General features: G+C 43.2%; 1 protein-coding gene and 1 pseudogene across 1 annotated transcript; one reads left to right on the top strand and one right to left on the bottom strand.

The window, feature by feature from the left end:
- Positions 1–29,103: 29,103 nt before the first annotated feature.
- On the bottom strand, positions 29,104–95,667 carry LOC106578712 (nuclear receptor-binding protein-like; annotated as a pseudogene).
- Positions 95,393–112,285, top strand: LOC106578691 (delta-type opioid receptor). The gene is made up of 4 exons (XM_014157795.2): positions 95,393–95,629; positions 95,893–96,151; positions 109,835–110,187; positions 110,730–112,285. The coding sequence occupies exons 2-4, from the start codon at positions 95,913–95,915 to the stop codon at positions 111,257–111,259; spliced, it is 1,122 nt and encodes a 373-aa protein (XP_014013270.1). The 5' UTR covers positions 95,393–95,629; positions 95,893–95,912; the 3' UTR covers positions 111,260–112,285.
- The last annotated feature ends 16,920 nt before the right edge of the window (positions 112,286–129,205 follow it).

The following is a 129,205-nucleotide window of genomic DNA, read 5'->3' as shown; positions in this document are numbered from 1 at the left end:
GTCGGTAGTCCAGAGGTGGTGCAATGGTACAGGACAACAGGCAGGCTCAGGGTCAGGCAGGGTGGTCAGGCAGGCGTGCTCAGAGACAGGACAGGCAAGGGTCAAAACCAGGAGGGCGAGAAAAAGAGAGACTGGGGGGGAAAGCAGGCGCTAAGACAGAACGCTGGTTGACTTGACAAACAAGAGGAACTGGCACAGACAGATAGAAAACGTTGGTATACTGTAAGTACCCAGGAGATAATGGAGAAGATGGGCGACACCTGGAGGGGGGTGGAGACAAGCACAAGGACAGGTGAAACAGATCAGGGAGTGACAACCGGGGTAACTGGCACACTCTTGGTTATGGCCTTTTTCTAAAAATGTATTTCATGAAGAAAAAAAATCTGAAAAAAGTCTGAAATGTAGCCATTTACTTCCTTTTATGGTTGGTTTTCCTTAGCATGACCTTCATCCACATACCTTTTTATTTCTCCAAACATTTATTTTTTTGTGTCAGCAATTAGACATTGTTCTCAGGGGTGGGGAGGGTGGGGGGGGGGGGGTAGTTACCACCTAGTACCCTAATATGCCTATGCAATGGTGTGGGTCATTGACATGTGAGGTGTTTGAATTTGTGACCCATGTCTTCCATGATACAAGGCCAACTATGTCAGCCAACTCACAGCTGGAAAACCATCGGACCTCCTTGGAGCGCATGGATTTGGTCTCTCTTTGCGTAACGGCAGTAGGAGCCTACAGCCACAAGAGAGCAGTAGCGATCTATGTTAAAATGCACAATGCAGTTTTCATAGGACTTGATGGATGCTGTGTAGCATTAGTTACCGATGGAGCGCGAAGCTAACAGATCTCTTTGCTGCTAATACTAATGTTAAAACACATCTATCAACACGTGTTTCGTTTCCAAGTAGAGAATGGTCTTATCGAAGACTAGGGTAGGTTTAACTCCAAGACAATGTCCATTAGGCCTCTGCCTACGTTATAGCCTGCTTAGGCCTACGTAGGTGTATAGTGGTGGCACCCATGCAGTACCAAATACCAACTAAACTGTGTGGGTTCCTTTGAATTCAGCCTTAATTGACTTTGTCAGAGAGATGAAAACAGTAAAAACCATCAGGGACTCTCAGCAAGAATAGATGCCTCCATCTGTTACATATCTCTATCCAACAGATCTGGTTTTAATGTGAATTGAAAATTGGTTTCTCTGTTTATTGAGCTTGAAATTCAGCAGAAAAAAAGGACTTGTGCTTTTATACATACATAAGCGAATAGACAAAGGCTACTCTATAGTGAAACAATCAATCAACTGTACTTGTTAATCATCTCTGCCTGTTCACTGAACTGTAACAATCACTATCTTGCCAGTAGCCTATTGCAAGTTTGAGTGTTTATGCTAATGTTTGTGTGCATGTGGGTGTAACTGAATTTGTGTGTTAGTGGGTGTGTGTGCGCGTGCATGCTTAGGTGCATGCATTAATGCGTGCATACATGTCTTTGTCCATCTCATGAACTTCTTGACAATTGTAAAGTTGGTGTTGCAATTTGCAGACATCTATTGTCTAGGTTTTATGGGGAAAATAATTGGTAATAGGGTAATAGGGTAACAAGGTTCTTCTAAGACAGATACTGTATGTGGTTGAACTGTTGAACAGATGTTCTGACGCACAAGCACCTGTTCTGAAGGAAATCCCCACTGTGTTACATTACACAGCACTTGGAACTGGTGAGGACCGAGCTGGGAGGGTATTTTTTTAACTGTCATCTCAACTTTCTCCTCTTCGCTCCTATTTAGAAGGTCAAACGTGGGCTTTATCGTTGATAAAATAGCTGTTGTGTGTCTGTCTGTGTGTTTCAGAAGAAGAAGAAAATCTGTCATACAGAATATCTTATCCGTGCTTCCTCATTTCACGGTACAACACTCTCTGTGCAGTCGGTCTCTTCCCTGAAGCTGAAGTTGCAAATATGACACTGGAGATATGGTATATGGTTATTGGGAGATCTGCAGAGGGGGAATATCTATCCTCCTCTACTTTATATGACAACTGGGCTATAAAATACTTTCAATTTAACAGACCTCTGTGTCAGGTCTCTCTCTCTCTCTCTCTCTCTCTCTCTCTGTCCCTTCTCTGTCTCTCTCTGTGTGTGTGTGTGTGTGTGTGTGTGTGTGTGTGTGTGTGTGTGTGTGTGTGTGTGTGTGCCAAATAGCAATCTTTTCAGACTGATAGCCTGGTTAATAGGCGAAGCCATTGGAGCCCATATAAGTTATATCTCCTCTGAGAAATGTGTTACAGCAGTGTATGTGAGAGTGTGTAATATTTCATATCAAACTATGAGACAGCACATCTGAGTCCCTCTCAGTAAAGATTTAACCCTGCATTGAGGGTTGTTTTTATTATGCATATGTGAACTGCCTGTAATATATTTGACTTAAATGCATATTTGATCATTTCATTTGTCAATAAACCACAAAATCCACGACACTAATGCCTTGAAATACACATTAGATAAATCCAATAATTGTCTTGTGGTTCAGCAAAATATGGCATATACCTCAGCTATAGGCTATTGTGTTCAGGCCAATGAGGCCATATATTACTATAACTGCATTTCTGTATGTGACATTATGACCTCATGGTTTGACGCATGAATCAGGCGTTGGCAGTTTATGGTTCTTTGAGGAATTCAATTCACAGATATGCCACTATCACCCCAATTGATTTTGGCTATGTGTAATTGTCAAATGTTCGAATATTCAAGTTGTAAAATCCGGAACTTTAAGGTCTACATTATTTGCTTTTCAAAATGGGAAAAAGTTGCAAATTCATAAGCAAATTCAAATTCCTATCTCAGAATAACAGAAGATCTCTCTCTAATGGATCCTCTTCATTTTCCTCCTGGACAGTAATTTCCATTTGTACATGCTTCAGTTACAGATCAGGGTGGCCTGAGCTGTGCAATGCTGAGGGGAGGCAGTCAAAGGATGGGAGGCAGTACCTCAGGCAGCCCCTGAAAGACTGCCCCTCAGGCCATAGAGTAATTTTGTTGTCAGAGAATGTAAGACCAGGATTACCCTCTGCTCCATACCTTTTAAATCCAATATCCAGTGTATGCATGCCGGAAGTAGCCTGTGTCTCAAGGATGTTGTGAAATAATGTGACACGTGAAGTGGCCAGGTTAATAGACACAAGTATTAGCATTTAGATGCGTATTCTGTTGTCGCCATGTTAAGAAATCTCAAAGATACGTGGAACAATATCAAACCTTTTACCACAATGTTAATAATAAACTGTAGATTAAAGATTAACCAAAGAGTGCGTTGAGATTCGGGAAGCAAGTACAGGGAGTGAGTGTTTTAATAAATAAATAAAACAAAACAATAACCACGAAACACAAACACCACACCGACATGAAAACAGAGTCAATAACACCTGAGGAAAGAACCAAGGGGACTGACAGATGTAGGGAAGATAATCACGGAGGTGATGGAGTCCAGGTGAGTGTCATGAGGCGCTGGTGCGCTTGACGATGGTGACAGGTGTGCGGGATAATCAGCAGCCTGATGACCTAGAGGCCGGAGAGGGAGTATACATGACATTAACTTTGTTCAACCGAATGCCACTTTCCCAATTCCCATATTGTGCACAATGTTAAGCGTCTGTTGACGCACCCATGCTTCAATCTAAGTAACATAAGGAAAAAGTCCCCATAAAAATCTCTCCGTTTAAACTAACATTTCTGTTTTTTAGCATGTGCTGCTTCTCAATCCAAGCATCCACATATGTCGGCCTTCCCAGACCCAGCGGCAGAACGAACCTGTCACGTCCTGACCATATAGAGCTCTTATTTCCTATGGTAGAGTAGGTCAGGGCGTGACTGGGGGGTTGTTCTAGTTTATATTTTCTATGTGGGGTTCTAGGTTTATTTTCTATGTTGGTGATTTGTATGATTCCCAATTAGAGACAGCTGGTTATCGATGTCTCTAATTGGGGATCATACTTAAGTAGCATTTTTTCCACCTGGGGTTATGGGATATTGTTTATGTTTAGTTGCCTGTTAGCACTGCATTGTCATCACGGTTCGTTTATTCTTTATTGTTTTGTATTTTGCTAAGTTTCACTTTCTAATAAACATGTGGAATGCTACTCACGCTGCGCCTCGGTCCGATCATTACAACAACGTTCATGACAGAATCAGTTGGACTGGGGACACGTTTTTTCACTGGACCTCCTATGTGTGCACAAGCTTGTGCATTCACATTTTTTTAAATGGCTGTAATAGTAAAGACCATAGGCAGCTCCTGAGTTTCAATTTTGGGGAAGCTGACAATTTATCTTACCATTTCTACCAATATGCCAACTCAGTCTCACACTCAATTCATGCAAATATGTACAAAAACCATTTCAGCAGATTTCATGCGTTTTTGTGTAGCTTAATTCATGTGTAAATACACACAATTGCGTTCGACTTAATTCGAGGAAAATACAAATTATTGTGCGACTTCATTCATAAGAAAATACATTTTTTGGGGCAAGTTTCGGGAAACAATCTTTTGAAAGTTATTAGAGCAATGCTTGATGAGCAATAGTGTTCTACACTGCACATTTATTTATATAAAAAGCAAACGTGTTAACAACCCAATATATTTAATCAACCAGGTTGTCACCAAAATAATATAATAGTAGCCTTACGTTTTTACATTTTTTATTAATGCCAATACTGTTTTCTATGCTTGTTTTTACTTAATACTTTGGGATACTAGTGCACTTGTAGTCAGAAATACTATTTTTTTGTGTAGGCCTACACGGTTTTCTTCGTAATGCATTTCAGATTTCGTGGAGCAGTGTAGAATTTACCTGTTTGTGTCATGTGACAGGAAGCAGTTTCAGAAGCGAAGCCATGTGCAGTGTTGCCAACTTAGCGACTTTGTTGCTATATTTAGCGAGTCTTCAGACCCCTCTAGCGACAAATTTTCAAACAAGCACCTAGCGAAAAATCTAGCGACTTTTTCTGGTGTTATTGGAGACTTTTGGATACTCTGACGTGAAAGCACTTATCGTTTTTACTCTTCTCAAAGAGCAGCGGGTGGCCGTGGGCCCCACCCCTGTCCCACCCTCGTCCTAAAGCACTCACAGGCGGCCCAGTCCTCGCGCTGCAGTCAGAGCAGGCGATGTTCACCCATCCGCGTCCAGACTGCAAATGAATCGCGCATGCGGGAAGCCGCCGTTGGCTGATCCCGCCCTGGCTTACATAAAAAAATATATATTAACCTGAATTAGGGCCAGACTAGTTACCATAATTTTCTCACATTGCCATTGACAGTTTTTTTCTATGTGGGGCAGCAAGGATTCAAGAGTTAAGGGGCTGTCATCTCGGCTCAGAGCTAGCCATCACGACATCGCCAGCTTAAGTCTTCACCCTACGTGGCACACTTACCTCACATCATCATGGCAGAAAGTAGTAAGGAAAATGCTACGCAGCAAGCTGAAAACATTGATGAGAAACAGCTCGAAGCTGCAAAGCAAGATGGCTACCAACCTGGCCTATCGTACCTGGACACATCCAGAGGGGTGAGCCCTATTGTAGAGATGCTCCCATATGGCCTGCAGGAAAAGTGGGCATCATACGGTTCAAAATTCAAGTTAGAAAACAACGTCACCTCTGGGTGTTCGCCAACTTTATCCGTAGAGAAGCCAAAGTCAGGACAGACCCAAGCTTCAACCTCTTCTCCCATGCAGCCCCGTCAGAAGAGACAAGGAAGACAGACATGGGAAGACAATATCTGTCCACAAGACACAAGTGTCTTGAACTGAGAACACGGGGGATCAGAGGAAATCAGTGGATGTGAATAAGCACTGCCCCTCCACAACAATCCTCATCCGTTAAAGAAGTGTAGAGGTTTCAGAGAGAAGTCCCTGGAAGATCGCAAACAGTTCCTCAAAGAGAACTCTGTGTGTTTTCAGTGCTGCTCTTCCACAAACCATCTCACCAAGAACTGTAAGGTAATTGCCCAGCTCCATGAAAGTTAAGCTCATCCCCTTCCTCTTCAGAGCATGGCAGGGAGGAAGAGGAACCGGCCAATCAGGAGGTCACATCTAAGTGCACCAAGATATGTGGAGAAAGAATGAGCGCGAGAGCATGCTCCAAGATATGCCTCGTTATTGTGTTCCCCGAAGGAAGTCGTGAAGAATCCAAAAGGATGTACGCTATACTGGATGAACAAAGCAATCGGTCTCTAGCAAGATCAGAGTTCTTTGACATCTTCAAGGTCGAAGGTAGTTCATCGCACACACCTGCCCAGGGATTGCGGTTGAAAATTAGCCGGCTGGCTAAAACCGGCACTTTTCTAAAACGTTGATTAATGTGCACTGTCCCTGTAAATTTTTTTAAATAAACTCAAACACACTCAAGACGTGTGCGGGACTCACAGAGACAGCCGGTAGACAGCCGGTAGGCCCGTGGTTACATTGTGGAGTCAGTCGATGAGAAGACAAGTCTCCGCCTTCCAACACTCATCGAATGTAACCAAGTCCCTAACAACCACTCAGAAATTCCCACTCCAAATGCAGCTTGACACCACAGTCACCTCAGACGCATCGCAGACAAGATCCCACCTCTGGATCCTGACGCACACATACTTCTCCTCTTAGGCAGAGATGTCTTGAGAGTACATAAAGCCAGGAACCAAATCAACAGTTTAGACGACACTCCATTCACCCTGAAGCTAGACCTAGGTTGGGTTGTTGTCAGGGACGTGTGTCTCAGAGCTGCCAACAAACCATCTCAGGTGAGCTCGTTCAAGACATCCATCGTGGAAAATGGTTGTCCAACCTACTTCAGCCCATGCAACAGTCAGGTTAGGGTGAAAGAGAAGCTCAGTTACGGAGCACAGCAGCAGATCCTGAACGAGCCAAATGTGCAAGACAACTCACTCAGATGAAGTTGCACTTCCTAGAGTTCATGCAGAAAATGCTCGTCAATGACCATGCAGAGGTAGCTCCACCACTTCAGGAAGGTCAAGAATGCTGGTACCTCCCTTCGTTCGGAGTCTTCCTCAATGATGAACTCCTCACAGGCCCAGATTTCAACAAAAGCCTGCTGGGGGTACACAAGAGTATAGGAAAGAACCCATGGCATCACTGCTGATATCCAGCACATGTTCCACTGCTTCGTGGTGAGGGAGAATCCCAGAGACTTCCACCGCTTCCTGTGGTATCGCAACAACGATCCCAACTATGACATTGTCCCCTGCTGTTGCCATTTATGGCCTAAGAAGCTGCCAAGGAGGAAGAGGATGACTTTGGCCGCGATGTGAGAACGTTTGTCGAACGTGAGTTCTATGTTGATGACGCACTGAAGTCTTTCGCTACTGAAACAGAGGCCATCAGCACCTGTTATAAGATACAAATAGCTCTCCGCCATTCGGCTATATGTTTCACAGCCCTATAATAATGATACAAGTTATATCACCTTAGAAAGTGTCACGCCCTGATCTGTTTCACCTGTTCCTGTGATTGTCTCCACCCCCTCCAGGTGTCACTTATTTTCCCCAGTGTATTTATCCCTGTGTTTCCTGTCTCTCTGTGCCAGTTCATCTTGTATGTTTAGTCAAGTCAACCAGCGTGTTTTTCCCATACTCCTTTTCTATTCTCTTTTTATAGTCCTCCTGGTTCTGACCCCTGCCTGACTCTGGACTACTTTCCTGCCTGCCTGATCATCATCCTGCCTGCCCTGACCTTGATTCTGCCTGTCCTTCTATTGGACTCTGATCTGGTTTTGACCTTTTTTCCTGTCCACGACCATTCTCTTGCCTACCCCTTTGGATTAATAAACATTGTAAGACTCCAACCATCTGCCTCCTGTGTCTGCATCTGGGTCTTGCCTTGTGCCTTGATAAAAAGGGTTTATTTACAACCTCTGGGGTATAAAATGTTTGGGAATAGTGGTATAGGAGAGTCTGACATATAACCCCTGACTTGAGTTCAGTCTTTGCCAATGAGAACCAAGAGGGGCCTACCTTCATCCTTCATGAGAGTGAAAGGCCTCGATTCTAGGCCGTAGGAAATCCTACATCCATGTCATTAGATCAGAACAGGATGGATCAACAGTGATTCATATTACTAGTTTGCATCCTCAAAAAAGGATAGTTGTGTTTTGCTGCATAACACACTTTACATTATTTGTCTACCAATACGATGTGGATGATTGTCAGGTTATTTGATATATGCTTCAGTAACAAAAGAACACCATGGATTTAATAACACTTTAAACAGGTAGTTTGTAAATGTTTAGAATGTGTTTGTTTTGGGTCCAAGCTGCCACCAATGTAGAGTAAGAAATTGAAAGCTGCAACAGGGACTCTAACTAGGGCTCATACGTTGCAAAGTGAGCTCTAACGGCCTTTGCCCTGAAGGCCTAGTAGGCCTCTGGGCAGAGGCAGTAGGCCTATAATGCTGGCATATGCCTTGTTACAGTAGCCTAAGTATATAACATGATTGACATGACCATAATAATCATCATGAAACAGCCTTGGAAGTGCCATAAGTGTAAGCCAACAAAATACATTATTTTGCATGAACCTGTTTAACTGCATTGATATGGTTTAATTGATCATAATCCAGACTCGTTGTAGTTGCAAATACCATGCAGTTGCATTTTTAATTAACAACGAACATGAAACAGGACAGGACAGCGTCTGGACATGAACACATAACGACATTAATGCTGACACATGGAACAAACGGGTGAGCAGACAGTTATAGACAGGGAAATCAACAAAGGGAAGGGGTCCAGGTGAGTCCAATGAGCGCTGCTGCATGTAATTAGGGTGACAGGTGTGCGTAATGAAGGGCAGCCTGGCAACCTCGAGCGCCAGAGAGGGAGAGCGGTAGCAGGTGTGACAGTACCCCCCCTCTAGGGGCGCCACCCGGCGTCCCACCTGGGCGAGCCTGACGGGCCAGCCGAGGCATGGGCGCTGGACAAGCCGATGGGGCGTAGAAACCCGACAATCCGGCTAATTGTGGGAGCCTGATGGGCCAGCTGAAGCATGACGTGGGGAGGGCACCTGCCGAGCCCACCGAGGCAAGAAGACCTCTCGCGCCAGCTAAGGTGTGGAAGCCTGACGAGCTAGCTAAGGCACCCCCGGTTCCCTCTGCGATGGCATCCGGACCCGACGTCACCAACCAAAACAAAAAAACAAAACTACCTGGTGCTTCTTTTAGTGGTCAGCATTCTGTAAGGATCGACACTGGTAGACGAGAAGCAGGTACAGGGAGTGAACATTTAATTACAACGGACATGGAACAGGACAGCATGAGTCCAATGAGTGCTGCTGCACGTAATGCCCTTGAGCGCCAGAGTGGGAGAACGGGAGCAGGCGAGACACCATCCAACCTGGAACTGAGCCAGCTCAAATGCTGATTTTTGCGTCATACCGAAACTGGCAGTTCTAAATAAGCGTTCTAAATAAGTGTTCCAATCACACCGCTATGATCTTACACTACAGGGACCACTGTAGAATGATCACACCCGTGTGTTGGTACATGTGAAAAGGTTAAGGAAGAGTGTTTTGAATACTGATGTTAACCTTAATGGTTATAACCTTTTACGGCAAGACAGATCTTCCAGAGGTGTGGGAGTAGGCAATCTTTACCAAGGATCAGCTTCAGTGTTCGGTTGTCTCCACCAAGTCTGTCCCCAAACAATTTGATTTGCTGGCATTACACTTTCAAATAGCTCTTTGTTGACTCCATCAGCACCATCATCCTCCATCAGCACCGGCCTATACCCTACCTGCCCTAAGCTCTCTCCTGGACCCTTACACTAAGACTGAATTTGTCCTGCTAGGTGACCTAAATTTGGACATGCTTAAACCACCTGACCAAATCCTAAAGCAATGGGACTCCCTAAATCTTTCTCAGATTACCAATCCCACAAGTTATGACTCCAAACACCCAGAAAAGGCTACTCTCCTCAATGTTATCCTCACACATAATCCTGATAGTTATCAGTCTGTTGTTTTCTGTAATGACCTAGGTGATCACTGTTTTACAGCCTGTGTTCGTAATGGCTGCTCAGTGAAATGACCTGTCCTGATTTGTCATAGACGCTTGCTAAAAATCTTTAATGACCAAGCCTTCTTTCATGAGCTGGCCTCTGTAAAATGGTATAGAATCAGCTTGATCACCTCTGTCGAAGACGCTTGGACCTTCTTTTTTGATATTTTCAGTGGTATTGTTAGCAAACACGCCCAAATAAAGAAAATGAGAATTAAAAAAAGGTTCAGCCCCTGGTTCAACCGTGATCTTGCAGAGTTACTCCACCTCAAGAATTGCATTTGGCGAAAGGCTCAGCACCAATCCAGAAAACTGGCAGTGGCTTCTGATTAAATTCAATTTTCACAGAACCGCTTGTTGCAATTTTGATGAGGCTCTCTTGTTCAGTTATCAGTAAGTTGACTGGAGGTAGGGCATGAACGGGATAACGAATCCAGTTGTTTGTGTCATCCGTTTCGGGAAAGTACCTGCGTAATTGTGCACCCAACTCACTCAGGTGCTTCGCTATATCACATTTGACATTGTCTGCAAGCTTGAATTCATTTGCACACAAAAAAATCATACAATAATGGAAAGACCTGTGTTTTGTCCTTGTTAATGCAGACAGAGAAGAGCTCCAACTTCTTAATCATAGCCTCAATTTTGTCCCGCACATTGAATATAGTTGCGGAGAGTCCTTGTAATCCGCGATTCAGATCATTCAGGTGAGAAAAAACATCACCCAGATAGGCCAGTCGTGTGAGAAACTAGTCATCATGCAAGCGGTCAGACAAGTGAAAATTATGGTCAGTAAAGAAAACTTTAAGCTCGTCTCTCAATTTAAAAAAAGTGTCAGTACTTTGCCCCTTGATAAACAGCGCACTTCTGTGTGTTGTAAAAGCGGTACATGGTTCCTGCCCATATCATTGCATAGTGCAGAAAATATACGAGAGTTCAGGGGCCTTGCTTCCACAAAGTTAACCATTTTCACTGTAGTGTCCAAAACGTCTTTCAAGTTGTCAGGCATTCCCTTGGCAGCAAGAGCCTCTCAGTGGATGCTGCAGTGTACCCAAGTGGTGTCGGGAGCAACTGCTTGCATGCGCTCGTTACCACTCCACTATGTCTCCCTGTCATGGCTTTTGCGCATTCAGTACAGATACCAACATGAGCAGCAGCTACGTTTGACTACATACGAACCGTTAGTGGAATTCCCACGAGAGAGTAACAGTTAATGTGATTGGATGTTAATTATTTGACTAGGCTACCTGTATTTGACATTGTGTTGTTATTTCGCTGAACACTAGATAGTTTAATTTCACTGGTAGTTTCTGTCCTCCTCTGGGTACATTGACTTCAATACAGAACTTATGAGGCTCATGGTTCTCACCCCCTTCCATAGACTTACACAGTAATTATGACAACTTCCGGAGGACATCTTTCAACCTATCAGAGCTCTTGCAGCATGAACTGACATGTTGTCCACACTATGAAAGGATCAGAGAATGAATCTGGTACTGAAAGCACAGCTAGTTAGCACTGAAGTGCACACAATTTGGTGAGCAGTTTACTCAAAAAGAGCGAAAGACAATAGTTGAACAGTTTTGAACAAATTAATTTCTTAACAAATGAAGGAGAAGAAAGAGAGAGGGAGGGCTAGCTATATTTCATTGTATTTGTTTTTGGACTCTCACTTTACACTTTCAGCCATTGAATGCAGCTATCTAGTTTAGCCTACTCAAACGCCCAGCTCAAACAGAGAGGGTTGCTATGTTAGCTAGCTGGCTATGGCTATCCAACACTGGAACTCTTCAAAGTCAAGATAAGCTTTTGGTTTTATACATTTTATTGCCACCAGGGCCCCCCAGTGTAACTGCTAAACTGCTTGCTGTCTCTACACTTTACTGCATGATTGTAGCGGGTTTACTAACGCATTAGTTCTAGTAGCTACGACAATGTCGGTAGGCTGTGTGTAGCAGTTAGCAGTTATGATATGAAGGTTTGGCTTGGAAAGTTTTTTTTGCCTGGTCAGAGATAGCTGATTTGTTGTGCACTGAAGTCCACAAGCAAATGAAAAAGGTGAGAGGAGGAGAACGCATAGAAGGAACTCTACAACAACAAAAATGATCATGTAGCTGCCATGAAAGTTAACTGTGTTTGCGTGGGGGGTGGGGGTGAATTTTTTTTCTTAAGCAAACGGAACAAAATCTGTGATAAACATACCTTAATTTGTCCAATAGAAACTCTCGTTTGCAACTGTTGGACTGTGCAAGAGTGTGCAAGGCAGTATTGAATGTGTCACTGTCAGTCACCTTGATTACTCTTATTTTTCTCTTGAGCTGTGCACCTACTTTGTACACTTTCATTCATAGGCTAGGTTGTAGAAACCTCATGATGGGTATAGGGAAAAATTTAGTATCATGTAGTAGCCTAAACCTATCAATGTTACATTGAGCTAGCTGGAGAATGGAATATGAATGACAGTCATCTAATATGCTGAAATAAGGCCATGCTCATTAAAAGAAATCACCCTCGCTCATCTTAAACGTCACCGACTGCCACTGACCTTTAAAATAGGGAGGAGTAAACAAAACAACCTCTTAATATACAGTATATGAGGGTCAGTTGCCGGTCAGTTGTGTTCATCAGATCTCAGTAGATGACTGAAGTGTTCCCGCTATAAATTACGTGCAGCTTATAAACGCTTCATAAAGACTTCATAAAGCTTACCTAAACACTATATACATGTGTTACAAATCATCTATAACTGTATGTCATGCTTTATAAAGGGTTCATAAATGTGGCATAACTGTATGACATAACCACCAATGTCAAATGTGACATTACCCACTATGTCAAATATGACAATGAGTCACATTGGATAAAAGCGTTGGCTACGTTTTCTATATTATATTACTTAAAAATATTTTGAGGATGGCCTAACTGCTTTCCCTCTTGGGTGCATAGTCAATATTGGACCTGACCTCAACGTTCCCCAAAATCCTTTCCTGCAGGATGACACACACTCAAAACTGCAGTCATGCACAGCAAAACATGTTGGTGAGGCCTTTTAAAATCATTTTTTATTTTTTGACTATTTCTGTTTATTTCCCAAATAAATTTTTCTCAGCTCTGTTTTTCGGGTTTCGGATATGTCACACCCTGATCGGTTTGACCTGTCTTCGTGCTTGTCTCCATCCCCCTCAAGGTGTTTCCTATCTTCCCCATTATTCCCTGTGTATTTATACCTGTGTTCTCTGTTTGTCTGTTGCCAGTTCATCTTGTCTTGTCAGGTCTTACCAGCATGCTTTCCCGTCTTCCTGCTTTCTCAAGTATCCGTTTCCTAGTTTCCCCGGGTTCTGACCATTCTGCCTGCACTGACCCCGAGCCTGCCTGCTGTTCTGTACCATATTGACTCTGCCCTGGATTATGGACCTCTGCCAGCCCTTGAACTGTCTTTTGCCTGCCCCTTGTTTGGGTCAATAAACATCTGTGATTCTAGCTGTCTGCATCTGGGTCTTATCCTGAGTTCTGATAGGATATCTTATTTTTTTCAGGTTTTCCCCAGTTTCTTTCACACTTCTTTAATAGAAAAACAACAACATTTAACAATGCTTAAACCACATCGGGGGATGACTTTTGAGGTCTGTGAAAAATCTAATTCAGTGAGCATGTCCTGCAATGTTGTTTGGTTAGGGTTTTCTGTAGAGCAGTAATTGCATGTGATGATTATGTATTGCATATACAGTGATTTGCATTGTGGCCGCCAATGTAATGGGTGGAGTAAAAGGCCAGCAACATGTATCCTGTAGGTTCATGCTCTACAACATTCGCAGAGTACGACCCTGCCTCACACAGGAAGCGGCGCAGGTCCTAATCCAGGCACTTGTCATCTCCCGTCTGGATTACTGCAACTCGCTGTTGGCTGGGCTCCCTGCTTGTGCCATTAAACCCCTACAACTCATCCAGAACGCCGCAGCCCGTCTGGTGTTCAACCTTCCCAAGTTCTCTCACGTCACCCCGCTCCTCCGCTCTCTCCACTGGCTTCCAGTTGAAGCTCGCATCCGCTACAAGACCATGGTGATTGCCTACGGAGCTGTGAAGGGAACGGCACCTCCATACCTTCAGGCTCTGATCAGGCCCTACACCCAAACAAGGGCACTGCGTTCATCCACCTCTGGCCTGCTGGCCCCCCTACCTCTGAGGAAGCACAGTTCCCGCTCAGCCCAGTCAAAACTGTTCGCTGCTCTGGCACCCCAATGGTGGAACAAGCTCCCTCACGACGCCAGGACAGCGGAGTCAATCACCACCTTCCGGAGACACCTGAAACCCCACCTCTTTAAGGAATACCTAGGATAGGATAAAGTAATCCTTCTAACCCCCCCCCTTAAAAGATTTAGATGCACTATTGTAAAGTGGTTGTTCCACTGGATATCATAAGGTGAATGCACCAATTTGTAAGTCGCTCTGGATAAGAGCGTCTGCTAAATGACTTAAATGTAATGTAATGTAATGTAAATGTAAATGCATTATTCAGAGCCCCATGAAATGACACCATATATACATTCTACAGACCCTACCTGGTACTCCCTAAAATACCATTACTGCGGCATCCAGAATAATTTTTGCTCTGTAAGCCAATAAATGTATTCCATATACATTGGGGGCATTTATATGACCTTGGAACATGTTTTAAAACTCACATTTTATGCAAATGTCACTTAAATATGAGCAAATATGAATCATTGTTAATGTTTAGACTATTTTGAATATATCATTAATAAATGCAGGTTGTTGACAGTTTGTAGTAGTTAAGTGTTGAGTTGGATTACATACTGTAACAACCTCAGTTGTTATTTCAAATAATTTTGTCTCATGGTCATGTCATGAGATTTGTAAATGAAAAGGGAATATAATAATACGAATCAAAAAACGTTTCCCATCTCCCATTTACAGTTTCTGTTACAGCACAGAAATGCCCTTATCCAGAGGGTTTGACAAAGACATTTCCTAACAGACCTGCTAACTTTCTTTGTTGTTACTTTTAAGGTTCGAACCAAGATGCAGTACCTCCAGCAGGCATGAACCATTCGTCCGCCAGCTCAGGGACAAGCTACAGTACACTATTCACAGCCCTGTGTATGTTATATCTGCACCTGCAATGCCCTCTACTGCTCATACTGTGTCTCCCTAACCTGCCGGCACTCCCCCAGTGCTCTCTCCCTCTTTCTCTCTGTGTGTGTGTGGGATTGTGTGGGCAGAGACAGGTGTGCTGGAGGCAGAGCAGATCCCCACCAGCTGCAACCTGTTCCATAATCAAGACCTCTACAAATACTCAGCCCTGCCAATTCCACACTGCCAGATCGTAACCTCTGCTCAGTCAGTCTGCGTTTTTAGCCGTTTGTTCCTGATTAGATCCTGTTTTCGTGTTGTGCCTGTTTTCCCTTGCCTGATTGTTTTCCTCTCCGGTACAGTTCTGTCCTCTCTGACTCTGGTCCCTGTCTCCAGTCCCACGTCTCGTCAGTCCTGCTACTCTGTCCTGGACCCCCTGCTCTACTGCTTCCTTGGATTCCTCTCTGGACCTGCTTACCCAGCCCCAACTCCCCTCTCTCCAGCCTCAGTCTCAGCACCTGGCTCCCTGCAACACGCCCAAGCTTTCCATAGCCTGCACCACATCTTTCCCCTTGTTTTCAATAAATACCTTGGTTACCTTATCTCATCATCTGAGTCTGCTCTTGGGTTCACCTTCGCTCCGCGTAACAGTGTAATGTTCAATGTAATTGCATTGCTGGACTTTTTGAAACTTCATATGTGTGCATTGTTTAAAAACAATTACAAATAAAAGGAAATGTATGGTTTAAACAGGTCTTTAATGTTTATTTGTTTTAGCTGTTAGTGATACTTCCCTAAGTGTTAATACATTTGTGTTTACATCATTAAGCCTTTATATACAGTGGCTTGCGTAAGTATTCACCCCCCTTGGCATTTTTCCTATTTTGTTGCCTTACAACCTGAAATTAAAATGGATTTTTTGGGGGTTTGTATCATTTGATTTACACAACATGTCTACCACTTTGAAGGTGCAAAATATTTTTTATTGCGAAACAAACAAGAAATAAGACAAAACAACTGAAAACTTGAGCCTGCATAACTATTCACCCCCTCCCCCCCCCCTAAAGTCAATACTTTGTAGAACCATCTTTTGCAGCAATTACAGCTGCAAGTCTCTTGGGGTATGTCTCTATAAGCTTGGCACATCTAGCCACTGAGATTTTTGCCCATTTTTCAAGGCAAAACTGCTCCAGCTCCTTCAAGTTGGATGGGTTCCGCTGGTGTACAGCAATCTTTTAATCATATCACAGATTCTCAATTGGATTGAGGTCTGGGCTTTGACTTGACCATTCCAAGACATTTAAATGTTTCCCCTTAAACCACTCGAGTGTTGCTTTAGCAGTATGCTTAGGGTCATTGTCCTGCTGGAAGGTGAACCTCCGTCCCAGTCTCAAATCTCTGGAAGACTGAAACAGGTTTCCCTCAAGAATTTCCCTGTATTTAGCGCCATCCATCATTCCTTCAATTCTGACCAGTTTCCCAGTCCCTGCCGATGAAAAACATCCCCACAGTATGATGCTGCCACCACCATGTTTCACTGTGGGGATGGTGTTCTCGGGGGGATGAGAGGTGTTGGGTTTGCACCAGACAAAGCGTTTTCCTTGATGGCCAAATCTGACTAGAGTACCTTCTTCCATATGTTTGGGGAGTCTCCCACATGCCTTTTGGTGAACACCAAACGTGTTTGCTTGTTTTTTTCTGGCCACTCTTCCGTAAAGCCCAGCTCTGTGGAGTGTACGCCTTAAAGTGGTCCTATGGACATATACTCCAATCGCCGTTTTGGAGCTTTGTAGCTCCTTCAGGGTCATCTTTGGTCTCTTTGTTGGCTCTCTGATTGATGCCCTCCTTGCCTGGTCTGTGAGTTTTGGTGGGCGGCCCTCTCTTGGCAGGTTTGTTGTGGTGCCATATTCTTTCCATTTTTTAATAATGGATTTAATGGTGCTCCGTGGGATGTTCAAAGTTTCTGATATTTTTTTATAACCCAACCCTTATCTGTACTTCTCCACAACTTTGTCCCTGACTTGTTTGGAGAGCTTCTTGGTCTTCATGGTGCCGCTTGCTTGGTGGTGTTGCAGACTCTGGGGCCATTCAGAACAGGTGTATATATACTGAGATCATGTGACAGATCATGTGACACTTAGATTGCACACAGGTGGACTTTATTAAACTAATTATGTGACTTCTGAAGGTAATTGGTTGCACCAGATCTTATTTAGGGACTTCATAGCAGAGGGGGTGAATGCATATACACCCACCACTTTTCTGTTTTTAATTTTTTAGCATTTTTTGAAACAAGTAATTTTTTTAATTTCACTTCACTAATTTGTACTATTTTGTGTATGTCCATTACATTAAATCCAAATAAAAATCAATTTAAATTACAGGTTCTAATGCAACTAAATAGGTAGAATGCCAACGGGGATGAATACTTTTGCAAGGCAATGTATGTGTTATGAATGACCAAAGATGTCTGACTTTATAGTAAGTACAGCGTCATATGATCCAAGGCATTTATGTATATGTTATAAATGACCAAAGGAGTCTGACTTCAAATTCTCAAAGACTCTTTATAGATGTGTTATGAATGACAGGTGTCTCACTTCAAACTAAGTATTACAGGACACTACATAAAGTGTCAATAAATAGGATTTAACGTTCTGTTGATTTATGAAATCCAGCCCTCTCATAATCCACAGATCACTGTAGGGTGTAAGGGGTATTTAAATGAGTTGATGGACCTGCAAAGCTTGTGTGTGTGTCAGAGCCAAGATGATTTGGAGTAGTCCAACCAGAGACCCCCACACCAGGTATTCCTCTTCTGTTCCCATGTTGGAGACCAGGGCTTGATTACAACCTGTTACAATACTGGCAATCTTTTGTGGCTGATCTTTCAGCAGGGGAGTGGGTGAATGTGTCAAAGATCTGATTGGCCCAACACTGAACAATATGGCTAGTTTTTGTTGTGTGCGTGTTTGTTTACTGAGGAACATGTAACTTGGTTCCAGAAGAAAGCCACTTTCAATTTCTTTATGTTGGGGGCTTTCTTCAAGGTAAGTGTTTCTTGGTGTAACATCGTCCCCAGGCTATTGCACACAGTGCATAAGCCTGGAATATCAACCATTCAAAGTTGGCCTTAGTGGGAGTGACTATATAATTCAATAGGAATGACCGTACTGAGTAAAGTATTTGTCATTGTCACTAGTTAACACAGTAACAAAGTAGTAGTTGATGCTAAACCCTGCCCATTTCCACAATTTATCTTCTTAAAATTTGATTTTAAACTTAACTCTAAACTAATGAAGGCCACATTTGGGTGGAAGTGTCTGGGAACGAGATTAGGTGTAATGTGACAAACATGACTTCACTTTAGAGTGTATTCCAATCTTTCGACCCAACATATCACCCTTTATAAAGCACAAATTTATATCATATTTGACATAGTGGGTTACAGTATTTCACATTTATGTCACATCTATGAACCCTTTATAAAGCATGAAATACGGTTATAGATACTTTAACACATTTATGTAGAGCTTATGAAGGAACTATGAAGGCTTTACGTAATATCTTGTTTGGAATATTATAGATAGAAATTTGGTCAACACATTGACCAAATGATACATGATTTAGATGTAGGACTCGATGGCTAGAGCAGCTCAGGCCTCAATGGTGGCTACCACTCAAGCAGCAAGATGAACGGTTGCTCGGTCTTGTAATTTTTTATTGGGTTTTGATGCTGTTCGTTAAACCATTCAGAGAAACCTCTTAATGTTTCTCACGACCCTAACATTCCTTTCTGAGGGGATGATAATAGAAGCACAGGGATGATGGTAATGGACAGCTTGAGACGGACATAGTCAGCATTCACGCCTCATTCACTGTCAAACAGCCACACGGTGAGCACAGAAATGCCTGAGGACTGGATGCCAAGAAATACATTAAGCTTGCACAAGTCCAGCCCCGATTGCATTCTGTTGGCGTTTCTTTTCCTTAGCACTCAACTGGTCTACCTGCGTTGAAGACTCATGGTTTCTCAAGAGTGGATATGTTTCTCATTAAAATGCAAAGGCAAAACTCTCTTTCTCTGTCATTTGAAAGTGCTGCTCTAGATATATTGTTTCCAGGAAAGGTTTAAAATGGCATTGTACGGCACTGGCCACTAGGCGCTCACCACAGTCCATCATTATAAGGTCAATGGTTCACTGGCAACTGTCAGAGAGACTGTTAGCGTCACAGCCATCCTCCACATTACTTTATTCTCTGTCTTAACTCACCTGCAGCTTACAGAAGCCTTGGAGGTACAGGGACTAATTAGAACTCTATGGCGAATTAAGAAGAAAAAGAGAGCACCTTCAGAAATAATTGGCCATGACAATGACTGCAGATGTACTGCCTCTATTAGAAACCAAAATAGAACCCATACGTTGTGTCCCCTCCTCTTCACTACCGCTCTCCACTGTCACAGTACCTAATGGACTTTCTTTTATATTGGCTATGCTTTAGATGACAATGCCGTTATCGGCATCAAAGAAAATAAAAGGATGTAAGTTATAGCTTTATAGTAAGCAACTAGGTCCAGTCCACATTACTAGAAATACAGTGTCATTGATTTAAAAATAAAGCTTGGTAAAGGAACACCCATTACATGCAATCCTTTTTCCCGTTGCAAAAACTTGAGGCATTTGTCTTTCCCCCAGATTGTCTCTACCTTTTTCTGTCTTCTTTTTTCTCATCCCCGATAGTTTCAGCAGCAGAGAAACTCTCTAACAGCGATGCTGCTGTTACTGCCAGGGGTGCTGCCTCATCAGATCATCATGATAACCGGCTGAAGGTGAATTTCCACTAAAAGCCACTGGGCCCTTTACTCTTTAGTTTCAAAGGTTGTTGTCAGTTTCAGTAACTGACATTGAACCCTGGTTGGAGCATACTTTAGAAATCTATTTTTGATGAATATGGTGAATAGGATTTTACCTGAATCAAGTTCATCCCTCTGGTGCTCCCTGCTATATTCCATCTCCCTGAGTTATCAAAGGAATGTATCCTGAAAACAAGGCCACTTATTTATCAGGACCCACAACAGCATGCAGTCATGCTAGCTTTACAGCAACAAGCACAAACAGGGAGTATGTTCTAAGGCTTCCTCTCAGAATTTTACCCCACATTTTGTCATTTCATCTTAGCCGGTGCTGGAGAATGTTCTGGAACAGACAGGTTTTTATGTTCCACAGACACTCTAAAGTCTGATTCTCCAGAGTTCCGGCTCTCTCTGCCTCTCGCTGTTACAAAGAGGCCGTCAGATTGCTTATTGTTATTCAGCAGGATGAAGGGATGATTTGGGTGTAATCCCTCTGACGTGGGTGTGAGCAAGATGAAAACACAGGGGAATGGGGGGTCATTGGCTGGGTCAAAGTGAACAGGAGTCTGCAGGAAAATCAAACGCTGTGTTACTTAAGCCGGGGGGATAAAAGGATTTAAGGCAATCCCTTTGGAACCATTCTTTGTAGGCTATACATTATTGTGTCCCAAATTGATCACATAATGATAGTGTTGTGTCTGATTCATTGTTATGATAATATACATTTTCCCCTATGTCACACCCTGACCGTAGAGCTTTTTTTATTCTCTATTTTGTTAGGTCAGGGTGTGACTTGGGTGGGCATATCTAGGTTTCTATTTCTTTGTTGGCCTAGTATGGTTCCCAATCAGTTTATCATTGTCTCTGATTGGGGATCATACTTAGGCAGCCCTTTTCCCACCTGTGATTGTGGGATCTTGTTTGTGTGTAGTTGCTTTCGGCACTGCATATAGCTTTCCGTTCGTTTTTGTATTTTGTTGTTTTTTCCGGTGTCATTTTTATTAAAAGTAAACTGTACGCCTACCACGCTGTACCTTGGTCCAGTTCTTCAGACGATCGTAACACCCAAACACAACCTGAAGCATACCCTGACAGCCGGACTTTCAGAGCAATTATGTTCTTGTTTGTCTACATGCCCTCTGACATGTGTTTATTTGTTTTGGCAAATATGTGTTGTTATTGCCAAGCTGTATGGGTGTGTGTGTGTGTGTGTGTGTGTGTGTGTGTGTGTGTGTGTGTGTGTGTGTGTGTGTGTGTGTGTGTGTGTGTGTGTGTGTGTGTGTGTGTGTATGTGTGTGTGTGTGTGTGTGTATATTCACCATATATGTATTCACCATATACACGCTGGAAGTCATTAATTAGGCTTAATATCCCCTGAGTAACTGCATCTTATCTCCCCATCATAACAATAACTATGATAGGCACTGAGGTGAGACTATTCTTTAGATGTTCTCAGCCATATCAGATTTAGAGGTATAAACACCGTTGAAAGCACCAGTGTGTGAGCTATGTGTGAGAGCTTGGGTAGCCTTCTGTACACCAAAGTCATTTAGAGTCAATAAGATGGAGTCCACTGAGATCAGCACACAGCTTAAACTGGAGACAAGCCAACCGATCGCTCCCGACAACTCTTCAAGCAATTTACTTTCTCTGCCAGAAAGTTCAGGAATACTTTCTGTGAAGTTAAGCTTGTTTTCTCTCCAGGGAAAGATGCTCTCTCTCACCTGTATGCGATCCTTGGATTTTGTGATTATTTCCAAGAACCTGCTGATGTCCTCCTTGACACCATTGATAGCTGTCATGACACCATTAAGTTGTGAGGAAAAGTCTGTTTCTCTGGTCGCCTACGTCATCTTGGGTCAGAGGCTTGCCCGCTGCTTGGGCCTCCATGTTATTTCAGGTCAGGTTTCGTCAGGTTTTTTTTGCAATTCTCGAATGCTAGGATCTATTGTATTTAAGTGACAATGCCAGAGAAGCCGGTGTTTGGAGGATATATGTGACCCGTTTCAGGAAACTAGGCGTATGTCGTAGGTTACTACTTCACAGGAGAGCCAGTTGAACTGAATTTATTACATTTTTATGAAAATGTGTTTTTTTGGTATGTGCCTTACTAGAAAACTTGTATGCCATCTGTAAATTCTAATAAAATTGTTAAATTACAAGCCTAGTTGTCACAGTTGACTTGGACTGGTGTAGAGGCGGAATCAGATGCAGGAGACAGGTGCTGGAGGTGAGTGTCTTTAATAAATTGACACACACAAAAAGCCGCGAGGCACAGGGCGCTATATACAGTCTGCCTGGGAAAAACACATTCCCATAAACACTAAAAAAATATATTCACACGGCACAAAAGCAAGGGGCGCAGCCCGGTAAATCTTCTGACGAAAACTGTCAGTATAAATGTATAAATCACGGCCCACCGTCCTGAGTGGACAATAAACAATCCCGCACAAAACCCCAACAGAAAACACACACTAAATAAGGCCCCACTAATGACAGACACAAAACAGGTGCGGAACAGACAGACAAAACCAAAAGACACAGAAACAACGATCGGTGGCAGCTAATAGGCCGGCGACGACGACCGCCGAGCGCCGCCCGACCGAGGAGGGGCGCCACTTTCGTTGGATCCTGTGACACTAGTTGGTTAAGCCACAGAAAATGCCAGCAACCTTCCCGCTAGCCATGATTGGCTGAGATAATGAGTGAGCTGGACATGCCAAGAGATGAGTTTGGATTGGTCTGCCATATAGCACACATCTGTATATTTGAACTGGTCAGTATGTGTAGGTAAACCATGTCTAACGCAGCTTTTTTTAAATGTGTCTCGTAGTTAAACTTAACAAAAGACTCCACTATGCAAGTATCCATTTCAATAGAATGTCACTGCAAAAACAGTTTCAGAGCACTCTCATCTGTGTGCCAGAGCACAGAATAACTCATACATTTACAAACACTCAACACTCAATATGGCTGGTGTCAGTAAACGTCGGCAAAAAATCGTAATTAAATTGTTGCCAGGAGCACATTTACAGTCACCAACACTCTGGATAACATAAAAACAGCAAGTTTATCAACTTTCAAAGCATAATTATCTCCCCATTGTTCCTCAAAATGCAGTGTATGATATACCATTTTGTAGCTCTCTGTCTCTGCTTTTATCCAACGTAAAAAACACCATTTCAAATTTTGCTACATAAGACCGAATCAAGGTGGTCGGTCACATATTGGCACGGGTGTTTTAAGGCCGGAGACGAAGTCGAGGACCGGCAAACCGTGCCAATATATCTTCCAAATACCGTCTTCGAAGGCATTATCACTTTTATACAACGGGCTACCAAAATATTCAAATAATGATTTACATGTTTTCATAAAAACATTTAATTTTATGAATTTATTCATACTATTTCATCCTTCCACAAGATATAGTCCCGACACAAATCTAGGGTTACTACCCAAGCCGGCTGGTCATTCATTCTATCGGTTCGGTTGCCAGAAACACGGCCCAGTCGTTCAGTCTTTTTGTTCTGTATCTATGGACGCAACCCAGTCGTTCATTCTAAATTGTAAGGGTGCGTGCTGGTGGCAGGGAAGTCAGGCACAGGAGATCGAACTTGGTATAAAACGGAGAAGTTTAATAAGTGCTCAAAAACTCTGAAAACCAAAATATACAAAATAATACAAGTGGGTACAAAACCCGTCGCACACCAGAACATAACTTGCACAATGCTTACAAACAAACAATCACCGACAAGGACAATGAGGGGGAACAGAGGGTTAAATACACAACATGTGATGAACGGGATTGGAACCAGGTGTGATACAAGACAAGGCAAAACCAAAGGAAAAATGAAAAGAGGATCAGCAATGGCTAGAAGGTCGGCGACTTCGACCGCCGAACATTGCCCGAACAAGGAGAGGGACCAACTTCGGCGGAAATCGTGACATAAATGTTCCATTGCCATACTGGCTAGGCAACGTTCTTATACCTACGGCTAACTTACAGTCACGTCAAACAGTGCAGCAAGAATAACAATATTGTAGCTTAATTTGCATTAGTTTAAACTGTTTTCAATTGACATTTCTTTATATATATCCATGAAAATGATGCCAGCTGATTCATGATTTCGACTGGATCTGGAAAGACTGCAAACTAGCTGCACTTCCGTTTGACTTTTTCAATTTACATTTCCTTGAATATATCCATGAAAATTATGCCAGCTGATTCATGATTTTGACTGGCTGAGAAACGCTGCCTGCCTGTCTCATCCCAACTCCTGACGCGTTCATTACTATGGGACAGCTGGATATCGATTTTGAATATTGAAACAATGTGGCACATTTCGGAGAGACAGAAAGCAATGTTCATACAAATCTCCGCTATTGAAAACCAAATGTTATCCTAAAAGAAATGTGAGATAATGTCTAGATTTATAAATTGCCAGGCTGGGCTGATGAGACAATGGAGTCGAGTAAATAGGCATTTTAACATCATAGATTTATCCGGTGGTAACTTGTGGAATAGACACCGGCTGGAATGTGCTTTTAACCAATCAGCATTCAGGATTAGAATCACCTGTTGTATAAATACCATTAAGCAAGCGTTTTAGCTTGGCTTCCAGGAAAGTATGAAAATAAATTAAAACAAATTGGTCGGAAGGTCGGAAAAGTCAGCCTTTCAGCAGTCCTCCAGAACCGGAAGACCTCTCTCTGATCTCTATTTTTCATTGAGAATGGTATTCAGACTAACCAGAGGCAGCACTGTGACATGCAGCACAAACACAAAGAGCATGCACAGTTACCATACCGACCAGGATCAAAGGATGACTACAGTAACCACAGCAAATACAGACAAAAAGGATTCCAGTAATAAATACAAAAGCAGACATCCCAAATGGAACTCTATTCCTTATATAGTGCACAATTTTTTAACATGGCCCCTAGGGCTCTGGACAAAAGTAGCACACTATATAGGGACTATAGTGCCATTTGGGAGGCAATCACGTTCTGGTCTTCATCTCACACGACTCCAGCTAGCAGAGTTTATTTCTAGATTGGGCTAATTGATGTGACATTTTGTGTGCTGCTGTGTCTGTGTAATGGCCTCTTTTAATAATAAATCAGCTGCTTTTCATCTTACTAGACTGATGTCCTGCTTTGTGGTATAACGTTATGCATCATTTATTAAACGTAGTGAACTCATTTTTCTCTTTTTGAACGTGTCATTTGGGTGACTCATGTTCAAAATAAAGGTAGTTGTCTGACACACAAAACATATCTAGATTGTCGTGTATATAAAGTCATTTGATTTATCCTGCCTTCTGAATTCTGTCCAGTTTTCCAAGATGGCTCTTCTTTGAATATATTTCCCTGATCCTAAGAGTTCTAGTTGTCAGAATTATCCCAATGCACTGTCTGTCACTATACTGCTTTAGATGCCTTGTACACAGGAGAACAGTTTCTTATAGCCATGAAAATATCAGTGTGTGAAATCTCTGTAGTGACGACAACAACATACCCTTAAGAGTGTGAGTTGCTGTCACTGCACATCTGGTCTGCGACAGATACCACAGATGAATGGGTCTTACTGGCTGACATGTTCCACAACAAATCTGTAAAAATGTCTACACACTATCGAAACCACATCTGGCATGTCAAACTAAATCAATGTGGCTACGTTGCTTGGCTATGTCTCTTGCCATTCATTGTACACACTTTATTTTCATTGGTTTAGAGCGAAGTTTGAGCCTTGTGTTCCTTATTGGCTTGGTTGCATTGTTTTAGTGGTTCAAGGACAAAGACATACAGTGAGGGAAAAAGTATTTGATCCCCTGCTGATTTTGTACGTTTGCCCACTGACAAAGAAATGATCAGTCTATAATTTTAATGGTAGGTTTATTTGAACAGTGAGAGACAGAATAACAACCAAAAAATCTAGGAAAACGCATGTCAAAAATGTTATAAATTGATTTGCATTTTAATGATGGAAATAAGTATTTGACCCCCTCTCAATCAGAAAGATTTCTGTCTCGCAGGTGTCTTTTATCCAGGTAACGAGCTAAGATTAGGAGCACACTCTTAAATGGAGTGCTCCTAATCTCAGCTTGTTACCTGTATAAAAGACACCTGTCCACAGAAGCAATCAATCAATCGGATTCCAAACTCTCCACCATGGCCAAGACAAAAGAGCTTTCCAAGGATGTCAGAGACAAGATTGTAGACCTACACAAGGCTGGAATGGGCTACAAGACCATCGCCAAGCAGCTTGGTGAGAAGGTGACAACAGTTGGTGCGATTATTCGCAAATGGAAGAAACACAAAAGAACTGTCAATCTCCCTCGGCCTGGGGCTCCATGCAAGATCTCACCTCGTGGAGTTGCAATGATCATGAGAACGGTGAGGAATCAGCCCAAAACTACACGGGAAGATCTTGTCAATGATCTCAAGGCAGCTGGGACCATAGTCACCAAGAAAACAATTGGTAACACACTACGCCATGAAGGACTAAAATCGTGCAGCGCACACAAGGTCCCCCTGCTCAAGAAAGCACATATACATGCCCGTCTGAAGTTTGCCAATGAACATCTGAATGATGCAGAGGACAACTGGGTGAAAGTGTTGTGGTCAGATGAGACCAAAATGAAGCTCTTTGGCATTAACTCAACTCACCGTGTTTGGAGGAGGAGGAATGCTGCCTATGACCCCAAGAACACCATCCCCACCGTCAAACATAGAGGTGGAAACATTATGCATCAAAGGGATGATGGACGGGGCCATGTACCGTCAAATCTTGGGTGAGAACCTCCTTCCCTCAGTCAGGGCATTGAAAATGGGTCGTGGATGGGTATTCCAGCATGACAATGACCCAAAAACACACGGCCAAGGCAACAAAGGAGTGGTTCAAGAAGAAGCACATTAAGGTCCTGGAGTGGCCTAGCCAGTCTCCAGACCTTAATCCCATAGAAAATCTGTGGAGGCAACTGAAGGTTCGAGTTGCCAAACGTCAGCCTCAAAGCCTTAATGACTTGGAGAAGATCTGCAAAGAGGAGTGGGACAAAATCAGTCCTGAGATGTGTGCAAACCTGGTGGCCAACTACAAGAAACGTCTGACCTCTGTGATTGCCAACAAGGGTTTTGCCACCAAGTACTAAGTCATGTTTTGCGGAGGGGTCAAATACTTATTTCCCTCATTAAAATGCAAATCAATTTATAACATTTTTGACATGCGTTTTTCTGGATTTTTTTGTTGTTATTCTGTCTCTCACTGTTCAAATAAACCTATCATTAAAATTATAGACTGATCATTTCTTTGTCAGTGGGCAAACGTACAAAATCAGCAGGGGATCAAATACTTTTTTCCCTCACTGTACTTAATTAATACCTTCAATTCTAATTGGAGACAGTACTATAAAATACGGAGACTGATACTCACTGCCTTTCTTCTACCCAGGTAGAATTGTTTTGATGTTTTAGCTGCTTGAAAACAGTCGTGTGTGTGTGTGTGTGTGTGTGTGTGTGTTTGCATGTGTGCGTGCGTGCATGCATGCATATTTGCCTGCCTGTGTGCATTCGTGTGTGTGTTTCCTGAAACTAGAAAGTTTGATAATGCTGCTGGGTTGTGGGGCCTGCTGTGATTTGGCCAAGAACACAGAATCTCCGGCCCATCTGGAGTCATGGCGTCTTCAAAAGTATGCTTATCCTCTGAATTATGTATGCAGCTCAATGAGCCTGTTTGGTTGGAAACGGGATTAGCAGAACAACACAAAAATGACTAATTAATTCCCCATACAGCTCCATGCTAAAGGAACATTCATATTGATTCACACTCACATTGATATTAAATGTTAATTCCAATACCCTCTTCCACATATCTTCATCATGATTCCATCTACTCAATTTATTTTTGAACTGAAGCACTGTTTATAATTTATTTGTGAAATATTAAATTCTATTTCCTCTCTCTGCTCATCCATTTCCTGAAATGTAGATGTCAAAAATAGAATCTACACTAATCCCGTTCGAATAGGGCTTTAGATACAATCTGAGAGTAAGATAGCCTTATCAGACTCGTGATGAAATTGCGGCCGTCTTTGATTTTGTGTTTTGAATCGTATCAGACAACACTATTTCTGATAGGCTTATGTCCCTGATGTCTTCGTGTCTGTCTGGATCATATCATAGAACAGTCTTCACACCCTGTCACTCTTTTTCTCTCAGTATCTCTCATACTTTATTTCAACCTGTCTCCCCCTTCTCTCTCTCTCTCGCTCTCTCTCTCAGTCTGTCTGTCTCTATCTCTCGCTCGTCATGTCTGTCTGCACTTCTTCATGCTTTAATGCTATGTTTTCATTATAATTTTATCAGGCTCGCGGTATGATAGAGAACATACAACTATTCAAGTCAAACATCTCCTGCAGGCAAAGTTTTAATTCTCTACATGTTCCTAATTACACCCTGTTTACAAAATAATACGTTTGGATTCTTGAAAGATAACGAGGCATGGGTATTGGCATAGTGTCAGCTCACTGGATATTGATATCCCATTGTTCTCATTTGACTGTTACAGTTTTCATACACTACCTACAACATTCAGGGCTATGGGTAATGCAACATTGTTCTCTAGTCATAAATTAATGTTAGATATTCATTTTGAAATGCCAAAAGGTACAATGAAAAGGACACTTTTATTGTCCTCATTCTTGGACTTGGACAGTACATGGAACAAATGAACAAATTCAAAGAACAAACACTAGTGTTTCTGGTGGCTCATTTTAAATGTACAGAGGGTGTGCATTTCAGACTCTTGGTTGCAAAGGGTTGACCGATGTAATGAAATTCCTCCCAGGCAGCACTGCATTCATCTGTCTCATTCCTCAGCCTACTGGAGCTGCTATGGGAGGTCATGGGCATGGTCTGGGAGCAGAGCACCTGTGTGTCTGTGTGTGTGTCTGTGTGTATTCTGCCATTTCTCTGTTGTAAAAGAGTTTGAGGTAGGGCTCCCATATACTGTGTCTGAGTGCCACTGGTGCGTGAGAAGGCAGGACAACCAAGTTAAGTGATGGGAAGTTTTAAGAGTGTTATAAATCAGCAAACTGCAGACTCCCCACCTGTTCAGCTCTCCCCCTGCAGACACAGAAGAGGTGGAGGAGCAAACAGGAACAGAGACACAAGAACAACTAGCCTAAAATATTCCCCATAACCTGAGTTTCAGTCCCGTAGGATTGCTATTATATCTAATTCTTCTGATCTGATCCAAGTCTGACCTCATGTTCAATTCATGAAGCAACAGAACATAACATTAAATAAGATGTTGTAGCCATAAACTGTAAATAAGATGTATTTTGTGTGAAAACATTATTACAGTATACATACAGACAATTGTAATGCTTTCAGTCTAGTGTCAATACCTGGTTGTTGCTAACTGCATGATAAACAAAAACCTATTCATTATGTATCCCTCCCTCTGCCCTAATAATAATAATAATAATTTCTTACATTTGTATAGCACATTTTATTATAAAATAATAATCTCAAAGTGCATAAAATAACTAATTAAATCGAAAAATAGTTAAAGAATAATATATACAATATATACTGTATATCTAACCCTATCATAAAAGCAACAATCAAAGTCTAGAGACAAAAGGGTAGGCCAGCCGATAGAGATAAGTCTTAAGGCATGCTTAAACAGCTCCAACAGTCTGAACAGCCCTGAGATTATCAGGAAGGGAGTTCCATAGCTGTGGTGCGTGGGAGGAAAAGGCACAGTCTCCATTGTGCGGAGACTTGTCCTGGCGGCATGACAACCTGGTCTCATAGACTAGATGTAACATAGTAAATGTAAATCCAGGACAAATTAGTATGATATGTTACGCTCGGTATCAAATCAAATAACATTTTATTAGTCACATACACATATTTAGCAGATGTTATTGCGGGTGTAGCGAAATGCTTGTGTTCCTAGCTCCAACAGTGCTGTAATATGTCTACATAAAACAGAAGGTTACATAAGGCAAAAATTAAAGTAGGGTGGTTTGGTTGGGGCAGATGGGTAGATGTATAACGCAAACCCGAAGGTTGTGTGTTCAAATCTCATCATGGACAACTTTAGCATTTTAGTTAATTAGCAACTTTTCAACTACTACTTTTTAGCTACTTTGCAATTACTTTCCATGTTAGCTAGGCCTTCTCTAACACTAAACCTAACCTTAACCTAACTCCTAAACCTAACCTTAACCTGAACCTTAACCCATAGCTTAGCTAACGTTAGCCACCTAGCTAACATTAGCATTAGCCACCTAGCTAACGTTAGCCACAACAAATTGGAATTCGTAACATATCATACATTTTGCAAATTCGCAACATATCGTACAAATTGCAATTCGTAACATACCATCTGAATTGTAATTCGTAACATATCATACAAAATTAATGATGGACATCCACAAATGAATTCATACCATACGAAACGTAACATATCATACTAATTGGAGTGTCCCAAATTTGTAACCCCCTACTGTGCCCCTACTGTAACTGAGCTTTGTAGGATGTAAAACAGGGGTAAACACATATACTCAAAAATAACCAAAGGAAGGCAATTGGCATAAATTATCTCGTATTAGGAAGATTAATTATATTTTGACAGTACACATTATCTTTGGGCTTTATTCAGGGATATACAGAAATGTAAGTCTTTAGAATGGAATCAAATGCAAGACATACAACTCAAAATAAACCAAAACAGTATGGTATCATGCACGAGAACTAGAATTCATAAACTCACAGTAAACTCAATAATTCACCATCAGAAAAAGGTAAACATTCAATAAAGTTAAACCGGTTGTAATCTTTAAAAACCTGGTGTATCCAGGTTATAATAAGTTTATTTTTATGTTGCAGGGCTTCGTCCCTCACTAGATGAACAACAGCATGCGCGGTCCATGCTCTTCTCTGTGTGTGGGTGTGTGTGAGTTCTGGGAGCGGGAGTTCCAATGCAGGCGAGAACGGTCCGTATTCAGTGCAGTGGGAGGGCTAGCTTTGCTAGTTAGCCAAATGACGTTTAATCACGAGACTCAGAGGAAACCCTAGAATTTCCTGGTATCCAGGGTTGCTATCTGAGCTTGCCCTAAACTACTCTGACACACAATATACTCACGATACAACTGCCTCAGGGTAGTAAGTTGGTGGTCTGTTGATATCCCTATGGTGATGTGGGGGCTGTGCTTTGGCAAAGTGGGTGGGATTTTAGCCTGCCTGGTTGGCCCTGTCCAGGGGTATTGTCGGACAGGGCCACAGTGTCTCCCGACCCCCCTGTCTGCTGCAATAGTCTATGTACCAGGGGGCTAGGGTCAACCTGTCCTATCTGGTGTAATTCTCCTGTCTTATCTTGTGTACTGTGTGATCTTAAGTATGCTCCCTCTAATTCTCCCATCATTTCATTCTCACTCTCTCTCCCCTCCTGGACTGGCTACCCATCAGAGCCTGGTTACTCTCTAGGTTTCTGCCTTTCTAGTGAGTTTTTCCTAGCCACCGTGCTTCTACAACTGCATTGCTTGCTCTTTGGGGTTTTAGGCTGGGTTTCTGTATAAGCACTTTGTGATATCTGGTCTCTGACCTCCTCCCTATATGCTGTCTCATCATTGTCAGTGATCAGGCCTACTACTGTTGTGTCGTCTGCAAACTTAATGAGGGTGTTGGAGTCGTGCCTGGCCATGCAGTCGTGGGTGAAGAGGGAGTACAGGAGGGGACTGAGCACGCACCCTTGGGGAGCTCCAATGTTGAGGATCCATGTGGCAGATGTGTTGCTACCTACCCTCACCACCTGGGGGCGGCCCGTCAGGAAGTCCAGGATCCAGTTGCAGAGGGAGGTGTTTAGTCCCAGGATCCTTAGCTTAGTGATGAGCTTTGAGGGTACTATGGTGTTGAACGCTGAGCTGTAGTCAATGAATAGCATTCTCACGTGGGTGTTCCTTTTGTCCAGGTGGGAAAGGCAGTGTGGAGTGCAGTAGAGATTGCATCATCTGTGGATCTGTTTGGGCGGTATGCAAATTGAGGTGGGTCTAGGGTTTCTGGGATAATGGTGTTGAAGTGAGCCATCACCAACCTTTCAAAGCACTTCATAGCTACAGACGTGAGTGCTACGGGTCTGTAGTCATTTAGGCAGGTTGCCTTTGTGTTCTTGGGCACAGGGACTATGGTGGTCTGCTTGAAGCATGTTGGTATTACAGACTCAATCAGGGACATGTTGAAAATGTCAGTGAAGACACCTGCCAGTTGGTCAGCACATGCCCGGTGCACACGTCCTGGTAATCCATCTGGCCCCGCAGCCTTGTGTATGTTGACCTGTTTAAAGGTTTTACTCACATCGGCTACGGAGAGCGTGATCACACAGTCGTCCGGAACAGCTGATGCTCTCATGCATGCCTCAGTGTTGCTTGCCTCGAAGCGAGCATAGAAGTGGTTTAGCTCGTCTGGTAGGCTCGTGTCACTGGGCAGCTCGTGACTGTGCTTCCCTTTGTAGTCTGTAATAGTTTGCAAGCCCTGCCACATAAGACGAGCGTCGGAGCCGGTGTAGTATGGTCTAGCCTGAAGACTCAACACACGTTGTCAGATTGTACTCCAAGATGCCACTCAGAGGTGATTAGCCTTTTACTGCTGTGGGATAAATTAGGGTCACACAGAGTGATTCTTGATAGTCTTAAACAAATCTACTATGAAACAAAAAAGAAAACCTCACACACAAGGCTATGGCCTTAAAAAAAGAAGACACCTGTACTATGTCAGATATAGAGTTGAAATGTATTACATGTTGAGTTTGCATCCCAATATTACACTTTATATACATCACAGAAGACTGAAATATAACAAAACTGTTTGACATAGAAACACCGGGTTTTCGTGTTAAGAAATCTTTATTAATTATGAAATTATGAAACATATTAATATCATTCCACCCATGAGGTCAAAGAGGGCGTTTTTGGTCATTGACTGCAGTAAAGGGCTACAAAATTGAGTGATAATCTTGAAAGCGTCGATAAAAGTCAATTAGAAAACAATTGCACTTATTAACCTTTGTCGATGCATGTGAGATGGTTTTTAATGAGTGTCTATGACATGCCTGATAAGGTCTTTTTGAAGAGACTGGCCACTCGACCTGTGTGCAGTAGCGGTGCATGGGTCAAATCACTGGTGGAAGCCAAGCCAGGGAAAAAATGCCATATAATAATAATTGCGTTGTTTGCTCTAGAACCTGTTAGTTCATATGCCGTGCCACCATGATATACACTGCTCAAAAAATAAAGGGAACACTTAAACAACACAATGTAACTCCAAGTCAATCACACTTCTGTGAAATCAAACTGTCCACTTAGGAAGCAACACTGATTGACAATAAATTTCACATGCTGTTGTGCAAATGGAATAGACAACAGGTGGAAATTATAGGCAATTAGCAAGACACCCCCAATAAAGGAGTGGTTCTGCAGGTGGGGACCACAGACCACTTCTCAGTTCCTATGCTTCCTGGCTGATGTTTTGGTCACTTTCGAATGCTGGCGGTGCTTTCACTCTAGTGGTAGCATGAGTCTACAACCCACACAAGTGACTCAGGTAGTGCAGCTCATCCAGGATGGCACATCAATGCGAGCTGTGGCAAGAAGGTTTGCTGTGTCTGTCAGCGTAGTGTCCAGAGCATGGAGGCGCTACCAGGAGACAGGCCAGTACATCAGGAGACGTGGAGGAGGCCGTAGGAGGGCAACAACCCAGCAGCAGGACCGCTACCTCTGCCTTTGTGCAAGGAGGAGCAGGAGAAGCACTGCCAGAGCCCTGCAAAATGACCTCCAGCAGGCCACAAATGTGCATGTGTCTGCTCAAACAGTCAGAAACAGACTGCATAAGGGTGGTATGAGGGCCCGACATCCACAGGTGGGGGTTGTGCTTACAGCCCAACACCGTGCAGGACGTTTGGCATTTGCCAGAGAACATCAAGATTGGCAAATTCGCCACTGGCGCCCTGTGCTCTTCACAGATGAAAGCAGGTTCACACTGAGCACGTGACAGACGTGACAGAGTGTGGAAACGCCGTGGAGAACGTTCTGCTGCCTGCAACATCCTCCAGCATGACCGGTTTGGCGGTGGGTCAGTCATGGTGTGGGGTGGCATTTCTTTGGGGGGCCGCACAGCCCTCCATGTGCTCGCCAGAGGTAGCCTGACTGCCATTAGGTACCGAGATGAGATCCTCAGACCCCTTGTGAGACCATATGCTGGTGCGGTTGGTCCTGGGTTCCTCCTAATGCAAGACAATGCTAGACCTCATGTGGCTGGAGTGTGTCAGCAGTTCTTGTAAGAGGAAGGCATTGATGCTATGGACTGGCCCGCCCGTTCCCCAGACCTGAATCCAATTGAGCACATCTGGGACATCATGTCTCGCTCCATCCACCAATGCCACGTTGCACCACAGACTGTCCAGGAGTTGGCGGATGCTTTAGTCCAGGTCTGGGAGGAGATCCCTCAGGAGACCATCCGCCACCTCATCAGGAGCATGCCCAGGCGTTGTAGGGAGGTCATACAGGCACGTGGAGGCCACACACACTACTGAGCCTCATTTTGACTTGTTTTAAGGACATTACATCAAAGTTGGATCAGCCTGTAGTGTGGTTTTCTACTTTAATTTTGAGTGTGACTCCAAATCCAGACCTCCATGGGTTGATAAATTGGATTTCCATTGATTATTCTTGTGTGATTTTGTTGTCAGCACATTCAACTATGTAAAGAAAAAAGTATTTAATAAGATTATTTCTTTCATTCAGATCTAGGATGTGTTGTTTAAGTGTTCCCTTTATTTTTTTGAGCAGTATATATAGGCCTAAGGCCGAGACAAAAGGAAGACACAGTGGCAGAATAAATTCAATCACACCTTTGTTTCATCACAAAACCGGAGAGCAACATCTGTCCGGTGTAGCCTACAAAGCATATTGCATGTAACAAACAGTTTTGTTTAGTATATGTTTACACATTAGTGCTGATTGTCTGTTATTCTTTTAGCTCTGGGCAAGTATTTTCTTTAAAGCATTAGACTTACGCAAATGTGTCTGTTACCCTCACATTGGAGGGTACATTTAAATAATTTAGCAGATGCTCTTATCCAGACCAACTTACAGTAGTGAGTGCATGCATTTTCATACTGCTCCCCCATGGGAATGGAACCCACAACCCTGGCATTGCAAGCACAATGCTCTTCTAACTGAGCCCTCTTTCTTTGCTGTGTTAAGTGTTAATAGGGATGGGTGTCCCGCTAAACTTTGTTTCAACATGTCAATATACGTTTCTATTTACTCCTCAGATACCCTAAAATGTAATCAAACTATAATATTTCTTACGTAAAGAAGTATGTTCAATAGGAAACTGATTTTAGCAGGTGGGTACTGTCTTCATGCCGTGTGCAAACACGAATCTCCAAAACTGTGTCCCTGTACTAAAACTGATATTTCTTATTCGTTTTTGAAGTTACAAGCCTGAAACCTTGAACATAGACTGCTGACACCCTGTGGAAGCCATAGGAATTGCATTCAGGGAGCTTATTTTCAATATGACCTTTTACTTGCCTTTCTAAGAGGATGGTCTCTCAAAAAGAAAATTCTGGTTGGTTTGTCTTTGGATTTTCTCCTACCATATCTATTGTGTTATATTCTCCTACATTATTTTAACATTTCTACAAACTTCAAAGTGTTTTCTTTCCAATGGTACCAATTATATGCATATCCTGGCTTCAGGACCGGAGCTACAACCAGTTTACTTTGGGCACGTCATTCAGGCGGAAATTGAGAAAAAAGGGTCCTAGCCCCAAGAAGTTAAATGTTTTTTTTTAAGTGGGTTGGATAGATTGATAATGGTCTGTTGATTATCAGAGGTGTTTTTGAGAAGGGCTTATTTAATAGCACCCAGAGCTTTTGCTGTCAGATCGAGGAGAGGTATACAGCCCTCATTAGTGGCCTGCCTGCCAAGCTGCCAGCCCCGCTGACCAGCCAGTGTCTGCTAGCTGCTAGTGCCACCACCATTAATATCCAGCCTGTGTCTGCTAGCTGCTAGCGCCGCCACCATTAGCCTCTGAACCTGTCTGTCTCCACGACTCTCTACTCCTCTACCGCCACAGACATGCTACACAGCCCTTTTAATGGCGAATAAAAGGGCTGATGAATGAGCTGGAATCATCCAGAGGCATTACCGGCTCAAACATTGTGTTAAAGGGTGAAATACCACAGTGCAAAGGCACAAGAGACAGAAACAGCTCTAATTCTGAGGGAAATACGAAGGAAACGAAGGACTTTGTCCATCTGTTTAAGCTCCATTGAGCTCAGAATATGATCTGACTGCCCCCATGGGGAGCACAGATGAATGCATTTATAGATCCAGTAGGCGGACTTGAGCGATATAAACTACTGGGCTTGATTATAAATTGCTCTTGACAGATTCACTCTGTGTTGACTGGATGTGATGCAGAAATGTTGTTTTCTTCTGTACCCAGGTGATCCGTGTGAACTCCCATGCTGATGGCTTTGGCCCTGCTGAAGAGCTCCTGAACTGTCTAGATGTTACTTTTTTCTCTCTGCCCTGCACCATCGATGCTCCCTCCCTTTGCCCAAGCCATGCTGCCTGTCCGAACCAATCAACTCCTATCTGTCTACAGACTACTTCACTCTCCATCTTATAACTATCATTTCAACTTTTTTGTGTTATCCCTGTCACGTTTTTGTAGGTACTGTGTGTATATGTGTTTTTTTTTTAAACTGGCAAATAAAATCAATCAAACCTGAAGTGGGTCCTTATACTGACGCACACATAAGCAATTCAAGACCATGGAGAGCACCACGATTAGCGCTAACTGATGAAGATTGGAGACTGATTCAGCACCACATTTTAGTAATTTAGCAGACACTCTTATCGAGGGCGACTTACAGGAGCAATTAGGATGAACATATTTTTCACCTAGTCTTCTTGGGGAGTCAAACAAGCACCCTTTCGGTTACTGACCCAATGCTCTTAACCGCCAGGCTACCAGCAGCCCCTACCACCGCCGTGGACAGCACCACAGACAACTCTAAATGAGCGGAGGTTGCTCACCCTTGGTGTTTTTTTACAATAAAAAGCTGTAAATGGGGTTGTGTAGTTCTGCAACTATGTGGATCAGAATAATTGGCTGCAACTGTAGCTTTTTAGTGGAGGTGGATGCCACAGCAAGATGTGGCAGGAGGTTTAAAGGATACTTTATTGACCATTCTGCCACTGTCCCAGTCTATCAGAGCTGTAGAGATCTGTAACGCCGATGGTCAGGTCGCTAGGGACATCCTGTCTCAAATCAAGGGGCCACCACTGGAGGATAGACATAACACTCTCATCTTCAAGGGCCGAGGCCCCACATCCTCCTCCATGCAGACCCCGAAAACATCCTCTGAGAAAGGAACACTGAGGATGAAGGATTTGTGGAGAGTGTGAGTTTGGGCTCTTGGCTGGTCAATGGAGGTGCTCTGTAGGAATAGTGGCTTTGGATCAATGGAGACCTTCAGGTGAATAATTCATAAAGACTGAACTCAGGTCCCAAATGGCACCCTATTCCCTACATGCACTAGTAGTCCTCTATTGGCCCTGTTAGTAGTTCCCTCTATGAGCCCAAAAGTATTGCACCCTATGGGTCCTGGTCAAAAGTAGTGCACTATACAGGGAAGAGGGGGCCAATTGGGATGCAGTCTGAATGTAAAGACTCCCAATTGAAGGTGAACATCCATATTTTTGCTATGTTTTTATCTACTGTCCCCTATATAGTTTCTTGATGTTTGGCAACTTTGGAAAACAATGAAGACTGATTCTGTCAGGTAATCAAGTGAAATGAAGAATGAATTCATTTGGTGGGCTTGAAATGGGAGCAGAAATATAATCTCCAAAATATTATTACATGCCCTTGTAATTCTGACTTGGGAGATGAAAACTCAATCATGTCCTCACCTCTATCCCTGAAACAAAGGCAATTTGACTCGATTTTGGTCCACAAATTATGCATTCCCAATGAAGTGTCAAGGTCTCACAGGACCATTTTTCTCCCAACTTCTAATCAGCTCCTTCTCAGCCGATGAAAACTCAATCATGTCCTCATAAATCCTCTAACTTTGATGGGGGAAAAAACAGACAGATCTGTGATCTTGACTGTCCTTACAGAGGCAATTAGCATGGCAACATCATCCTTGTTTTAGGCATTCAAAGTGGACCGATGTCTTGAGGCAGGAGGGAGGATGGATCTTTTGGCTGTCCCATTTCGACAAAGTAAGAGTAATGCCCACTGTCAGGACGCCACCTCTGCCCCCAGTTGATTGCATTTGCCTGGCATGGCGGGATGAGACGTTACTTTTGGGGAGGAGGGCAAACGGGTCATGCCTGGGGAAACAGACATACAGTTTGAGTGTGTCGGCAGGGTGAGAGAAACTGTCGTTGTAATTGTACTGTAGATTTCCTCCTGTAGAGCTGTGACAAGCTGTAACAGACAGAGTCAATTCTCTATCCAGACAAAGTATAAACAACATAATATCTTTTCACAATGACCACGATTTTGTTCTTTCTGAGATTTTTGTGGCACCGTCGAGGTCCCTGTAAAAGCCTCTGGGTGTTTTTAGCATGACCCACTTGGCTTTTATATATAGCTCAGTTTCTTGTTGTTTCACAACATGGCGTGAACAACCAAAAAATGAAATACAATGCCCAGCAGGCTGAATAAAAATGTCTGTAGAGTAGAGCGATACTTTAAAGCCTCGAGATACTGTCATCAACCTTGACCTTCACACAATCCATGCACACCGTCTCATCTGGGGAAGCACCGGTCTGGACAAGCTCTGAAGAGATATCACTGGAGCTTCTGTATTTGATCAGGGTTCCACGTACAACCTTGTATTAGTGAAAGGGTTCCACTTGAAATCAAAAATAGTTATTTTCAGAAGGTTCTCCTTTGGGGACAATTTAAGGACCCTTTATGGTTCTAAGTGGCACCTTCTTTTCCAAGAATATATACTGAGGTGGACTTCCAAGGTGAGGTGCTTATGGTGGGTTCCTCTGGCGACTGATCCATAGTAACATGCTGCCCCATCCTCCATCCCCTATCACCCACAGTAGATACCTAACTGACTGGTATCTGTTTCTTCTCACACTTTTACAATTTGACAAGGTCTTACAGTATAGCTTGCTCGAAGTCTGTTTCCTTGCTGTCATGGTAACAGCACAGGACTATGGTGTAGCTGTTTGGATAGGATGGCAACATGGATGCCATTAATAGCCTGTGTTTCTGTTTCACTTGCCATATATGACAAGACATCACTTGGCATTCTGCAGGTGCGCTCTCCTGTTGACTGAGATTGAATTCATATAAACCCAAGAAAGGAGAGCTGGTATTGATTTTAAAACACATTATTAATGCAACAGGGTATTATTTAGTAGCCTCACACCCCTCCACCTTCCCTCTCAATCCCATACACTCTGTGAGGAAACATTCACACTTTGTCTGAATTAAAAAGACAGCACACACAGAGGTCAATGCCAAAGAAGGAGGGGTAATGTTGTACTTCAGATGCAATGGAATACTTCCCTGAGCTAAACCTTTGCAATTGAAGAAGAAACATTCTTTCCTCAAGCCCTCAAGATTTGAATGATGCACCTTTTTCTGTATGACTCCTGTTTCTGCTTACCTACTGTATATTGACGGTTCTGACTTAGAATATGTGGACAACTACAATTACCTAGGTGTTTGGTTAGACTGTAAACTCTCCTTCCAGACTCACATTAAGCATCTCCAATCCAAAATTAAATCTAGAATCGGCTTCCTATTTCGCAACAAAGCATCCTTCACTCATGCTGCCAAACATACCCTGACCCATACCCTGTAAAACTGACCATCCTACCGATCCTCGACTTCGGCGATGTCATTTACAAAATAGCCACTCTACTCAACAAATTGGATGCAGTCTATCACAGTGCCATCCATTTTGTCACCAAAGCCCCATATACTACCCAGCACTGCGACCTGTACGCTCTCGCTGGCTGGCCCTCGTTTCATACTCGTTTCAAACCCACTGGCTCCAGGTCATCTACAAGTCTCTGCTAGGTAAAGCCCCGCCTTATCTCAGCTCACTGGATACCATAGCAGCACCCACCCGTAGCACGCGCTCCAACAGGTATATCTCACTGGTCACCCCCAAAGCCAATTCTTCCTTTGGCCGCCTTTCCTTCCAGTTCTCTGCTGCCCATGACTGGAACGAACTGCAAAAATCACTGAACCTGGAGACTCATATCTCCCTCACTAGCTTTAAGCACCAGCTGTCAGAGCAGCTCACTGCACCTGTACATAGCCCATCTGTAAATAGCCCATCCAACTCCCTCATCCCCATACTGTATTTATTTATTTATCTTGCTCCTTTGCACCCCAGTATCTCTACTTGCACATTCATCTTCTGCACATCTACCATTCCAGTGTTCAATTGCTATATTGTAATTACTTCGCCACCATGGCTTATTTATTGCCTTACCTCCCTTATCCTACCTCATTTGCACACACTTTTTCTACTGTATTATTGACTGTATGTTTGTTTATTCCATGCTTAACTCTGTGTTGTCATATGTGTCTAACTGCTTTGCTTTATCTTGGCCAGGTTGCAGTTGTAAATGAGAACTTGTTCTCAACTAGCCTACCTGGTTAAATAAAGGTGAAATAAATAAATAAAAATAACATTGAAACAGTACACAGTAATGCACGTTGCTATGGTAACGTCATTCACCAGAATCACTCCAAAGGCCCTGCTTGCATTCCAAATGGCACCCTATTCCCTATACTGTATATTGCACTACTTTGACCAGGACCCATAGATGAGGCAGCGAGAGAGGGGGAGACTATACATTATCTCAGCCTTAATCTGACGCGGTCTGTGATGAAGAGGGCCCATCTGTGTTGTATGCGGCTGCCCAGAGCCTGATTAGTTTGGGGTTGTCATTATTGAACAGGGCTTAGGGATAGACAGGGAAGTCAAACAGTCAGGGTCTCTCTTTGCAGTCTCCCATTCACTACTGGCAATATCAACTTGCAGAATGAGATATCACCACACTAAGACTGTCTCAGAATTGATTGATCCAGTGAGAGGCTTAAAGATTCATTCAATTTAGGGAAAAATCAGTTGGTGACAATATGAGCCAGTCACTAATTTACTGACAGGGTATTATATTGAGGGAAGAGTCTCTCTGTCTCTACTGGCATACTGATTGTTCAGGATTACTCAGTCACCAAGGTCTTCTCCTCTTGTTATGAAGCGTTGACTTTGAGGCTACTTCTTTAATGTGCATTTTTGAGAGCCTGATCTGCCTACATGGTTATTATGATAATGGGGGTGTAGGCTACATGAAGTACACACAAACTCTCTATCACTCTCTCTCGCTTTCTGTCTGTTGCTCTCTCTCTCTCTCTCTCTCACATACACACACACACACACACTCACACACACACACCCTCTCCTTGTCCTTGAGACTTTTCAGTGGGTGAAAATAAGATACGTTGAGACAGAAACAAGAATAGGTAATTGCAGGTTTTAGACAGCTGAAATACTTTATTATAGCCATGAACAAAAGTATTTTTGTGAAAAATTGAGTGTTCTGCATTCCAAAATGGAATCCAAAATGTCCTCTCCCTCCAGGTAGCTACTCCTGAATTGTAGAGTCTATAGATAAAACCACAGTGTCTTGGACACCTGTCAGTTTCTCCCCAGGAGGACTGTGTTTCTCAGTCTGCATCTATGATCAATTCTACTTTCTCTTTGATCTTCCTTTCTTCCCTTTCTTTTTCAGTCGAGCACTTAGTGGAAAGGCTGTCTTCCTATTCACAATCAAAAGCTATCCTTATATTATAGCTCCATAAGCGCTCTCTGGTCTTTTAGCATGCTCTACTGCTTCCCTTCCTGCTGCTCAAATACTTATGCTCTCTGGATCTCTTTTAGCTTTGGATTCATTTTCAGCAGCTGCGTCTTTTTACATTTGTGTAATTGAGTCTAAATGAACACTCTGCCACATTTAATTCGATATACGTTCCAGAAAGACATGTGGATGTGACAGTCTTGCCCTTGAGATTGGCTCTAGTTAGTTGAGATGACTCCAGCCCTGTCGTTCATGGACGCTTCCTCAAGCACGAGGCCACTACTCACTCTCCCAGGGAAGCCCACCCTCCTGGCCCCCCTGGACCCCTGGCCTTTTTCAACCCACTCTCAGATGTGCTTTGGACCACCTTGTCGGTCTTCATTTGTGGCCGCCTGCTGTTAAATGACAGTGGCCAGGGTGAAGTGAAGTGGTCTTAGTGTGAGTGTGTCTCAGTAGAAAAGCATTGATACCAGTAACTCTCAGTTACTCTGGTAACCAGTTACTCTGGTTACTCACACCAGTTACTCCTGGTCAAAAGTAGTGCAATATATAGGGAATACGGTACAATTTTGGTACATAACCGTAGAATGGCTTCTCATCACCACTCAGATTAAAAAATGTGGCCACTTTCTCTCCAGCCCTGTTTAAGGTTCACCTTCCCAAGTCTATTTGATTTACAGTGTTGTCACAGAAACTTTCTAAGACCCATTTTTTTCAGCAGGCAGTCATGATGAGACCAAGGTCTCTTTCACAGATGAGCCCTGCATACACATCAATACACATCAATATACACTATACACATCAATATACAATATTCACATCACTATACAGGGTTCTTTGGTAAAACTATACAGGGTTCTTTGGTTTGTCCCCATAGGACAATCTTTGTTGATGCTAGGAAGAACCCTTTGCAGAGGATTCCACCTAGTACCCTCTATGTAGGGTTTTTCAAAGAACCACCTGTATGGTTCTACCTAGAACCCTCTTTGAAGTGATCTACCAATAACCCTTTTATCCTTCAAAAGGTCCTTCCTAGAACCCTCTATGAAGCTTTTATCTTTGGAGTGTTCCTCCTAGAACCCTCTTATGAACGGTTCCACCAACCTTATTAGCCTTTAAAATGTAATTCTTTATGACAGTAAATTACATACAGTGCCATCAGAATGTATTCGTACCCCATGACGTATTACACATTTTGTTGTGTTACAGCCTGAATTCAAAATGGATTAAATATCATTTTTTCTCACCCATCTACAAACAATAGCCCATAATGACAAAGTGAATATATTTTTGTTGACATTTTTCTGCAATTTTCTTGAAAATGAAATACAGAAATATCTCATTTGCATAAGTACTCACACCCCTGAGTCAAAACATGTTAGAATCACCTTTGGCAGCAATATTAAAATATATATATATTTAACATTTATTTAATCAGGGAGTCATACTGGGACCAAGGGCTCTTTTACAGATGAGCCCTGAATTACATAAATTACAGAAAATACACACATCAATATAAATACGAAATGCAAGCAGAAAGAAACATGGTCATAAAAAACAAACACATTCATCAGTAATAAGGTCCTCAATCAGCCTTCTGAATTACCTTAAAGGCACCAGAACATCACATTTAACAACATTTTGAAGATTGTTCCACAAAAAAAGGTGCAAGAAAACTAAAAGCTGATTTACCTAACTCTGTAGAGACCAAAGGAATATCCAGAATTAGCCATCCCTGAGCCCGGGTGTGGTAACTCGTATGTCCAAAGTTTAGTAATGATGTTAGTGGGACGTTTTGTAAAAGGGCTTTATAAATGAAACCATAGCAATGTATCAACCTATGGGACATCAAAGAGGGCCAATCAACTTTCTGGTAGAGAATGCAGTGAAGAATTCTAAAATTGTTGCCGGTAATAAAGCGCAGTGCGCTATGAAAAACTGTGTCTAATGGCTTTACTGAAGTGGCAGCTGTGTTCATATAGATGATATCCCCATAGTCTAGGACAGATAGGAACATAGACTGAATAATCTGCTTTCTAGTGAGAGGTAGGACCTATTTCTATAGAAGAAGCCTATTTTTATTCTCAGCTTTTCTACTAACTCATCAATATGCTTTTTAAAAGAAAAGCTTTTTATCTATCCAGATGCTCAGATATTTGTAAGCAGGGACACGATCAATATAGTTATTTTTATGCGCTCTAGAGAACAACGTATCCTTAGTTTTACCTGCATTCAATACTAATTTCAGGTCAAAAAAGTTTTTCTCTAATACAATGAAGGCAGACTGTAGTTCAGATAGAGCCTTGTCAACCATGAATGCAATAGCATACACAACACTATCATCGGCATACAGTGCATTCAGAAAGTATACAGACCACTACCCTTTTTACACATATGGTTACGTTACAGCCTTATACTAAAATGAATTTGTAACGTCTGCAGTAGTGGGTGTGGAGTCAGGCGCAGGAAACAGGAGTATTTGCTAACGGGCTTGCACCGTAAAAGAATTGCACCGTAAAAGAAAAGTACACCCACGAAAACACAACTGGGTTTGATCCAAAACACACAAGGATCCGATAACACGTACCACTGCATAAACAACAGACGACAACAGAAAGTAAGCCCGCACACAGAACAAGTGGGGAAAAGGGCTTAAATACTAAACAAACACCAATCATATACAGGTGCAAACAATCAAGACAAAACCAACAGAAAAGGGAAAAAGGGATCAGTGGCAGCTAGTAGGCCGGTGACGACGACCGCCGAGCGCCACCCGAACAGGGAGAGGAGTCACCCTCGGCAGGAGTCGTGACAGTACCCCCCCCCTGACGCGCGGCTCCCGCAGCGCGCCGACACCGGCCTCGGGGACGACCCGGAGGGCGAGGCGCAGGGCGATCCGGGTGGAGACGATGGAAATCCCTCAATAGTGTTGGGTCCAGTATGTCCCCCACCGGCACCCAGCACCTCTCCTCCGGACCGTACCCCTCCCAGTCCACGAGGTACTGCAGGCCCCTCACCCGGCGTCTAGAGTCCAGAATGGCACGTACTGTATACACCGGGGGCCCCTCGATGTCCAGAGGGGGCAGTGGGACCTCCGGCTTCTCACCGTCTTGTAAGGGACCAGCTACCACCGGCCTGAGGAGAGACACATGAAATGAGGGGTTAATACGATAATACGAAGGGAGTTGTAATCGGTAACACACCTTCTTTATCCTCCTCAGGACTTTGAAGGGCCCTACACGCTGCGGACCCAGCTTCCGGCAGGGCAGGCGAAGGGGCAGGTTTCGGGTCGAGAGCCAGACCCTGTCCCCTGGTTGGAATACGGGGGCCTCACTGCGGTGGCGGTCAGCGCTCCTCTTCTGTCGTCCCCCTGCTTCCTTAAGGGCCTCCTGGACAGCCCTCCAGGTCTCCTTGGAGCGCTGCACCCAATCCTCCACCGCAGGAGCCTCGGTCTTGCTCTGATGCCACGGTGCCAGGACCGGCTGGTAGCCTAACACACACTGAAAGGGTGAAATGTTAGTGGAGGAGTGGCGGAGTGAGTTTTGGGCCAGTTCGGCTCAAGGTATGTACCTGGACCACTCCCCTGGCCGGTCCTGGCAGTACGACCGCAGAAACCTACCCACCTCCTGGTTAACTCTCTCCACCTGCCCATTGCTCTCGGGGTGATAACCGGAGGTCAAGCTGACCGAGACCCCCAGGCACTCCATAAATGCCCTCCATACACGGGACGTGAACTGGGGACCCCAATCAGAAACGATGTCCTCCGGCAAAAATGGGTGAATAGAGCTTCCGCAGTCTGTAGGGCCGTAGGGAAACCGGGCAACGGGAGGAGATGGCAGGACTTAGAGAACCGATCCACAACTACCAGGACCGTGGTATTCCCCTGAGACGGGGGAAGATCGGTGAGAAAGTCCACCGACAGGTGGGACCACGGCCTCTGTGGAACGGGGAGGGGTTGTAACTTCCCTCAAGGAAGGTGCCTAGGAGCCTTACTCTGGGCGCACACCGAACAGGAAGAGACATAAAACCTCACGTCCTTAGCCAAGGTGGGCCACCAGTACTTCCCCTTAAGGCCTAGCACTGTCCTCGCCACCCCAGGATGACCCGACGAGGGTAACGTATGAGCCCATCGAATCAATTGATCACGGACACCAAGCGGCACGTACTTACGCCCTGCTGGACAGTTGGAAGGCACAGGCTCCAGCTGTAGTGCCCGCTCGATGTCCGCGTCCACCTCCCATACCACCGGTGCGACCAGCTTAGAGGCTGGAAGGATGGGAGTAGGATCGATGGGCCGATCCTCAGTATCATAAAGACGGGACAGTGCGTAGGCCTTCGTGTTCATGGAACCTGGTCGATATGAAATAGTGAACTGGAACCGGGTGAAGAACATGGCCCACCGTGCCTGACGCGGGTTCAGTCTCCTAGCTGCCCGGATATACTCCAGGTTCCGGTGGTCAGTCCAGATGAGAAAAGGGTGTCTAGCCCCCTCAAGCCAGTGTCTCCACACGGTCAATGCCTTGACCACAGCCAACAGTTCCCGGTCCCCGACATCATAGTTACGCTCCGCCGGACTGAGCTTCCGAGAAAAGAAGGCACAGGGGCGGAGTTTCGGTGGCGTACCCGAGCGCTGAGATAGCACGGCACCCACCCCAGCCTCGGACGCGTCCACCTCCACTATGAATGGTAAAGAAGGGTCCGGGTGCGCCAACACAGGTGCATCAGTGAACAGTGCCTTCAACTGGGTGAAAGCCCTGTCCGCCTCTGTCGACCAACGCAAACGCACCGGTCCCCCCTTCAGCAGTGAGGTAATGGGAGCCGCTACCTGGCCAAAACCCCGGATAAACCTCCGGTAGTAATTGGCAAAACCCAAAAACCGCTACACTTCCTTCACCGTGGCTGGAGTCGGCCAATTACGCACGGCCTTGACGCGGTCACACTCTATCACCACCCCCGAGGTGGAAATGCGATAACCCAGGAAGGAGATGGCTCGTTTGGAGAACTCACACTTCTCAGCCTTGACATATAGGTCATGCTCCAGCAACCTCCCAAGCACCCTGCGCACCAGCGACACATGCTCGGCGCGGGTGGTGGAGTAAATCAGGATGTCATCGATATACACTATCACGCCCTGCCCATGCAGGTCCCTGAGAATCTCGTCTACAAAGGATTGAAAGACGGCTGGAGCATTCTTTAACCCATACGGCATGACGAGGTACTCATAGTGTCCTGATGTGGTACTAAATGCGGTTTTCCACTCGTCTCCCTCCCGAATACGCACCAGATTATACGCGCTCCTGAGATCCAGTTTCGTGAAAAAACGCGCTCCGTGAAATGATTCCACCGCCGTAGCGATGAGAGGTAGTGGGTAACTAAACCCCACTGTGATGTAATTGAGACCTCTGTAATCAATGCACGGACGCAGACCTCCCCCCTTTTTCTTCACGAAAAAGAAACTCGAGGAGACGGGTGAGATGGAGGGCCGAATGAACCCCTGTCTCAGAGATTCCGTGACATATGTCTCCATAGCCAACGTCTCCTCCTGAGACAAGGGGTACACGTGACTCTTGGGAAGCGCAGCGTTTGCCAGGAGGTTTATCACACAATCCCCCTGTCAATGGGGTGGTAATTTAGTCGCCTTCTTCTTACAGAAGGCGAGAGCCAAATCGGCATACTCAGGGGGAATGCGCACAGTGGAAACCTGGTCTCGACTCTCCACCGACGTGGCACCGATGGAAACTCCCAGACACCTACCCGAACACTCCTCTGACCACCCCTGGAGAACCCCCTGTTTCAACAAAATCTGGGATTGTGACTGGCCAGCCAAGGCACTCCCAGCACCACTAGAAACGCAGGTGAATCGATAAGGAAAAAAGAAGAGAAGAATTGGAGAAACTCCCCAAATAAAGGTGTGCCATGCTTGTAGCATCATACCCAAGAAGACTCTTGGCTGTAATCGCTGCCAAATGTGTTTCAAAAAAGTACTGAGTAAAGGGTCTGAATACTTATCTAAATGTAATATTTCAGTTATTTATTACAGTTAACCATACAGTTAACCACATCATTTATAACTAGGGATGCAGAAGAGAAAATGCTATGTCCTGGTCTAAAACACGACTGATGTACTGATTTAAAATAATTGAAAAATAAGAAAGATCTTGGCTGAGAATTAATAAAGGATTCTAATATTTTAGCTAGGCAAGAAAGTTAAGAAATAGAGTTATAATTATTTAGGTTACAAGGGTCACCACCTTTCTGAAGGGGGAGTAGATGGGCCACCTTCCAAACCTTAGTACCAGATATAATCGTCAGGTTAAACATATGGGTTAATGATTCAGCAATCAAGGGGGTAGAGAGCTGCAGCAAAAAATGGATCAAGCATATCAGCCCCAGTGGATTTTGTTTAACATAAATATTAAGCAAGGCATCTAGCACATCAGAGATAGTAAATTGTTGAAATGAAAACAAAGTTTCACTAGAAGTTGACGGGTTAACCGTCTAGTCAGCTAGAGGTTGGCAGAGGGAAGAGCAGCCGATTGACTGACCAGTGTCAATTAAACCACAGTCTCTCTCAAATAAAAAGCCTTTCATTCTTCTCAGTTATGATGCCAGAGTCAGACAGAACTTGCTTATGCAGGGAAGAAGAGGAAACAGATGTACTATCTTGATTAAGAAAGATAAATCAAGCTTTTTTTTAAAGCTCTCTCTCTCACTCGGCTTGTGATTCTTCAAAACAGTAAATGCACTGAAGCGTACAGTGAGGGAAAAAAGTATTTGATCCCCTGCTGATTTTGTACGTTTGCCCACTGACAAAGAAATTATAAGTCTAGAATTTTAATGGTAGGTTTATTTGAACAGTGAGAGACAGAATAACAACAACAAATCCAGAAAAACGCATGTCAAAAATGTTATAAAATGATTTGCATTTTAATGAGGGAAATAAGTATTTGACCCCCTCTCAATCAGAAAGATTTCTGGCTCCCAGGTGTCTTTTATACAGGTAACGAGCTGAGATTAGGAGCAAACTCTTAAAGGGAGTGCTCCTAATCTCAGTTTGTTACCTGTATAAAAGACACCTGTCCACAGAAGCAATCAATCAATCAGATTCCAAACTCTCCACCATGGCCAAGACCAAAGAGCTCTCCAAGGATGTCAGGGACAAGATTGTAGACCTACACAAGGCTGGAATGGGATACAAGACCATCACCAAGCAGCTTGGTGAGAAGGTGACAACATTTGGTGCGATTTTTCGCAAATGGAAGAAACACAAAAGAACTGTCAATATCCCTCTGCCTGAGTCTCCATGCAAGATCTCACCTCGTGGAGTTGCAATGATCATGAGAATGGTGAGGAATCGGCCCAGAACTACACGGGAGGATCTTGTCAATGATCTCAAGGCAGCTGGGACCATAGTCACCAAGAAAACAATTGGTGACACACTTCGCCGTGAAGGACTGAAATCCTGCAGCGCCCGCAAGGTCCCCCTGCTCAAGAATACATATACATGCCCGTCTGAAGTTTGCCAATGAACATCTGAATGACTCAGAGGACAACTGGTGAAAGTGTTGTGGTCAGATGAGACCAAAATGGAGCTCTTTGACATCAACTCATCTCGCCGTGTTTGGAGGAGGAGGAATGCTGCCTATGACCCCAAGAACACCATCTCCACCGTCAAACATGCAGGTGGAAACATTATGCTTTGGGGGTGTTTTTCTGCTAAGGGGACAGGACAACTTCACCGCATCAAAGGGACGATGGACGGGGCCATGTACCGTCAAATCTTGGGTGAGAACCTCCTTCCCTCAGTCAGGGCATTGAAAATGGGTCGTGGAGGGGTATTCCAGCATGACAATGACCCAAAACACACGGCCAAGGCAACAAAGGAGTGGTTCAAGAAGAAGCACATTAAGGTCCTGGAGTGGCCTAGCCAGTCTCCAGACCTTAATCCCATAGAAAATCTGTGGAGATAGCTGAAGGTTTGAGTTGCCAAACGTCAGCCTCGAAACCTTAATGACGATCTGCAAAGAGGAGTGGGACAAAATCCTTCCTGAGATGTGTGCAAACCTGGTGGCCAACTACAAGAAACGTCTGACCTCTGTGATTGCCAACAAGGGTTTTGCCACCAAGTACTAAGTCATGTTTTGCAGAGGAGTCAAATACTTATTTCCCTCATTAAAATGCAAATCATTTTAAAACATTTTTGACATGCGTTTTTCTGGATTTTGTTGTTGTTATTCTGTCTCTCACTGTTCAAATAAACCTACCATTAAAATTCTAGACTGATCATTTCTTTGTCAGTGGGCAAACGTACAAAATCATGAAATTAAAGATTGGGATGCCATGAAATTAGATTTTACACATATGGTCACTTCTCCCTTTTCCTGTAATCTGTCATCTAAATACATCATAATAATTTACTTCAATGTATTTATCAGATACAGAACCATTTAACCATGTTTCCAGAATGTCAGGAAACGAGTCCTGTACCCAAATGTCAATTGTGTCCAAAATGTTTATCATACTTCGCATATTTAGGTGCATTAGCCCAAGACCCATACGAGATTTAAAGTCAGAGGGGTATTTAGCTCATTCCCATCAGAGCTACCAGGCATAGGGTCATCTGCAGCTATTTTTTGAGTGAGCTGAGACTTTGCCAAGGTCACTGGCCAACCAATGCTCCATTCTGGGTGTGCACAGGAAGCCTTGGTGTGGCTCCTGTTGCAGGGTTGGGGCTGCCATGAGGGGCAGGAGTGTCCCAGGCCAGTCCTGGGGATGGGAGTAGGGAGGGTAATCAAAGAGGGAGGTTGTGGGATTACAGCTGCCTGGGAGGGAGGTTGTGGGATTACAGCCGTCAGTCTTTCTGGGTAAATCTCTAAGAGCTTTGCACGTCTAGATTGTACAATATTTGTCCATTATTCTTTTCAAAATTCTTCAAGCTCTGTCAAATTGATTGTTGATCATTGCTACATTTTCAAGCAGATTTAAGTGAAAACGGTAACTAAGCCCCTCAGGAACATTCACTGTCTTATTGGTAAGCAACTCCAGTGTGTAGATTTGGCATTGTGTTTTAGGTTATTGTCCTGCTGAATGGTGAATTCATCTTCCTGTGTCTGGTGGAAAGCAGACTGAAACAGGTTTTCCTCTAGGATTTTGCCTGTGCTTAGGTTCATTTTGTTTATTTTTTATTATGGTGAAAAACTCCCCAGTACTTAACCTGTCTGAGAACCTGGGACGTTTGCATCCCACCCTAGTCAACAGCCAGTGGAATCGCGTTGCGCGAAATACAAATACCTCATAAATGCTATAACTTCAATTTCTCAAACATATGACTAATTTACAACATTTTATAGATACACCTCTCCTGAACCGAACCACGTTGTCCGATTTCAAAAAGGCTTTACAGCAAAAGCAAAACATTAGATTATATTAGGAGAGTACCCTGCCAAAAATAATCACACTGCCATTTTCAAAGCAACTACAATGCATCACAAATACCCAAAACACAGCTAAATGCAGCACTAACCTTTGACAATCTTCATCAGATGACACTCCTAGGACATCATGTTACACAATACATGCATTTTTTGTTCGATAAAGTTCATAATTATATATAAAAACAGCATATTACATCGGCGCGTGACGTTCAGAAAATATTTTCCCTCATGCTTCCGGTGAATCAGCGCGACAATTTACAAAATTACTATTCGAAAACATTGTTAAAATGTAATATTGTCATTCAAAGAATTATAGATTAACATCTCGTGAATGCAACCGCATTGCCAGATTTAAAAATAACTTTACTGGGAAATCACACTTTGCAATAAACGAGGTGCTATGCTCAGAAAAATAGGCTAGGCGATAAAGGTTAGCGCCATCTTGGAACCATCTAAAATCAAATATACTATTGTAAATATTCCCTTACCTTTGATTATCTTCATCAGAAGACACTTCCCGGAATCCCAGGTCCACAACAAATGTAGTTTTGTTTGAAAAAGTTAATAATTTATGTTCCAATAGCTCCTTCTTGTTAGCGCGTTCCGAAGGCTACTCATAATGTACGAGGCGCGCGGGACTTGTCGTCACGAATGTGCAAAAAATATATATTTACGTTCGTTCAAACATGTCAAATGTTGTATAACATAAATCTTTAGGGCCTTTTTCAATCAGAGCTTCAATAATATTCAAGGCGGACGATTGCATTGTCTTACTAAACGTTTCGGAACGAGAGGGTACCCATGGGCGCCCTCGTCATAGTAGTAATGGCCCTCCCCCTATGACCAACTTTCCAGGCCTCTCGTTCGGTCAGTTTTTACCGGAGAAGACTCAAACCACTTTGTAAAGACTCTTGACATCTAGTGGAAGCCTTAGGAAGTGCTAAATAAATCCTAACTCACGGTGTGTTTCATAGGCAAAGTGTTGAAAGTGATTCCACAAATCAGATTTCCACTTCCTGCATGGAATCTTCTCAGGTTTTGGCCTGCCATATGAGTTCTGTTATACTCACAGACACCATTCAAACAGTTTTAGAAACTTTGGAGTGTTTTCTATCCACACCTACTAATTATATGCATATTCTAGTTACTGGGCAGGAGTAGTAATCAGATTAAATCGGGTACGTTTTTTATCCGGCCGTGCAAATACTGCCCCCTAGCCCCAACAGGTTTTAAGGGTTACAAGCATACCCCTTAGCATGAATCACCCACCTCTATGCTTGAAAATACGGAGTGTTGGACTCAGTAGTGTGTTGTATTGGATTTGCCCCAAACATAACACTTTGTATTCAGGACAAGAAGTTATGTGTCATTTTGTTTTGCAGTATTACTTTAGTGCCTTGTTGCAAACAGGATGCATGTTTTGAAATATTTGTATTTTGTACTGGATTCCTTTTTTTCAATCTGTAAATTACGTTAGTATTGTGGAGTAATTCCATCCTCAGTTTTATTCTATCACAGCCATTAAACCCTGTAATTGTTTTAAAGTCGCCATTGGCCTTATGGTGACATCCAGGGACGCAACTTTGGTTTTAGAAGTGGGACACACACAAATGTATATTTATTTATTTTGCACTTATTTTTTAGGAGGTAGATCAGCTTAACTATGAAATAACACATATGGAATCATGCAGTAACCAAAAAATGTGTTAAGCAAATAAAAATATATTTTATATTTGACATTCTTCAAATAGCCACCCTTTGCCTTGAAGACAGCTTTGCACACACTTGGCATTCTCTCAACCAGCTTCATGAGGTGGTCACCTGGAATGCATTTCAATTAATAGGTGTGCCTTGACAAAAGTTAATTTGTGGAATTTCTTTCCTTCTTGATGCATTTGAGCCAATCAGTTGTGTTGTGACAAGATATGGGTGGTATACAGAAGATAGCCCTATTTGGTAAAAGACCAAGTCCACCACAACAAACCTGCCAAGAGAGGGCCCCCCATCACAACTCACAGACCATGCAAGGAGGGCATTAATCAGAGAGGCAACAAAGAGACCAAAGATAACCCTGAAGGATCTGCAGAGCTCCACAGTGGAGATTGGAGTATCTGTCCATAGGACCAGTTTAAGCCGTACACTCCACATAGCTGGGCTTTACGGAAGAGTGGCCAGAAAAAAGCCATTGCTTAACCTCTCTAGGGTCGGCGGGACGAAATCGTCCCACCTACTCAACAGCCAGTTGAATCCCGTGGCGCGTTATTCAAATACCTTAGAAATGCTATTACTTCCATTTCTCAAACATATGACTATTTTACACCATTTTAAAGACAAGACTCTCGTTAATCTAACCACACTGTCCGATTTCAAAAAGGCTTTACAACGAAAGCAAAACATTAGATTATGTCAGCAGAGTACCCAGCCAGAAATAATCAGACACCCATTTTTCAAGCTAGCATATAATGTCACATAAACCCAAACCACAGCTAAACGCAGCACTAACCTTTGATGATCTTCATCAGATGACAACCCTAGGACATTATGTTATACAATACATGCATGTTTTGTTCAATCAAGTTCATATTTATATCAAAAACCAGCTTTTTACATTAGCATGTGACGTTCAGAACTAGCATACCCCCCGCAAACTTCCGGTGAATTTACTAAATTACTCACGATAAACGTTCACAAAAAACATAACAATTATTTTAAGAATTATAGATACAGAACTCCTTTATGCACTCGCTATGTCCGATTTTAAAATAGCTTTTCGGTGAAAGCACATTTTGCAATATTCTAAGTAGATAGCCCGGCATCACAGGGCTAGCTATTTAGACACCCACCAAGTTTAGCCCTCACCAAAGTCAGATTTACTATAAGAAAAATGTTATTACCTTTGCTGTTCTTCATCAGAATGCACTCCCAGGACTTCTACTTCAATAACAAATGTTGGTTTGGTTCAAAATAATCCATAGTTATGTTCAAATATCCTCTGTTTTGTTCGTGCGTTCAAGACACTATCCGAATGGTAAAGAAGGGTGACGCGCACGACGCATTTCGTGACAAAAAAATTCTAAATATTACATTACCGTACTTCGAAGCATGTCAACCGCTGTTTAAAATAAATTGTTATGCCATTTTTCTCGTAAAAAAGCGATAATATTCCGACCGGGAAAGCGTGTTTAGGTTCAAAGAGAGAGAAAATAAAAACATGGGGTCGACTCGTGCACGCGCCTCCGTCCCATTGTCCTCTTATAGAGCACTTACCAAAAGCGCTAATGTTTTTCAGGCTGGGGCTGGAATTACATCATTCAGCTTTTTCCCGCCTTCTGAGAGCCTATGGGAGCCGTAGGAAGTGTCACGTTACAGCAAAGATCCTCAGTTTTCATTAAAGAGATCCAAGAAGAACAAGAACTTTTCAGACAGGTCACTTCCTGTAAGGAATCTTCTCAGGTTTTTGCCTGCCATATGAGTTCTGTTATACTCACAGACACCATTCAAACAGTTTTAGAAACTTTAGGGTGTTTTCTATCCAAAGCCAATAATTATATGCATATTCTAGTTTCTGGGCAGTAGTAATAACCAGATTAAATCGGGTACGTTTTTTATCCGGCCGTGCAAATACTGCCCCCTACCCCCAAAAGGTTAAATAAAAGAATAAGCCACACCCCAAACATATGGAAGAAGGTGCTCTGGTCAGATGAGACTAAAATTGAGCTTTTTGGCCAAAAATAAAAATGCTATGTCTGGCGCAAACCCAACACTTCTCATCACCCCGTGAACACCATCCTCACAGTGAAGCATGGTGGTGGCAGCATCATACTGTGGGGATGTTTTTCATCGGCAGGGACTGGGAAACTGGTCAGAATTGAAGGAATGATGGATGGCGCTAAATACAGGGAAATTCTTGAGGGAAACCTGTTTCAGTCTTCCAGAGATTTGAGACTGGGACAGAGGTTCACCTTCCAGCAGGACAATGACCCTAAGCATACTGCTAACGCAACACTTTAGTGGTTTAAGGGAAGACATTTTAATGTCTTGGAATGGCCTAGTCAAAGCCCAGACCTCAATCCAATTGAGAATCTGTGGTATGAGGTTGCTGTACACCAGCAGAACCCATCCAACTTGAAGGAGCTGGAGCAGTTTTACCTTGAAGAATGGGCAAAAATCCCAGTGGCTAGATGTGCCAAGCTTATAGAAACATACCCAAGAGACTTGCAGCTGTAATTGTTGTAAAAGAAATGAAAGATAAAAAATGGTTTATAGCGTTTCCAAATGCCGTCACCCCTCCCGTATCAAAATCAGTTTGGGGAGGGGAGGTATTTATCCAACATCATTTGTAACCAAAGCAAAACTAGATGATTACTCCATGGCCATTAATTTGATACATGATTCAAAAGAGACTCACCTGTGCATATAGTATGACTTTATTCAATTTACACCTATTTATCATCATAATTATACATCGTCTTGACATAATGTCAGTGAAATAACATACTCTACTGAATACAGTATAGATTACTATATTTGACTATACTGGAGGTGTTGCATCTCCCCTCCATCCACCATTAAAAAAACATAGCCAATTCTACATTTATAACACTTCGACATTTGTTATACACTGAGCCTTTACATCCATCTGTGTATAGTAGTAGATGCGCACATTACGTTATACATATCTGAGAGCGCTAAACAGGGCATGAATGATTTAGGCCTATAACTGTTACCTCCCACACCTTCGCCTTTTTACATTTTAATCATTGCTGGATGTGTGAAAGAGTGTCCATTTAAATAAGTTTTAATATTCTTAACTTGACTTGTTTGTCTTCATGCTATAACAATACATTAGATAGGGAGGAACTGCATATACAGTCCTGTGACTCCTCTTCACATTACCTGCCTCTCTCTGTCTAATTCAAGGAACACCATTAAAGGGATAGTTCACCCAAATAAAAAAATTACATATTGGTTAGCACTTGGAGACAGTGGCAAGGTAAACAAAACCAAAGCATGGATTGCTATATATCCTGCCTGTTTGGCCCTGTCCGGGGGTATCATCGGATGGGGCCACAATGTCTTCTGATCCCTCCTGTCTCAGCCTCCAGTATTTATGCTGCAGTAGTTTATGTGTCGGGGGGCTAGGGTCAGTCTGTTACATCTGGAGTATTTCTCTTGTCTTATCCGGTGTCCTGTGTGAATTTAAATATGCTCTCTCTAATTCTCTCTTTCTCTCTTTCTTTCTTTCTCTCGGAGGACCTGAGCCCTAGGACCATGCCTCAGGAATACCTGGCATGATGACTCCTTGCTGTCCCCAGTCCACCTGGCCATGCTGCTGCTCCAGTTTCAACTGTTCTGCCTGCGGCTATGGAACCCTGACCTGTTCACCGGACGTGCTTGTTGCACCCTCGACAACTACTATGATTATTATTATTTGACCATGCTGGTCATTTATGAACATTTTAACATCTTGACCATGTTCTGTTATAATATCCACCCAGCACAGCCAGAAGAGGACTGGCCACCCCTCATAGCCTGGTTCCTCTCTAGGTTTCTTCCTAGGTTTTTGGCCTTTCTAGGGAGTTTTTCCTAGGGAGTTTTTCCTAGCCACCGTGCTTCTTTCACATGCATTGCTTGCTGTTTGGGGTTTTAGGCTGGGTTTCTGTACAGCACTTTGAGATATCAGCTGATGTACGAAGGGCTATATAAATAAATTTGATTTGATTTGATTTGCTGTCTTGCCTTTTCCATAGACTGTTTACAGAGTACGGAAAGCAATATCATATTTTGTAATTTGGGTGAACTATCCCTTTAAGAGAGTAGGGGAGAGTGGGGTATTCCGTACCAAAGGGTTAGTTGAGCCACCCCTTGTTTCTAGGAACATAGACAAAATTAATACTGTGACTGTAACGCCCTGGCCATAGAGAGGGTTTTTTTGTTCTTTATTTTGGTTAGGCCAGGGTGTTACATTGGGTGGGCGTTCTATGTTCCTTTTTCTATGTTTTGGTATTTCTTTGTTTTGGGCCATGTGTGTGGCTCCCAATCAGGCACAGCTGAAGCTCGTTGCTGCTGATTGGGAGTCACACATAAGGAGCATGTTTTTCCTTTGGGTTTTGTGGGTAATTGTTTCTGTTTAGAGTATTTTCCTAACAGGACTGTTTTGCTGTCGTTTTTGTTCATTTTGTAGTGTTCTCTTGCTTTTTTGAATTAAAATTCTAATGATGAACACATCCTCTGCTGCACCTTGGTTCCCTCTTACAGACAGCCGTTACAGAATTACCCACCAAAAACGGACCAAGCAGCAGAGGAAGGAGAGGCACCAGGAGAAGGACTCATGGACTTTGGAGAAGATGGAGAGGATCGTTCAGGATTCCTGGAGATGGGAGGAATTACTGGACGAAGGTGAACCATGGGCTCAAGCTGGGGAGTATCGCCACCCGCAGTGGGAGATCGAGGCGGCGAGAGCTGAGAGGCGCTGGTATGAGGAGAGGGAGCGCAACGGACACGGGAGGCAGCCCCACAATTTTTGGGGGGGAGCACACGGGGAGATTGGCGGAGTCAGGTGGTAGACCTAAGCCAACTCCCCGTGCTTACCGGAAGCAGCGTGGTACTGGTAAGACACCGTGTTATGCTGTGGAGCGCACGGTGTCCCCAGTGCGCGTTCAAAGCCCGGTGCGCTACATACCAGCCCCCCACAAGTGCCATGCGAGTGCAGGCATCGAGCCAGGGCGGATGGTGCCAGCTCAGCGCGTCTGGTCTCCAGTGCGCCTCCTCGGTCCAGGTTATCCTGCGCCGGCGTTGCGCACTGTGTCTCCAGAGCGCTGGGAGGGTCCAGTTCGCCCAATACCTGCTCTCCGCCCGTGCCGGGCCAAAGTGGGCATTCAGCCTGGAGTGTCAGTAAAGAGTGTCCGTACCAGAACTCCAGTGCTCCCCCACAGCCCGGTTTATCCTGTGCCTCCTCCTCGGACCAGGCCTCCAGTGGGTCTCCCCATCCTGGTCCATCCTGTGCCACCTCCCAGGACCAGGCCTCCAGTGGGTCTCCCCATCCTGGTCCATCCTGTGCCACCTCCCAGGACCAGGCCTCCAGTGGGTCTCCCCATCCTGGTCCGTCCTGTGCCACCTCCCAGGACTAGGCCTCCAGTGGGTCTCACCTGTCCAGAGCAGTCAGAGCTGCCCGCCAGTCAACAGTCGCCAGAGCTGCCCGCCAGTCAACAGTCGCCAGAGCTGCCCGCCAGTCAACAGTCGCCAGAGCTGCCCGCCAGTCAACAGTCGCCAGAGCTGCCCGCCAGTCAACAGTCGCCAGAGCTGCCCGCCAGTCAACAGTCGCCAGAGTGGCCAGACTGCTCTGAACTGCCGGAGTGGCCAGACTGCGCTGAACTGCCAGAGTGGCCAGACTGCCCTGAACTGCCAGAGTGGTCAGGGAAGCCCGCCAGCCCAGTGAGTCCTGTGCCTACGCCTAGGGCCAGGCCTCTGTCATGTCTCCCCAGCCTGGTGAGTCCTGTGCCTGTGCCCAGGGCCAGGCATCCATCATGTCTCCCCAGCCTGGTGAATCCTGGGTCAGTGCCGTCGGAGCCGCCAGGGACGCCCGCCAGCCGGGCGCAGCTAGGGACGCCCGCCAGCCGGGCGCAGCCAGGGTCGCCCGCCAGCCGGGCGCAACCATCGCCGGTCACCAGCCGGGCTCAACATACCCCATTCAAATGATGATATGCAGAGTATTTCTTCCATTTGATTTATCATGCATATGAACTCAAGATAGTGCATTTTTATTGTTACAGAGCAGGCTCCGTCCCAAATGGCCCCCTATTCACTATTTAGTGCACTTATTTTGACCAGGGCTCATATGGTAACCCATAGGGCTCTAGTCAAATGTAATGCACTATATAGGGAATAGAGGGCTATTAATTGGGATGCAGCCCAACTGGAACCACCAAAGCACCGAGAGGTCAGGGGAAAGTCAGGGTTGTTGTGGATATTTATCATTGGTTCATCTCGTCTTGGCTCCTGTCTGTTTAGCTTTCACACTGGTCTCTGTATGTATCAGCTATCCGGCTTTATTTATTCATGCTATATAATGAGCTGAATGCCCGGGGGATTATGATGAGACTATAGGAGCAGCCAGTCCCATTGAAATAAAATTACTATTTAACTAATAATATTTCTTTGACCAGTACACACAGAGACGGGCCCGCAAATGGTGTTTCCTCAAGATGTCCCCTGTAATCATGTTCTTAAAATGTCATGTACTGTAGGAAATGTAATCACAATTTACACTAAAATGTACAGAGAAGGGTGGATGAGAAAACAAAGCATTATAAGCCAAAATGATTGGACAGAAGCTAGGCTTGCAGTGGTGAGGCTTTCTGTGAACTGTGATTACAGACTCTTGCCAGTATCACTTAATTTATTTAAGCATGCGTATCGTCCTGTTGGCCTTTATCAGAGCTTTTGGGATTTTCTGGCTAGAGCAGTTGAAGATATCATCAAATTATTCCCACCCACAACAAGCAAACTCAGATGTGTGAGTGTGTTTTCTAATTTGGAAACAAGATATGCATCTCCTAAAATGTGTAACTGTCTGATCCATTGTCTTTAAGAAGGATAACCTTCAGTGCTCAGTTGTCTCCACCCAGTCTGTCCCCAAACAATTTGATTTGCTGGTTTTAAGCATTACACTTTCAAATAGCACTTTGTTGACTGTTGCTGGGTGCTATCGTCCTCCATCAGCACCGGCCTGTACCCTACCTGCCCTAAGCTCGCTCCTGGCCCCTTACACTAAGTCTGAATTTGTCCTGCTAGGTGACCTACACTGGGACATGCTTAAACCACCTGACCAAGTCCTAAAGCAATGGGACTCCCGAAATATTTCTCAGATTATTACCAATCCCACAAGGTATGACTCCAAACACCCAGAAAAAGCTACTCTCCTCAATGTTATCCTCACAAATAATCCTGAAAGGTATCAGTCTAGTGTTTTCTGTAATGACCTTAGTGATCACTGTTTTACAGCCTATGTTCGTAATGGCTTCTCAGTGAAACGACCTGCCAATCACATTCTCCGTACCTAACATACTAAACACAGCTGGTGACAGTTCGAAAAAGATCTCCGTATTTTTTATATTTGTAGTCTATTTAGTTATAGAAACATGATACCATCAGGGTAAGCAGTAAAATAACTCCCAACTTTACTTAGAACGCAGCAACCATTTCAAAGGAAACAAGTCCTCATTAAGATCAGGTGTGGACAATTAGTGCAGGGGTTCTCAAACTTTTTGCTATCACCTCTTTTGTGATAGCAAATTCATCAGGGACCCCTTCATAATCAGAACACAACTCCAGTGAGATACAAACAGCATACACCGAGTTTTACCATGATTTCGGCAGTGCATGGCCAGACAAACCAAGTCTCAGGCCCTGGGAAGGAACATTTTCAAAGCTGCCAGCATCGGAGAGAACATTTTGTTTCCAAGTAAATTTGTTTGTGAGTTTTAAAGCAAATTTCCTGCAATTCTACACATTTTGCCATAGAGCTGAAAGGAAATGTTGCCATTTTAAAGTTAATTCTATGCGATTATACATATTCTGGCATGGAACTGAGAGACCATTGTGCAGTTTTAAAGCAAATTTCCTGCAATTGTATGCATTTTGACATGGTAATGCTAAGTTATTTTGCTCAAATATAATAACAAATCGTTACTGCTAAATTCATTGTTTTTGGAATTTTAAATTCTCCTTGACTGTCTAGCTTTTATTTTGGTGATCTATTGTCTTTTCTACATACTTTATATCTGGTTTTAGTCATTTAAATTTACACTGAATGTCACGTGTGCTCCCTCTCCGGCCTCTAGGTCACCAGGCTGCTCATTATGGCGCACATCTGTCGCCACTGTTACGCTCACCTGCGTGTCGTCAGACTCACATGGACTCAATCACTTCCCTTATTACCTTCCCTAAATATGTCACTCCATTTGGTTCCTTCCCCAAGTGTCATTGTTTCTGTTTCATGTCTGTGTGCTGTTCGAGTTTCTTGTTTTGTATTATGGTCCTTTTAATTATTAAAACACTCACTCCCTGATCTTGCTTCCCGACTCTCAGCACACGTTGTTACACTGAAAGCATTTTCCATCCTGAAAATCCCATTGTTTGGCCGGCCCAAGAAACACCATGACAGAAATATCCCTGTACACATTTTCGGCACATTCAAGCTGATCCCTTAGTCACCGACTTGACAATCATTGGACACCGCATTTCAGTGTGTTGCGTTATGGGGATAGAATCAAATAACATTTTATTGGTCACATACACATATTTAGCAGATGTTATTGCGTGTGTAGCGAAATGCTTGTGTTCCTAGCTCCAACAGTGCAGTAGTATCTAACAATTCACAACAATACAAACAAATCTAAAAGTAAAAGAATGGAATTAAGAAATATATAAACATTAGATTGAGCAATGTCGTAGTGGCATTGAATAAAATGCAGTAAAATAGAATACAGTATATACATATGAGATGAGTAAAGCAGTATGTAAACATGATTTAAACATTATTAAAGTGACTAGTGTTCCATTGTTAAAGTGTCCAGTGATTCCATGTCTATGTACATAGGGCAGCAGCATCTAAGGTGCATGGTTGCGTAACCAGGTGGAAGCTGGCTAGTGATAGCTATTTAACAGTCTGATGACCTTGAGATAGAAGCTTTCTGGATAGAAGCTTTCCTGACCTTGCCTTCTGGATTATAGTGGGGTGAACAAGCCGTGGCTCAGGTGGTTGATGTCCTTGATAATCTTTTTGGCCTTCCTGTGACATCACGTGCTGTATGTGTCCTGGAGAGCAGGTAGTTTGCCCCTGGTGATGTATTGGGCAGACCGCACCACCCTCTGGAGAGCCCTGCAGTTGCTCTCAATTGTGCGTCTATAAAAGTTTGTGAGGGTTTTAGGGGCCCGAGCCAAATTTCTTCAGCCTTCTTCAGCCTGAGATCTGTGTGCGTGGACCATTTCAGTTCGTCAGTGATGTGTACACCGAGGAACTTGAAGCGTTCCACCTGCTCCACTGCAGTCCCGTCGATGTCTATAGGGGCGTGCTCCCTCTGTTGTTCCCTGAAGTCCACGATCAGCTCCTTTGTTTTGTTGATGTTGAGCGAGATTTTATTTTCCTGGCACCACTCTCCCAGGGCCCTCACCTCCTCCCTGTAAGCTGTCTCGTCATTGTTGGTAATCAAGCCTACTTCTGTTTTGTCGTCTGCAAACTTGGTGATTGAGTTGGAGGTATGCGTGGCCACGCAGTCATGAGTGAACAGGGATTACAGGAGGGGGCTGAGCACGCACCCTTGTGGGGCCCCTGTGTTGAGGATCAGCAAAGTGGAGGTGTTGTTTCCTACCTTCACCCCCTGGGTGCGGCCCGTCTGAACCCCAGATGCACAGGGCGGGGTTCAGACCTAGGCCCCGAGCTTAATGATGAGCTTGGAGGGTAATATGGTGTTGAATGCTGAGCTATAGTCAATGAACAGCATTGTTACATACAGTAGGAAGTTTTCATACAATTAGGTTGGAGTCATTAAAACTTGTTTTTCAACCACTATATCTTGTTAACAAACTATAGTTTTAGCAAGTTGCTTAGGACATCTACTTTGTGCATGACACAAGTAATTTTTCCAACAATTATTTACGGACAGATTATTTCACTTATCACAATTCCAGTGGGTCAGAAGTTTACATACACTAAGATGACTGTGCCTTTAAACAGCTTGTAAAATTATGTCATGGCTTTAGAAGCTTCTGATAGGCTAAACTCAGTTTTTTATAATTCCTGACATTTAATCCTAGTAACAATTCCCTGTCTTAGGTCAGTTAGCATCAACACTTTATTTTAACAATGTGAAATGTCAGAATAATAGTAGAGAGAACGATTTCTTTCATCTTTTATTTCTCATAACATTCCCAGTTGGTCAGAAGTTTACATACACTCAATTAGTATTTTGTGGCATTGACTTTAAATTGTTTAACTTGGGTCAAATGTTTTCGGGTAGCCTCCCACAAGCTTCCCACAATACGTTGGGTGAATTGTGGGCCATTCCTCCTGACAGAGCTGTTGTAACTGAGTCAGGTGTGTAGGCCTCCTTGCTCGCACACGCTTTTCAGTTCTGCCCACAAATCTTCTATATGATTGAGGTCAGGGCTTTGTGATGGCCACTCCAATACCTTGACTTTGTTGTCCTAAAGCCATTTTGCCACAACTTTGGAAGTATGCTTGGGGTCATTGTTCATTTGGAAGACCCATTTGCGACCAAGCTTTAACTTCGTGACTGATGTCTTGAGATGTTGCTTCAATATATCCACATAATTTTCCTCCCTCATGATGCTATCTATTTTGTGAAGTGTACCAGTCCCTCCTGCAACAAAGCACCCCCACAACATGATCCTGCCACCCTCGTGCTTCACGCTTGGGATGGTGTTCTTCGGGCTTGCAAGCCTCCCCCTTTTTCAGACCAGAAGACATTTCTCCGTAGTCTGGCAAACCGTAGTCTGGCTTTTTATGGTGGTTTTGGAGCAGTGGCTTCTTCCTTGCTGAGCGGCCTTTCAGGTTATTTCGATATAGGACTCGTTTTACTGTGGATATAGATACTTTTGTAACTGTTTCCTCCAGCATCTTCACAAGGTCCTTTCCTGTTGTTCTGGGATTGATTTGGACCTTTCGCACCAAAGTATGTTCATCTCTAGGAGACAGAACGCTTCTCCTTCCTGAGCGGTATGATGACTGCGTGGTCCCATGGTGTTCATACTTGCGTACTATTGTTTGTACAGATGAACGTGGTACCTTCAGGCGTTTGGAAATTGCTCCCAAGGATGAACCAGACTACTTTTTTTTCTGAGGTCTTGGCTGATTTGTGATAAATTGTGATACAGTGAATTGGAATTGTGATACAGTGAATTATAAGTGAAATAATCTGTCTGTAAACAATTGTTGGAAAAATGACTTGTGTCATGCACAAAGTAGATGTCCTAATCGACTTGCCAAAACTATAGTTTGTTAACAAGAAATTTGTGGAGTGGTTGAAAAATTAGTTTTAATGACTCAAACCTAAGTGTATGTAAACTTCCGACTTCAACTCTATATAATTGGTGGAGTACTGTGGATACCAACATCCCTGTGAGCCTCCCAGGCCGATGTTTATTAGGGTTAAGAACATAAATTGTAGATTAATAATATTACATTTTATTGTATTACACACTCTAAACGTATTACACAGATGCCTTGGCCAAAATGTGTTTAACCTGTTGTTGTTAGTAATATTCATTAATACAAAATTAAATGAAATGTTTTCTTTTATTTTTATCTGGCCCGGCCGCAGACCCCCTGCAGTTCCTCCCCAGGGGTCCCCCTGGGCAACATGGGTCTGGGAGGATCACAGGTACTATATATTGGTTTCCTCAAAAATATTCATTTTTCAAATGAATACATTTTAGTCATCCAGCCGACACTCTTATAAATTGTTTTACCTTTTTCCGTCCTGGTCTCCCATGGGACTCAAACCCACAACCCTAGCGTTGCAAGCACCATGTTCTACCAACTGAGCCCCTTCCTGTACTCCAAAAAACTGCAACTGTGGTTTGTGTCTACTATGATTTCCCTTTGTGACCAATTCAATTGCATCCATTCTGTTACAGATTTCTCGGTCACTCTGTTACCTTTTTGATAGTTCTACCTTTACTTGTTACTTCTATGAACTTTAATAATCCTTTCTTTTCATGAGGAAGAGAGATTAGAAAATATATTTATGACATGGTGTTTTGGTAATAGAATGACAAGACACTAGACAATATTTATTAAACTTACAGAAGGGAAATATCTCTGAAAAATGTAATATAAATGTTGGTATTAGTTGGCAGGGGTCTTTACTTCAACATTATTGTGTGTTGATGTATTTCTAATACCTTTTATGTATTTTTCTAGAATATGTTTTTTAAGAACCCTTTTCCATCTGTGTGACCAGAAATCAAAGCCTTTGCTTATTCCTAATTTTGGAGATGGAAAGTGTTTTAAAAAATGTATCTGTCTTAATTTCCCAAAAATATAGACTCCTAGCTTTCATTTAACACCAAATTTGATATGCTTCTATAAACTTCACATGTTGGTCCCCTTTTGCATGGAATAGACCATGATGCAGTAGAGTAGACCCGTGATATAGACAGTGTTGGGGAAGCTACTCTGAAAATATAGTTTATCAAGTCCAAGTTGTGCATTCTAAGAGCAAGTCAAGTCGAGTCACATGTTTAAGTCAAGCCTCAAGTCAAGTCAGTAAAATATATAAACATGCAACGACTTGTTCAACTAAAAATCTTTGCTATTTATTATTTTGTCTAAAACATTTTGATTAGTCTATGTAATAGTAAAATAGGGACCTTGTAACAGTCATAAGGGCAGGAAATCATCAGAATGCAATGCAGGTTGACGTGCTCAGCGTGTAGATTTATTTACAGGTCTTGGTGATCCAAAGCGCTATATCATACAAAATATACAAGTATATTGACCAAATAGTATACACAGGCAATAGCCCAAATGAAATAGCCTCTGTATCAGGCTTAACCACTCCTATCTAAACGGACAAAGGTAGAGGGCAAGACTGTACAGCCTCTCCTTGACAAACCAAATCGAATCTGTCTAACTAAAGCTCAAACAGGTAGGCCTACATAATAATCACTTGGCCCCCAGGACAATACAATTACCCAATTGGCAATTACAACTAATAATCTGGTTTTACAATGTAAAAGGCAATTTCCACATCCATTGTTACCTTTGTCTTAATCAGACTTAATAATCAGACTCAATAATTTTATCTTATTCAAAGTTCTGACTCCAAGGCATGGAGGGCAGGCCACATAGCCTATTTATATTTACATTTTAGTCATTTAGCAGACGCTCTTATCCAGAGCGACTTACAGTAGTGAATGCATACATTTCATGCATTTTTTGTTTTGTATTCCCCGTGGGAATCGAACCTACAACCCTGGCATTGCACACACCATGCTGGCGTTGCAAACACCATGCTCTACCAACTGAGCCACAAGGAAGGCCCATATGCGGACTGAGGCTTGCATGCTCCTCTTATGCACAACCAGAATGACAGACCTAGGACACAGACACAGGGAACTCCGACTTAACCTGGGAAATATGAACAAAGGAAACCATACATTGAATTAAATAAACATAACTTCTACCTCATGAGTCTCGTGAACGTTCATGTGCACAACAAACATCACGACCACTCAGCGTGTAGGAAATGGTTGTCTAAATTAAAATGTATCATAGGCCTATCAAACATGAAACAGACATGTCTACTTGTTGTAAATAAACAGTAGAGGGATGGAATGATGAAACGCTAGCAATTATTGTAGTATGGTGGCGACCCGTCATTCAGGGCAGGTTGGGCAGAAATACCTTATTTATGTAAGTATTCAGACCCATTGCTATGAGACTCGAAATTGAGCTTAGGTGCATCCTGTTTCCATTGTTCATCCTTGAGATGTTTCTACAACTTGATTGGAGTCCACCTGTAGTCAATTAAATTGATTGGACATGATTTGGAAAAGCACACACCTGTCTATATAAGCGCCCAACCAAGCCATGAGGTTGAAGGAATTGTCCATAGAGCTCCACTGAAGGTCCCCAAGAACAAAGTGGCCTCCATCATTCTTAAATGGAAAAAGTTTGGAACCAGGTGCAAAATCGCACCTAAAGGACTCTCAGACCATAAGAAACATGATTGAACTCTTTGGCCGAACGCCAAGCGTCACAACTGGAGGATACCTGGCCCCCTCCCTACAGTGTAGCAGCATCATGCAGTGGTGATGTTTTTCATCAGCCAGGACTGGGATACTACTCAGGATCGAGGGAAAGATGAACGGAGGAAAGTACATAGAGCTCCTTTATGAAAATCCTCTCAAGAGTGCTCAGGACCTCAGACTGGGGAGAAGGTTCACCTTCCAACAGGACAACGACCCTAATCACACAGCCAAGACAACACAGGGGTGGCTTCGGGACAAGTCTCTGAATGACCTTAATTGGCCCAGCCAGAGCCCGGACTTGAACTCAATCGAACAAGTCTGGAGAGACCTGACAATAGCTGTGCAGCGATGCTTCCCATCCAACCTGACAGAGCTTGAGAGGATCTGCAGAGAAGAATGGGAGAAACTCTCCAAATACAGGTGTGCCAAGCTTGTAGTGTCATACCCAAGAAGACTTGAGGCTGTAATCGCTGCCAAAGGTGCTTCAACAAAGTACTGAGTAAAGGGTCTGAATACTTATGTAAATGTGATATTTCAGTTATTATTATATACATTTGCAAACATTTCTAAAAACTTGCTTTTGCTTTGTCATTATGGGGTATTGTGTGTAGATTGATGAGAAAATAAAAACATTTAATACATTTTAGAGAAGGTTGTAACATAACAAAATGTGGAAAAAGTCAAGGGGTCTGGATACTTTCCGAATACACTGTATATATTTTTGGGGGTTGCCGTTGTTGCCTGTTTTGCATGTTATTTTGGCATTCATTCGTGCCACATATCAGTTTGCAAACAATGTAAAAACATTTTTGGAGTTAATAAAGTTTCATACAAACATGGTCTCTTTTTTGCTTTTTTGCTTAACAAGTAAAGCAGCTCCAAAATGCAGGTGTTTCAGCTTAGGTCAGTGCTTTCTGTGTTGGTGGGGGAGCTAGCAGAAAATACGGAGTGTAGGGGTTGGTAATGTTCTCTAGTTGCGCTGTGATTGGTTCAGTGTTCTGTCACTCATGGGGACACTACGTCACTGCAAAATCTACAGGTAGAGCTCGAAAATTGAAGCCCCTTGGGTGCTGCCATAGAGTTACTTTAGAAGTGTCCATCCAAGAAGACTCAAGGTCATTAGCCACAGATAAAATTACATCAAATCACGTTATATCTACCGTAGCTTTGATTGGACTGATCATGTCAACATCATACTTACAAAATCTTAGCTAGCAAGCTAGACAAGCAGTCATAGTTATGAATCTCATCGACAATCTGCTGGCAAATCCTTTTCATTCCTTGTCATATGAAGAGAAAGAATAGATAAAACGTATCGGTGCTCATCAGCCATTGGACATGAACATTACATTAACAAGTTGGAAATTGCAAATTCAACAATGAGGGGTTTGGAAGGAATCAGTGGCTAACTGCAAGCATTGCAAAGCAATCACTAACCTGCTATTCAGTGGAGTGGGTGTGTGGTCCAAGTCTGAGTTTAAGGGTCTGTTTTCCAAGCTTAAAAGGATAAGCATTCACATGCAACACCATGGGCCAGAAAAGGTTGAATACATTGGCTATGCTGTCAATCCAGCATGACTTCTGCCGCGTTCAAAACAACTGAAAACTCGGAACTGGGAAATCTCCAATTTCAGTGAGTTCAAGTCAAAAACGAGCTCCGACTGGGAAAATACGTTTTGAATGGTCATTCATCTCTGAATTCCAAGTCGGGAACTCTGGCCTCTTTCTAGAGTTCGGACCTGAAGCCCACTGACGTCATGATTCTGAGTTCCCAGTTGTCTTGAAAGCACCTTTAAATCCAGAGAATGCCAGACTTTGATGACAAAGTTAAATGACAAAATTTGCCCACAAGAAGGACCGCCACCTTCCGATTCAAGTGAGCACAGAACAACAAGGTGAGTCCAAAAATGTATTGTATACTGCTGCATAAATGATGTAATATGCCAGGGAGATATGTATACTGTAGCTAAGAAAGTAATACTAAGTGTACAGTATGCTGTGTTAGTAGCCCATGTGCCTCACCCTAACAATTTGGTCCCTTTTTCCCTCATAACTTAACCCGCTGTTCTGACTTGGTGGTGCACATGTAGCCTATAGCCTGTTTTAGAGAAATGTAATTATTTATTATTGTAAAAGCTTTCATCGTCTGCTTATATGCACCCTTTATTTATCCTACAGTTCTCACTTGGTGTACAGGGAGAATGCTGTAAGAACGGCCCATGTTTTGAATTCTGTTGCTGTACATTTCAAAAGTGCTGAACAAATAGTTATATTGACTACGTCCGTCCTAGCTCGCTCATTAATGTCTATATCGAAATTACGGATTGCCTCTTATTCGCTCGCCGTTCCCTTATGCCACAGTTTGTACATCTCAGTTGTCAGTAGAAACCACATTTGTTTAAGCAAGTCAACCATTTCAGCTATGTTTTTTTAAAAGGCAGTAAATGAGGATGAATGAACTGTTTTGCTGCCAGACGAGGTTCCGCTGATAGCCATGTGTAGCAGTGGTAAGGATTATATCCATGATGTTGAAAAGAAAGCTCTACTGTTGGGACAGCTTTATGTAGGCCCTAACAGTTTGTGGGCACCGTTTGTCATCGTTATAGTGCAATTAATGTATTGTTTAGTGTTGTGATGTGTAGTGGCTTTGCTGGCATTCATCTACAAATTTTGGGGGGAGTTTGCCCCACCAAGATATACAAGCATAAATCGCCTCTTGTGGTATTAGATGGAATTCAGATTTACCACACTGGTGTCACGGCTCCTCCTCTGCAGTGCAGGGGTGGTTCCCCCTGCAGGCAGAGGAGGATCGTTAGTGATTGCAGCTGGTGTGATTGGAGCCACCTGGGCTCAGGGTATTTAACAAACTGTTCCACTAACCTGTCTGTCTCCTCGCTGAGCTTCTGGCTCGCTGGGCTTGCTCTCGCGCTCCCTGCTCCTTCAGGTATGATCTGGTTTCGTTTGTGACTTTGTTGGTTTAGTTAGTTTCCATTCAGTCATGTTTATACACACATATTCACGCACCTTACATTATGACATTTCCACACCTCATTCCTTTTCCTTTGTTTAGAGTTAATAGTTTTGTTTTGTAATAAAGAACTTTTTGAATTGGCCTATACCGGTTGTTGATGTCCTCTCATTTTTGCCACAGGCTATGAGCCGGCCTGTGACAAGTGGGGGCTCATCCATAAGTTGTGACGCTGGGCATATGCATTTAAATGTGTGTAAGCAAGATCAAAATTTCAACAAGAGAAAAAAAAGCACTCTCCACTGGCGTGAGTGTGAAGAGCCGCGCCTATGGTGCTTCTTCGCCACTGTAATAATTCATTTTAAACAAATTCCAAATGCAAGCTTCATAAGTAAATGATCACTTTCAAGCAATTGTTACATACCAGTAGGCCTTTGTTAGTAATTGTCTCTAGCTGCGTAATCCATGTAGACTCTGTGCCACAAAATGAGTGACCAAACATTACAAAACCTGTCCAGATAAATTCAAGTTATCAGTCTTAAGTCAATGTCGAGGCCCGAGTGTTGAGCCTTCAAGTCAAGTCTGAAGTTATTTTATTTCTATCAAGTCGAGTCTCAAGTCATCAAATGTCTGACTGGAGTCAACAACTCTTCTAACTAGGACTGCAGTCCAAACATGTTATTTTTACCCACTCTGCCCTCGTGCTCAGGGGAATCCCTGTCAAAATCGGATGCAGTTTTATTGGAGGTCCAATTCACAAACGCTGCGCCCTCAGCCCTCAATTTAGCTCAAGGGAGCGAGAGAAGAACTTTGATCACTTGTGGGGTTGATATGTCCCACAATTCAATGCAAACTGTAGTCAAGTGTCAAACTCTGGTGGCCGCGAAGTGTGAAATTGAATCAACATGGCTGCATTTTCGGCATTTTTATATTTTATTTAACTAGGCAAGTCAGTTAAGAATAAATTCTTATTTACAATGACGGCCTGCCAAAAGGCAATAGGCCTCTTGCAGGGATAAAAAATACATAAATATAGTACAAAACACACATCACAAGAGAGACAACACTACATAAAGAGAGACCAAAGACAACAACATAGCAAGGTGACAACACATGACAACACAGCATGGTACTGTAGCAACACAAAATGACAACAACATGGCAGCAGCACAACATGGTAGCAGCACAAAACAGGGTATAGTACAAATATTATTGGGCACAGACAACAGCACAAAGAGCAAGAACGCAACAATATCACACAAAGCAGCCACAACTGTCAGTAAGAGTGTCCATGATTGAGTCTTTGAAGAGATTGAGAAGTCTGTCCAGTTTGAGTGTTTGTTGCAGCTCGTTCCAGGCGCTAGCTGCAGCGAACTGAAAAGAGGAGCGACCCAGGGATGTGTGTGCTTTGAGGACCTTTAACAGAATGTGACTGGCAGAACGGGTGTTGTATGTGAAGGATGAGGGCTGCAGTAGATATCTCAGATAGGGGGGAGTGAGGCCTAAGAGGGTTTTATAAATAAGCATCAACCAGTGGGTCTTGCGATGTGTATAGAGAGTTGACCAGTTTACAGAGGATTATAGAGTGCAGTGATGTGTCCTATAAGGAGCATTGGTGGCAAATCTGATGGCCGAATGGTAAAGAACATCTAGCCACCCGAGAGCATCCTTACCTGCTGATCTATAAATTATGTCTCCATAATCTAGTATGGGTAGGAAGTCATCTGAATCAGGGTTAGTTTAGCAGCTGGGGTGATAGAGGAAACCAAGTCTAGATTTAACTTCAGCCTGCAGCTTTGATATGTGCTGAGAGAAGGATAGTGTACTGTCTAGCCATACTCCCAAGTACTTGTATGAGGTGACCACCTTAAGCTCTAAACCCTCAGAGGTAGTAATCACACCTGTGGGGAGAGGGGAACTCTTCTTACCAAACCACATGACCTTTGTTTTGGAGGTGTTCAGAACAAGGTTAACCTGTCTGGGAACGTGGGACGCAAGCGTCCCACCCCTGGTACACCCTATCAACAGCAGGTGAAATATCAAGGGCGCCAAATTTGAAAACAATTAAATGTCATAATTCAAATTTCTCAAACATACAACTATCTTACACCCTTTGAAAGATAAACATCTCCTTAATCTAACCACGTAGTCCGATTTCAAAAAGGCTTTACGGCGAAAGCATAAAGTTAGATTATGTTAGGACAGTACATTGAAAATAGCTGTGTGTAATGTTTTGTCAATGCAAAGACAGGCGTCACCAAAAGCAGAAAACCAGCTAAAATTATGCACCAACCTTTGACAATCTTCATCAGATGACACTCCTAGGACATTTGTTAGACAATACATGCATTTTTTTGTTCTATCAAGTTCATATTTATATCCAAAACAGCGTTTTACTATGGCGTTGATGTTGAGGAAATATTTTCCCTCCAATAAAGCCAGTCAATCAGCACAACAAATTAAATAATTACTATTCGAAAACATTGGTAAAATATTATATTGTCATTCAAAGAATTATAGATTAACATCTCTTGAACGCAACCGCATTGCCAGATTTAAAAATAACTTTACTGGGAAATCACACTTTGCAATAATCTGAGTACTGCGCCCAGAAAAATAGGCTTTGCGATACAGACTAAGCGCCATGTTGGAGAGATCTAAAATCAAAAATACTATGCAAATAATCCCTTACCTTTGATTATCTTCATCAGAAGGCACTTCCAGGAATCCCAGGTCCATAACAAATGTAGTTTTGTTCGAAAAAGCTCATAATTTATGTCCAAAAAGCTCCGTGTTGTTAGCGCGTCCTGTAGGCTACTCAAAAACATGAACGACGCCCGCCGGACTTGTCTTCATCAAAGAGGGAAAAAAAATATTTACGTTCGTTCAAACATGTCAAACGTTGTATAGCATAAATCATTAGGGCCTTTTTCAATCAGAACTTCAATAATATTCAAGGCGGACGATTGCATTCTCTTTTAAAATGTATTGGAACGAGAGTACCCAAACATGCACTCGCGCGTCAGAGTCGTATCGGCCATCCGCTTATGACCAACGTTCCAAGTCTCTTGTTCGGTCAGTTTTCACAGTAGAAGACTCAAACCACTTTGTAAAGACTGGTGACATCTAGTGGATGGCGTAGGAAGTGCTCAATGATTAATACGTCCCTGTGTGTTTCAATGGCATAGGCTTAAAAGTAATTCAACACTTCAGGTATCCACTTCCTGTCAGAATTTGTCTCAGGGTTTTGACTGTCATATGAGTTCTGTTATACTTACAGACACCATTCAAACAGTTTTAGAAAATTCTGAGTGTTTTCTATCCAAATATGTTAATAATATGCATATCCTAGCTTCTGAGTTGGTGTAGGAGGCAGTTAAAAATGGGCACATATTTTTATCAAAATTCTCAATACTGCCCCCTATCCCCAACAGGTTTTAAGGGTAGAGAAAGCTTGTTGGACACTAAGAAAGCTTTGTTGTAGAGCGTTTAACACAAAATCCGGAGAGGGGCCAGCTGAGTATAAGACTGTATCTGTTATGTATGGTGCGACGTGCTGTTCGTCGTACTGCACATTGTTATGGTTTACGACAGTGTGCTGCTTTATGGATGAATGGGGTGTCAGAATGAGTGGCAGATGTCATTAAACGACAGAGTGATGTACAATGTGAAACTGTGCAGATGTGCATTCTTTGACAGCTAAGCTAGATACAGCAGTATCATCTTCATATAAATGTATAAGACAGCTTCCTACTGCCTGAGTTATGTTGTTGATGTAAATTGAGAAGAGTGTGGGGCATAGGATCGAGCCTCGGGGTACTCCCTTGGTGACAGGCAGTGGCTGATGTTCTGACTTTATACACTGCACTCTTTGAGAGAGGTAGTTAGGAAACCAGGCCAAAGACCCCTCAGAGACACCAATAGTCCTTAGCCGACCCACAAGAATGGAATGGTATACCGTATCAAAAGCTTTGGCCAAGTAAATAAGCAGAAACCAGATAGAATACTATAAACACCAAGAAAGCCAGAATGTTGATTATTGACAAGTTTTTCCAACACTTTTGATAAATAGGGCAAAATAGAAATAGGCCTATAACAGTTAGAATCAGCTTGATCTCCTCCTTTAAAGAATGAACCATGGCTGCCTTCCAAATAATTGGAACCTCCCCAGAGAGGAGAGACAGGTTAAAAAGGTCAGCGATAGGCTTGTCGATGATAGGGGCAGCAACCTTAAAGAAGAAAGGGTCTAAACCATCTGACCCAGAAGTTTAAGGAGCTCCTCTAGCACCTCGGACTCAGTGACCGCCTGCAGGGAGAAACTTTATAGTGTGGCAGGGGAAACAGAGGGAGAAGCGTTGGGGCTAGTCGCATTCGAACTTTCTTATTTGCCTGATCAAGACCCAGTCAGCCTGAATATGTGTGTGCCAGGCCTTTCGCCAAATGCAATTCTTAAGGTATTTATTTTATTTTACCTTTATTTACCTAGGAAAGTCAGTTCAGAACAAATACTTATTTTCAATGACGGCCTAGGAACAGTGGGTTAACTGCCTGGTTCAGGGGCAGAACGATTTTTATCTTGTCAGCTCGGGGATTCGATCTTGCAAAATTTCAGTTACTAGTCCAACACTCTAACCACTAGGCTACCTGCCACCCTAGGTATATCACATAGTGAGGAGCCTATAAAACGTAGCTGGCTTCTGTCACACCCTGATCTGTTTCACCTGTCCTTGTGATTGTCTCCACCCCCTCCAAGTGTTGCTTATTTTCCCTGGTGTATTTATCCCTGTGTTTTTAAATAAAAAATAAAAAAACATTTTTAGGGATGGATCAGCTTAATATTGCGGAAAGAATATTGCTTCCATCAACGTAATTGTCTGCATAATTTCCAATCGCCCATATATTTTTTGGGGTAAATATATATATCCATACACGCATGCATACATATACACATACCTATATAGACATACATACTTTTTAAAAGAATAGACCTTTATTATTATTCCCCGCAAACCCTACCACCGATCCCCCAATTGGAGTAAACTAATAAACACTTCCACTCGTCTCCCTCACGGATATGCACCAGGTTGTAAGCGCTCCTGAGATCTAGTTTGGTGAAGAAGCGCACCTTGTGCATTGACTCAATCGCTGTGGCTATGAGCGGTAGCAGGTAACTATACCTCACAGTGATCTGGTTCGGACCTCGATAGTCAATACACGGGCGCAGACCTACCTCCTTCTTCACAAAAAAGAAACTCGAAGAGGAGGGTGAAGTGGAGGACCGAATGTACCTCTGACGCAGGGATTCGGAGACATATGTTTCCATAGCCTCTGTCTCCGCCTGTGAGAGGGGATACACGTGACTCCTGGGAAGTGTAACGTCTACCAGGAGATTTATCGCACAATCGCCCCGTGGATGGGGTGGTAATTGAGTCGCCTGAATCGCGCCTGAATCGCCACGCCTGAATCGACGAGCACCTTATGCTGGGAATGTGAGGAAAACTCAGGAAAAATTACATACAAAAACATATGCGCAACAGAGGGCTCTGGGTGAGAATGGTTCCAGTTCACCTGGGATGACGCCAGAGCGCCCTGCCTGCTGCCTCGATACCCAGAGGAACCAACCCGGCACCGACTGGCAGTGTGACCTCTGCGGCCACAGATGGTGCATGAGCTGGAACCCCCTCCGGTCTCCCTGCGCACCGCCCCTCCCAGCTCCATGGGTATCGGAGAGGTGGTGCGGGGGGATGGAACCAACAGACCCCGATCTGAACGTCCGCGGGTAGCCTACAGGTTATCCAGCCGGATGGACAGGTCCACCAGCTGGTCAAATGTGAGGGTGGTGTCTCTGCAGGCCAACTCCCGACGGACGTCCTCACGCAGACTGCAGCGATAATGGTCGATCAGGGCCCTGTCGTTCCATCCCGCGCCAGCAGCCAGGGTCCGAAACTCCAGGGCGAACTCCTGGGCATTCCTCGTCCCCTGCCTCAGATGAAAGAGGCGTTCACCTGCTGCTCTACCCTCGAGCAGGTGGTCGAAGACTTCCCGGAAGCGGCAGGTGAACTCCTCAAACTGGTCCAACGCCACACGGCGTTGGCCCACTAAGGGCTTTCCCGGTGAGGCATGAGACGAGGGCGGACACCCTCTCACGGCCTGAAGGAGCCAGGTGGACGGTTGCCAGGTATAAGTCTAGCTGCAACAGGAACCCCTGGCAGTTCGCAGCTGTCCCATCGTAATCCTGGGGAAGGGAGAGACGAATCCCACTGGGACCAGGAGAAGGAGGGGAGCGTAGTGGAGACCACGGTTGTACTGGTGCAGGCGCTGGTAGAACTCCCTGTCTCTCCCAGCGGTCCATTGTCTGGACATCGTGGCCCATGGCGGTGCCAAGATGGTGGAGCATTGCTGCGTGCTCCCGGACGTGCTCCTCCACCCCTATACCCGGGGTACCTGCTCCTGCTGACTCCATAAGTTTGGTCCGGAATTCTGTAAGGGGTGTGTACTGGCGGCAGAGAAGTCAGGCACTGGAGAGCAAAAACTGATTTACAACGGCGCAGTTTAATAAATAAAACCACTGTTAACAGTACAGTAAATCAATGGGTAAAACCTGTCACACACCAGCATAACGTGCACAAGCACTACAATAAACAATTCCAGACAAGGACATGGGGGGAACAGAGGGTTAAATACACAACATGTAATGATGGAATTGAAACCAGGTGTGTGGAAAGACAAGACAAAACAAATGGAAAATGAAAGGTGGAACGGCGATGGTTAGAAGACCGTGACGTCGAACGCCATCCGAACAAGGAGAGGGACCGACTTCGGCGGAAATCGTGACGTATGTTCAAGTCAACCAGCATGTTTTTCCCATGCTCCTGCTTTTCTATTGCCTTCTACTTGTCCTCCCGGTTTTGACCTTTGCCTGTTTTCTGGAATCCATTCCCGCCTGCCTGACCATTCTGCCTGCCCTGACCTCCAGTCTGCCTGCCATTCTGTACCTCTGCCCTGGTTTTGACCTTTTGCCTGTCCACGACCATTCTCTTGCCTACTCTTCTCCTGGGCTACGGCAGTTTGGGAGCAACAATCCGCCATTTGTTGTCATCTGGAGGATTTCATGGCAGAGGAGAGGAAGGTATTCAAGTCTCCGGTATCCGGGAGAGAGGCAGCCAGTAAACTTCTTGAATTATGTCAAAACTCCCGTAGTTTGGCAGACTACGTGGTTGATTTTCACATGTTGGCCACCGAGAGTGCCTGGAATCTGGAGTCTCTTTTCGATACCTTTCTTCACGGATTATCTGAGGTGGTAATTGCCCTAGCCATTTAGAATTGATGGACACTTAAGGGAACGCAGGAGTGAGAGGAGGTCTGGCCTCGGGCACACTCGTTCATCCGCTATGGCTCGCTCACCTTCAAAGTAATCCGGAAGTTCCCGAAGGCAGTTTTCCCGAGAGGATCTGAAGCCACCCGAGTTCCCTCGTGAATCATTAATGACGGGTGAGTTGGATATTCCTGAGCCTATGCAATTGGGAAGAGCTAGGTTCTTGGTTGGGGAACGCTCACGTAGGCTGAGTTCTAACTGCTGTCTGTACTGTGGAGGGGCAGGACATTATATAGCTACCTGCCCTGTTAGGAAACCTTTGTCTCTGGTGGGTACAAGTACTCTGGTGAGCCAGACTGGAAGTTCCCTAATTCCCATCACTGCACACATTTTTTTTGTGCTTTTGCTGTGGGGAGACCAATCTAAGTCTCTCCGAGTGCTCATTGACTCTGGGGCTGATGAAAGTCCTCTTCTGGCTGTGCCGGGTGGAGATTATAACAGAACATGGCTAAGATCTTCAAATGTTCATAAATGACCAGCATGGTCAAATAATAATAATCACAGTAGTTGTTGAGGGTGCAACAGGTCAGCACTTCAGGAGTAAATGTCAGTTGGCTTTTCATAGACGATCATTGAGAGTGTCTCTACCGCTCCTGCTGTCTCTAGAGAGTTGAAAACAGCAGGTCTGGGAAAGGTAGCATGTCCGGTGAACAGGTCAGGGTTCCATAGCCGCAGGCAGAACAGTTGAAACTGGAGCAGCAACACGGCCAGGGGGACTGGGGACAGCAAGCAGTCATCATGCCAGGTAGTCCTGAGGCATGGTCCTAGGGCTCAGGTCCTCCGAGAGAGAGAAAGAAAGAGAATTAGAGAGCATACTTAAATTCACACAGGACACTGGAGAAATATTCCAGATATAAGACTGTCGCTAGCCCCCGACACATAAACTACTGCAGCATAAATACTGGAGGCTGAGACAGGAGGGGTCAGGAGACACTGTGGCCCCATCCGATGATACCCCCGGACAGGGCCAAACAGGCAGGATATAACCCCACCCACTTTGCCAAAGCACAGCCCCCACACCACTAGAGGGATATCTTCAACTACCAACTTACCATCCTGAGACGAGGCCGAGTATAGCCCACAAAGATCTCCGCCACGGCACAACCCAAGGGGGGCACCAACCCAGACAGGAAGACCACGTCAGTGACTCAACCCACTCAAGTGACGCACCCCTCCTAGGGACAGCATGGAAGAGCACCAGTAAGCCAGTGACTTGGCCCCTGTAATAGGGTTAGAGGCAGAGAATCCCAGTGGAGAGAGGGGAACTGGCCAGGCAGAGACAGCAAGGGCGGTTCGTTCCTCCAGTGCCTTTCCGTTCACCTTCACACTCCTGGGCCAGACTACACTCAATCATAGGACCTACTGAAGAGATGAGTCTTCAATAAAGACTTAAAGGTTGAGACCGAATCTGCGTCTCTCACATGGGTAGGCAGACCATTCCATAAAAATGGAGCTCTATAGGAGAAAGCCCTGCCTCCAGCTGTTTGCTTAGAAATTATAGGGACAATTAGGAGGCCTGCGTCTTGTGACCGTAGCGTACATGTAGGTATGTACGGCAGGACCAAATCGGAAGGATAGGTAGGAGCAAGCCCATGTAATGTTTTGTAGGTTAGCAGTTAAACCTTGAAATCAGCCCTTGCCTTAACAGGAAGCCAGTGTAGGGAGGCTAGCAGGCTAACCACATTTTTTGGTTCTAGTCAGGATTCTAGCAGCCGTATTTAGCACTAACTGAAGTTTATTTAGTGCTTTATCCGGGTAGCCGGAAAGTAGAGCATTGCAGTAGTCTAACCTAGAAGTAACAAAAACATGGATTAATTTTTCTGCATCACTTTTGGACAGAAAATGTTTGATTTTTGCAATGTTACGCAGATGGAAAAAAGCAGTCCTTGAAACAATCTTGATATGTTCGCCAAAAGAGAGATCAGGGTCCAGAGTAACGCCGAGGTCCTTCACAGTTTTATTTGAGACGACTGTACAACCATCAAGATTAATTGTCAGATTCAACAGAAGATCTCTTTGTTTCTTGGGACCTAGAACAAGCATCTCTGTTTTGTCCGAGTTTAAAAGTAGAAAGTTTGCATCCATCCACTTCCTTATGTCTGAAACACAGGCTTCCAGTGAGGGCAATTTTGGGGTTTCACCATGTTTCATTGAAATGTACAGCTGTGTCATCCGCATAGCAGTGAAAGTTAACATTATGTTTTTGAATGACATCCCCAAGAGGTAAAATATATAGTGAAAACAATAGTGGTCCTAAAACGGAACCTTGAGGAACACCAACATTTACAGTTGATTTGTCAGAGGACAAACCATTCACAGACACAAACTGATATCTTCCCGACAGATAAGATCTAAACCAGGCCAGAACTTGTCCGTGTAGACCAATTTGGGTTTCCAATCTCTCCAAAAGAATGTGGTGATCGATGGTGTGAAAAGCAGCACTAAGGTCTAGGAGCACGAGGACAGATGCAGAGCCTCGGTCTGACGCCATTAAAAGGTCATTTACCACCTTCACAAGTGCAGACTCAGTGCTATGATGGGGACTAAAACCAGACCGAATCATTTCGTATACATTGTTTGTCTTCAGGAAGGCAGTGAGTTGCTGCGCAACAGCTTTTTCTAAAAATGTTGAGAGGAATGGGAGATTCGATATAGGCCAATTAGTTTTTTATATTTTCTGGGTCAATGTATGGCTTTTTCAAGAGAGGCTTTATTACTGCCACTTTTAGTGAGTTTGGTACACATCCGGTGGATAAAGAGCCATTTATTATGTTCAACATAGGAGGGCCAAGCACAGGAAGCAGCTCTTTCAGTAGTTTAGTTGGAATAGGGTCCAGTATGCAGCTTGAGGGTTTAGAGGCCATGATTATTTTCATCATTGTGTCAAGAGATATAGTACTGAAACACTTGAGTGTCTCCCTTGATCCTAGGTCCTGGCAAAGTTGTGCAGACTCAGGACAACGGAGCTTTGGAGGAATTCGCAGATTTTTAGAGGAGCCCGTAATTTGCTTTCTAATGATCATGATCTTTTCCTCAAAGAAGTTCATGAATTTATTACTGCTGAAGTGAAAGCCATCCTCTCTTGGGGAATGCTGCTTTTTAGGTAGCTTTGCGACAGTATCAAAAATAAATTTCGGATTGTTCTTATTTTCCTCAATTAAGTTGGAAAAATAGGATGATCGAGCAGCAGTGAGGGCTGTTCGATACTGCATGGTACTGTCTTTCCAAGGTAGTCGGAAGACATCCAGTTTGTGGCGCCATTTCCGTTCCAATTTTCTGGAAGCTTGGTTCAGAGCTCGGATATTTTCTGTATACCAGGGAGCTAGTTTCTTATGACAAATGTTTGAGTTTGGTATTCCCACTCTACCTCTCTCGGTTCCCATGGATGCTAGGGCACTGGACGGCCGCTAAATAGGTGGAGTCACCCATAGTACTGTGCCCGTTCATATACGGGTTTCAGGTATCCACAGTGAGACCATACAGTTCCTCCTCATTGAATCTCCCCATGTTCCTGTTGTCTTGGGATTGTCCTGCCTCAATCACAAACGTGTTATTGACTGGACCACGAGCTTCATCCTGGGTTGGAGCCCATTTTGCCATTCCCACTGTCTTCAAGCAGCACAGCCTTCCCCGAGACGTCTTCCTCAGGACGTTAGCAAGGCTTCGGATGTTTCTGCCATTCCCACTGAATACCATGACCTCCTTGAAGTTTTCAGTAAGGCACATGCTACTTCCCTTTCCCCGCACAGTCCTTATGATTGTGCCATTGACCTTCTCCCAGGCACCACACCACCTCGGGGTCGGCTATATTCTCTATCCGGGCCGGAGACCAAGGCTATGGAGGAGTACATAGAGGAGTCTCTGGCTTACTGGGGCCATCCGTCTGCATCTCCTGCCAGCGCAGGGTTTTTATTTGTGAAGAAGAAGGACAAGACCCTGCGTCCGTGCATTGACTACCAGGGACTGAATGCCATTGCTGTTAAAAATCGTTACCACCTACCACTCCTCTCCTCGGCTTTTGAACCTCTCCAGGGGCCACCATTTTTTCCAAGCTGGACCTTCGGATTGTCTACCACCTGATTCGGATACGCAAAGGGGATGAGTGGAAGACAGCCTTTAACACAGCCAGCGGACATTATGAGTACCAGGTCATACCGTTTGGACGCACCAATGCCCCCGCTGTCTTCCAGGCTTTGGTAAACGATGTTCTCCGGGACATGTTAAACCGTTTTGTGTTTGTCTACCTTGACAACATCCTGTTTCTTTCCCAGTCTGCCCAAGAACATGTTCTTCATGTCAGGCAGATCCTTCAGCGCCTCCTGGAGAACCAATTGTTCACGACTTCCACCGCCAACACCCCGGTAAACCAGGTATGTGCCCAGGTAAGACGCCAGGTGTGGCGGGGGGGGGTACTGTCACACCTTGATCTGTTTCACCTGTCCTTATGATTGTCTCCACCCCCTCCAGGTGTCGCTTATTTTCCCTGGTGTATTTTTCCCTGTGTTTCCTGTCTCTCTGTGCCAGTTCGTCTTGTATGTTCAAGTCAACCAGCGTGTTTTTCCCGTGCTCCTGCTTTTCTATTGTCTTCTACTAGTCCTCCCGGTTTTGACCTTTGCCTGTTTTCTGGACTCCATTCCCACCTGCCTGACCATTCTGTCTGCCCTGACCTCCAGCCTGCCTGCCATTCTGTACCTCTGGAACTCTGAACTGGTTTTGACCTTTTGCCTGTCCACGACCATTCTCTTGCCTACCCCTTTTGGATTGTTAATAAACATCTTGGACTCTAACCATCTGCCTCCAGGGTCTGGGTCTGGGTCTCGCCCTGATAGCTTCATAAACATATTTTTGGGAATTCTGAAATATTTTTGAATAAATGACCAAACTATAAAACTAGCTTGCCAGCTATGGGTAATTAGCTACCTGACAGGAGTGCTAGCTCGCTACGTTAGCGTGCTAGGTACATTAATAGCTTTAGGTTAATTGTTTTTAAGCTCAACTTCAAGATTTCCACCAAGGATGTTGCCTCTCCGATCATCACTCTCTCTCACTTGTTCAAGTGACATTTAAGGTACACTCGGATGTGACGATGAAAAACGTCATTCAAGGACTGAGGGTTTAGGGCAGAGGGCTGTCTACTTTGAGTTTGACTGCAGCCTAGGACAGTTACTGTTAACCATTAGGCCGGTATGGCATATGAAAACGAGGTCCGTATTCAATAGGGCACATCGTAGCAAAACATTTTACAACAGAAACGAAAAAAGGGTTTGTTATTGGTTTACATAGTCTCTCCCTGTTTCAGTACATTTTCTTTTGTTTGGTGCCAAATGAATACAACCCTGTGTATTTCATCACTGCGTTGACTAAGATAGAAAACACTTAGACTAACTTCGAAACGTTTTCTTCTCGACACTGAATGCCATTTGTGTCGAAGAAAATGTGTTATGTATTTACACTTGGGGAACCTTTTGCAGTACAAATAGATCACGGAGAAGGAGTTATTTTCATCTGTCAGGGTAAAAGCCACCTGTAATTCCCAGCCTCCAGAACTGTAAACCAATTTAGAAAATGGATGAGAAGAGATGGGTAATGTCCTGGGGAGAAAAACATAATGTTGAGGTTTTTGGGAGGAAAACATACCGTGATCTGAAAATGGTAAATGATGCCCCATGGTTTGTCTTTCTCTCTCCCTCTCCCTCTTCCCCTTCTCATTTTCTCCCTCTATCTTTGATCTGCAGTTCTGCTAGATCTACCCCAAGGCCTGTCCCCTTGCTCATCATTTTCTGGTCCCACACTAACTTTTGCTCTCCTCCCTCCCCATCCATCCTTTTCTCTCTCCCTCCATCCCTCTCCCTCAATTGTTGATGTATTGTGTGCTGTGCAGTGGGTATGCACTCTATGGTCCGATTGCCTCTAGCACCGGCCATAAACGTCCAGGCATCCCATAATGCACCGTCAGCGTTTTGGAGAGATGATCACCTGTTCTTCAGGGCCACATATCAAACAAGAAGCCCTGCTGACTGGCTGCACTAAGGCTAAACTGACCCGGGCGACGGCCACAACCACACATATTGCTTTGTTTACTGGGCATTTTGTCGTTTTTAGTTTAGACATGGATTTGTTATGGATTTTCAATATACAGTGTACTGTAAGGTAGTGCATTTTACAGGTTGGTAAATGTGAAATATGCCTCCATACTGTACTTATGAATGTCTTGGTGACATGCTCAGCTGTTTTATTTTATCCAACCTGTAAAATGTGTCGTAATGCAAGTCAAGCTTCTCCTCCTGTTGTGTCTTTGTCTTTAGAGTCATTCTTCAAGAGTGGATGATGCTTAAGATTTTCTTACTCTACTCCATACTACGTGGGAGACTGGTTGGTAGAGCTTATCCCTGTAGTTTATTCCTCATGTCAACCAACCATTCCTGTTGCGAAGACTCATTCAGGCCTAATGGCTAGAAGACATGCCAGCATTTTCCAATAAGCATTGAATTGGAAAATAGCCAAACGATATCGTTGTTGGATGTAACTCCACACAGAAAACAGCAGTGAGTTCCATATTTAATCGAGGCAATTTGACACTGATTTGTTGACAGCTGTCTCCAGTGATTCAAACCATAGCAAAAACTAGCCAGCGACATCTTAACTTCTGCCATACCGATACTAAAGCGAAAGAAATCTGATGAAAATATTGATGAATTAGAACTGTTCAGTCTTGCTATACCATCCACAGCTATAGGACTATGTCTGGCCAAGCGATACTGAACTGCTCACAACCTCAAACTATTTTCACCCAAAAAGTCAAAAACAAATAAAACATTTATTTGGTTAAAGTAAATATATTTGGGGTTTGACTTGAGCTGAAGCAGCATTGATTTTCCAGGTGAGTACTAGACAGGCAGACAGATGTATGTGTTCTCATGGAGACTTAGAGGAGATAGTAAAGCAGTTGATTATTACCTGTAATGACCCCAGAGACCATCAATGTAATACACTTCTGAGAGAGGCAGTGGGGATTTTTCTGAAGGTTCTCTAAGTATGTAATTAGGCCTATACTCTGGTTGTTATTCCCTTCTCACTTCCAGGTTAATGACACAGAATTGGAAAGGTGTCCCAGTGGATTAGAATGAGTTATGTACAACTATTTTGCATGAAAATTACTGAGTAGTAGCATTTGTCATGCATGAAAGTGAGTGAATAGACTGTCAAAATACCAGCCCAGAGGATTGCAAAATTCCATGCGTGTGTGCATTCACACATGCATGCGTGTCAGTGTGTGAGCATGTGTGTGTGCGAGTGTGCTTGTGTGTGTGAATTAGAAAGGGACAGATGTAGAGCTAGAGAGACACTTAAAGAGGGTTAAAAAGTGTGTGTGTGTGTGTGTGTGTGTGTGTGAGAGAGAGAGAGAGAGCAAGAGAGAGAGACCTCAGAGAGCTCAAGGTTCAATGGTTCACATTGAGATGCTCTTCTTTTTCAATCAAGCTACATTTTATATTCCTGCTGGCAAATGGCTTTATTCAACTTGTTTGTTTTTGTCTCAACAATCCATTCATGTCCATAAATCCAGGAGAATGGCATTGATACCAAGACCCTAAACATATTCCCAAAAGAAATCAAGACAGAACTCAACACACACACACACTCCCACACACACGCCGCACACACAACATTTACATCTCAATTTGGGATCTCACTGCAATTCTTCCATGGACGAGATACAATCATCAAATGACTGGAGCAGATAGAGATTGATCTTTGACCCACACTGTTTCAATAAACATCAAGATCATACATTAATTTCCAGCAGCAGTAGATTTGTGGGAGGATAAAAACGTAAGCTGCTCTCCAAATTGGATTACTGAATTCACACTGGCAGAGTACTCCAGCCCACTAGTAACAAACATCATTTCAATGTCTATTCCACGTTGGCTCAATGTTATTTAATTGAAATGACGTGGAAATAACGTTAATTCAACCAGTCGTGCCCAGTGGGATGAGATTGAAACCCACAGTCAGTGGACTATACCAACTAGTCAGCAAATATTACAATATTTGTGCAAGAGATGTAAATACGGTTTGAAAGATTAAAGGGGCAACCTGGCATTTAAACATCAACAAATACAATGGAATCATCTTAGCTAGGCTAAATAGTTAGTTGACATATTTAATGTCAATTCATCATTTTATGTTCCATGGATCGATCAATTACATGACAATGACAAGCAATACGATTTTAGTTCACTGAGAATATAACGCTTTCTATTTAGAAAAACAGAAGCTCTTCACTGTATTTCTTAAAACCTCTTTATAATCTATGTATTGTTCAGCCTTTTGGTCTTTGTTCATTTAATCCATAGCCTTGGTAATGCAGCTCACAATGCTCACAGGAACATATTTGTTTTTCTGTTCAGATATACTTGTCAATCTTCCTTAATCTTCATCAAACACACCAACATGAGGACTGTTGGAAGACAGCCATAAGTCATGAATCATGACATGTGAAACACTGCAGCAGTAGCACATTCTTATCATCTGTAAGAAGAACCCTTCATTATTTTATAGTACAATCGAAGGTGTTTGCAAATGAATTGTACAAACATATATTAATCATTGGCACATTCGCCAAATACAACAGGTGTTTGAAATGCTTACTTATGAGCACTTATCCAACAATGCAATTTTTTTTTAAGTAAGAAAAATTTGCTAAATAAACTAAAGGAAAAATAGTAACACAATCAAATATCAATAACGAGGCTAAATACAAGGGCTACTGGTACCAAGTCAATGTATAGGGGTACGGGTTAGTCAAGGTAGTTGAGGTAATATGTACATTTAGGTAGGGGTAAAGTGAATACGCATAGATAATAAACAGAGAGTAGCAGCTGCGCATGTGAAGAGTAAAGGAATGTGAATGTATGTGAATGTATGTGCGTGTGTGTGTGGCGTCAATATGCATGTGTGTGTGTGTGTGTGTGTGTGTGTGTGTGTGTGTGTGTGTTTTCTCTTTGTGTCCATGTGTGTGTCAGTGTAGTATATGTGAATGTGTGGTTAGAGTCCAGTGAGTGTACATCGAGCATATGCAAAAAATGAATACAAATAAAATAAGGGAGTTAATGAAAGTAGTCTGGGTAGCCATTTCATTAACTGTTTAGCAGTCTTTTGGCTTGGGGGTAGAAGCTGTTAAGGAGCCTTTGTTCCCAGACTTGGTGCTCCGGTACTGCTTCCGGTGCGGTAGCTGAGAGAACAGTCTAAGACTTGGGTGGCTGGAGTCTTTGACAATTTTTGGGCCTTCCTCTGACACCGCCTGGTATAGAGGTCCCAGTGATGTTCTGGGCCCTACACACTACCCTCTGTAGCGCCTTGTGGTCAGATGCCGAGCAGTTGCCATACCAAGCGGTGATGCAACCAGTCAGGATGCTCTCGATGGTGCAGCTGTAGAACTTTTTGAGGATCTGAGGTCCCAAGCCAAATCTTTTCAGCCTCCTATTGTCACGTCCTGACCAGTATAAGGGTTATTTGTTATTGTAGTTTGGTCAGGACGTGGCAGAGGGTATTTGTTTTATGTGGTTCGGGGTGGTGTTTTTTGTAGAAGGGTATTTGATTTAGGTATTCCGGGGTTTTTGGGCACTGTTCCTTGTAATGTATTTCTATGTTTAGTCTAGTTAGTGGTATTTCTATGTTTAGGTTAATGGGGGGTTGGACTGTCAATTGGAGGCAGGTGCTTTCTCGTTGCCTCTGATTGAGAGTCCTATATATGGGTATGTGTTTGGTTTAGTGTTTGTGGGAGATTGTCTCTTGTTTTGCGTGTGTGAGCCTTACAAGACTGTTTGGTTGTTTGTGTGTTTTTCCGTGTTTATTATTTTGGTGTTCACTTTATTTTTATAAATAAATATCAAGATGAGCATCCACATCCCTGCTGCGTTTTGGTCCTCCTTTCCCGACGACAACCGTGACAGAATCTCCCACCACAAACGGACCAAGCAGCGGAGGAAGGAGCAACAGGTGGACTTTAAGGAGCAAAGGGATTTCGAGATGGACTGGCGGGAGAAATGGACCTGGGAGGAAATTCTGGACGGGGCTGGACCTGGGCACCAGGCTGGGGAATACCGTCGCCCAAGGGAGGAAATCGAGGCAGCCAAGGCGGAGAGGCGGATGTACGAGGCCTTGTACGCGCAGAGGGAGAAGCACGAGAGACACCCCCAATAAAAAAATTTGGGGGGGCACACGGGTAGTTTGGCTGGGCCAAGGACGAGCCATAAGCCAGCTACCCGTGTTTATATGGAGGACCCTATGGAGTGGAGGGCGCCGTGTTTTGCTGAAGGGCGCACAATCTCGCCCATACGCATGCACAGCCCAGTTCGCCCTGTACTAGCACCCTGCTCGTACAGGGCTACTAGTTCCATCCAGCCAGGACGGGTTGTGCAGGAGGTGAGATCAAGACCGCCTGTGCGCCTCCATGGCCTGGTGTTTCCAGTTCCTGTCTTTCATGCGGACCCGGAAGTGCGAAACCCCAGTCTGGCACGTCCAGTACCAGCACCACGCACCAGGCTTCCAGTGCGTCAGCCCAGTCCGACTCATCCTGTTCCCGCTCCCCGCACTAGCCCTGAGGTGCGTGTCCCCAGTCTGGCACGTCCAGTACCAGCACCATGCACCAGGCTTCCAGTGCGTCAGCCCAGTCTGACTTGTCCTGTTCCCGCTCCCCGCACTAGCCCTGAGGTGCGTGTCCCCAGTCTGGCACGTCCAGTACCAGCACCACGCACCAGGCTTCCAGTGTGTCAACCCAGTCCGACTCTGCCTGTTCCCGCTCCCCGCACTAGCCCTGAGGTGCGTGTCCCCAGTCTGGCACGTCCCGTACCAGCACCACGCACCAGGCTTCCAGTGTGTCAACCCAGTCCGACTCGGCCTGTTCCCGCTCCCCGCACTAGCCCTGAGGTGCGTGTCCCCAGGCTGATACCTCCAGTACCAGCACCACGCATCAGGCTTCCAGTGCGTCAGCCCAGCCTCGAGAATCCGGCAACAGTGTGCAGTCCAGAGTATCCGGCAACAGTGTCCAGTCAGGAGTCGCCAGAGCCGCCCGCCAGTCAGGAGTCGCCAGAGCCGCCCGCCAGTCAGGAGTCGCCAGAGCCGCCCGCCAGTCAGGAGTCGCCAGAGCAGCCCGCCAGTCAGGAGTCGCCAGAGCCGCCCGCCAGTCAGGAGTCGCCAGAGCCGCCCGCCAGTCAGGAGTCGCCAGAGCCGCCCGCCAGTCAGGAGCCGCCAGAGCCGCCCGCCAGTCAGGAGCCGCCAGAGCCGCCCGCCAGTCAGGAGCCGCCAGAGCCGCCCGCCAGTCAGGAGCCGCCAGAGCCGCCCGCCAGTCAGGAGCCGCCAGAGCCGCCCGCCAGTCAGGAGCCGCCAGAGCCGCCCGCCAGTCAGGAGCCGCCAGAGCCGCCCGCCAGTCAGGAGCCGCCAGAGCCGCCCGCCAGTCAGGAGCCGCCAGAGCCGCCCGCCAGTCAGGAGCCGCCCGCCAGTCAGGAGCCGCCAGAGCCGCCCGCCAGTCAGGAGCCGCCAGAGCCGCCCGCTAGTCAGGATCAGCCAGAGTGGCCCGTCTGCCCGGATCAGCCAGAGTGGCCCGTCTGCCCGGATCAGCCAGAGTGGCCCGTCTGCCCGGATCAGCCAGAGTGGCCCGTCTGCCCGGATCAGCCAGAGTGGCCCGTCGCGCCGGATCTGCCAGAGTGGCCCGCCGCGCCGGATCTGCCAGAGTGGCCCGCCGCGCCGGATCTGCCAGAGTGGCCCGCCGCGCCGGATCTGCCAGAGTGGCCCGCCGCGCCGGATCTGCCAGAGTGGCCCGCCGCGCCGGATCTGCCAGAGTGGCCCGCCGCGCCGGATCTGCCAGAGTGGCCCGCCGCGCCGGATCTGCCAGAGTGGCCCGCCTGCCCGAAGCTGCCAGAGTGGCCCGCCGACCCGGAACCGAGGGGGTCTGCCTGTGACCCGGAACCGAGGGGGTCTGCCTGTGACCCGGAACCAAAGAAGTCTAGCAGCAACCCGGAACTGAGTAAGTCTATTAATGATCCAGAACTAAATATAAGTAACTGTGTTTCAAATGAGTCTGCCGACAGTGTGGAATGGAAGAGGTCTGCCCAAGATCCGGAACGAGGGGAGTCTGCCTACGGCCCGAAACGAATTAAGTCTGTCTGCATTCTGGAGGACAGTAGGCCGGAGCCTGAACCACCACCTGTATAGGTGGGTTGGGGAGGGTGGGTATAGCACAAGTGCCGTCGGTGACGGCAGCCACCCTCCCTTCCCTCCCTTTAGTTTAGGGGGATTTTTTTGTTGTTTTGGGTTTTGTTTATTTATGAGGTGCATCCGGGGTCTGCACCTTTGGGGGGGGGGTATTGTCATGTCCTGACCAGTAAAAGGGTTATTTGTTATTGTAGTTTGGTCAGGACGTGGCAGAGGGTATTTGTTTTATGTGGTTCGGGGTGGTGTTTTTTGTAGAAGGGTATTTGATTTAGGTATTCCGGGGTTTTTGGGCACTGTTCCTTGTAATGTATTTCTATGTTTAGTCTAGTTAGTGGTATTTCTATGTTTAGGTTAATGGGGTTGGACTCTCAATTGGAGGCAGGTGCTTTCTTGTTGCCTCTGATTGAGAGTCCTATATATGGGTATGTGTTTGGTTAAGTGTTTGTGGGAGATTGTCTCTTGTTTTGCGTGTGTGAGCCTTACAAGACTGTTTGGTTGTTTGTGTGTTTTTCCGTGTTTATTATTTTGGTGTTCACTTTATTTTTATAAATAAATATCAAGATGAGCATCCACATCCCTGCTGCGTTTTGGTCCTCCTTTCCCGACGACAACCGTGACACCTATCTTGGTGTGTTTTGACTATGATAGGTCCTTAGTGATGTGGACACCAAGGAACTTGAAGCTCTCGATCCGCTGCGCTACAGCCGTGTCAATGTGAATGGGGATGTGCTCTGCTTTCCTTTTTCAGTAGTCCACGATCAACTCCTTTGTCTATCTCAAGTTGAGGGAGAGGTTGTTGTCGTGTCACTACATTGCCAGATCTCTGACCTACTCCCTGATACAGTTCTGGATATATATTCTAAACAAGTGATTTGTACATTTTTTTCATTTACAATTTAACCATTTAGCAGATGTAATAAAGTCTGTGTGAGCTTTGTGGAGGAGTCAGGCGCAGGACAGCAGATATGAGTAAAAAATGTATTTACTCAAAATACAAACAAATTCAACGCAATAATGCGAGCCCACAATAACGGACCGTATTACATACAAACAATTACTCACAAACAAACATGGGGGAACAGAGGTTTAAATAATGAACAAGTAATTGGGGAATTGAAACCAGGTGTGTAAGACAAAGACAAAACAAATGGAAAATGAATCGGCGATGGCTAGAAGGCCGGTGACGTTGAACGCCCGAACGCCGCCCGAACAAGAAGAGGGACCGACTTCGGCGGAAGCCGTGACAGCAGAAGCTCTTGTTCAGAGCAACTTATAGGAGCAATTTGAGTTAAGTGCCTTGCTCAAGGCCACAGGGCCACAATTGTACCAAGTCAATTCAGGGATTGGAATCAGCGACCTTTCGGTTATAGGCCCAACACTCTTAACCACTGGACTACCTGCCGCCCTAACAAGTAATACTGACATAGGATAACTGTGTTGGCTTCCTTCCCAAAAGAAGTTGCTACTGTATAGAAGGAACTAAAAAGAAAGGGACAGACTCGGGCAGCCCAGTGACAGGGTTGAGGGAACCGTTCCTGCTGAAGAACTTGGTGAAGGCCTCTTCTAGTACATCCTGCTCTGGCCCACCTCGCTGATAAAGCCCAGTTGGACCAGCTCAACAGACAGTTCCTGTATATTCTCATGGGTAACAAATCACAGCTTACAGTGCATTCAGAAAGTATTCACACCTTGACTTTTTCCACATTTTGTTGTGTTACAGCCTGAATTTAAAATGGATTACATTAAGATGTTGTGGCACTGGCCTACACACTGTACCCCATAATGTCAAAGGGGAACCATGTTTTTAGAAATGTTTACAAATTAATAAAAAATGAAAAGCTGAAATGTCTTGAGTCAATAAGTTTTCAACCTTTTGTCAATAATAGTGTTTAACATAATCTCTGTACCCCACACAATTATCTGTCAGGTCCCTCAGTTGAGCAGTGAATTTCAAACACAGATTCAACTACAAAGACCAGGGAGGTTTTCCAATGCCTCGCGAAGAAGGGAACTTATTGGTAGATGGGTAAAAATAAAAAGCAGACATTGAATATCCCTTTGAGCATGGTGAAGTTATGAATTACACTTTGGGATGGTGTATCAATACACCCAGTCACTACAAATATACAGGTGTCTTTCCTAACTCAGTTGCTGGCGAGGAAATCAAATAAAGTTTTAATCAAATTAAATGTTATTGGTGGTATACATATGTTTAGCAGATATTATTGTGGGTGTAGCAAAATGCTTGTATAACGTGAGGGAGTAATGGTGAGGCCAATGGTGACTTTAAAACATTTGCAGAGTTTAATGGCTGTGATAAGAGAAAACTGAGGATGGATCAACAACATTGTAGCTACTCCACAATACTAACCTAATTGACAGAGTGAAAAGAAGGAAGCTTTCACAGAATAAAAATATTCCAAAACACGCATCCTGTTTGCAATAAGACACTAAAGTAAAACTGCAAAAAATGTGGCAAAGAAATTAACTTTATGTCCTGAATACACAGCGTTATGTTTGGAGCAAACACAACACATCTCTGAGTACCACTCTTCATATTTTCAAGCATGGTGGTGGCTGCACAATGTTATAGGTATGCTTGTCTGGCAAGGACTAGGGAGTTTTTTTTAGGATTAAAAGAAATGGAATAGAGCTAAGCACAGGCAAAATCATAGAGGAAAACCTAGTTCAGTCTGCTTTCCAACAGACACTGGGAGACAAATTCAATAACCGAAAACACAAGGCCAAATATACACTGGAGTTGCTTACCAAGATGACGTTGAATGTTCCTGAGTGTCCGAGTTACAGTTTTGACTTCAATCGTCTTGAATATGTATGGCAAGACTTGAAAATGGCTGTCTAGTAATGATCAACAGCCAACATGACAGAGCTTGAAGAATAACATTTTTTAAAAAAGTGCAAATATTGTACAATCCAGGTGTACAAAGCTTTTAGAGACTTACCCTGTAATCGCTGCCAAAGGTGATTCTAACATGTATTGACACAGGGGTGTGAATACTTCTGTGAATGAAATATTTTTGTATTTCTTTTTTTTTTTTTTATGTGCTAAAATGTCTAAAAACATGTTTTCACTCTGTCATTATGGGTTATTGTTTGTAAATGGGTGATAAAACAATCTATTTAATCAATTTTGAATTCATGCTGTAACACAACAAAATGTGGAATGAGTAAAGGGGTATGAATACTTTCTGAAGGCACTGTAGGTGTCTGTTCAGTTTGTCCTCCAGCTTCCACAGTAGTGTCAGATGATGTTTTGCACTCTCCTCCACCGGCTCAATATTACACTGCATCTGAACAACCTTGCATGTCTGTAGTTTAGCCAGCCTGGTCTCACAGACTAGACGTAACATAGTAAATGTAAATCCAGGACACTAAAATTAGTATGATATGTTGTGTTTGGTATGGTTACATAAGACAGAAGGTTACTAAAGGGCAGACCGAACGCGAGAGGGCAGACCGAACGCTAGGTTGTAGATACCATTCCCGACATCCTCCAGGAACTTCTCCAGTTCCAAGTCAGGAAACTGAAACAGCTTGACCTGCACGCCCGCCTTTATCGCAAAGATGATGAGGTTGGGGTTCATGTTCTTAGTGATCTCCTCTAAGGCATTCTCAGGGATCATATGCTGGTGGCTAACGACACAGTGTGCAGCTAGCAGCTTCAACAGGGGCACCTAAAACAGAGCCTGGTGGAAAAGCAGCTCTCTGGCTGTAGGCCTCTTAAACAGGTCAGCCTCGAGAAACTTCTGAATAAACTCCCTCTGTAGGGGATCTTCCAGTGACTGTATGACATTGTTGATGCCCTCCTGAAATTGGAAGATTCTCAGTTTCCCTGGATCTCCAACACTGCCATCTCCAAGGCACACATCCCAAAGGAGTAGATATCCACTGCAGTGGTGACATCTACAACAGTTCCATATTCAGGGGTGAAGAAGCGCAGGTTTTTCTGTTCCTTTCTGCAGGTCTTCACACGGTTGTTGATGGTGTCTGGAGCCACTGATACTATCTTGATGAGGCCGTTGTGTTGGATGAAGATGGTGTCACAGGTCAAATGAACTCAATGCATTTTGCAGCAGAGGAACAGTGTGTGCCTCAATCCCTCTCCTTCGAATCAAAAAGTTTCTCATTCCACATATGAAAATGTAATATCCAAATGTACTACCGCCATTGTCCCTGATACCTCTAATCAAGAAAGCTGCTTATGCAGAGTAAGTCTACGTCACGAATGGCAGCCCATTCCCTATAGGGCTCCCCATAGGGCTCTGGTCAAAAGTAGTGCACTATCGGGAATAGGGTGCCATTTGGAATGCACCCTAAGAGACAGCGATCCAGGCTTCTTCTCCTGGCTTACTTTTGGGGATATCTTTATCAAATGTCCACTGTCACAAATTCAAGTAGACTCCGCCAGGTGACACGATCATTTATTTTCATGTGTCTGATTTGCCTGGCGTTGTGAGAGCCATTTGTGATGGAAGCTGTGAAATACAGTTTCCTTAAGGTCAGGAAGATTTCAGAGTGTAAGGGCTGTCTTCGTCGTCAGATGAAACAGAGAAGTCATCGTCAGAAAAGGTGGACCAATACGCAGCGGAGGATGAAAATGATATTGAAATGACAAGACATCCACATTGACAATTGATACAGTGGGAAAATAAATGACACTGTCATTTCCAAGAACTATATTACATTTCAAAATAACCCTTATTCATTTCAGCCATTGCAGTAGAATACGTTATGTGAGTACCTGGAACTGACTGGTAACCTCAATGCATGTAGTAATTGAGGACTTATGTGTTCTCTTCATATATTTTCTCAAAAAACGTAATTAACACAAGGCTGAATCCTTGAATAATGCTATTCCTGTATGTAATACATAGTGTTGCTGAAATGCCGTGACATATTACCATTATTTTTACAAGCTACAAACTAGTTTACCCTTTCAAAAAATTCTGAGAAATGCGTTAGGATGACCCCCTATCCCAGCAGATAAAACGTAACTTCCAGGAAAGCATTTTGCTGTACTAGTCTTTGAACAAAATATGAGATGATCCTCACTGAAAATATATCTGTTCAACCAAAGGAATTTATTTTTTGAGAGAAAGGGGCCTTGCAAATACGACACTTTAGAGTATGACTAAAAGCTCTTGGACAGAAGAGAGTGAGGTTGGGAGCCATGGTGGATGCCCTATGCTCCCAAGGGGGCCAAGAGGATTAAGTCAAGTCAGAGTATGACTCAGTAATCATCAGTAATGAAGCAATACAGAATAAAAGTGCACCAATCAATTATAGACATCTATGGATATGATGACTGCTAAACAGTTGAAAGACCTGTGCTTCAATCGGCTTCCTGTTGTTTGTGTATCTGTTGAACTTATTTGAACCGAGGACCTATCATGCATCATATCCACTATGTAAATCACTGTGGAAACATTTTGGGCTGTATTAACAAGGTTTGACTTCTCCTTTGCTTTCTCCTCTGATTAGCTGTAATTAGTGTTTAGAGCTCATAGATCCTTGACATCCCTCAGGCTACCCAGAAGACTACAAACCGAGACTGAGACCCAGCATTTCCACTCACATCAGTTACAGCTTGTACATGCATTTCAGGACATACACAGAGTAGCCTATATTTACCTACATTACAGGATAGAGGGTAGGCAATATATCGCTATACGTCATATTCATATGGCACAGCATATGATTGTTCACAGTGCTGGGGGCGGTTGTTGGGTATGCCACTGAGTGGGAGTGGCTCGAGTCTCCGCCGAGCCGCAGTGCTGTGATTGTTGCTCACATACTCCACTCTACAAAGTTTGGCGAGCCATAACCTTCTGCAATCCAACAGCAAATATATTTTCGTTCAGCAAAAATTCCATATTCTACAAACACAAAAAAGGAACAGAAGGAACTAATATCCAGAGGGTAAGTTACCGAGGGCCCTGATGGGTGAAATTACGCATTACGGTTTAATTGTTAATATCACATTAAAAACAGGATTGATTTAACCTGTATATATATATGCATTTGAACGGCATATAATAAAAAGTTGGTTTAATTTACAAACTATAATCTTTTGACGCATATCTTCAACTTTCTTACTGTTATTTTTTCTTCTTCTTACGGGCTTACTTCACGCATAGCCAACAGCCAGTCAAACGCATATGCCCTTTTCCCCTTTTCGTTAGGTGGTCAAACGTAACCAAAAATGGAAGCCACCCCGGTTGAAATTTTCAAAGACGATAAGTGCCTCTTGGCGCTCGCCGAGGACTGTTATATGAATTCTACTGCGCAGTCTGGATTTGCAGCAGGTCACAATCTGACTTTGGACTCTGACGGGGAAGATGAGTCAATGTCCCCAATAATCCCCATTATCACAGCTGTGTACTCCGTGGTGTTTGTGGTGGGCTTGGTGGGCAACTGCCTCGTCATGTATGTTATCATCAGGTAAGGTTTATTATAATTGATTGCACACTCATCTCAATATTGCATTGATATCAATTGTCAATATATAGGCTATTGCTAAAGAGTTTAGGCAAATGAAGGGTTACACCAAGTATGCTAAAAATACAACATTTCAGTAAAATGCCCATGCATACACCTACATTTTCGCACACAAAATTCAACTAAAAAGTGAAGATTTTTTAAACATTTGCAACACTTGTGAGCCACCCAGTGGCAGGTGCATGTTTAAACCTAATAGTACATTTACAATCACTATATGATTTGTTAGGATTGATTATTTTTGTTTCAATCATAACATACTGTACAGTTCTATTGGAGGGAAAATCCTTGTTGACTTTTGGGCCTTTTTACAATTGGAACGCGACATCTGTTGGGGCAATGTTTAAAGGTGTTCTAAATGTGTAAATTAAATGTGTCAAGCCTATGAGAAATAGTGTTCTTTGGGCAGAGAGAAAGCGTTTTAATTGCATTTAAAACCAGTGGCGCTCTATCATGTTAATAGGGTTGCTTGCACCTCGTTGGGTTTTATTTATGGTGTGTAAAACAGATAAAATACTTCTAGTGTCATGCGCAGTGCACCAACGCCTCACAAAGTACCCCAGACTAGAGACAATTACCTCAAATTAGATTGATTGCACATTATCTTCCGGTGAGCAGAATTCCGTATTTTAGATGGACGTCCGCGTCAGAACATGCTCATTGGGCTGTCATCCACAGGCCCATTCCGTCACCTCCCCAAGTTAATTCCATTGATTAGTAAATAGCAATATACTCTCAGCTCTCTGTTTTATGTAGCCAGCTCAGTTTACAATTGATATATTTTTTATCTGATTGACTGATTTTTTTCCCTTCTCAATAGAAGAAAATGTGCTATCAGAGCTGTGATTTATTGTAGTGCAGGCCTAGATTCAATCAGATCGAGCGTTAACCATTGATAATCAGCATTGGCCGACATCCGCATAGCAGATGTTTTGGCTGTGTTGGAGCTGACATATCGATGAGTGGCTGCTTTTGTTTGTCACAAACCACTCCCTTCCTTATTTTCCCTACCGCGTTGTATTTTCAAAACGGCAATGGTAAATGTAGGGTAATCTAGGGGGTAATCTATCGAAGATAGGAATAATGACTGTGAAATGGGAGCATGTCCAAGGTATTGATCCAAAAAAGCAACAGGCTCAACAAACTTCTAGTGGATCATGTGTATGGTAACTGACCAATAGTCTATAACACTATACTGTATGTACAATGCTTTCGGAAAGTATTCAGACCCCTTCTCTTATTCTACAATTCTACGTTACAACCTTATTCTAAAATGGATTAAATACATTTCCTCATCAATGTACACAAAATACCCCGTGATGACAAAGCGAAAACAGGTTTTTAGAAATGTTTGCAAATTCATTAAAAATAAAAAACAGAAAAACCTTATTTAAATAAGTATTCAGACCCTTTTCTATGAGACAAAATTGAGCTCAGGTGCATCCTGTTTCCATTGATCATCCTTCAGATGTTTCTACAGCTTGATTGGAGTCCACCTGTGTTAAATTCAATTCATTGGACATGATTTGGAAAGGCACACACCTGCCTATACAGGGTCCCACAGTTGACGGCGCATGTCAGAGCAAAACCGAAGCCATGAGGTCGAGGGAATTGTCCGAAGAGCTCCGAGACGGGATTGTGTTGAGGCGCAGATCTGGGGAAGGGTACCAAACATGTCTGCAGCATTGAAGGTCCCAAAGAACACAGTGGCCTCCATCATTCTTCAATGGAAGAAGTTTGGAACCACCAAGACTCTTCCTATAGCTGGACCCCAGCCAAACTGAACAATCGGGGGAGAAGGGCCTTGGTCAGGGAGGTGACCAAGAACCCGATGGTCACGCTGACAGAGCTCCAGAGTTCTGTGGAGATGGGAGAACCTTCCAGAAGGACAACCATCTCTGCAGCACTCCACCAATCAGGCCTTTATGGTAGAGTGGCCAGATGGAATCCATTCCTCAGTAAAAGGCACATGACAGCCCGCTTGGAGTTTGCCAAAAGGCACCTAAAGGACTCTCAGACCATGAGAAACAAGATTCTCTGGTCTGATGAAACCAAGATTGAACTCTTTGGCCTGAATGCCAAGCATCACGTCTGGAGGAAACCTTGCACCATCCCTACGGTGAAGCATGGTGGTGGCAGCATCATGCTGTGGGGATGTATTTCAGGGACTGGGAGACTGGTCAGGGTTAGAGGTAAAGATGAATGGTGCAAAGTACAAAGTGATCCTTGATGAGCACGTGAAGCTGTGGAGCTGAGCAGACGTTGACAAACCGAGCTCTTCAAAGTTATTCCATTATTACCTAAATAAAAACGTTGAAACAATACTCTAACATTGGCTGATAAATTGTCAAGTATTTACCTTCCCAAAGAGCCATGGACCTCCGGCCGAGAGGCAAGAAGGACGACCTAAACGTCGTTGATTCACAAGATAACGCTACAGCTAGCAAGATTAGCATTGGCCCTCATAACTCAGACGACAGTTCCAGACTGTTGCTCTCGGCAGCCTCTTGCGAGCCTGCCGACATGCTTGCTACTCTCCTCCGGGAAATTCAGGATGGTAACAAAGAGCAGACGTAGCAATATCCGTGTGGTGGGATTGAAAGAAGACAGCGAGGGCTGTGACCCGGTCCATTTCTTCACTCAATGGATCCCGGATGTCCTAGGCATAATCAACTTCACCAAGCCATTGGAAATCGAACGCGCCCACAGAACATCAGCTACGAAACCCCGGCCAGATGAGCCCCCACGGGCCGTCCTGATCAGGTTCCTCTGTTTCCAGGACAGAGAGAAGATACTGCAACTCGCAAGAGCCTGAAGGGGACATCACCATCGATGGCAAGAGGGTCAGCCTTTTCCCGGATATGAGCGCGGATCTCGCCAGATGTCGCAAGCAGTTCAGACCTGCCGCCAAAGCACTGAAGGAGAAGAACATCACCGGATACCTCATCCACCCTGCGCGGATGAAAGTTCAGTACAATGGCCGAAGCCATCTCTTCAACACACCGGAAGAAGTGCTCACTTTTCTCAAAGAACTGAACCACGTCTGAATCAGGAGGGTCTCTCTGGGGGATAAGATACAGTTTGTTTGTTTTTTCTTTTGCGTGCTGTCCTGGGACTGAACTGCTGATATCTTCTTGGAATTTGGATCTGTTTACCCCACTATCCGGTCGCTGTATTTGATTTGTACATTTTCAACGAACCGTTTTTTCCCGGGTGAGTCCTATTACATTTACAGGAGAAAATATTTTGATTTAGTCAATATCCACTGGGCGAAGAAAATTAGTGGGCTTAGGCCCACTGCTTTCCCCCCCATTTATGTTTCTCCTCTCCTGAAAAGAGACTCAAGCAGCCCTTACTGTGGTCAGTAAATTTTCAGCCATAAATGTCTATTCACAAAGTTTGTTTTCAACTTAGAGAGCTCTCAGGTTTTAGTTTACGCCCAGGTTTAGCTAGTAAGAGTAAGGTGGAAAGCGCGCAGCAACGTATCTCTACAAGTGTATTCACGTTTGATTGTTGGGATTGTTGTTTTAGTCTGACAATCGGGGTGGGTGGGATTTCTGTTTTTTTTTCTTTTTCTATGTTTATTGTTGTTTCCTTCCTTAAGAGACACATAGGTCACTTCAGTGTTCAAACTAAAGTTGAAATATTACCTGACTATTTACATATGAGAGATTTCCATTTGGCTATATATTTGAAACCCAACCTATGCTTAATCCACTAAAATATGTCACATTCAACGTAAAAGGTCTTAACAGCACGATTAAGAGGAAAAGAGTCTATACATACCTTAAGAAATGAAAGGCTGACATTGTGTCTTTACAAGAAACACATCTTACAGCCAGTGAACACAAGAAATTGAAGAGGGAACGTGTAGGACAAGTTTTTGCATCCTCTTTTAACTCCAAAGCAAGAGGAACTGCAATTGTGATAAGTAGACACATCCCCTTCTGAGTCGGGCAGGTTTGTTTTGGTGCAGGGGCATATGTTTTCGGAATCTTGGACCTTATTGAATATTTATGCTCCTAACTTCGATGACCATATGTTAATTCAGAATGTTTTCCTTCAGGTTGCTCAAGCACCACCAGGATGGCTACTGGCTGGAGGAGATTTACATTTTTTTTAGATACAGTTCTTGATAGGTCCTCTGATAAACCCTCACTTCTTACCAAAGCCGGCAAGCTCACCATGTCATTCATGAAAGATCTTAATTTGCTAGACATCTGGAAACAGTTGCACCCACAGGATAGGGACTACTCTTTTTATTCACACCCACACAACACACACACACGCATAGATAACTTTTTACTATCGACCCAACTGTTTCATAGAGTGTTAGATATCGAGTATCTCCCCAGATTGCTTAGTGACCATTCTCCTGTGGTATTATCAATCTCCATTCCTACCAAGGTAAATGGAGCATATAGATGGAGACTAAATTCTACACTCCTGAAGCAACCTGAATTTTGTGCATTCATCAAGGAGCAGATCAATATTTTTACTTTGACAAACAAACTAGAGGTCGACCGATTAATCGGAATGGCCAATTAATTAGGGCCGATTTCAAGTTTTCATAACAATCGGTAATCTGCATTTTGGGACACCGATTTGTCGATTTTATTTTATTTTTAACTGCCTTGTTCAGGGGCAGAACGACAGATTTTTACCTCGGGGATTCGTTTTTGCAACCTTCCGGTTACTAGTCCAACGCTCTAACCACCTGCCTTACATTGCACTCCACGAGGAGCCTGCATGGCAGGCTGACTACCTGTTACACGAGGGCAGCAAGAAGCCAAGGTAAGTTGCTAGCTAGCATTAAACTTATCTTATAAAAAACAGTCAATCTTAACATAATCACTAGTTAACTACACATGGTTGATGATATTACTAGTTTATCTAGCGTGTCCTGCGTTGCATATAATCGATGCGGTGCCGGTTAATTTCTCATTGAATCACAGCCTACTTCAACAAACGGGTGATGATTTAACAAGCGCATTTGCAAAAAAAACACTAACGTTGCACCAATGTACCTAACCATAAACATCAATGCCTTTCTTTAAAATCAATACACAAGTATATATTTTTTAACCTGCATATTTAGTTAATATTGCCTGCTAACATGAATTTCTTATAACTAGGGAAATTGTGTCACTTCTCTTGCGTTCCGTGCAAGCAGTCAGGGTATATGCAGCAGTTTGGGCCGCCTGGCTCATTGCGAACTGTGTGAAGTCCATTTATTCCTAACAAAGGCCGTAATTAATTATGACATAACATTGAAGGTTGTACAATGTAACAGCAATATTTAGACTTAGGGATGCCATCCGTTAGATAAAATACGGAACGGTTCCGTATTTCACTGAAAGAATAAATGTTTTGTTTTCGAAATTATAGTTTCCAGATTCGACCATTTTAATGACCGAAGGCTCGTATTTCTGTGTGTTATTATGTTATAATTAAGTCTATGATTTGATAGAGCAGTCTGACTGAGCGATGGTAGGCACCAGCAGGCTCGTAAGCATTCATTCAAACAGCACCTTCGTGCGTTTGCCAGCAGCTCTTCGCAATGCTTCAAGCATTGTGCTGTTTATGACTTCAAGCCTATCAACTCCCGAGATTAGGCTGGTGTAACCGATGTGAAATGGCTAGCTAGTTAGCGGGGTGCGCGCTAATAGCGTTTCACACGTCACTCGGTCTGAGACTTGGAGTAGTTGTTCCCCTTGCTCTGCATGTGTAACGCTGCTTCGAGGGTGGCTGTTGTCGATGTGTTCCTGGTTCGAACCCAGGTAGGAGCGAGGAGAGGGACGGAAGCTATACTGTTACACTGGCAATACTAAAGTGCCTATAAGAACATCCGATAGTCAAAGGTATATGAAATACAAATTGTATAGAGAGAAATAGTCCTATAATTCCTATAATAACTACAACCTAAAACTTCTTACCTGGGAATATTGAAGACTCATGTTAAAAGGAACCACCAGCTTTCATATGTTCTCATGTTCTGAGCAAGGAACTTAAATGTTAGCTTTTTTACATGGCACATATTGCACTTTTACTTTCTTCTCCAACACTGTTTTTGCATTATTTAAACCAAATTGAACATGTTTCATTATTTATTTGAGGCTAAATTGATTTTATTGATATATTATATTAAGTTAAAATAAGTGTTCATTCAGTATTGTTGTAATTGTCATTATTACAAATACATTAAAAACATCGGCCGATTAATCGGTATCGGCTTTTCTGGGCCCCCAATAATCGGTATCGGCGTGGAAAAATCATAATCGGTCGACCTCTAAAACAAACCCTCCGCTCCTGACAGTTTCATTCTTTGGGACACATTGAAAGCCTATCTGAGGGGACAGATCATTTCCTATAAGTAAAGGTTGAAGAGAAAACACGGTGCGGCACTGAATGTCCTTGAATCGGAAATCTCTGAGCTAGAGAGAACCTACCAAGAGGCCTGACTAAAGACCTATACAGGCTTTTGATAAATGAAAAACTTAAATATAATACTCTGAACACATATCAGGCTGAGAGGGCCATCACTAAATCAAAACAGCATTACTACGAGCTTGGAGAGAAAGCTCACAAAGTATTGGCATGGCAACTGAAAGCAGAGGAAAGTAAGAGGACAATTAATGCTATAGAAACTCTTACTAATAAGATATCTTTCGACCCTACTGAAATGAATGATACTTTTAAGAAATACTACGAAGACCTCTACACTTCCCAATCAAGCGATTATCTATCAGAGATCAACTCCTTTCTCTCCCCTCTCAACCTCCCATGCCTGTCATAGGAAGACAGAGAGCGCCTGAGGGAACAGTTCTCAGTTCCTGAATTGATGGAGGCCATTAAATCCTTACCTTCTAATAACTCTCCTGGGGAGGATGGCAGCACTCCAGAGTTCTATAAAGAATTTAGGGAGCTGTTGGTCCCCTACCTTATGGAGGTACTTAAAAAAGCCAGGGAGGACAACTGCTTTCCAGAGTCTTTCTCTCAAGCAGTGATTACTGTAATTCACAAGAAAGGGAAAAACCCGCTAAAGTGCGCCTCCTATAGACCAATCTCTCTCCTTAACACAGATTGTAAACTGGTCACCAAGATGCTATCTAAGAGACTGAGTCTTGTCTTCTCCTGTTGGTCAACCCGGATCAGACTGGCTTCATAATTAATAGATTGTCCTCCAATAATCTCAGAAGGTTCTTTGATATAATTCACCTTGCTAACAAAACAAAATACCTGGTGTCGCAGTCTCCCTCGACGCTGAAAAGGCCTTTGATAGGGTTGAATGGCCATACCTCTTTCGCGTCTTGGAAAAGTTTGGTTTAGGTACCGTGTTTGTAAATTTAATAAAATCACTCTACAAATCTCCTAAAGCTAGGATTGCTACCAATGGGATTACTTCCTCATCTTTCCCTCTCTATAAGGGGAACAAACAAGGTTGCCCATTTAGCCCCCACCTCTTTGCCCTCGCCATCGACCCGTTGGCTGAGACTATTAGAACGTGCCCTGACAAACATGGCTTTGAGGTGGGCCCCCATACCGATAAGTTATCACTCTTTGCGGATGACCTTATCTTATTTCTAACGAACCCAGAACATTCCCTCTCTCACTTGCAGATCCTACTACAATGTTATAGTTCTTTCTCTGGATATAAGGTCAATTTTGATAAAAGCTAAATCTTACCGTTGTCTGTCTTTGACCACCATACCATCAAGCACAAGTTTCCTTTTAGATGGTCACCTATGGGCTTCACATATTTGGGCATAATGGTGGATGGTAACCTGAAGAACCTCTATAAACTCAATCTGGCCAGCTTGTTGCAAAAGGTGGAGGGTAACCTGTGTAAATGGGTAGAATCAATGTAATTAAAATGAATGTCCTGCCCAGATTTCTATATTTGTTGTAATCTCTCCCTATCCCTGTTCCCGCAGCATTCTGTTCCTCTCTCGACAAGCTGACCAGACGGTTTATCTGGCACGGCAAAACCCCTAGGGTTGGCCTGTATAAACTGACACTTGATTACGGTCAAGGGGGCTTCAACCTCCCCAATTTTAGAATGTACTACTGGGTTGCACAGTCTAGGTTTCTGGCTCAGAGGTTTGACAATGGTCCCTCTCCCTCATGGTTGAACATTGAAAAGCTTGAGGTGAATGATGACACGGGGGCAGAATTGTTTTACAAATGGGACAGAAAATCTATAAAAACCATCACAGACAACCCTTTAATTATACATTCTGTCCTGGCATGGTGCAAACTGCATGAGCTGTTCAGACGAGAGGGATTTCTTTCCCCTAAAACCCCTCTATGGAACAATAGATTGATCCCTATGTTTTTCCAGAAAAGTAACTTTAGACCATGGTCTGATAAGGGGATCACTCTTCTGGAACACTGTTATGAGGAGGGAGGTCTTTTGAACAGCTGAAACAGAAATACCGCTTGTCTAACAGGGACTTCTTTAGCTACCTACAACTACGAGACTTTATCAGGGTGACTCTCAAGGGACAATGGAACCTACCTAAGATGTCACCTATTGAACAACTCTGCCACACAGACCAACCACTGTTCAATACCATTTCCTGTGTTTACGATGCTCTTATGTCAGGACTAACACTGCCTGAGCTAGATAAACCCCGACTTAGATGGGAAAATGATCTGGGTATTAATCTTGATGAGGGTCTATGGAGTGACCTATGCAGGGATGGTGTTACTTCCACATTGAACTCCAGATACAGACTGATCCAGTTTAATTTCCTCCATCAGCTCTATATCACCCCATCTAGACTGCACAAGTTCAATCCTGATATCTCCTCCCTATGTTTTAGATGTGGCTCAGATGAAGGAACATTCCTCCATTCCACTTGGCAGTGTTCAAAACTACACGGTTTCTAGCAGGGGGTATGCGATACCATATCCTCAATTCACGGGGTTGCTTTCCCTTTAGACCCGGAGGTCTGTCTACTGGGTAACTATACTAACACCAATCTTAGGCAAAGTCATACTATAAAGCTAACAGAAATATTGCTAGCGATTGCCAAGAAATGTATTGCCTTGAAATACAAATCGGATTCCTTCCTGCCATTTGCAATGTGGCTATCGGAAGTTAATAGTTGTATCCCACTGGAGAAAATCACTTACTGCTTGAGGAATAAATTAGAGACATTTTACAGAATTTGGCAACCTTTTATTGACTATATGGAGAATCTCCTCTCACATCACATTGATTGAATCTCTATATAATCCTCACATAATGTTTCACACGTAATGTATAATATGTAGAATACGGCAGGTGAACATATGAATCAATGTCTCATTATTATTATTTTTTATTTAACTTTTTTTTTTACACTTGTCTGTTACTGTCACTTTGTCATATTGTTGTCTAATATCTTTTCACTTTTGTTTTGAATGTTCTTAATTGGAAAATGCAAAAATAAAATATATATATATATAAAAATAAAAGAAACCTGCTCCAGGACACTCAGGACCTCATACTAAGGTGAAGGTTTACTGTCCAACAGGACAATGACCCTAAGCACACAGCCAAGACAACGCAGGAGTGGCTTCAGGACAAGTCTTTGAATGTCCTTGAGTGGCCCAGCCAGAGCTCAGACTTGAACACAATCAAACATCTCTGGAGAGACCTGAAAATAGCTGTGTAGCAACGCTCCCTATCCAACCTGACAGAGCTTGAGAGGATCTTTGTCACGACTTCTGCCGAAGTCGGTTCCTCTCCTTGTTCGGGTGGTGTTCGGCGGTCGACGTCACCAGTCTTCTAGCCATCGCCGATCGATTATTCATGTTCCATTTGTTTTGTCTGGTTGTCACACTCACCTGGTTTCATTTCCCTAATTACATGTTGTATATGTTCCCTCTGTTTCCCCCATGTCCTTGTCGGGAATTGTTTATTGTAAGTTTGTGTGCCTTTGTGTGACTGGTGCGTTACTGGTTTTGTGCCCACGTATTTGTTGTTTTTGTATACCGGTAGTTATGAATATTAAACGGCTCCGGCTATATACCAAGTTCTGCTCTCCTGTGCTTGACTTCCCTGCCACCAGTTACGCACTCCTGGCAATCTTTAGAGAAGAATGGGAGAAACTCCCCAAATACAGGTGTGCCAAGCTTGTAGCATCATACCTAAGAAGACTTGGCTGTAATTGCTGCCAAAGGTGCTTCAACAAAGTACAGAGTAAAGGGTCTGAATACTTATGTAAATATCATATCCGTTTTTTTTTTAATATACATTTGCTAACATTTCTTAAACCCGTTTTTGCTTTGTCATTGTGGGGTGTTGTGTGTAGATTGAACAGGAAAAAAAATCTATTCAATCCATTTTAGAATAAGGCTGTAACGTAACAAAATGTGGAAAAAGTCAAGGGGTCTGAATACCTTCCGAATGCACTGTATATATGGCTATAGCCATTTCAGATCTTAAAGATTAAGTTCTTTAAAGGGACAATCTGGGATTCAAACAACAACAAAGGGCCACCCCACCCCTTTTTGGGGTAAACAGCTGAGGAATAGGGCTCGAGAAATGTAACCACACTCATATGAAACAGAGTGATGGATGACCATCCATGAGATCAGCATTTTTGTTTTGAAGTTGAGACACCTACTGACAGTTGAATTAAACTTTTGAGACATTTATAAGTTATCTTATTTTCTTCAAGAATCAATGGCTATATTCACCGAGTGTATAAAACACTAGGGACACCTTCCTAATATTGAGTTGCACCCCCTTTTGCCCTCAGAATAGCCTCAAAGGTGTCTGAAGAGTTCCACAGGGATGCTGGCCCATGTTGACTCCAATGCTTCCCACAGTTGTGTGAAGTTGGCTGGATGTCCTTTGGGTGGTGGACCATTCTTGATATGTGAAAAACCCAGCAGCGTTGCAGTTCTTGACACACTCAAACCAGTGCGCCTGGCACCTACTACCATACCCAATTTAAAGGCACTTAAAATGATTTGTCTTGCCCATTCACCCTCTGAATGGCACACATACACAATCCACGTCTCAACTGTCTCAAGGCTTAAACATCATTATTGTCTCCTCCCTTCATCTACACTTTTTGAAGTGGATTAAATAGGTGACATCAATAAAGGATCATTGCTTTCACCTGGATTCACTTGGTCAGTCTATGTCATGGAAAGAGCATGTTTGTACACTCAGTGTATAATGTATTTAAAAGTCAAAACATGTATTTACCAATCCCAGATTGCCACTTTAAAGTATAAACCGTTTAAAGTAGATCACTTACGTGTTTGGGACACAATTTAAAAGTATGACAGCTGCTAAGCTAGCCCTGCCAAGTGTCATTTTCTCCCCTAGTTACAGATATAGTTTTTAAGAGATATCAAAAGAACTTGTATGATAATTTTGTATTACTTTTAGTCTGCCTCGTGTTGTTGGGATTATCAATAGAAATAAAAATCACCAGCTCAGATGATGGCAAGACAGACCCTTTTCCTGCGGTCGAATGACAAAATTGCCCTCTAGTGGCTTCATGGATGGAACGTTATTCATATTTTTCATAATTAATAAACATGATTTCTTTTTTAAATGCAGAAAATCCAGTATTTCTCTGTCAAACGGTTTGGTTATATTTCAGTCTTTTGTGATGTATATAAAGTGTAATATTGGGATGAAAACTCAAAATGTAATACATTTCAACTCTAATATGGTACATGTGTATTCTTTTTTTAAGACCATAACCTTGTGTGTGAGGTGTATACTTTTGTTTCAATGTAGATCTGTTTAAGACTACCAAGAAACCCTCTGTGTGACTCTGATTTAGCCCACTGCAGTAAAAGGTTTTAACAGATGGAAAAGTTTTCCATTGGGTTTCATTTCGTTTTTTCATCAGCTGTCGATAACAATAATCGCCTGGGTTCAAAAACTATTTGAAATCTTTCAAATACTTTTGGCATTTGCTCTAGTCTAGCCTTCTTCAAACCTCTCCACGGGAACCCCCAGCCATTCTATGTACAGTGCCTTCAGAAAGTATTCATACACCTTGACTTATACCACATTTTGTTGTGTTACAGCCTGAGTTCAAAATGGTTGAAATATATTTTTTATCTACACACAATACTCCATAATGATAAAGTGAAAACATGTTTTCAGAAGTGTTTGCTAATTTATTGAAAATGAAATACAGAAATACAGTATCTCATTTACATAAGTATTCACACCACTGAGTCAATGCATTTTAGAATCACTTTTGGCAGCGATTACTGCTGAGTCTTTCAGGGTAAGTCTAAGAGCGTTGCACACCTGGATTGTACAATATTTGCACATCATTTAATTAATTCCTCAAGTTCTGTCAAGTTGGTTGTTGGTCATTGCCAGAAAGCCATTTTCAAGTCTTGCCATTGATATTCAAGCCGATCTAAGTCAAAACTGTAACTAGGCCACTCTTGAACATTCAATGTCGTCTTGGTAAGCAACTCCGGTGTATATTTGGCCTTGTGTTTTAGGTTATTGTTCTGCTGAAAGGTCACCATTGGCTTCATGGTGCAATCCTTGAGCAGTTTCCTTCCTCTCCGGCAACTGAGTTAGGAAGGACGCGTGTATCTTTGCAGTGACTGGGTTTATTGATACACCATCCAAAGTGTAATTAATAACTTCACCATGCTCAAAGGGATATTCAATGTCTGTTTTTGTATTACCCATCTACCAATAGGTGCCCTTCTTTGCGAGGCATTGGAAAACCTACCCTGTCTTTGTGGTTGAAACTGCGTTTGAAATTCACTGTTCGACTAAGGGACCTTACAGATAATTGTATGTGTGGGGTACAGAGATGAGGTAGTCATTCAAAAATCATGTTAAACTATTATTGCACAAAGAGTGAGTCCATGCAACTTATTATTTGACATGCACATTTTTTTTACTACTGGTACTTATTTAGGATTGCCATAACAAAGGGGTTGAGTACCTACTGACTCAAGACATTACAGCTTCACATTTTTTATTAATTTGTAAAACATAACTCCACTTTGACATTATGGGGTATTGTGTGTAGGCCACTTGCACAAAATCTCAATTTAATAAAAATGAAATACAGGCTGTAAACAATCAAATTCAAGGGGTGTGAATAAAGTGGGCGTGGCGAAATAAGTGGGTGGATCATCGGCGATGGGTGTAACATCAACGCTCTTTGATTGGTTAGACTGTTTTGATTGAGCGGTCTTGTTTTTAGTTTCTAAATGTGATTTCATTGGTCAGTTCCTGTGTGGTGATACTGATGGTTTGTCAGGACAGTTGCAGTCACGCAAAACGGTCTCTAAATTCTGGCCATTTAGTTGTTCGCTTTCCATACACCCTCTTGTGTTGATACGCCTGTATATGTTGACACACGCATGTTCCGGCAGCCATGTTGACTTCCAGTTACCCATGAGTCAAATGTCTGGGGGTCCCTGAGGAGAGATTTGAAAAAGACTTCTCTAGTCTGCTAGATGGACGAGGTTAGCACTCGTCACTATTCTATTCTTTCCACTGTGCCATGCAGGCAAGCTCAATCAAGCCCAGATAGAGTATTTAAGATGATTTCAAAAAGTATTTAAACTCAGGTATGGACCTTACACATTCTACCCTACATTCTTTACTCTATGCTGTTTTTGAAACAGGTATACAAAGATGAAGACGGCAACCAACATTTACATATTCAACCTGGCTCTGGCCGACGCCCTGGTCACCACGACAATGCCTTTCCAGAGCACCGACTACCTGTTGAACTCGTGGCCGTTTGGCGAGGTGGTGTGTAAGGTGTTCATATCCATCGACTACTACAACATGTTCACCAGCATCTTCACCCTGACCATGATGAGTGTGGACCGCTATGTGGCCGTGTGCCACCCGGTCAAAGCCCTGGATTTCCGGACACCCATCAATGCCAAGATGATCAACGTGTGTATCTGGATGCTGTCGTCGGCAGCCGGGATACCAGCACTGCTACTGGGGGGCACCCAGACCAACAATGGTGAGAACGCACGCAGACACACACACAGTCATGAAGCACGCACACAAAAGAATGCATGCGCATGGATCCACACACGCACACATTTCCGAAGAGAACATCATGAAAATTTGATGCACAGTTTAAGCTGGTTCATTTTATGTCTCTGTTTGAGTGAATCAAAGTGCAGAAGTGCCCATCTAATCTCAGAACATAGAGGCCTAATACACCCCCATTTCAGACCTATTTTGTAGAGGGGAAGAATTATCAATCTAAGCTATGGGCTTGCCATTATCTTAAAACCATATATTATTGTTTCTAAATACAGATTAAGCTGTGAATAAGTGGGAAAAAGTGGATGTTCCCTTTTGAGTTTGACTTGCTAGCTGGCTGACTTGCTAGCTTGCTGGCACCGCAGAGTGAGAGATGAACCAGACACAAAGGGAAATGTATGTGTTCTCAGAACACTTTGTATGAGCCTAGGTACATTTCATCAGTGCTCTCTCTTTCTTGACCTCCTCTCTCCTCTCCTCTCTCTTTCTCTTCTCCAATCTCTCACCCTCTAGGCACCACGGAGTGTGCCTTACAATTCCCGGAGCCATACGTGTACTGGGACACCCTGATGAAGATCTGTGTATTTGTGTTTGCCTTCGTGGTGCCCGTGCTCATCATCACCGTGTGCTACTCCCTGATGGTGCTACGACTCAAGAGCGTGCGTCTCCTCTCGGGCTCCCGGGAGAAGGACCGCAACCTGCGACGCATCACCCGCCTGGTCGTGGTGGTGGTGGTGGTATTTGTAGTGTGCTGGACGCCCATCCACATCTTCATCCTGGTCAAGGCACTGGTGAGCGTTCCAGAGACCACCGCCGTTATGGCTGCCTACTTCTTCTGCGTTGCACTGGGCTACACCAACAGCAGTCTCAACCCCGTCCTCTATGCATTCCTGGATGAGAACTTCAAGAGGTGCTTCAGGGACTTCTGCATCCCGACAAAGCTGAAGAAGGGGGACAAGGGGTCGGGTAAAAACGACACTGTAAGGTCCGCAGAGGCCCCAGTTCCACTGGTGAACCCACACGGGACTAGAAAGCCGGCATGACTAGCCATGGAAGTGTCTTTCATTTCTCAAGTTGGAAAGGAAGACTCTAATGATCTGGGCCTAACCCAAGCGATATCAGGAATGTGAGCACAGCAGTGCTACTGTTCCTCTGTAAATAGCTCAGACTAGATGACTGGTGTTCCATTGTTTCACTTTCAGTTATTTGTTTCTATCTCACAATGGAGATTCGCTAGGATCACCTACTCTCGGAAGAACCTATCAAAAGCGGTTGTTGGAGACCGAGCCATAGAGTGGTGAATGAAGTGAGCACCTCACCTCCTTTAAAGGAGCCACTCTCCCGCCCTCTGGTTATTCTCGCCTCTCTTCCACACGAAGAGTATTACTCTCTAGCTCACCTCAGATCAACAGGATCTCTGTTTTCCTGCTTAACGGCTCAAGTGAACTGTGAAGGATATCGCTGCTGAGCGTAGGTCTTCAGACTCTGTCAAGAGGTTGAGTACTGACCGGAAGGTTTTTGTTTTGTGCAGAAATGTGTTTTCTACTTCTCTGTCTCTGTTGGTAGCTAGCTTCATGGCTAGCTATTGAAACTTGGTTAGCCAACGCTGCAAGGCTAACTTGGCTATCTCGCTGAGAGCCAAGCTAACCTCAATAGCAGATCCTACCTGCAACACGATAGCATTGCTAGCTCCCTTCTCTCGTCTAGTGCCCCCACTTGGTTTCCTTCAGCCAGCACTGAGCTAGCCACACCACACTTTCACCAAGAGGTAGCTGCTAGCTAACACCCCACTAGCCTTGGCTATGCGTACTACTGTGCTTATTATTGCTAGCTGTTAGCCACAAGGCTTCTAACTAGTTAGCTTATTACGCTGTTTACATGAGCTACTATTTCCTAGCCACCAGCTGGAAGGCTTTTAATTAGCTAGCCTATGCCATCTACACGTTGTTCTTACAAAAGGTGTTGCTTTGTCCCCCTAGCCAACCCTAGCAAGTTCCAAAAAGAAAAAAAAAAAAGGTTTTTAAGATACGAAATATCAGAACAAGCAATATCAGAAGTCTGAAATAAATAAATTTAAAAAAATATATTAAATATATATATATATATATATATATATATATATATATATATATATATATATATATATATATATACAGTTGAAGTCAGAAGTTTACATACACCATAGCCAAATACATTTAAACTCAATTTTTCACAATTCCTGACATTTAATCCTAGAAAAAAATTCCCTGTCTTAGATTAGTTAGGATCACCACTTTATTTTAAGAATGTGAAATGTCCGAATAATAGTAGAGAGAATGATTTATTTCAGCTTTTATTTCTTCCATCACATTCCGAATGGGTCAGAAGTTTACATACACTCAAATAGTATTTGGTAGCATTGCCTTTAAATTGTTTTTAACTTGGGTCAAACGTTTCGGGTAGCCTTCCACAAGCTTCCCACAATAAGTTGGGTGAATTTTGGCTCATTCCTCCTGACAGAGCTGGTGTAACTGAGTCAGGTTTGTAGGCCTCCTTGCTCACGCACACTTTTTCAGTTCTGCCCACACACTTTCTAAAGGATTGAGGTCAGGGCTTTGTGATGGCCACTCCAATACCGTGACTTCGTTGTCCTTAAGCCATTTTGCCACAACTTTGGAAGTATGCTTGGGGTCGTTGTCCATTTGGAAGACCCATTTGCGAGCAAGCTTTAACTTCCTGACTGATGTCTTGAGATGTTGCTTCAATATATCCACATCATTTTCCTCCCTCATGATGCCATCTATTTTGTGAAGTGTACCAGTCCCTCCTGCAGCAAAGCACCCCCACAACATGATGCTGCCACCCCCGTGCTTCATGGTTGGGATGGTGTTCTTCGGCTTGCAAGCCTCACCTTTTTTCCTCCAAACATAATGATGGTCATTATGGCCAAACAGTTCTATTTTTGTTTCATCAGACCAGAGGACATTTCTCAAAAAAGTACGATCTTTGTCCCCATGTGCAGTTGCAAACCGTAGTCTGTCTTTTTTATGGCGGTTTTGGAGCAGTGGCTTCTTCCTTGCTGAGCGGCCTTTCAGGTTATGTCGATATAGGACTTGTTTTACTGTGGTTATAGATACTTTTGTACCTGTTTCCTCCAGCATCTTCACAAGGTCCTTTGCTGTTGTTCTGGGATTGATTTGCAATTTTCGGACCAAAGTATGTTTATCTCTAGGAGACTGAATGCGTCTCCTTCCTGAGTGGTATGACAGCTGCGTGGTCCCATGGTGTTTATACTTGCGTACTATTGTTTGTACAGATGAATGTGGTACCTTCAGGCGTTTGGAAATTGCTCCCAATGATGAACCAGACTTGATGAGGTCTACATTTGTTTTCTGAGGTCTTGGCTGATTTAAAAAAAAAAAAAAAATCCCATGATGTCAAGCAGAGAGGCACTGATTTTGAAGGTAGGCCTTGAAATACATCCACAGGTACACCTCCAATTGACTCAAATTATGTCAATTAGCCTATCAGAAGCTTCTAAAGCCATGACTTCCTTTTCTGTAATTTTCCAAGTTGTTTAAAGTCACAGTCAACGTAGTGTATGTAAACTTCTGACCCACTGGAATTGTGATACAGTGAATTATAAGTGAAATAATCTGTAAACAACTGTTGAAAAAATTACTTGTGTCATGCACAAAGTGGATGTCCTTAACCGACTTGCCAAAACTATAGTTTCTTAACAAGAAATTTGTGGAGTGGTTGAAAAATGAGTTTTAATGACTTCAACCTAAGTGTTTGTAAACTTCCGACTTCAACTGTAGGAACCAAAAAAGTGTAAAACAAATCAAAATATATTTTAGATTTTAGATTCTTAAAAGTAGCAACCCTTTGCCTTGATGACAGCTTTGCACACACTTGGCATTCTCTCAACCAGCTTCATGAGGAATGCTTTTCCAACGGTCTTGAAGGAGTTCCCACATATGCTGAGCACTTGTTGGCTGCTTTTCCTTCACTCTGCGGTCCAACTCATCCCAAACCATCTCAATTGGGTTGAGGTTGGGTGATTGTGGAGGCCAGGTCATCTGATGCAGCACTCCATCCCTCTCCTTCTTGGTAAAATAGCCCTTACACAGCCTGGAGGCGAGTTGGGGCATTGTCCTGTTGAAAAACAAATGATAGTGGGACTAAGCACAAACCAGATGGGATGGGGTTTCGCTGCAGAATTCTGTGGTAGCCATGCTGGTTCAGTGTGTCTTGAATTCTAAATAAATCACAGACAGTGTCATCAGCGAAGCACACCCACACCATCACACCTCCTCCTCCGTGCTTCACGGTGGGAACCACACATGCAGAGATCATCCGTTCACCTACTCTGCGTCTCACAAAGACACGGCGGTTGGAACCAAAAATCTCTAATTTGGACTCGTCTTTTAGTAGTGGTTTCTTTGCAGCAATTTGACCATGAAGGCCTGATTCACGCAGTCTCCTCTGAACAGCTGATGTTGAGATGTGTCTGTTACTTGAACTCTGTGAAGCATTTATTTGGACTGCAATTTCTGAGGATGGTAACTCTGATTAACTTATTCTCTGCAGCAGAGGTAACTCTGGGTCTTCCATTCCTGTGGCGGTCCTCATGAGAGCCAGTTTCCTCAGAGCACTTGATGGTTTTTTCAACTGCACATGAAGAAACCTTTAAAGTTCTTGAAATTCTGTATACCACCCCTACCTTGTCACAACACGACTGATTGACTCAAACGCATTAAGAACGAAAGAAATTCCACAAATTAACTTTTAACAAGGCACACCTGTTAATTGAAATGCATTCCAGGTGACTACCTCATGAAGCTGGTTGAGTGTCATGAGTGTGCAAAGCTGTCATCAAGGCAAAGGGTGGCTACTTTGAAGAATCTCAAATGTAAAATATGTTTTAATTTGTTTCACACTTTTTTGGTTACTACGTGATTCCATATGTGTTATTTCATAGTTGTAATGTCTTCTATTATTCTACAATGTAGAAAATAGTCAAAATAAATTAAAACCCTTGAATGAATAGGTGTGTCCAAACTTTTGACTGGTACTGTATGCAAGAAAGAAGGAGAAAGGGGGTGCTGAGGGATCATTTAAGATACTCTTTGAAGGTAGGTTTCAGATGTTTTCGGAAGAGGGTCAGTCTACCAAGACTCAGGCTAGGCACCTGAACCAGGCCAAATCTTTAGGGAAGCAGTCCTATGCTGCAGCCGCAGCAAGGATACACCTCTAACCCTCCTACTGGAGGTAAGAAGGGTCGGCCAACCTAGGGCTCCCTGCCCTACCCTCTATCTTCAGGTTTAACATTTGCCACTCCTTTCCCTCTTTGAAGTTTTCGCAGCAGTGGGAAGGCATGCCTCCGTTAAGACAAAACCTTATTCTCTGTGCAGGCATCAGAGCTATCTGGCGCTTACACAAAGCTTTAGCTTTTTCCTTATCCCATTTTTTACAGCAATTGGTTCACGCAGCCGGGCCACTATCTGCTTTGCCTCCCAATCTTACCAGAGCGAGCGGCTGAGGATATATCTTCGCTCTTGACAACACTCCTCCATGGAGCAGGGCCAAGACATATTTATTACGTAGCTGTCCTACTGCCCAGGATTAGGAGCGTTGCCCTGCAGTTGTTTCCTTCCTCCTCCTGCTATACTGCATGACGTCTTATGTCATGGTGCTGGCTGTCCTCCCCCGAGAAAGCCCGCTTCCCGTATCTATCCAGACTGACTTGTTGCAACCTGGTAGAAGCAACGACCATGTGAGGGGCCCTGGGAGACCCCATCCCCCAAAAACAGTGACACACCATTTGGGGTGGAAGAGCTCAGCTGACACACCCAGGAATAATTGGGTGATGCCGTATGCTTTCCTGGCTATGTTACCTATCCTTCCCTCTTCCGTCTACACGGAGAAAGGGAATAGGGCCTTCCCCTCATCTTCGAGCCCCTCGATGGCCAGTGCCTTTCCGGTCAGCAGTTACACCCTGCTTACGACCAGTCCTGACAGCTATCGTCATGCAGGGTATATACCCTAGTGAACAAAGCAATTCTCTATCTTTGGAAAGGAGTGCCAGCACCTTATGCATGCTCTCTGTTTTACAGTTGTTGCCTTTTTCTTGGAGAAGTGGTATGACTAAGCAGATTGTATCCTTCCTAGACTCTGTTTTCCATTGTCCTATGCTCCTTGCAGGACTCTACTCCTGCACAGTTCTGAATGGATTGCAAGTTGCAACATCCCTCTTCTACCCCTGCCATTCAATTAAATCAGGGGTGCCAAACTCATTCCATGGAGGGCCAAGTGTCTGTGGGTGTTTTTTTGTTTTTATTGACAACCAGGTGAGGGGAGTTCCTTACTAATTAGTGACCTTAATTCATCATTTAAATACAAGAAGGAGCAAAAACCCACAGACACTCGGCCCTCCATGGAATGAGTTTGACATGTTAATTAAATAGTTATCTTGAGATGTGTTTTTGACAAAACATCAATAATGATTGGAGAAAAGCTTTAAAGGGGCATTCTGGGTTTGGTACATCCATTTTTGGGCTATTCGATTTTGTCATGTCTGTCTCCACCAACCAAAATGTGCATGTGCAGAGATCTATTACCTCCTGTGGGATTTCAACACCCTTTTGGGATGAGCACACAAAAACCTTAGGATTTGAGGATAGTTGAAAGGTTGTATTCCAGTGGTCACCAACCTTTTCTGAGTCAAGATCACTTTAGAGTCCAAAAGCAAGCCAAGATCTACTAATAAGATCTAATAACAACAACGCAAGCTTATCAAAACACATTGCTATACTCATTCATTGCAGCTGCAGTGCTAGTTGTAGCGTGAGTGCAATTAGGGAGAACGCGCATTTTATGGCTTATAAAAGTATGGAACATTGCTGTGTTGACAGTGCTGATTAACAACTTAAAGATGAACTTTCTTCTAAAAACAGCAGCTCTTTGCTGTATTCATTGAGTCTTTCTCTAGTCTTGGTTTTAAAAGCTTTTAAATCTCACAGTATCAACTTTGCTGTGCACACAAGGCTTCTTTTTACAGCCTATGGCTTGAGAAAACTGTGCGGACACGGTGATCTGAGCTATCTGATTGGCCAGCGGTAGGCCTATAGGTGCACTTGATTTGCTCTCTGGGCCTGCCGGGTATGTGGAGTTCTACTTCAGACACATAAAATGGTTCAAAATGTGAACACTTTGCCTTCCCGGCGCTAGGGCTGCTGAATCAAGTGCACCTACCGCCAACAGCGCTAAACAGGAAAAGAATATAAGAACGCAAGGCTTTAAAAAAACTATTTTACAGAAATGTTTAGCGATCAACTACAAATGCCTTGGAGATCAACCGATTGACCGGTTGGTGACGACTGGCGTATTCTATGGAGTTGAGCCACAGGCCTCAGCCAGAATATTGTTTATAAATGTTTAAAGGTGAAATCCTCAGGGACATAGAATGGGTTAAACATTTTTACCTTGTAATATAGATACTGGTGAGAATTCACTCTAAAATATGTCAAGTGCTACAAGTTTTATTTGCTATTTCTATAAATATATGTAGTAGTACTCTATTTATTTACATATCTTATTGACTGTTTATTTTTTGTCCATTAATAATATATATATTTATCTATATTGTATCTACATATTTTTCTGTCTCTTTCTTTGAATTCCAAATGGCATCCTACTCCCTATATAGTGCACTACTTTTGACGAAAGTACAGTATGTCAAAGGTAGTACACTACAGTATATAGGGAATATCAGTGGTGTAAAGTACATAAGTAAAAATACTTTAAAGTACTACTTAAGTAGTTTTTTTGTGTATCTGTACATTACTTTACTATTTAAATTTTTTGACAACTTTTACTTCACTACGTTCCTAAGGAAAATAATATACTTTTTACTCCATACATTTTACCTGACACCTAAAAGTACTCGTTACATTTTGAATGCTTAGCAGGACAGGACAATGGTCTAATTCACACACTTATGAAGAGCACATCCCTGGTCATCCCTGCTGCCTCTGACCTGGCAGGCTCACTAAACACATGCTTCGTTTGTAAATTATGTCTGAGTGTTGGAGCCTGCCCATGGCTGGCCATAAATAAATAAAAAAACAAGAAAATGGTGCCGCTTGCTTTGCTTAATAGAAGGAATTTGAAATTATTTATACTTTTACTTTTGATACTTAAGTATATTTAGTGCCAAATACTTCTAGACTTTTACTCAAGTAGTATTTTACTGGGGGAATTTTACTTTTACTAGAGTAACTTTCTATTATGTTATCAAGTATGACAATTGGGTACTTTTTCCACCACTGGAGAATAGGTTGCTATTTTGGATGCAGATTTGTCATTCTGTATGCTTCTAGGCCATATGTGCCTTTTATAGTCCAGGAGACAGTGGGATACATATTTTTACATTTGACATTTTAGTCATTTAGCAGACGCTCTTATCCAGAGCGACTTACAGTACAATTTCATACATTTCATAAAAATGTTTTCTGTGCTGGCCCCCCGTGGGAAACGAACCCACAACCCTGGCATTGCAAACACCATGCTCTACCAACTGAGCTACAGGCAAAAGTAAAGATTTGATACTACAACATGGAAACTGGTGTCAACTAACTTCCCCTTGAGCTAAATGTGTTGAAAATATATATTTTGGTTTGAAAAGATGTTGGAAATATGAATTCAACTGATTTTGCCTACTGGGAACATGGTCGTTAAGAAAATTAAGGGTTAAGCTTACCGCATGCTTCCCAATCGAAACAGTTTGTGCATATATTATGACGACATTCTTTGAAGTTTTTGTTCGTTTTGGTCTTTTGACAGGTTTTTGTTTGCCAATTCGTGCAAACAAAACATTTTCTTCATGCAAGTCGAAGTTTGGTACCCGAAGTCTACACCCCTTCGTCAGTGATTGGTCAACAGTACTACTCCTAGTAGGAGTGGGAACTATGGGCGGAATTCTTCAATTAAGTGTTTGTTGTCATTCAACGAGAGACAACTAGATTTCATGCACATTGTTTCACTTGAGAAATACTGCATCAAACATCTTAGTTAGATTAAAAATTGCCCGACTAAGACCTCCTCTGCAAAAATGTCAAAATGAATGACAGATTTCTTGAGTTCTCTATTTTGAGAAAGTGTTACTCGGTATGTTGTTGCTACGGTGGCCCAAGAGGGACAAACAACAGTAATATTGATGCTTTTTTTGTTGTTTTTCAAGCGCAGGTCTTTAGGGAGTATGCGAGTACAGACGTTCATTTCGCCTAGCTGAGTTCTGCTAGACGAACACCAAACCTATGTATGTGGACACCTTTACTGTAGGTGACTTGAGACAGGCTCTTGTGGAAATCCTGGATTTGAATGTTTTTCATTTTATTTATTGACAGAGGGCTTACATCAACTTTGACATCTGGAGCTATCTCCTGTATGTCAAGTTGCTAATTTTATGATAACAATCACATGTGCTGTTTATATAGCTTGCGCCTGGATGCAAATATTCATATTTGGATATTCATATTCTTACAGTAGAGAAACGTAAGTATATCAATGCAATCTAAGAAAATAAAGACTGGTTTATATGAATTTGTCATGCACGTGGTTGAATATTCAGAATACTGTATGATAAAATCTAAATAAATAAATACTGTATGTCTGGTACATGTATATATTTTTGCACAGACATCATTTTTACAATCAAATGTACCAGTATTTTCAAGCATGTCAATAAGCATTGCAAACAGGACATAAATTAAACTAAATCATAAGAGTTTAATTGTTCGATCAAGCAACGTTAGCGAAGTAAATGCTTGATAGTCAACTCCTTTTGTAACTGTTCTAATTCCCACCTGTTCTCCTTTGGAATGTACAGTATATTCAATGACTTTAAGATGTACTGTGTATCTTACATGTCATTCATTCTTAGAGCCATAGCATTCATATAACATGTGATATAACACGTGATTAATTCTCAGAGCTATACAATACATAAGTACATTCCTCTTCAGTTTTAAAAGTGCAATCTGGGATTGGTACATCCATTTTTGGTCTATTATATGAATTATATATAACCATTGATTCTTGAAGAATATAGCTTATGAATGAGCTTAGTTCAGCGATCATCCCCCATCACCTTTTAGTCATCACAAAGGCAAACGCATACAGTTATATAAGTGCCTCTCTATCTGTGAAAACACAGAAGAACAAACATTTTAAAATGTCCTGTGGGGATATGTCTGCTATATCTAAGGAGCTGAAGGAGAGCAACTAGGCCAACACGTTGTGTGTGTGTGTGTGTGTGTGTGTGTGTGTGTGTGTGTGTGTGTGTGTGTGTGTGTGTGTGTGTGTGTGTGTGTGTGTGACAAAGTTAATGAAATAAAAACAATGTCATCTCACTACTACAGTACATCGCATTGACTGGGACGAGCGTTTAATCATATTTATCTCTCAATTAACTTCTCCCTTTTACTATTACAAATATATCATAGATATCAAGGGCTATTTGCATGTGGACATTTAACTAACCTTTTAACTCTGAGGCGTTAAGTCCCATATTAAGGGGACTTTGAGCGGTTCTGGACCGGTGCCGACTGATATTTTGGTGTACAAAGCGCTCTGTGAACATCGCAGGGTCCAGTATCTTATAGTGCCAGAAAGCCCCATCTGTCTGCTTTCCACTACCACTGTCAATGGATCTGACTTGAAGTGTCAGGTTTCAAACCCGACATTTGCATATGGAATGATATGTCACATTTCTTGGTAAATCCACACAAATAATGGATTTCCTCTGCCTCTGAGCGACGGAGCCTGGCCTGGGAGATGGCACATTAAAAGAAACAGTCTAGCAAATCCAGCAATCATGGCTTCAACTTGCTGATATTGATATTGTGATATTCCCAGACGGATCTAGAGCTCTCAACATGAAAAAAATACAAAATAAGTTAGTAGAATTGAACACGAACACCTTCTCTTGGTCACAGAGGGACAAAATCACTGTGTGTAAAGCTGAAGTTGTAACGAGTCTGCAGAATGGTGTCTCTGCCTCGCTCAGAGGACGCGTGGCAGAAAATGCCCTGTCGTCAGTGATATGAAATTCGTCACTAAATATGATCATATTTATTTTTACCGTTAAAAGAAAGGTGAAATCTTAGTTAGTCGTTTATCATTTGATTGTTACTATATAAAGAAAAGCTGCAATTTCAAGCCCTATTCCCCTACTTTGTTAAATAGGGAAAAAATATGTATTTTTTATATTTTTATAATATTTTAGTTTGTGTTCTCAAAAGTGAGTACACCTCAGCAATTTATAACTCTTTTTACCAGAAAGGTGAATTCCAGACCTTTCTGGAACTATGCAGCATGACTAGTTATTGTTTATGGCCATCTCTAAAAATAATTACTTTTGCATATGTGTATTTAGGAGGAAATCTACATTTTGCCATAACGTTCAAGAGGCCTTCTAAATGGCTCAGAATAGCTACATTCATTTTTTTTTACTTATAGGAAAAGGCTATATTCCCACTAGTTTTGAATAAAGGATAGATTTATCAAGACTCCAGAGAACTGAAATTGAAATAGTATTGGATTTATCATAATGCATTAGAGTCCATTTGTTTGTCTAGTAGACTCCAACAATGTAGACATCAGCAAAATGACATGCCAAATCTGGGTGTACAATGTATGTAGATATGATCCATTTTATGTAGGCTAACAATGTTCAAGTGGTTGATCACAATCGGGTAGATTATACAAAAGATTCTGCACACAGAGGCCAATCAGTCATTCAGTCATTCGCATTGTTTCAATATCCAGTATATTTATTTCTGGCTATTATGTAGTTCAGGTATGGATAACTTATTTAAATTACACTTTGAGCCAAAACGTATTATGTGAATAGGGTGCTGTAATAGTTCTGGATCACATAATGCGTGATACTGGAGCGTCACCTGTTGGAAAACAAATGTTACTCTCTTAAAAGTATGTAGACACCTGCTCATCGAACATCTCATTCCAAAATCATGGGCATTAATAAGGAGTTCATTCCCCTTTTCTGCTATAACAGCCTCCAGTCTTCTGCAAATCTTTCTAAAACAGAAAATTGACAAAATTCAATGGATACCAAACAAAAAACAGGTAAGAATAAGTAAGCTATAAGAATATGTTGAAGGCTAGCTGAATTGGGTGCAGATGACTGAACTGCTCACTTGTGTGTCTCTGTCTGCAGGTATACATACTGTCATGTGCATGTTTTGTTAAACATCTGTATAATAAAAATGTTTGGGGATTCACAGACTTCACCCTCCATACACTGATGAATATAACAGGAAACCTGTTCGATCACCATGCACTGCAAAATCATTCTGGCTATGGATACGGAGAACATCAACACATTAACATCAACATGCCAGAGGATATACCATGTGACTTGGGGCTCTACTGGGAGTTAACCTCATATTTCCATTTTTTTTACTCTGCTTTGCCACAAAACTCATAAACACTGACAACTAAAATATTGTGTTATTGTTGTTATTGTTATCCATATTATCATTAGTAGTTCAAAACAATTTACCCCAAAAGGTTCTTCGAGGATCCATTAAAAGGGGTTCTTTGAGGAACTTATAGGGGTTCCCCCACAGTTTAAATTTGAAGAACCCTTAAAGGATACTCCAGGAACCTTTTCTTTTAAGAGTGTAGTGTAGCTCTGGAGGAAAGATAGAAGTGTGTGCTGAAATAGCGGTGGGCCGGATTCGAACCCATTTGGAGAGGTATAAACTGTATGTGAAGAAGCGGTTTAGACCCGTAGGCCACAGGATATTCATTTTTCTGTTGGATTACATTGCTCACTCTCCCTCCCTCTAACAAACTCCACCTCCTGGCAGAACCAGGAAGTCCCTCCCCCTCCTACACACTTTCTAAAACTTAAGAGTCTCTGTTTCTATGTCCGTGTGAGAGTGAACAACAGTCCAAATGGCTCAGCAGGGAATTCTGCTGGACCAGTTCTGTTGTTCTGTCTATCTGGATCTACTGAAGGAGCCAGTGGCTATCCCCTGTGGGCACAGTTACTGTAGGAGCTACATTGAGGGCTGATGGGATCAGGATGATCCGAAGGAGGTCTGCAGCTGTCCTCAGTGCAGACACACCTATTGAAGAAGACAGGACTCCAAGCTGCTCCGTGCTATGCTGGACCTGGAGATGTGGCATGTGATTTCTGCCTTTCCCACCCTTATACCCCTTGGGTGTTCACAATAGAATTAACTGAACTTTTAACATGGCACACCTGTTAATTGAAATGCATTCCTGGTGACTACCTCATGAAGCTGGTTGAGAGAATGCCAAGCGTGTGTAAAGCTGTCATCAAGGAAAAGGGTAGCTACTTTTAAGAATCTAAAATATATTTTGATTTGTTTAACAGTTCTTTGGTTACTGCATGATTCCATATGTGTTATTTCATAGTTTTGATGCCTTCACTATTATTCTACAATGTAGACAACAGTATAAATAAAGAAAAACCCATGAATGAGTAGGTGTGTCCCAAACATACATTTGACTGGTACTGTACATAGGGCAGCAATCTCTAAGTTAGAGGGTAGTGTATCGGGTGGTAGTCGGTGTTGTGCCGAAAAGCTCCCCCCTGCCAGAATCCCCCCCCCCATGTGAACACGCACACACTCAATTCTTCATTGCTGCGACTTGCTGGCTAGTTCAGATTTCTGATCACGTTAGGCTGCGTTTCATTTTATTTTTTATGTTGGTTTGATCGCCGGGGAGGCACTAGTAATGTCTGCAGTTTTTGGTTTGGCTATTTGTCTCAAGTGTTTTAGTCTATAAATAAATCTCTTTGCCAAAATTCGTAATCTCTCCCATGTCTTATTCAACTAGTAGTTGTTCTGAAATGTTGGTGTTTGCCAGTTTTGCTTGCCTACATTTTACTCCCTCCTCTATGTTTAATATAACACACTTGCATTAATTATTCATTTCGGTTGCCCATCCTGATGTGATGTTTGTTCTTGTCACGGCTGTCGAAAGGAGCAGACCAAGTGCAGCGTGGTTGTAGTTCCACATTTTATTAAATCTGTGAAACTTTGCAATACATATATAAACTGAATAGACAAAACAACAAACCGTGACGCAGAGAGAAACAAACACTACTCAAAATATAATAACCCACAAACCCCAGGAAGAAAAACACCTACTTAAATATGATCTCCAATCAGAGACAACGAGGACCAGCTGCCTCCAATTGGAGATCAACCCCAAAAAACAACATAGAAATAGAAACCTAGAACATAAAAAAAACAACATAGAAACATAAACCTAGAAATACAAAACCTAGAAAAACACAAAACACCCCCGTCATGCCCTGACCTACTCTACTATAGAAAATGACATCTTACTAGGGTCAGGATGTGACAGTACCCCCCCCCAAAGGTGCAGACTCCGAATGCAACATAAAACAAAATAAACCACAAAACAAAAGGGAGGGTAGGGAGGGTGATAATTGTCTATGGCGGCTCAAATGCAGTCCACATAACCTTAACCTCCAGCAGAGGAGGCGGCTCCGGTTCGGGGCGTAATCCCCACTCCACCCGCTGATCCCTCTGCTTTAGTACCTTCGGACCGTGGATCGTCGGAGGAGGAACCGGACTGTAGATCATCGCTGGAGACTCTGGGCTGCGGGCCGCCGCTGGAGACTCTGGGCTGTGGGCCATCACTGGAGACTCTGAGCTGCGGGCCACCGCTGGAGATCCTGGGCTGCGGGCCGCCGCTGGAGACTCTGGGCTGCGGGCCGCCGCTGGAGACTCTGGGCTGCGGGCCGTCTCAGGAGGTTCCGGACTGCGGGCCGTCACGGAGGCTCCGTGCCGTGGATCGTCACTACAGGCTCCGGGCCATGGATCATCACTGGAGGCTCCGGGCCATGGATCATCACTGGAGGCTCCGGGCCATGGATCATCACTGGAGGCTCCAGCCCTGGATCATCACTGGAGGCTCCGGGCCATGGATCATCACTGGAGGCTCCGGGCCATGGATCATCCCTACAGGCTTCTTGCCTACTGGTCAACATGAGCTACCAAAATGATTGTGAAGTGTGCCAGGCCTTGCAGTCCCAAAATCAGCAGTTTTTGTTACTGCTGATTTTAATGCAGTCATGCTCAAAAAGGACAATGCTACTTTTAAAGCTCACTAAGAATTTTTACCATCTGTTTGCCTGGCACTAGCTAGGTAAATGAGCCCACCAGGGTCTTTCTACCAAAACCATCATTGACCCTGTGTTGGTGTTGAATAGATCAAGGTTATCAAACAGTGGGGTTGTAAACAATGGGCTCAGTGATAATTCCATTATTTTCTTTTTCATTTTAATTGTTTTAGCTACATGTTTGACGTTAGCCGGAGTATCCGGCTTTACATTATACAAACATACAGTTGAAGTTGGAAGTTTACATACACTTAGGTTGGAGTCGTTTTTCAACCACTCCACAAATGTCTTGTTAAACAAACTTTCGTTTTGGCAAGTCGGTTAGGACATCTACTTTGTGCATAACACAAGGACTTTTTCCAACAATTGTTTGAAGACAGATTATTTCACTTATAATTCACTCTATCACAATTCCAGAAGTTTACATACACAACGTTGACTGTGCCTTTAAACAGCTTGGAAAATTCCAGAAAATTATGTCATGGCTTTAGAAGCTTCTGATAGGCTAATTGACATTATTTGAGTCAATTGGAGGTGTACCTGTGGATGTATTTCATGGCCTACCTTCAAACTCAGTGCCTCTTTGCTTGACATCATGGGAAAATCAAAAGAAATCAACCAAGACCTCAGAAACAGAAGTCTGGTTCATCCTTGGGAGCAATTTCCCAACGCCTGAAGGTACCACGTTCATCTGTACAAACAATAGTACGCAAGTATAGACACCATGGGACCACGCAGCCGTCATACCGCTCAGGAAGGAGACGTGTTCTGTCTCCTCGAGATGAACATACTTACATTTACATCATTTAGCAGACGCTCTTATCAAGTATTTTTAAGCATAAGACAATTATTTTTTTATTTAACTAGGCAAGTCAGTTAAGAACAAATTCTTATTTACAATGACAGCCTACTGTGGGACAGTGGGTTAACTGCCTTGCTCAGGAGCAGAACTACAGATTTTTACCTAGTCAGCTCAGGGATTTGATCCAGCTACCTTTTGGTTACTGGCCCAACACGCTGACCACTAGGCTACCTGCCTAGTGGATTGTGTATGTGTTTTATTCAGAGGGTGAATGGGCAAGACAAAATATTGAAGTCCCTTTGAACGTGGGTATGGTAGTAGGGGCCAAGTTTGTTTCAAGAACTGCAACGCTGCTTGGTTTTCCATGCTCAACAGTTTCCCATGTGTTTCAAGAATGGTTTACCACCCAAAGGACATCCAGCAAATGTGACAACAACAAAAAGTATTGATACAAGTGGGGGTAAGATAAATTAACTTATTTAAAGTCGTGATCAAAAAATCTTGAAGCATAGACTCCTATTGGTCAGACCAACATTGAACAGTCCTTACCATAGGAGCTTCCTGCTTAAGTTTCTGCCTATAGGCGGGGATGAGCAGAATGTAGACGTGATCTGATTTGCAGAAGGTAGGGTCGAGAAGGGCCTTGTAGTCGTCCCGGAAGGGAGAGTAGCAATGAGCTGGGGTCCGTACTGTGCATGTAGCACAGATGTGTTGATAGAATTTCGGTAGCAATTTCCTCAGATTTCCTTTATTAAAGTCCACAGCTACAATAAATGCGGCCTCAGAATATGCTGTTTCCAGTTTGCATATAGTACAGTCAAGTTCCTTGAGAGCAGTTGCAGTGTCAACTTTCCAAAGGTGGGTCTATTGTAGAACCCCATCCTCTCTGCTTACCTAATGTCAAAATAAAAGTGCAGCATGTGCGCCATAGTTGGAAAGTCTGTTTAATAATACGATCCTTTTGATATTTTGTGTGAAATTCCCCCTGTCATAATGACCAACCTTCCTGCCCACCAGCACAGTAAGTTGAAATGGAATTGTATTTAACTTATGGCTTCCCACAAACTGTTTTTTTGCAACAGTGCCTTCAGAAAGTATTCATACCCCTTGACTTATTACACATTTTGTTGTTACAGCCTGAATTCAAAATGTATTAAATTGTTGTTTTTACGCACAATACTCCATAATGACAAAGTGAAAACATGTTTTTAGAAATGTTTGCACATTTATTGAAAATGAAATACAGAAATACGGGCTCCCGAGTGGCGCAGCGGTCTAAGACACTCCATCTCAGTGTAAGAAGTGTCACTACAGTCCCTGGTTCAAGTCCAGGCTGTATCACATCCAGCCTTAATTGGGAGTCCCATAGGGCGGCGCCCAGTGCCGTCAGGGCTTGGCTGGAGTAAGTATTCACACCCCCAAGTCATACATGTTAGAATCACCTTTGGATGCGATTCAAGGTCATTTTCTAAGAGCTTTGCACACCTGGATTGCACATTATTATTATTTTAATTCTTCAAGCACTGTCAAGTTGGTTGTTGATCATTGCTAGAAAGCCATTTGAGTCTTGCCATACATTTTAAGCCGATTTAAGTCAAAACATTCAACGTCGTCTTGGTAAGCAACTCCAGCGTATATTTGGCCTTGTGTTTTAGGTTATTGTTCTGCTGAAAGGTGAATTTGTCTCCCAGTGTCTGTTGGAAAGCAGACTATACCAGGTTTCCCTTTAGGATTTTGCCTGTGCTTCGTTTCTTTTTATAATAAAAAAAACTCTCTAGTCCTTGCCGATGACAAGTATACCCAAAACATGATTTTTTAATGTAACCTTTATTTAACTAGGCAAGTCAGTTAAGAACACATTTGTATTTACAATGACGGCCTACCAAAAGGCAAAAAGTCTCCTGTGGAGACGGGGGCTGGGATTAAAAATAAGTGAAATTAAAATGATGCAGCCACTACCATGCTTGAAAGTATGAAGAGTGGTACTCAGTGATGTGTTGTGTTGGATTTGCCCTAAACATAACACTTTGTATTCAGGACATAAAGTTAATTTCTTTGCCAAATGTTTTGCAGTTTTACTTTAGTTACTTGTTGCAAACAGGATGCATATTTTGGAATATTTTGTATTCTGTACAGGCTTCCTTCTTTTCGTTCTGTCATTTAGGTTAGTATTGTGGCGTAACTACAATGTTGTTGATCCATCCTCAGTTTTCTCCTATCACAGCCATTAAACTCAGAAACTGTTTTAAAGTCACCATTGGCCTCATGGTGAAATCTCTGAGCGGTTTCCCTCCTCTCCAGCAACTGAGCTAGAAAGGACACCTGTATCTTTGTAGTGACTGGGTGTATTGATACATCGTCCAAAGTGTAATTAAGAACTTCACCTACTTTTTTAACCCATCTACCAATAGGTGCCCTTCTTTGCGAGGCACTGGGGGAAAAAACCTGGTCTTTGTGGTTGATTCTGAGTTCACCTTACAGGTATGTGTTGGGTACAGTCATTTAAAAAATCATGTTAAACTCTATTGCACACAGAGTGAGTCCATGCAACTTATCATGTGACTTGTTAACACATTTTTATTCCTGACTTATTTAGGCTTGCCATAACAAAGGTGTTATACTTATTGACTCAAAACATTTCAGCTTTTCATTTTTTATTAATTTGCAAAAATGTCAAAAAAACATTATTCCACTTTGACATTATGGGGTATTTTGTGTAGGCCAGTGACACAATCTCAATGTAATCTATTTTAAATGCAGGCTGTAACAGAACAACATGTGGAAAAAGTCATGGGGTGTGATTACTTTCTGAAAGCACTGTATGTAAATACACCCACATTGCTAAAAGCACTTAGGGCTGTCTGAGCTCCCAGTTAGAGAGGGACTACACTCAGACAAAAAAGGGTTCTAACTACAACCATAAAGGGTTCTTCGACTTGTTTCGGTTGGACCTTTTATGATTCTAGGCCTTTTTATGATTAGAGCAGTAGAACC

Source organism: Salmo salar, chromosome ssa19, assembly GCF_905237065.1.
Source record: "Salmo salar chromosome ssa19, Ssal_v3.1, whole genome shotgun sequence".
NCBI lineage: Eukaryota > Metazoa > Chordata > Actinopteri > Salmoniformes > Salmonidae > Salmo > Salmo salar.
Note: the sequence above shows the minus strand (reverse complement) of the source record. Positions and strands in the feature narration are given on the sequence as shown.

Excerpts from the sequence above, each read along its gene's own strand:
- LOC106578691 (XM_014157795.2), top strand. The coding sequence starts at position 95,913 with ATGGAAGCCACCCCGGTTGAAATTTTCAAAGACGATAAGTGCCTCTTG. Across the intron at positions 96,152-109,834 it reads GTCATGTATGTTATCATCAG|GTATACAAAGATGAAGACGG; the intron begins GTAAGGTTTATT and ends TTTTTGAAACAG. Across the intron at positions 110,188-110,729 it reads GGGCACCCAGACCAACAATG|GCACCACGGAGTGTGCCTTA; the intron begins GTGAGAACGCAC and ends CTCACCCTCTAG.